This window comes from Anguilla rostrata, chromosome 8 (genome assembly GCF_018555375.3).
Source record: "Anguilla rostrata isolate EN2019 chromosome 8, ASM1855537v3, whole genome shotgun sequence".
NCBI classification, from domain to species: Eukaryota; Metazoa; Chordata; class Actinopteri; order Anguilliformes; family Anguillidae; genus Anguilla; species Anguilla rostrata.
In genome coordinates, this window is record NC_057940.1 from 19,506,006 (window position 1) to 19,624,316 (window position 118,311).

Consider the following 118,311-nt stretch of genomic DNA (forward strand, 5'->3'; position numbering starts at 1 on the left):
GAAACAACGACTGTGTCGACGCGTATCTAAATACAGTTATCTTGCATGACGGGGAGCGTCGCGTTGGCGGCAAACACGGTTGCGGCCACTTGGCCCGTCGTAGCTCCTCGGATAAGGGGTCACCTTCACGACCAGACCCAGCGTCTCTGACCCGGCGGAGCTAGCGCTCGGAGCTAGCGCTCGCGAGACCTCCAGCGAGCCCAAACCGCGCTTCCTTGGGCAGGCACCTAGCTAGCGTGCTACCCCAGGCGCCCTCCAGGGGGCGCGCTGCGGAATCGTCCCCTCTGTGCTGCCTGCACTCTACTGGAGACCCAGCAAAACGTTAATGAGACGGACAGAAAACCTGCAAGTGTCTCAAAATGGCTTCTGAAAGAGATCATTTATCCTCCTGAGGGGAAATGAGCTTCATTTTTTGAGCGGCCTCCCAGTACCAACTGTTTTCACCTACACAGAGGGCTGGAGAAGTGACCTGCTTTCCCCAGAATGCTGCAGGAGTGCAGGTGACGTGGTGCAGTGTGTGTGTGTGTGTGTGTGTGTGTGTGTGTGTGTGTGTGGTTTCTGAGCCTGCTCTTAGTTTGATTTGAGCATTCTCTCCTCTCTCTCTTCTCTGGTTCTGGGAGCCCTGAACAGCAGGAATCACAGTTGAGAGTGAGCCAGCAGCCTGCTCTCCTGGAACACACTGTACTGCTCACCAGCCACACTGGCACCCTCCTGAAAGAGGCCCCACTTGTGTGCTGCTGGCATCTAGAGGCTGTGTGTGGTACTGCAAAAATGGGTACGCGCTGTTTGTCCTTGAGAAGCACAGCAATTTGGGTTTGCCCTGCACAGCATATGCAAAATGGCTGCATAAACTTTGTTGTTGCTGTTGCTAATAATACTAATAAAGTTACTAAGTAATAATAAAGTTACTAAGCATTATTATTATTGGTATTATTGTTATTATTATTATTATTATCATTATTGTTATTATTATTATTATTATTATTATGAATAATCATCATCATTATTATTTTATCAATTATAATTCTAAATGTTTGAACATTTTATGTTTGTACATATGAGTTGCACCAAAATACTTACCCAACACGGGGCAGTGGTCTCGATAAAAGGAGCCGCCCTTGGCATCTTGGACACATTTCAGGTCAGACTGCGGATAGAAATGGCGAAATGAAGACCAAGCAGACTGCTGCATCACCCCAGCGCTTCAGTCCCGGGATCAGTGCCCCCCCCCCGCCTGCACAAACCATTATGAAACAGACTGAACACGCTGATCTGAGATCAGTGACTGAGGGCAGCGTTACAGACGCACATGTACACACGCTCTGTAAGGCTTTACAGTGAGACTGTATAAAGCCTGTCTGTCACCAGGAGACTGCGCTGCAGCGGGGGGCATGGATCAGACGGTCCTACAGCCTGACCAGCTAAAGGAGCTCCATAACGAGGCGCTCGCTTGCATCAGGCGCTTCACTGCGAGGGTCTGAAGGGCGCCCGGCGGTGGCTGCTGAGCGGGGGGGCTGGCTGGGCGCGGGCGGGCCGCGGGACGGCGGCGCTCCAGCGCTCAGCGCTCCCCTCCCCGCTCACGCCCCGCTGGTTTAGCGGAGGTGAGCCAGGTCTGCGGCTAAACGGCCGGGGGTTTCCCGCCCGCCCGCCCGCCCGGGGCGCACACCTCTGCAGGCAAAGGCCCGGGACGGCTGCCATCCTTTATTAGCATCGAGGGCTAGCGCTTTTTAATGCAGCGGCCTGGCTCCCCCACCCCGCCCCCCGCGGTTCAGCTAGCGCAGCTGGCAGCGCTGAGACTGCCCCCCCCCCTTCTCCACCGCGGCACGGCGGCATGTGAGAATTCCTCCTGTTTTCTTACAAAACCTGGAAAACAGCACCAGGTCGTCACCCACTGCTGGGATAAAATGGTTTCCTTGGTACTGTGTGTGTGTGTGTGTGTGTGTGTGTGTGTGTGTGTGTGCGTGACTGTGTCTGTTGGGGCTCAATGACTGATTCGGTTAATCTGGAGTCAGGTTCTCATTGTCCGCCTCCCCAAACTCTATTCACTGAGTAAAAAAGACACAGGACCAATCTGTTCCTCCAAAAACGTGCCAATTGGCTCAATTTAAAAAGAAGCCGGATGCCTCTCAACCAATGGGAGCGCTGTGTCTCAGTCACAGCTTGCGCGGACGCCCTCCCCCAAACCACCCCCCCCCGCCCACTCGCTGACCTGCACTTTCACTCTCCCTTTCTCTGAGGAGAGGGGCACAGATTCCCTTTATCATGCATATGGCCTCAGCCTCCCCTCCAGCTGCTCACACAATGAGGCCGCGCATGCTGCCGGCGTGGCCTCACACAAAGGGCCCGTCCCGCGGAGAAAGGCCCGCTTTCACGGCCGCGCACAAAGGCCGCCGCCGCCGAGCCCCTCCCCCTCCCCCTCCCCGCTCAGACCCGCGCCCCCCCCCCTCCTCACCATTCCCTCGAAGCCCACTCTGTACAGGTTTTTGGCTCCATTGTCCCACAGGACGTAGGCCGCGCTGTGCGGGCTGGCCGCGCTCCAGTCCTGGATCTCGGTCACCTGCAGGGGAAGAGAGGAGGGAGGGAGGGAGGGAGAGGGAGGGAGAGGGAGGGGGTGGTGGGGGGGACAGGGGAAATTAGAGGCTGCGACATTTCGGTGCGACGTCCCGGCGTTCCGGAGCAGTGCAGAGGAGCCCCTGGCCACACGTGTTTCTCATTTAACACCACAGAGATCTCCATTACTGGAGAGATCTCCCTCTGAACATCCTTCCAGGAAAGGGGAAGCTATTCATTTAAAGGCAAAAATCAAGAAGAAATAAGATCCTTTAGAAAGGCCAGAGAAGTGTTTAGTCTGCTCCAGTACACTATTTTATGACCAGTATCTTGGCACCGTTTGAACTGAACACTGATAAAGCCTGTTTTGCTCTCAATGTTGTGAAGCACACTAAATTTAGCTTCAACTTTATGTATCCAAAAAATAAATTGGAGGTAGGACTGCACACTTTTTGTTTGCCGCGAGAATTACAATACTGTGTATCATGAGATGGAACGCAATGATGCAATTAGAACTCCTAAAGCACCACTCAGAATGCAAATGGAGAGTTTAAAGCTCGGCGCTACAATTCTCTGGCAGCATCCTCTCAAAAACATTTTTACCAATGCACAGAGCACCTCTCCCCCAAGGCCCCCGCGCTTCCAGCACAGAGAGCTGAGCGAGGTCAATGCGAGCAGCAATGCCCCACGATAACCGGCGAACTGGCTCCTTTACCGCGAAGAGCGGGAGACCGCGGTCCCGCGCTCGGCGCTAACGTTGGGAGGCGAGACGGCCAGAAAGATTAGCGCCCGTTGCGTGCGACTCGTGCACGGGCCGACCTTTGCGTGTTCCAACGCGGCGGTCTGGATGCCCGCTTCGACGCAGGCACCGGGGACTGCTCTCTGAACGACGGCCAGCACATTATATTCCTGCAATAATCGCATAACTGCACATAATCCTGTCGGGGCCTGTTATTAATTTGACGTTCTCCGGAAAAGAACAACCATTCCAAAATGACAGCCAGGTTAAGCGCTCCCCTGAACTCGTCACATAAGCTCCCGGTGAACGGCCCTACAGAGTGAAATGTTCCGAAAGGACGTCCCCCTCGGTTTTCCCCCGTTGAGTGATCCTGGTTTTGCTTTAATCCCACAAAATCCCTAAATGGGATGGGAGGGGTTGTTGCAGGGAGAATCGTGAGTCTGAGGCAACGGCAGATGGCTTCCAGGGACAAGGAGGGGATAAAGACGTCTGCAGTTACAGTAAATTAGCACTGGTGTGCTTGCCTGCTCTTGTCCATAGAGGTGGGGGGGGGGGGGTGCAGGGACCCAAGTAGCAAATCAGACAACATTCAGTAGGTTTTCACCAACAGTGGAGATGACCTTTCAACATTCGGCCATGTAATTGTTGAACAGAGATGTGCTAAAAACTGGGAGGGAGGTTCAGGTCTGAGAACAGTACCTTTCCGAGCAGTGGTGTCAACAAATTGTACTGGACACGCACAGTCATGCCTCCAGGCTGAGAGATGCCTTTAGTGCAGCAGAGCCCCATAAAGTTCATACGTAACCAACAGAGACAGAGTTAGACTAAAGGTCTCTGGTAGACAATGTTTCTTTTTGCTTTTTTTTTTTTTACACTGCTGAAAAAGTCAGTCTTGCACTCCTCCCAGCTATAACCTTTCCATTTCATCACCCTCTGGTGGGGGTTAAGCACTTTATTTCACCCACAGCACAGAACTTTATAGTCACCACTCAGCAGAGCAAGCGGCCTGTAATTCCCAAAAGCAGACGTTTGCACAACTGTACATTTGTGGAATGGTCGTTACCTTGCCCCTCCTTGCATTGCCCCCGTCCTGGTCCTCCCACTGCCAGTCCACGCCCCGCACGACGCGCCCCCCGGTGAATATTCCCCGGGCCGTGATCTTCTTAGACTTCCGGCGGGATTCCAGCAGGACTCTGTGGCAAACGTAAAGGAATACAAAATGAAGGACCGTTTCAGTTACACCAACAGCACTTCATGACATTTATTCATTTAATAATCTGAGAGCCGGGAGGGTGAAGTCAAAACATATTTTTAATGGGCATAAACAGTTTAGTATCAGTACACTCTCAAACGCAACACAATTTCTACAAGCCAGGGAAGGAATTCAGGTTCAAAATTGGCTTCACACACCCTCAGCATAATCCCATCAGTCCGCCATGGGGTGTAACCTCACACACACACACCCCACACAGCTTATTGCATTTGGTCATAAAAAAAAATATTAAGCAGGTAGGCTGAATTTAATATGTGCACATAAGTTGTTGAATACCACTTCTCTGGACCTGAATGTTACAATATGCATTTTAAAAATGTCATCTGAACACATAAGTACATTTACTAAACTATTTCACCCATTAAATCAAAGAAAAATCGTATCTCTGAGGTTGTAATGTATTTTGGAAAATGTCTGACTTAATTCATATGCTGTGTGTGAATACAGTATAAAAAACCCTATTTCGATAGATGGGGAGTATGGAGTTATGATTAATCAGAGCCAAATCCTTGTTGCATAGCGCTGTTCACACACAAAGCTCAGCACCCATCAGCGCGCGCCATCTGGAATGAGCCGGTGCACCACCGCAGAGAACGGGGTCGCTTGCCAGATGGCCGCGTGCAATCCTCAGGTTTCTATAAACACCCTCGCTCAGAAACACCTCTCCTGTTCCTTCTGAGCTCCGTGCGCTGAAGAGGCCCTTCGGAGGCCTATGTAGGGCAGCCCGCCGCTCAGCCCGCCGCTCAGCCCGAGAGCGCTGGGGAAAGTCGGTCAAGCTGCGTTAAGCTGGCCCGTCCCTGCCGTGGACATTCCAGAGCGGGTCCCGTATTACGCACTGCAGGGAGGCATCATTCCATCGGTGTCCTGCAGCACTGCGTTTCCAAATGACACCCCCCCCCCACCAACCCCCGGGGTCCCTGCAGAAACACCCTGTGGGTGCTAGTCCCCTAAGCCTAAGGACAGTCCTTAACCAGTCCAGCTGGGGGTAACCTCGCTGCAAACCCGCCTGCATTTTCTAAACGTTTTGCCGGGGGGGGGGGGGGGGGTTTCTGGACATTCCTGCAGATGGGAAGGGGGGAGGGGGAGGGGGCAAAGAGATTGCCATTCAGTTAAACTCTTAACAGGTTTCTAACTTACTGGCACAGATTAAGGGGCGAACGGGTGAATGGCTAAGTGGCACCATGGGAACCGATGGGCAATTAACAACCGATATCTATGAAGGCGGGCAAGATAAACAGCCAATTCCGGACTGCTTTTATTTGCGTAATAAACGACTGATGTAGACCTTGAGGGTGTTTATGACATAAACAATTAACGAGCACTAATGATAATTATGCAAGCAGTAAAAGGAGATGCGAGAGGGATTAAGAGACTTAAGGGAGGGCATTAAAAGATAGATTACAGCTGCCAGTTGCTCTCTGGTGTTGAGGAAAGGGGTTTATGATCCGTTTCCTTTGTAAATGTTACTTTTAATTCTGCATTCAGTAATCAAATACTGAATTAAGAGTTGTTTTGGAAGTTTGGTGCATGCTAAATGGTACTGTAACTGTAAGAAGGGCTAGAACTTTTACAAAGGATATAACCATTAGAAGGCAACGGATTGCCATTAATGAACTCTTTCTGCTAACCAGTTTAGCTCCATTCAAAACTCAATCTACATAGAAAGTAAATCAACCTGCCAAAAACTAAAGGCCTCACTCCCCATAAAATGATGCGCAAAGCGAGAGACATCTCACAAAGGACTGTAGATGGAAGCACTAACAAGATGAGAACCCATTAAACAAAACTAGTGCCCTGAAAAACTAGTGTTTAGTGGGTCCAAGAGAAACTTTAATTTTACTGTAACACAGATGAAGCAGGACTGGAACTCTAATATGCTGCAGTGACGAAGCTTGCCTGTAATTAAGATTCAGAATTTGGAAATTAAGGAAACCCAGTGTGATCCAATATGGGGAAATTTGAGTTGTGGGACATAAAGTTTTAATAAAGGTTGTTAGTGCATTCAGTGGAACCAAACAGGTGCTAAAAGCAAATGAACAGAAACGGCTTTAGCTCTGAACCCAAAGCCGTTTCTAGTAAAACATGCAATGGCTCAACCTCTCCTGCACTGGGAGTGTCACTTCCATCTCTGCCGCAGTCACTGCAGTCACCCTGAGTAAGGGTTTGTGCCGGGAGATTGCTATCATCATCATGGCAGCCTTCACCATGTTGACGCCCTGTCCTGAACAGGGTGTGTTATGCTGAACAGGGAGTGTTTTCTGCTGTAACCCAAACAGGAACCCTCGCCAATTTTGAAAAAAAAAAAAAATCAGTCCTCCATGAGGAACGTCCTACACACAGACACACACACAATTTTTTGGCACAATCACTGCTGGCAAGCTTAACAGATATTTGATAGTTAACTTCACAGCCCTAACACACATATGCACACGCACACACACAGCAGAGGCATGTGCACACGTGCACACACTCACACACACCCAGGCACAGACACACACACAGGCGCACACACACACAGGCAGACACACACAGGCAGGCACACACACACACACACACACACAGGCTGCATGGGAGAGGAACATGGGGCGGCAGGCGGCTTTTGTTTGCCGCAGTAACAAAAAAAAGCCCTGTGAAGTAGCGTTCGCACCAGGGTGGCAGGGGACCAGCTGTTGGGCCAGCCCTTTGTCCTCATAAGTGTGGGAAGGGTCCGGGCACGGGGCGGGGGGCGGGGGGCGGGGGTGGGGCTACTGTAGCACAGGGTTACGGGACAATGGCACATTCTCGTATCCTTGGGGTTAAGCGCACAGTGCGAAGGGGTCCCTGACGCCACACTAATCTCAATATCATCACTTAACGGGGAGCCGGGAAGATGGAGCGAGGTGCGTTTCCATGCGCAACCGACCACGACTGAACAAACGAGCACGGAAATTGATTTTTCCTTTCAATTCGGCTCAGAGGAACAATGCAGTGAACAAACGCCTCCGGTTTTACAAACCAGACATTTTTCTGTTCTGCCTCACCTGCGCAAGTGTGTTTATTCTCCGCCACCGAGCCCAAGGGCCTCTGATGGATCACCGTTATGGCCACACGATACAGCCAATACGGACAAGGCCAATATCAGGCGCACCGCGCATCACGGTGCTCTGTTCATCTCGAAGGATCATCACCGAAACATTTCATTTACTGCTCTAGCCACATGGCATGATCTACAATGTATCCCCAAATTCTGATACAAACAAACCGCATGACGGACTGTGTGTCTGAGGGGATGCGGCTCGCTCGCAGTGAATTCTCTGCAGCGCGAGAAACGCTCCTTTACCAGCATTCCCTTCTGCTCAGATTCAACCTTCAAAACTTTAGATTGTTCGTCGGATTGGTTGCGTCCGACCTTTTCTTTGTGGTGTGATCAAATCACGAGCAGACTCAAGCAAATGAAACCAGAGCAGACGCTGCATCGAAAGACTGAGTCGCAGAGCCTGATGAAAAGCAGAGAGGCAAAGCAAATCTCTGAACATCGATGGGATGCAGACACTCTACCATAACCAATACTGTTCTTGCCTGCAGTTTACATCCAGCCTACCACTGCAGCATGGCGCTGCATCATGTGCAATCAGCACCCATAAACCAAAACACACAAAGACTAAATCTACAGGCAGGCCAGGCCTTCCTTGCATTCTCCTCCAGCTAACTTCACTCCAGAGGCCTGTATTCACAAACCTTCAATGACTGATATATATATGTGTGTGTGTGTGTGTGTGTGTGTGTGTGTGGTAAGTTTTTATTGACGGGAATACCAGTGGTGACTCATTTCTTTGCTGCAGGCTGTCATTATACTCCTGTGCAAGAGAAGAAGAATGCTGGCACTCCGCATTTGAGGGCAGTGGGCTAATTATACGCCGAAGCAAGAGGGCAGGAAGCGGCTCCTCTTTTGAGGAATCGGACGAGCCGCCGGGGGTGGCGGGGCAAGGTGGCTGACGGTGACGAGGCCCATCGCGTGTCCTGGGCAGCTGGGGGGGGTGGGGAGTGGGGGGGGGGTTGGCATTGGCGACTGTCACTACGGCCAACGAGGAGGTACGAGGGCCTGATGAGTGGTTGCCTGGCAACAATGAGGCGCAAGCTGCCTCCAGTGACGTCCACGTGGGCCCGGCGGACAGCCTATGTCACAGCACATCTCCAGGCCCGGCCGAGCCTCGCCCGCTAACAAACCAAGAGCCCAGAGACTGCCGCCGCCGCTGGGGCTGCAGCTCTGCGCGAGCAGCCAAGTCCCTGCAGTCCAATGCGCGATCACGCCAGCCGCACTGCAACGAGGCCGGATAATAACCAGTATAGCAGCGCGCCATTGGCTGCAAGCGATTCCCCTCCAGCAAACAAAGGCCAGACTGGACAACCGAAGCCCGGAATCGCAGGAGACGAGCGGCGCTACCGTGGCGGTGACACCCGGCGCAAAGCGAGCGGTTCCGCGGGCTCACCTCTCGCTCCCCGGGGTGGTGATCCGGTAGAAGCGGTGGCGCAGGTGGTGCTTGTCTCCGTGGTAACAGGTGGTGCAGAGGTCGTAGTTGGTGCACTCGGCGCACTTCCAGCGGATGCCGATGATGGGCTGCTGGCGGCAGGTGTCGCACATGGTCCCGTCATGCTTGATACCTGAGCGGGAGAGCAACGGCGGCAGAGGTTAACCAAAGGGCTGCAGACCACCGCGGGAGCCGCCTGAATGCTTCCAGGCAGTTCAGCTAATACACTTTCAGAGGAAATCACACGGAGGGGGGAAAAAATCCTACTGCACACAGTGCTTCGAGGAAACAGCCTAAAGGAACTGAAAGCTTTACACAGAACACACAAGCGCACATTAATATACGGAGTGTTTCGCCAGAAACAAAGAGTGCCGTTTTCTTAATAAGCCACTCTCTGTAATTATTTATAATGAAGTCCTAGGCTTTACAGACTACAGCAACTCTACTTTCTGGTATGCTCATTTCAGTATATGCATGCGTGTGCGTGCGTTTGTGTTTTTGTGTGTATTAGTCATTTTTATTGATTGCCTTCAACGGAAGCTTTTTCTTAGCAACTCTTATAAGCAATTGTGGTCTCTGAGCAATTGTGTTAGTTTAAGAGAAGCAAATTTTCCCATTTATTGAGCATACAGTATAGCTCACTATCAGTGTTGTTCGCTTTATAGTGTTTTTGCTTACGTTTATTGAGGGTGTGAATCATTTTGGAGGGCACTTTAAAATCAAAACAGCCTACCACCAAGGCCATAACTTACACAGCATTGACTTGGCTAATTTTAATCACCTGTACTCAGCTGACTGCTTGGACAAGCATGACTGAAAATTAATAAAGGATGCAAGCACTTCCTGTTTAATCGTTTCCTCACTGACTGACAGCTGCTTCCTGTGCCCGCCTCTCCAGCCTCTTACGTCACCGAGTCATGTGAGCGGTGATCGCTGATCCTGCGTGTCCGCACACACGTGCGCATGTCCTGCTCTCCACCCTGACACTCCCACACCTTCCCACACACTTCTCTGCACCCGTGCGCCTCATCCTCTGACTCAACATCAATATACACATGCCTGGATCGCAGTGCTACTTGAAATACAGGATTCACCTATGATGATAGGTGCAGAGGTTTTTCTAGGAAATACAACCATCTTGCCAAAGTTATGTTCCAGGAGGGTGAGGGTCGGAAGACTGCATGGGAAATAAAAAAAATAAAATAAATAAAAATACTATTACATCCTTTGCTGCCTGTGTCAAATTGGGCTTTCTCCAAATGCAGCCGTCAACAAGCAGTCCTTCTCCAGGCTTCAGCAGAAAGAAAGGACTTCCATCTTGCAGACATTCCATTATACGCGTGGGGCCAAAGGAAAAGCTACCTCAGCGCTTTTCCCACTCCTCGCCTTTAATGGCAGCCAATGAGAGCGCGGTTTGGCCCGGGGCAGTTTATTAATGCGCTTCGTTTCACACGGATGACTCTGCTCCGCGACTCGTTCGGCAAACGCCAGCTCTCCCTCCCGATTTCTGGAGCCGCATCCAAAGCCCCGATGCTGAAGAGCAGGTTTTCCTGTTCCCCCTTCACTTGCAGGTGTGACACCTGCGGCCCGTATACAAGATGCAAGGGAGGAGGGCATCGAATATGACTGCGGCAGCTGGGTGTCGCGAGCAAGGGACCGATTCAAATTCTGACTCCATTTTATTCGCCGTGTGCAGGCATTAAAACACAATCACAGGTTATAGGCTAGTCTTGTGAGTTTGTCCACAAACTCACAAGACTATAATCAAAAGCATACAGGCCTAGGCCTAGATGGAATGAATGAGAAAAAGTAATATGGGGCAGGGTTTTTCCTGGCTCTAAAACAGGCAAAGGTTGTATCTCAACCAGAACTGAGCAGGGGTTAAGCCCCAATCACAACTCCTAGGGCAAATGCCCTGTCTGAAACTCAGCAGGTTCATATTCAGAGGAACCCATAAAGTCCCGCACTTCCATGTAGAAAACGCTATGAATCGAGCAGCTCAGGTCTTGATGGTGTAGTGATAGGCTGCACAGTGGTTGTGCTATTGAAGAAATCAAACGATTAAAGATGCACACACTTGGCACTGAAGTACAATTGTATTTGGGTAACTATCATTAAGGTTTAATTACAAAACAGATGGCTAGTTCAAAGCAATTATTCAGGGTGGCACAAGTGGGTATAATAATGATAATGGAACAACACTTGCTTGAATGCAGATATTGTTTAGAACTTTCTGAATCTCTTCTGACAATAATTAATCTCAAGTTGAAGCAGTTTCTTGTTTTTGGTAGTTTTGGTCTGTACACTCCCTCCCATTCATACTTGTTCCAGTCAAAGTATTCTTATGTCATGATGTTATGTATTATAAACGAGACATAATACAATTTAACTGGCAAACTAACTAGCTGCTAGTTATGTTATCAGCATCTACCATCTATCAATTTATTGTTTCATGCCACTCACTGTTCAGTTAAGCCATCTTATTCATCCTTGTGTCCACTAGCCAACTTGCAGCTACCTACCTTACCTATTTTGTCACATTGAGAGCTCCAGTCCAATCACTAAAAAGAAACAAAAGGCCTGGCTACATGGTGGCTAGTAAGTTACCTGACAATTAAATATGTGTAGGCTATAAATTGTGCAAAGGATATTTGACTACAGCTTTAAAACTAGCCTCTATTCAAACTTTCTAAATATCAAAATAGACCGGTGTAGGCTAGTTCATGTGCATCAATTTCCGTGCCACTATCACTCAGCTTGGTAAAATAGACCGCCTGCCTTTTACCGCTGTCACTCCAAATCGGCCACTCAAAAGGGGTACTTCTGCTCTAGAGGGGCATATGGGCAGGTGCTCCACCACCATAAGGACCACGTGTGCATGTGCCCGGCGTTGAGGAACAAAGGACTGGACCCTAAACACAGTGCTCGTCTCCCTCTCCCATCGCAGCATGCAGTGCACCCCAGCAACACAACTGCGGTATGAAGGCAACTAAAAGGTTGCACAAATTGTTGCAGAAATCACAGAAAGACATGAATTGCACTCGGTGCCCTGTAAGTCACCTTCGGTGCTTGGCTCCCAACATCGCTGCTGCTAACTTCAGTACATTTTTTTATTTTTAGTAGCCTAGCTTGATAGACCTTTGATATGGCTACTGATGACGCCAAACCAGAAACCACTTATCTACGCGGAAGTGCTGCCACGGCCATTGTTTATAAACACTGTAATTTGTACTATAAAATGTACTTAATTTAGCTACTGTATATTTGTTCAAAGTACCTCTTAACAATTTACACTTCCCGTTTTATTCTACTGTAGCTCCTTGACACATTTAATTATCCAGTTGTATAACAATAGTATCTTCAGTACATTAAAATTTAATAAGTAATGCTCATTAACCACACCAGATAAGGGCTTCTCCTAATGATAGAAAAAATTCACCAAAATTAGAAATTGCTGTTGCACACAGGCTAGGCAATTTAGGAAAACATACAATAGTCAAATTGAAATGTAACTTAAAACCAAATAATATAATTCCATACTCAAAGATTTTTATCAATCTCTGAATACCAAAACCAGACAGACAGAAATGAGTGGAGACAAATGCTTCTCCATCACGCCACAGTACACAATGTACCAAGCCTTCAGCTTATCATCACATCAAAATGTTTGTGAGAATTATTTTTAGAAATGGAAAAAAAGTCTTGAATTGAGGGGGGGGCGGGGTGAGGAGAGATTGCACTTGTTTGCTGGTGCTCATGGGCCAGGCTAGGCGAGGCAGAGGGAGGAAAAAGCCTTTTTGTCTGAGTTAGGGATTCACTGGATTTCCCAAGCAGTCCCCAGAGAACTCATTCAACGCCCGAGATGGGGGACGCCTTTTTTTCCGCAACATTCATCTCTTGGCCTCGAGTCTGCAGACAGGCGGACGCTCGCGGTTCTGACGTCCCTCCCGCGAGAAATGACCTTTGACCTCTGTGAGCGCATTGCGTCTCTCTCCTTTGCCTCCATAGCAGCCTGTGTTCGGGAAACAAAGGGAGGAAACTGCCTCTAAACCAGTCACCAGCTGTTGAGGACCCACGACACCAGAATGATTTTTTATTTGCATGTGAAGTAGCGCGTTTCAGTTTTGAGACACCAGCTGACTACGCTCGATCTGTGCGTGTCTGCTCCTAGGCTAGACCGATAGGCCTCTGATGACAAGTCAATATGATTGTCAGTATTGAGGTAACAGGATCTGTAGTTCTTGCTTAGGTACAAAAATTTGTGTATGCAGACTGTTCAACTGGAATGGAATTTAGTTTTGCTACAAGAATGGGGGGGGCAGGTATGTTAAACATGCACCTCTCACCTAGAGGTCGTATGTCATCCCCACCTTACACCTGTAAAAACATGACTTCTAACAGCACTATGGCTTTCAAACACAGTATCTGACAAAAAACACTTTAAAAAGGGGGGGGGGGGGGGCTGTCAGTGTTGCGAGCCACTTGTCTTTCCTGTTCTGCAGTTAAACCCTTTTTTAAGCACCATGTGCAAGATACGGGTTATTCACAAGAGACATATTCAACCCTAGCTGAAGGTGTAACAAAAGGCGATGCCTCACAGGACTGTTTGAGCTTTGAGAAAAGATAAAGCTCAATTCCAAGTGTAAGCAAGTTATCACATTCCTTGAAGGAGTAAAGGCTGAGCTACTGGGCTTTGCAAACACCAACAAAGGGCTGGGTCTTTATAAACGCATGGCTGGATGAAGGCATCGCTGGTTTTTTGTGTGTGGGCAAACCCCGGCATTTTTTATATTTTGTTATCGCGACTGATTTGTGCCACACTTTCTGTGAAGTCATTGCATTAGTATTCACATTCTTTTTGTTTATCTCGAGGATCACAGACACTTTCTTGTTCTTTCAGCTTCTTCATGCCACGGGCCAGACAAAACATCAGGGTAGCTGTGCTATGCTGTCAATCTCACTTCTTTAGGATGGTACGGTGGAATTCCCACCTATAAAGGTACATTAAGATGTTAAAAAGAGCAGCAGGGAGTGTCTGCCAGGTGGTAAAATGGCAGACAGCAGGGATTGAAAGGGGTGAGATTTCCACGATAATGTCTGAAAAAAGAGCACAAGGCTTTTCAAAATAATATTTATTTACTTTTAAAGCACCCCATGCCTTACGCGTGTAAAGTCTCCCAAATTTGTGATAAATGGAATTACTCACTATGTACAGAACACTAAATTAAAGAATATAATTTGGTTCCCATTTCAAACATTGCTTATGCCATTTTGTTTTTTAACTTGAGTTTTAAAAATGTAAACAAACCCTGAGGCCTACAACATGGGGAAATTCACTATTGGGGTTGGTGGCTCTCATGGTCACAAATGGTCCCAAGTCCCCCTTTTTTGGAGGTGCTTACTGTTCTCTGGAGTCAGGGGTGTGGTTTTAAGTTGTTTATGTATTCATGTAGCCTATTCACATTCAACTGAAGTTAGGAACATCTGCAACAGCGACATGACATACCCCTCGTTTAATATAAAGGCAATATCCAGGAAATGCTCACATAGAATGTCACTGCAACTGGCTTGGACTGCACCACATAATACAGTTAGCTACTTAAAATTATCTAACATTGCATAAAAAATACGGCAGGTTAGATTTTTCTTTTGCCATTGGCTGAGCAGTTACCCAGTTGAAAAACAGTTACAGCCAAGGAATAGTTGTGACATCTTTATTTGAAGCCATTCAGATCGAAATCTCATTCCCTGACAAAAAAAAGAAAGACGTTATACCCTGCTCACCTGTTGAAATTTGCCAAGGGGATTGAGAGGCCCAAAGCCATTTCACAGACTAACAGTCACCTGAACTACGCACCTGCGCCACAGTCGCTGTGGCTTGGTGCACGGGGGAAGTTCCAGGCGGCTGGTGACAAGAATCACTGTAGGGAACAGGCACACGCCTTCCCTCAGGTGCCTGCGGTGGCATCAGGGAACGCAGCTAATCTATTTAACGACCTCGATCGCTGTATGACTCCAGTAAATAATAAAGCAAATGGGTATGGCTTTCAGCTCATTCACACGCAGGCTTAGCATTTAATTAGCACCAAGCTCCAGCTGGATTTAACCTACGCAGTGTTAAAAGACCTGGACTGGCAAGTGCATTTTTATTCTGCATTCCACTTCCAGGCCAGCCCAGCCCAGGACACCACTCAGCCACCAGACCCAGGCTGAGTTCTGCAGGCTCTAAATAGCTGCAGGGGTTTCTGGAAAGGGTGGGGGGGGGGGGGGCTTTTATGAACAAAATCATAAAAACGCACACTAAAAGAAATGCAGTGTTGAATTTCCAGTCTTTGGCTGGTTCAAATGAAATCACATTTTTATGGGTTCCTTGTTTTTTCTTATGTGGAAATAGAATGAAAAGTGAACCACATTCTAATTTTCAGGAAAAATGAAGTCAACAATTTACCTCTCAAAGTAGTAGGCCTAAATTGTGCAGTTTTGCAAACTTTTTCATTGTTGTCAAATTCAGTTGTCTTGACACACCCTAGAAACTCAAAGGAAGGTTTTCAGAAGCTGAAATTCTACCCTCAGCTGTTTTCTGAGGTAATGCAAAAACCGGAGGAACAGCTCAAATTTGACGTTTCATTCGGCAAGAGACACACTGTAGCACACTCGCACAAATTGTTCGGCATTTCACCCGGGACACAAAAAATAACCGCAAAAATAAAACGGGCTCTTCTCCAAAATATCTTAACTCTACTCACGCTGTACGTTTTTCCAACCACCTTTCACATCCCAGCAACCTATACAGCTGGTTCTTGTCATTCTGCCAGCTTGGGTGTGCTTTGATTTGACTCACATGATTCTTAGTGAGGAGGCTGTCATTCAGACTTTGCCACGTGCCAAAACATAGCTCAGTTCATACCTGCAATTCTCACTCCAAAAATATACATGGCAACATTTATAAAATTGCTTACCACAATCCTACTATGACAGTTTCTTGTTTTAACATTACCTTACAATTACCATAAGTGTCTAGCAGATACCATTATTATGGCACCTTATAGCTCCAATTAAGTTCATTTGCTTGGTGTGATCAACTGGGATAAATATTAGCTAAATGTATAACTAAATATATTATCCTTTTGCGTAGCTAGACGCTGAAGGGACAAAGCCAGTATCAAATTTTCAAGATTTTAACTCATCCAAAGGGCTGGATGTTTCCTACACTGCATCCAATGAAAAAAACGTTTTGATATATTCTGTTAAAATTTAAAAGAGATCAGATTTAATAGCCATTTTCAAAGTGAAAGCACACTAGCATCAAAATTTACTAGTCCTGGACTACATTTAATTCTGAATGAAGATTCTCAATAAACAATTCAATTTACTCCATGACTAAGCTTAATCTGTGTCTATGAAACCAACATTAAAGGTTCAAAACAGAACCTTTAGAGTTCCTCGGGATGAAACTGTGGAGGAATCCTAAAAAGTTTATTAACATTACATTACATTTATTTGGCAGACGCTTTTATCCAAAGTGGCGTACAAAAAGTGCATTTCATCGTCATGGACAACTACAAAACACAGGTTCAATAAGATACAATACTTATTTTGTACAGCTATTTATAGCCAAGAACACAGTTTATGTCACACAGTGAACACTATTCCGACCTAACGTCTGCAAAGCCAACTAGGCAGAAGAACAAGCTACAGTATTAGGACAAATACAAATTACAATTTCTAGCCAAGAACACAGATTAGTTCACACAGTGAACACTATTCTGACCTAACCTCTGCAAAGCCAACTAGGCAGAAGAACAAGCTACAGCATTAGGACAAATACAAATTACAATTACAAATTAAGGAACCATTGAACTGCAGGAGAACAAAACATTATTTTGGTTGTTTGTTGTTCTCCCGCAACTAAGTGGTTTTGTGAGTAACCTATTAGGATTCCAGCAAATTTTCAACTTGAACTACGCACCTCTCATTTTTATAGCATAAGCTATATAACATAATGTAAGAATAAAATAACTAGTCTATATTTTTGAAAAACATTTTGAGCCCGGAGAGTAACAACGACTTTGCATGGGAGCATTGCGTATTTGTGCCAATGGCCTGAATTTAAAGGAAATGTTAATTTCTCTCAAAGCTATAGTGTTTTGATTACCAGCGGCCCTTTGTTGTAGAGGTGCTAGAAACACCTGCATAATTTAAGCGTAAGTGTAATATAATAAACAAAGATCTCCACCTAATAAAATATATTAAGCAACTGCTTGCAAACCTCAGCAAGTTATAAAAACTTGAAACCGACTGTTTGAAACTGCAAGCTTCCGCTTACTCCCTTCCCACAGCGTGCACCTTTGATCATGTGTTCGGTGATGGCAATAGTTACAGTGTTAGTCATAGTAGTGGTACTGATGTTGGGAAGCATTTGTCATATTGGCAATTTCTGAGATAACTGTAGGCCTATATAATATGGAAATAGAATTTTAATACAAAATGCGTAATAATAATGTAAGTGGATCTTGTGGAACAAACGTGATCCAAGTCAAATGGAGTCAAGTCAAGAATGTAAACTAATAAAATAAAAATAAGAGTTAGGGTCACTGTTGGTTGCTGTGACTGGTTTGTTAGTTGACAGTTTAATCAACAAATGTAACATTAAAATAACATCAACTTATTTAGCTAGCTACATTATACATTCCGATGCAATGATACAAGATTTGCAGCCTTTAAGACCACTATAGTGTATCATGTTCTCAAACGCCAAACAATTCACAAGACAGCAATTCTGTCCAGGCTTATGTTCGCAACTCCGCAGTTATCCTACCTGTAGGCGCACTGTCGAATATCCGTACGTCGTAAGCCCCGGAGCAGCGGTAGTTGGCCGCAGTCCCGTTGTCCCAGACCACCACCACTTCCTCTGGACTTTCAAAACTCCGCACTGTCCCGACGTGGCCCTCTCCGCCGTCCTGTTTCCCCCACTTCCAGTCCGGTCCTCGGATCACTCTAGCACCAACGCCTTCCATCATGACACGGTTATTCCTGCCGGTGGTCATTTACGAGCAGATACCTCAAGAGAGATTATTGCCAGTTTTTACTTAGGTGTGTAGGACTGGATGTTTTCTAACGCTGCGCATTTAGTTTCCTGGCTAGCTAACACGCGCCTGGCCGCTGCAAATGAGTGTCTGGTTGCGTTAAATTGAACAAAATCCAGATACCTGGCGTTAAGTGCTAACTTGACAACGTTCGCTGAACTCGCCACGTTAGCTTAACGTTACCCACACCTGACTGCTTTTTCCGTATTCAGAGGTCTTCCACGACTGGAAATTCAACAATTTCACAGCATCTTGCTAGCCAACGTTACCAGCGAAAAGAAACGCAATGCATCCGAAATGTCAGACTCGTTTGCTAAACAGACACTTGCCAACTGTTTAGAATATGACTTAGTAATAGCACTACAGTACAAGCTAACTGTACAGGAAGCTGAACACTAAGATGACAGCATTACTAGTTATGCTAGCTAGCTAACGGCGACCTAGACAACAAATAAAGGCAACTCGCTTGACAGATAAATGTATCTTAATAGAACGTTAACGTATTTTGAAATCGAAAGAGGTTTTATCAGCAGTTAAATTAGATATCAGGGTTTGAATATCTCGCTAATGTTCACCCAGCTGGCGATAAACAAAATAACACCTCGAAGTTGCAAAACTTTACTCATTAACGCTAACGGTAAGGTAACTTACTAGACTATTGATAGCCAGCCTTCATGTGTGATCTTCGCCAGGAAGCAGAATAACTGAATGCTTAGAAAATTATACCGATACCATTAACATAACACTACGCGATTTCAAAGCACCTACAGCTATCTTGATTTCTAGTTATTCTCCTTTCCAAGAAGTAGCTAACGGTATCCCTTTAAAACGGGGGGCCTGACTCAAAATGGGGGTGCTGCTACTGACTGAAGCTTTCAAAACAAAGTATGCTTGGATGGCAAGCGTTTTATTTTCCAAACTTCTTCTCGTCACCGGTTTTTCTGTAGCAGTTCACAAAAAAACGTTCCGAACCCCCCGTTTTCGTTGTTTTACCTTCCTAGGAAAATCACTCTTTTTTCAATGCTACCTAACGTTAGCTAGCCAGCAAGCTAGTTAACCAGCACGGAATGGGAGATCTTTGTATTGCTTTCCACAAAAATTCAGCGGCAGAACTTCATTCCACCCTCTCCACGAAAACATTTACCTGTCTAGTGTCCTTTTTGCGAATGAATCTTTCTCATGTTTGCACCAGTATAATAGATTTGTGAATTTCCGTCTCTGATTAAGTATTTTAAGGTGGTTCGTTGTAGCAGAAACTCAAGACAAACGCGTCGCCATTATTGTCAATCAGAGCCCAAGTAGACGGAGGAGGAGACTGTGTGGAAAAAGCAGTTGCCGTGCGCGGCGCCTGACGTAACATTGGGATGGACCAAAGGAAAAGCGTGGCAGACGAAGACGCCAGAGTTGCTTTTCTCATCGCATTCAACGCGCACTGTCCACTGATTGAATTGTGAAGCCCATGTGAGACAATAAAGCCTATAATAGTTGAGTGCGTGTTTTGAGCGGACAAAAGCAACAACCGTAACAAAGTACGCGGTGAAAAACAATTTAAGGATACTTTTAATCTAAATAATGCCATGATGTTCTTCATGATTTCCCATTTAGTGAATGTGTATGTTTCCAAAATAAGAGCAAAGAAGTCCAGTCCCTTAGCTCCACCACTCCACAAAGTAACTGCTTTACTTTTAGCTACAAACTGTTGCTCCACATTTGTCTTCCCTGCTGATCTTTATTACAGGATCTAGCAAGAAAACAATGGCTTAATGGAAGCTTGCACAGAACGCTGCAATGGCCTGATTGACAAAAATAGAAATCAGGATATAACTAACTTTGAGTGAACAATCACAATCTTGAAAATTAGTACATAAAAAGTTTAGCAACAAACAAAATTTAATAATCATAAAATGTTACTTCTAACAGGCTCTATGATGATACGATTCATGTTGACAATCCTGTTGTTAAAGAGGGAAAATTCCATGTGCATTGGCAATCTGCTACTCTTTCAGTGATAGTGATGTTTTTGTTGTTCTTGTTGTTTATATAGTTGTTGTTGCATTGTACCACAGTTTTAAGCCGCGTTTCCACCAAAATTACCCGGAACTTTCAGTCCCAGGAACTAAGTTACCAGGAACTAAAAGGTTCCTTCAGCCAATGGTTGTCTGCGTTTCCACCGGGGTCTAAAGTACCGCGAAGATTAGGCAAATTAGCCCACTGACGTTGTCGTCGGTCCATCTGTCATATGATTTCTTCTGTAACCCCATATTACCACCGAAGTAGCCTACATTATTTTCTAATAACCGGGACAGCCCGGAGGGGTTTATTCCACTTATATACAACGGGTTACCAACAATGACTATATATGGTTACTTTTGTATTTATTGATTTTCATATATCCTCTCAAACACATTCATTAACAGCAGAAAACATGCACACGTTGTAAACAATTTGCTGTTTTATTACTTTCTCGTCGTCAATTCCATATAGGCTAATCGCAAAATGACAAGAATAGAACGAAAACTCGGACTTGCGTGAAAATGTAAATTAGTAGTGGTACAGCCACCTTTTGCTTTCCTTCGAAGTTACTGCTAGCCGAGCAGCGAAGTGTGCCCTCCAGATGCGAACCATGCACCATAAATGAGTCCATAGTCTTCCTGGTCTTTTCGTGGAATTGAAAAATGGCAGTAAAATTGAGTAAAATTACGGCAGTCTGAAAAAGCTAAAGGGAAGATTACTAGAATTAACCTGTTATTTTACCCGGATAAAAAGTGCGGATGGTGATTTCCAGTTTGCTTGTACTGTATCACCAATGTTAATTATGCAGAACTACCGCATACCTCACATAACTGTATCAAACGTTTTGAGTCAATTACAACGGGCTAACAAGAAAATCCGGAAGAAAATATTCAGCAACCGAATTAATCCGTTTGAATGTTTTGGTAGCCTACGTAATATGCTGTCCCAGCACGAATGCTTAGCATTTTATAAAACGAATACTAAAGCAAGAAAAGAACAGAAGAGCACACGTTATAATTCCAAGACGTTGACAGGCTATAACCAAAAGTAGGCTACTGCGCCGCATAACATACAAGTTTGATTTGTTCTTATGAAAATAAATTGGTTTGCCGCTGCATATTTTCAAACATGGCGGGTAATGGCGGAAAATAAATACAACACAAATGCTACGAGTACTCGACCAATCAGAAATGTTCAGCGCTGCAAGCTCCACCCAAAAGGTTCCTGTACTTTCGGAAAGTACTACCCCCCGAGCAGGAACGTTTTGGGGGGTAAAACAAAGCCCCCAGAACTAAATTTAGACCCTAGTTCCTGCGGTGGAAACGCACTGAGTTCCTCAAAAGGTTCCTAGTTCCGGGGTATAGTTCCTGCGGTGGAAACGCGGCTTTAGTCTATTGATGATGTGATAATGATTAATCTGTTATCAAATGCACAGGGTTTATGTCCAATATTGCTTTTCCTTCCATGTCATCATTACCTTAATAATACAAATACAAAGCGCATTAACAACAAAGAAGGAACTTTTCTTTATAAGAATTAGGATATTGTTGATACCCGAAACACCAGAAATACAAACATGCCTATAATGCAGTAAGGCTTATGATAGTATATATTTGGACTTCCAAAGATAAGTACCACAAGAGAAAACGTATTCAGTGGGAATTATGTGAGTCATTTCAGAGTTTTGAACTGGCTTCAGGGAAGAACATAAACAGAAAGAGTAGTGTTTGGAGTGGAATCTGAGCATGCTACTGTGGGCCCATGCATGGAGTTTCACAATGATTGCTGTTGGGATTTCTGCTTTTCTTTATGCAGATTATCTTGATTGCACCTTATCAAAATGTGCAGATAGTATAAAACCAGTGGTTTATCTTACAGTTTAACACTTACCTTTTTTTGGTGGGGGGGGGGGGGGGGGGGCAGGAGGCATTCAACAGAATCCAAAAGTGGTTGGAAACCTGGCAAATGAAATACAGTATAACTTAATTCTACAACTATAATGTGTTCACAGGCAACTGGATGCTGGGATAGATCATAACAAGAGTGTAAATCAAAGGAAGTTTTATCGATGTTATACAATGTTAAACCCCACTTAGACAATTGTGTGCAGTTCAGAGCCGTTCAGGATATGTGGAAATTGGCAAAATATGAGTTCTGTATGAATATCAGGAAGTATTGTTTTTACAACTTGCCATTGTGTAGAATTGCCTGCCATGCCATGTAATAGATGCAGTGCTAGTCACTCTCCAGTTTGTAGGCAAATGGCAAGCACTAGATATTCTCTAATTTGTTGGTAAATAATGAGCATAGATGAACTGAATGGCCTGTTCTCACCATTATATGTTCTCATGTTCTTGTCACAAAATACCTACAGTCATTTAAGACAATGAAAGGAAAAATTACGCTATGAACGAGATTTTTTCAACCTCTTCTGTCCCTTCAACATATTCCACCTTTCCCACATCTTCTGGTAAAAACAGCAACATCTAATTTCATTGGATGAAATATGAAAATTCTCAGAGAAGTGATTTCCAGAATGTAAATCAAGTTTATAAAATACAAAAAGACATTCATAGCCATGCTCGGTTTTGTGGAAATCTTCATATTGAACACAAAACCCAAACCAAATAGACTAGCATTTAATGATACAGGGATGCTATTTTTAGTTAATGCTCGCCAAGTTTTAGAATATACAGCTTGTGTATTTATTGTCTGAGGGAGCTGTTGTGATGAACAGCTGCATGGAACTTCTGTTGCATCAGCAGATCTGTTATTTGTTGTAATATAAACACTGAGCCTGCAATTAAACCAGATGTGTTTGGATGTGGTCTACTTCACCCTTCTCTGTCTTTCAACTACTTTCCCATTTTGTAGAGAAAGAATTTTTGTTTCTTTATGTTTGTTACATTTAAAAATACAATATTGCACACAAGTAGACAATGAAAGGATATGATAGAAGAAATAGGTATAGATTTTGCAATTAGTATATTCTAATAGATAACATGATGTACTATATAGTTCTTGTTTTTCTTTTCATTAATATTATTGTTGGTGTTGTTGATAATCACAATGTATATTTATAGCATAAATATACACTGTGATTATCAATAACAATAATAATAATAATAATAATAATAATGTTAACTATCATTTTAAGCATAGTATATTAACAAGTTCTGGTTAATATTACATAAATGATTAATTTGATTAAGTACAGTAAGTATTATTTTTAAATGATTTAGTAAGGAAAATATTTCTGTAAAAATATTCTGGCTCATTGTTAAACCAGTAATGAAACACATTTCCTAAGTAGACTGAATGATTGATAAATAAATAAATAAATAAATAAATAAATAAAATCAGTCAGCTAACAGCATACATTATATACACGTCAACTACTTGAATCATTTCTATTATTTGTGAAGCAGTCTCTCTGAGTTCCACACAGTTCTGTTATTGTATTCAAATGCAGAGCTTTTTATAAGCTGTTCACAGTTTATGATAAAGTAAGAGGTATAGTAGCTCTTCCTAAATGGTACATAATTCTAAATTATAGCACATTACATAAATTACATTGACATTCGGAAAATCACTTTCTTCTGTATATAAATGTAATTTATGACTACTACCGTAGGATGGCAGCAAAGTCAAAACAAAGTCATTGCAATTTCATTCAGTGGCTTTTCCTATGCAGAGCATCTTTTTCCGATTGGCGAAGACCCAGAATAAAGAAAATATGGGCAAACTTGAATGCGTATAAGCAATAGCTTTTAATAGGGGGAAAAAAAAAACTTTAAAAAAATTATCTTCTTATTTAACAGGATGCACCATTTATAAAACGTCTTGGACTGAGATAGTTATGGCTACCTGCTGTGCATAAACTATGACAAAGCAGTCTGAAATTAAATATCATATTTTGGAACATTACATGACTTCCAGAATGGTCTTGGTTAATTTCGATCAGTAGCCTATGATGTGCAATATTCTATGTCTGCAAATAGCCTACAATACTAACAATTTTTGTTAAGCTTTAAAACACGTGATTTTCTGCTGGTGTTCTCCATTTAATTCCACCGGTTCGCTTATTTTTAAATCTGACAAATAAAGGTTATCGACGAATTAATTCAATATTAGCCTAGTCAACGTCATTATTTTAACAACGTGGTGTGCTCGCTAATTCAGCATGCATGTTTTTTGAAGACAAAATGATTTGTGTTTTCCCTCTGAAAACGCAAACCAGCGTATTTCGCGCAGCCTACGGCCTACTTCGTGCTCCATCTGTTATATTCACCGGTCCTCAGTGACCGATGTGTCCTCCACCATCCTCCCGAATGTGAGATACAGTGGTGACGGCCCACTTCTGCTCAGGCGCAGGCGTGGGTAAAATGCTGAAAGCCGTCTGCGCAGGTTCAGTCGGCATCGGTCTGTACCATGGAATATCCTTACTGCAGGTGGTGCTCAGTTCATTCTGAGCGTGTGACGCTACTCTCGCAGCCTCTTGCAGGTTGATAAAGGAGCACCATCCCCTGCCTCTCTATTTTCTGTCGTCTTTCACTGACGCTCTCATCCTGTTCTCACACCGCCGAACGCCCTTAACTGCCCTCCAACGCGTGGTAACCGGGACTTGGCAATGATCGCACTGGCGTTCAATTTCAACGTTTTGACAAGGGACCTGTCATTATATCTGGAAAATCAAGTCAAAGTCGGGCTTTTCGGGTCTGGAGTGGGACTGTCCTTAGTACTCGGCTTCAGCGCCGCGTACGCTTGTTACTACTTGATCTCGGTAGCTAAGGTAGGGTCGCAGGATGTCGAATCGCTGTAGCCTATAGCTTGCTATGTTAAGTGATAAACGGGAAACCGAAGACTAAAATAACCTTTGATGTATGCTGTTGGTCATATAGCCTACCCTTAATGTGACTGTATAGGCTACTGAATATCAACGTTCTTTTTGCAGAGATTACATGTACATATTTCACTGTATTTATATTTTGGCAAATAATAATAATGATGATGATAATTTATTTTATTGGTGCTTTCGACGCAAAAATAAATGCATTGTGCAACACCGCAGCTGTAGCTTTCGTGTTTTCCGGTGTTTTATCTGGTTGCTTTATTACTCAATAGAAGCTTACTGTACCTGTGAATCCTTTGCCATTTTAATTTTCATTAAAGTAATACTTTTTATTCGATATGTTTCTGTGCTTATCTACAAAACAGGCACTTAATGCATGTGGGCTTCTCAAGCCATTTCACGTTGAATGGACACATAATGGGTAGTATAATTAATTAAAATTACTGGGTGAGCACATGTAATCAACTGCTGTTATGTTTGGAGGCATGGGGATTTTCTGATATGGAAACAATGTAAATTGTAAAATACAGTAAGGTTAATATTTTGTATTTGTCTCGTAAGTGTTTGTGTCACAGACTATGTGAGTTTCTTCATAGTTTATATACTGTAAGTACAAAGGTTGCAGAACGCTCATTATAGACTTAGAGCTACTGGTTATTGCGCCATGACCCTAGGCAACTAATCATATGCGAAATATGGCATGTTCTGAATAGCCTTTAAATTCAATCTAAGCATAGAATTGTTTTATCAGAGTTTTCTACAAGAGTCTCATGATGTTATGCAAGAGATGTACAGAATTAATGGCTATTCAAGTATATGGAAGGGTGACAATAGCTTATGCTGAAATAGCCTGGGCTGACATTGTCGTATTGATCAGTGGTTGGGAGCTAGGCTTTGATTGTTTGTTTCAGCTGACACATGCTCTGATGTTCTTTAAAAACTGCTTTAGCAGAAGGATCACACAAAATGACTTCCACCTATCAAAGTAGGCGTTCAGTGCTGAATATGATTTGACTTCCTCCCAGAACTCAGGGCACTCCTTGCTATGTTCCATACTTTTCATAATTACCATATCAACTTAATAAACATAGAATTATGGAAGATGAATACGTGCACATGTACAATATTAGTATTGTTTTTGTATTCATGTAATATACGACATTTTTAGAGCAATTGCATGTTAAAATGATTCTGTGCCAACATTTGGAAGGAAACAAATCCAGCAACACTTAGAGGATTCCATGTGACAGCACTGCTGTTTAAAATGAGGCCGGGTTGGTCTGTTGACATTTTGGTGCCATTTTCCACAGGAAAGTGAGTTCTTATACATCCTGCCTTGTTTTTCAGAAACCACAACTTATTGCCGGAGGGAAGAAATTCTACCAATTTCTGAAGGAGCAATGCCCCGTAGTGTCAGAGACATACTATCCCACCTTCTGGTGCTGGGAGAGTCGGGTTCAAACGCTGCTCAGACCCTTTGTCACAGCAAAGCCAGTGGTCTGCTACAGAAAGTAAGACTTGATTTACGGTATTGATAATAATAATAATAATAATAATAATCATTATTATTATTATTATTGTTGTTATTATTATTATTATTATTATTATTATTACAGTACCTTATTTTTTAATTCAATTTTTGAGCAACTTTGTCTTGAAGAATGGGACAGAGTCCAAAGTTGTTCTTGTTAATCACTATTTTATTTGTAGTCAGATGAAGTATATGCAGTATTCTCAGAATTACGACCATGTTGGAATGTGTCCACCATCTGGGATTTCACACCACATCTCAGGTGCAGGTTATCCAACAGATAGTTTGGCACCGTGGACTTCAATACCCTCTGATGTCATAGGAGTCAGAAGAAGTGTATAAGTGCAGAACCCAAGCCAGGTTTTTTTCACTGCGCTCTGGGATTATCAAGATTATAAATGGTTGGCATGATTACCTAATGGGCTGCTGTTGCGTGAGGTTTGATTCTTTTTCATCCACTTTTCAGCATGCAGGATAAATCTCCTGTTCTCCTGTTTGGCTGAGTTTCCACACGACATTGAAAGGAATCTTTTGTGCTTGTGCCGGCTCAGCCTTCCCTCTATAGCTCTCTGACTTTTTCTCCAAGATTGCAGCTTGGTCCTTCACGTTGCATGCTAATTTATTAAGGGTATTTTAAAGTCCGCTGGCTAATAGTTAGCGGGAACAAAAGAATAGAGGAGAAAATCGGAATTTGGTCTCTTTTGATCAAGCTGCAAACCCATTGGGGTCCCTGCTGCCCCGAACAGTCAACAAACACCAGACTCAGGGAAAGCAGAACACAAACCCAGTCTCAGTAGGGTTTCATCAGCTCTGTTCAAATAAATATGTCTTGCACTCAGGTGAAAAATGGAATGTATCCCATCTCAGAATTCTGTTAAGATTAATGTGTTTTAAGGCATTGATTTTCATTTTGATGACTGCGTATAAATGCAGCTGCTAAAAGCAACCTGGGCTCATTACACTGCCCCCATGCTAATGGACTGTAGAATGCAAAATGTGGTTTGGCATCAAAGTTCCCCAACAAATTTAATTTTTCATTATAAAAGGTGGTTGATGCAATAAAGATTTGTATGACCAGGACCCATTTCATAACAACCATAATGGTGGTAACAGTAAGTAGTATTTTAGTGCAATGGCTGGATTTTGGCCGTTTGGAATAGGGACTCCGTGCTTCTATGCCAGAATCTACAAGGCAAGGCCACTATCAGCCTGACATGACTTCAGCATATGACACTCACCGAGTGAATACTGTAAAAATTACTCTTCAGTAATTTTGTTGTTAGCATTGAAAATACACCACATACACATATAAACACTCACACACACACAAAGGACAGGTGACAGTGTAAAAATCATTGCGAGCAGGACAGCCTCTTCTCAAAAAAGACGTCTGGCAAGCCACACGTTCCAGTTGCTGCTTTACAGCACCTGTAAATGAATGGACTTTGAACTGTGGTCTGATGAGGTGAAGAGCAGCACATGGTGGCACAGGCACTTCCCTACACTTTGCGTGGGACTCCGACCCTTTGGACCACTATCTAATCAAGAAGCACGTTTAACGAATGTATCACTGGTCCTTTGAATTTATTATACCGTTCCTTCAGTTGTTTTTGATCTAGGGCCAACCACCTTTCACGCAGCAACCACAGCTTCCCCATGCCTTGTCACATGATGTCAGAACCCCAGTGGAGCGCTTGTAGATAATGGTAGATAATTCTCAAATCAGTGACGGGCAGTCAGGGTCATCACTGTAGGCACTGTCTGCCTTGTGAAAATCCAGAATAATACCACTGAATTGTGCATGATTTTCCATTAACCTTTATCGACATAATTTTCTGCAATAGTGTACAGCATTCTTGGTCATATAAATACCACTAATGTGTGGTGAGCTTTGTGGTTTGAAAGGTACTGTAGGACATGCCTCTGAAGGCAGAAGTTTATGTGTCTTTCCATCAGCTTTCTTCACAGGCTTTTTTTATTTTACTTTGCGCAGTGAGAGCAGGTGATTCAGTGATGGCAATAACACCTAGCGCCTACCTAAGAGACCCTACATCCCTGTCTCAAATTCAGCATGACAGAAATTCAATGTTGCTTACAGGCCTTGCCAGCTGACTGATAATTCCAAAATTTGGCAGTGCCAGGCGAAAAATGGACTCCTGTCTCTCAACGGAACGATGCATTAATTTGTCTATAAGCTCCCCCCCTCCCCCAGCTTTTTAAGGAGGTTGGTCCGGTAGCTGCAGCCAGTTCACGGACTGGCCTTTAGCAGTTGTATTGCAGTTCCGTGCCAGCGGCCTCTTTCAGTGCTTCCTGTTGGTCTGTTTGACTGATTGCGCGGGGTACCATCTGACCGCGGTCGCCCAGCCCGAATATTGATTCTCCATTAAAACCCAAGGCCTCTGTAATAGTCCCCAGTGACCACGCCTCCCTGTGGCATTCCCTTCCCACTATCTGCATAGTCAAATCACAGAAGAAGTATTGTGTAAATAAAGCAGGTGTCAGCAAGCTGGGCTGATGGGAGTACGCCATTGCGTCTGTTCAGTCCCCTTGACAAAAGTAGCAATTCATCTGCGGAACGACTGGTAGGCAATGAGAGTGCATCAAAGGCGCTTTGGAGCCAGCTCTTACAGTGAGTGCGCTGACCTGCTAACTTAGCACAAATAAATGGCCCTCTGTTGTTGTCCAAGTCATAATGCTTTTACTCGGCATTACGTGACTGGTGTTAAATCCTGAAGCGTAAGGAACGTATGGTGGAAAGGCGCCAGTTTCGCAGCTTTCACTCTTTTGTTTTGGAAATATGCGATAATGCGCTGGCATTAGAATGATGCTGCCATTTGTTTCGGCATCATTCCACTGATGCCAATTTATGTTCATATATGAAATCAGAAATGCAAGGGAGGGATTTATCAATATTATATATTTAAATATTTGAATGTATTTACAGTAAAGGCAGATGCACTGTAAAATTTGCACGCAACAAAACTATGTTGTAATGCATGTAGAGATATATGGCATGTGAAAATCTGAAAATATTGAGCTGATGTTTTGATACACTTTTGATATTCTCTCAAAACTTAACCCTTCCTAAACAGGCATTGTTGCTGCCTTGTAGATTAGGCGTCTTAACCAATGTCTTGGTAGGAGAATTTGTCTCTGGGAATGTCATAGATTTAAGGGATTCAGGGAAGAATTTTACAGTTTTTCGTACGTGAGCATAAAACGTTTTTTTTTTTAACTCTCTCTGGAAAATTGAAGAAGCACTGATTGTAACTGGCCTATACAAAATAAATATTTATCAATTCACAAAAGATTTATCAAAAAATAATGTAGCCAGACATGTATTGCGGTAATATATTGTGGCACCCAATCAGGGTGTGCTTTACTACATGTTGTGTCTGCTTTGTCTCTGTGTATACAGTGAGCTCATTAAAGCAGCAGATGGTGGCCAGATTTCTTTGGATTGGTTCGATAACGATGACAGCACCACCCACCCGGACCCAGCCATCCGGCCCACCATCCTGCTGCTGCCTGGGCTCACCGGAACCAGTCGGGAATCCTACATCCTGCACATGGTCCAACAGAGCCGAGAGCTGGGCTACAGGTGGGTAGCAGCCTGCGCTGGTGAAGACCTTGTGCAATGCTCATCCAGTCAATAAAAATTAATTAAGGCTTCGTTTAATTTCAGAAAAGTCTCAGTGAGTTCAATTAAAGCAGCATTGGACCTGCTGGCTAATTGGCTAAGAATGGACATTAATATGAAGCAGCTCCATTAACTGTGACTCCTGTGTCTAGCAAATTAGGATTACAGAGGATCTGTTTAAGAAGACCAGCCAGTTATACTTGCTGAAGCATAACAGAAAAATAAAAGCACAGAAATCACAAAGATTTAAGTTTGAAAAATTGATAAACACCGAAACAGCCACAGACAGCACTTGGCTTGAAAAAAGACTACGGTCCTTCTCAGTACATTTTTTAAAAATGTGCGGTATCACCTTGATAACTCAGGAAGAGGTGGGGAAGTGGGGGGTGGGAGGATCCTTGGGGGTGTTGTGCTCCAGCCATGGGTCTGTTAACCTGGTTGTTAGATGTCAGTTATCAGTTCATTTGCTTTGAACTCGCTCACCTCTGTGTGAGGATGGACAGACTGTCAATCACAGCACAGTAGCAATTAAACTCAACTGATTCAATTACTGAGCATTTTAAAGCAATCCAGAGGGATCCCAAATGATATACTCAGCTTGGTTTTGTACTTAATGCAGTGCTGACTGTATCAGAGCCAGTTGTGGGCAGGAGTCCTTCATGGTGATACGTAGTTGGCCATAGTGTCCGCTGTTCCACAATAGTCCATTAGCTACCGCAGTTACAACTTGTCTGCTCCAGTTGTACAGTCCTTCAGTACAGTGACTAACTCAGCTCACCTGGTGGACTGCAGTTTCAGTGCTAGTGAACAGTTAAAAAGGGATGGGCCTACAGTTACATTACAGTTACATTGAAAGAGTTCAAAAATAGTAGTAAAATAATAGTAGAAAAGGATAACAAAGTAAATACAAGTAAATTCAGCTTAGCCTCAAACTAGCCTCCTTGAAAAGGCAATCCACCTTCACATGAACTTCCTAACAGTACACAGCTTTGTGACCACCTTGGAAGATCTCTTTGGAAGGAGTCCATTTTAGTACATACTTCATCCTTGTTTGAAATTTGTTAGAGGTAGTCTCAACCAGAGTGGTTCAAGCAGGGATGACAGGTAATGTCAGAAGGACACTGCAGGTGTTGCCCGTGTGCAGTTTATGCCGGCAGTGAGGCCAGGTGTGTGCTGTGTAAATCTGGGCTGCTTACGGAGCTTCTCTTGCGCAAGAGATGCAGAGCATTGCAGTTTGGGCCCACCCATTCACCCAACCTGTCCTCATTCTTTCAGATGGAGCAGGGAGGCCAGCTCAGCATCTTCCCAACTCTGTGCCTCCCGTCTTTATAGCTTAATGAATTACAGCTTACATCAAGCAGCTTTGCAGCTTAGCCAGCCATGCTTTCCCTTGCGCAGCAAGGCTCTCACAGAGACACACACACACATACACCCCAGAGACACACACACACACACACACACACACACACACACACACAGACACACACACACACACACAACACACACACACGCACACGCACACACACACACACCCCAGAGACACACACATGCATGCACGCACACACAGACACACAGACACACACACACACACACACACGCACACACACACACACGCACACACCACACACACACGCACACATACACACACACCAGACACACAACATGCACCACACACGCACCAGCACGAACACCCAGAGACACACACATGCATGCACGCACACACAGACACACACACACACACACACACGCACACACACACAAATTCACTCCTACCCCCACCGAACTGCTGATTTTCAAAAGTAAACCAGGATAGGTTATGCTGATAAAGTTTCCATTCTGAGGACATGAACTTCTCTAGAGGGTGGACCATTGGGGGGGGGGGGCTTGCTTTGTCTCTAGTGGGGTGAGAATCCTGTTATCATCACTCATATCATAAGTACTGAGGTACTGCATTTTCCCCATTCCCCTGCCCCCAGCATCAGTGAGTTTAAACGAAACGCCCACGCTCAGTAGGTGACGTGAAGGGAGGGTGACCTTGCTGCAAGCCTCGGTTTTCAGAAGACTGAGGAACATTGTGTGTGTTTAAGGTCAGTTGGCATTAGGTTTGGAAGGCCCCTCTCAGAAAGCCCTTTGAAGGATAAAAACATGGGCCTTCAGGCCAGAAATGTGGATTTGCATCAAGCATGCTGAAGCTAAGAGCAGAAAGGTCCATTGGCATTTGGAGGTATGTTGCCCTTAACAACAGGTTTAAAGGAGCAGGCTTTGAAAAGAATATGTTCTCTAAATATGAAAGACTGCAGAAGAACTGTGTAATTGCAACTTAGTTGGCAAAATACATACAGTATACACACAGTATACAGTATGTTATATTAAGTGCAATTATATGCCACATATAAATTAGTACATGCCTTTTGTTTCAGATGTGTGGTGTTCAACAACAGAGGGGTGTCTGGTGAAAGACTCTTGGTAAGGAAGCAATATGTAAACATTTACACACACACACATGCACACAAACACACACACACATGCTGTATCTATAATCTGTAACACATTTCTGCAGCCGACTGCAGGTGCTAAGTACTTCAAGTCAAATGTAATTACATTTCACTCGCCTACATGGTGCCTTTTGTATAAAAAAAGTAGTTGCAATCGATAGGTGAAATCATAAGTATAATTGTTTATCTAATTCATTTTTTAAATGTATATTTTGGAAGATATAATCATGTTCATTGAAAAGCTTTTTGTATGCATGGTGTTAGCTGTTGAAAAGAGCTCAAGGGCATGTCAGGACACATCTACTGTTATAATAAGTTTACTCCGTTATTCTGGAGAGACGGATGCTGTATTCCACTGTACATACTGCAGTCTGATTACAGCGTGTAAATTGCATGGTTTCATGAGCTGCAAATGACTAACTGTCAATGTGAAATGCTTGATGTGCACATTAATTCCTAAAATGTGAGGTGAATCAGCCAAAAATTCAATTGGTGAAACAGACAAATTTGTCAAAGATATCTCCTGTTTCCCCTTGGTAATTCATCGACATTATACAGTTATACTTGAATACGTTCTGTTTTTATCTCAGCCTAGTGGAAGTGCACAAAACACAGGTGATAGGTAGTTATACCAACAGCACGCAGTAATGGTCAGGGAGCCAAAATGGTGGGTCAGATACCACTTCTCTTGCAGTTAATCTGAACCTCTCCACTTAATCAAGCAATTTAAATGAGAATAATGTTTGTATTAGTTTTATAGATGTTCATGCATATTCATTACCTGCACTCTACAGATTTGGACATTATTTTCTAAGCACTCACCAGCTCTCAGGTTTTTCCGCTTAGCTGTTCAGGGGCCTGTGCCAAATTCAGTAGTGCTGAGGAGTGCTGAAATCCTCTGGGGGAAAGTATTCGGCTATGAAAGTGCCGGCCTGCCGCTGGTGGGGAAAACGCACCAGGAAACCACGCTGCTGGGAATTGCGCCGTAGCAACGCAAATCTGCAGCCTCGCGAGGACTGATTTAGGATTATTTATTTCTTTTTATTTTGGTCATTTGGTGCTAAAACACTGATCCCAGGTCAGTATTATCCATCTGTTCTGGGATTAATGACACCTGCAGTCTCAGCCTCCTATGAACGACCTTGGCATATGTGTGCGCAGAGGCCATTTTGAGCAGCTGTGCATTAAAGCAAGGGTATATCTTTTGGATTTACGATGCTGACACCATGCTATCATTGTATAGCAATATCATGCTCCTCTGTCTTACTTTGCTGATGCCTTAATGCAGGGTTTATTGCTGCGTTTCATTTTTACATGCTATGCAACCTGTTCATTAAGATGGATGCTATTGGAGCAGGTGAAGCAAATGAGTGCAACAGCAGAGAATTTGGGCCTGTGACTTTGTTTCAGTGTGCATAGCTCTAACAACCTCGTCATGCAATGTCTGCCGCGATTACTACATCACTACATCCATCCAACACTAGTAGGTCATTCAGAAAAATATCAGCATTGTTTTCATCCAAATATCAATATGCAAGCCATCTGATCTGTGGGATGGGTACAATGATTCCAATGTCCTATTTGATCTGCCATGAAAGCAGGTCTAAATAAATAGCTGTGTTGTCCGTTTTCTGGCTGCTCAGTACAGCCAATATTTGATTTAAGAGGGTCTCTCGTGGCAGTTTCTGGAAAGTGAAACATTGATGGCCTTGCGTATTCCTTGGAACATGTCCCACTTGTCAAGGAATTTTTGCAAGCTACCTACATAACTAGCTGGCTTTTTAATGGCCATATTTTTTAAATGACCCTTTTAATACAAATTAGAGAGGCCAAATGTTGTCATTGCAATCAGTTGTGAATGTTTAGTTCTTTGATGAGCTGCTGTGTTTATTGCTTTGCTGTGTGGACAGTGAGGACAGCAGTTCGCAGTTCCCAGTTCAGACTTCTATTGCCTTTCCTTTGCTTCCATCCGTAAATAAAAGTCTACATGCTATCTAATTATGTAACAGAGTTGCACATATTATGTAATCATAAGCAGCTATCACCATATTTGCCATTATGTGGTTCTCTCCCAAATTGTGATGAAAAGCCTGCATGTATACAGTAAATGTATAACATGTTTCTGATTTTAAAAATGTTAAAAACTTTCTTTAAAAAACTGATGAATCACGCATTGATTGGTAGCAAAGATAGTAGCAGATTTCTGAATTTCTCTGAGAATTTAGAGAATCTAGAGGCTTTGTGCTTGCTAACTGCTGTAGGAATGCAGACTGAGCATCTCGCTGTTGTATTTAAATTGAGATGTGTCTGTATGGAGCCCCTTATAATGTGGTTCCGGTGTCCTTTTCTGCTTCCAATCAATTGCTTTCGAGCATCATGTCCGTTGGCTTCCTGGCTAAAGTCCTGACAGGACCATGCCATATACAGATTAATTAGGCTTTTGCTTCAGCTGAAACACAAGACTACGTTTCTGATAGTGACCTGTCTGAATCTTCCAGCATGACTCTCATAAAGAGGAGAACTGGGGCTGCTGAGTGGCTTTTCTTGGTAAGACACTGTTCTAGTGTGTGGATAGGCCCCACAGTTTGGTATCAAGTCCAGACAGGTGGAAAACCCAGGTACCAGTCCTCTCCAGTATTTTGTTCCAATCACCTAGTTATGCTAATAAACACAATTCTTCAGCCAGGAGGTAGAACTATTATCAGCTGGCCTAGTTGGCGGGTGAAAGAAACACATGGCAGGACCATTTCTTTCTGACCCCTGGACTTTCATCCTCTGAGTCCAGGCAGTGCCCGTGCCGACTGCAGCCAGCAGCCCCACAGGGCGGGACATCATTTTAATCACGCCATCATCCAGGGAGGAGTGGCTGATCAGGTCCTCACAGTGTGCCTGCACCAGCTGCACATGAAACATCCCAATGCAATGTCTGTGCAAGCTAAAATGTCTGGTATCGGTCGATAATTAGGTTATTGCTATGTTACCTTCCACCTAGTCAATGAATATCTAATCAGTACTCTGCCATAAGGGATTACATTGCAATCTTTGAACTATGAGTCATGTCAAGTGAACAATGTAACTGTTATACATTATGCACAGCTCACCTCCAATATATATTTATGCAAATGCGGGTGTGCCTGTGTGCTTGTGCACATGCGTGAATTTCTGTATGTGTTTTTAGTGAATGGTTGCTCTCATTCTCCAGTCTGTTAAAATCTGATGATTTTGGGTTCTCTGTTCCAGACCCCGCGGACGTACTGTGCGGCCAACACGGAGGACCTGGAGGCTGTCATCGCGCACGTCCAGGGCACCCACGTGGCCGCGCCGCTGATGGCCGCCGGCGTCTCCATGGGAGGGTACGCGTCACCTCCGCCCTCCCCCCCGAGCCCCGTCCGCTTGAATAACCTCCATTCTCCCTGACCCCATTCATGCATCGCGCAGCAGTTAAAGCCGCGGTATCGATTGCCTGTTGCTTAGATTCGCGATGCGCGCAGAACAGGATCTCAAACACTTGAGCCACTGAAAAATTTATGCGGAGATGCTGTCGAGGTGACACAGGCTTATCCATTGTCTCATCAGCTGAAACCCAGCCCTGGCGCAGACCAGAAGGAAGCGTAACTCTCCTCTTCCCTGAACCGAAGAAAAAAATAGAGCAGCCTCTTTCGCTGGCGAATTAATGCAGGCAGTTAATGCACAGCGTCAGGAGAAACGATAATGCAGCAGTCTAGTCTAGTTTCTGTCACGTGACCCACCCACTTCCCCTTTCCAGTTCTGCCAGGAGGAATATTCATTGTTACTCTTTCTTTTAACTGTATTGAATGTGTTCTGCACAATTAATAAGAGTTTGTAATAATTCATGTGCCTGTGCTCTGCTAAGAATCCTAATATTGTGGAACTGGAGTTGGATGAATAGTTTGGAAAAAAGCCCCTTGCATGTTAAAACTAATTTGACCAGCTGTTGCAAGAACAACACCTTACTGTACCTCTAAAAATGATGATTGACAGACTGTATATGAGCTCAATTGTTTTGCTCATTTTGTTTCTGATGTAGTCCCTACAGTATGAAAAAACAACATTTCCCAGATTCCTTTACTTCAACCTCCCCAACAGGATGATGCTGGCCAACTACCTGGGCCAGAAGGGGCAGGACACGTGCTTGCGTGGGGTGGTGGTGTTCTCAGCCGGCTGGGACGTGTTTGAGTGCACCGCCTCATTGGAGAAGCCCTTGGACCGATTTCTCTTCAACTCCTACCTCACAAGCTGCCTGCAGGCCTCTGTTGATAGGTCAGTGTGGGTATAAGGTGTGGCCTCCAAAGTGGAAGCACAGACCTGCAGGTGTGGCGATGAGCCCAGCCTGACACTGCTCTCTGCCTGTGCCAGCAGATTTCTGGCGCAGCTGCATTGGCAAAGTTTTCAATGACGAAACATATCTGACCCAGTAGTCATGTCGAGCAGCTGTTACAGTCACTGAACGTGGACAGCCTGTAACTGACTTGCATTGCTGCAGGGAATTTGGCTGTCTACAGTTGCATTGTGTAGAAAGCAGGGAAGGTTCTAGAAACAGCTCCCTGTGATTTTTAGTCGACTTTGCAAAACACGTCAATCTCGCTCATGTATATTTACCTCGTGACCCTCCCGTTGCATTAAATCATTCATTGTGATGACGAGTGAGTATTATGCAAGCACAGGGCAAAGAAAGCATCACATAGAGGGGCCACAGATGATTCTGCCACAGCGCCGGCGCAGTGCACGCTCATGGCTGGTAACTCGAGCGCTGGTCGCCGCGTTTCTGCGTCATGTGACCACAGCCCTCCGTGCCTGGCACAGCCGGGCAGCGGGTTGAGTTCCCTCACTGACGTCACGCGCCAGGACCGGACAGATACATGCTGGTTCTGCCTCCCCAACCAGCTGACAACCGCTACAGGCTCCAAATACGCTCACTGCCTGTCTGCTTTGAGAATAAACCTGCTTTAGTGTGTTTGGTTCTGCTGGTGGAAAACAATGGAGCAATATGAGGCAGATATAGAAGTTACATGGTAGAAACACTACACACGGTTTTAAAAGCTAATTAAAAAATACCCACAAAGAAAATTGAGTTGGAATCACTGTTGGGACTGGTCATAGCAAGCTCTGTGGTTTGATATCTTTCACACCTGAATGACAAAACAGTCCATTTTCCTTACAGAAATAGAATATACTGTATATATTTTAAATATGTAGCTGTTTTTAATGTAAAATGATAATTCACAGTAATGCATTTTTAATCATAGGGCTATGCATTCCAATACCTGAAAAGGCAATGATTTGTATATCTGGTCATATATAGCAAAGTGTAATAGTGATCATGTATTATATTTAAATGTATATTCAGTATTTCCCATTTCTGTAAGGGTCGGCCTACCCATTAATCACAATCCAGGGATGATAAGGTGTTCCTCTGTTCTGGTGGAGATGAGCATAGGACCAGCAAAAGCTTAAGGGCTGGGACCAGGTTGCAGGATTACAGGAAATTTAGTTCTTCCTCCAGTCTGGTCTTTCTCATGCAAGTGTTGATGGCGAGTAAAAAATCTTTGTGGCGTGCTGCAGATATTTGATATGTCACCCACCCCTGTGGACAGACCTAAAGCATGACATATGACGTAAGCATGAAGTACAGTTTTGTTTGAAACAGCGCTAGCACTGATTGCCTAAGTGTGAATGAAACATACGTTTACTCTTTACAGACACCGGCCTGTGCTTGAGAAAATATTTGACATTGACCACATAATGAAGGTAGGACATTGTTGACTTGGCCCTTAAAAACAGATCTTTAAAAACAAGGTTAAATTTAGCAAACAAAATGAATCTGTGCTTTTCATGTTCTTTTGACCTTTAACTATTTGCCATTTTGAATGGCTTCACACAGACATCACTATCAGAACTATCTGTTAGGAATCCAAGTGAGTCATAGGAATCCTCAGACCTGAGTCTAAAGATGGCTGTAACTGAAGGTTTTTTATTTCTAACATGGCATCAGTGTGACCAGTCTTCAGTTTTTTCAATTATCTCAATCAAAACAGAAAGGCTTATAGTGACTGAAAATGGCTCAGAAAGACATCCGAATCTGTCCTTCCACATGAATGTGTCTGCATGTAAAATCTTAATATCAAAACCAAATGGCATTCAGAAACTCAAACAAACCCATATTTCAGTCTGGTTGCATTTCCTTTCTGTTAGGCTTTGATGTCTAAGCAATAGCACTGGCTTATAGTATATCCACTCGGCACCACATCACCAAATGTCTCAAACCTTCTGCAGGCGAAGACTGTGAGGCAGTTTGACGAGCGGTTCACCTCCATCATGTTTGGCTACCGGTCCAATGAGGATTATTATAGGGATGCCAGTCCCATCCACAAACTAAATTCTGTGCAGGTGCCCATGCTGTGTCTTAATGCCGCAGATGATGTCTTCTCCCCCAACCACGGTAAGAGTTTTATATAGAAAGCAGACTTTAATCCAAGCGCATCATTGCTGCTGTAAAGTACATTTTTACAGCTGTTAATACAGCAGGGTTCACTACATACTGGCATGGATACTATGTAAGATCCAATTGTTTAAGATAGTGTCCATTTATAAAGCTGTATATATACTGTCGCAATTCAGGTTAAGCACATTGCTGGGTATAACCCAACCTGTAACCTTTAGGTCCTGGCAAATCCGCATAAAACAATCCTATCCAATAAGACATTCCAAATTGGGCATACACACAGGGATTTGCTGTCTGACATAGAGCCATGGTAGTTTGTACATTAAATTAAATGATTCCCTTGAGTATTTTGGACAGGATGTTTAATTGGTTCTTTTTACTGTTTCTCTAAAAGATTTTTTGATTATTGGGATTCAACTGGTGGAGCCATTGTTGGAATTCTGTTTCTATATAGAATCATGTGCATCCTTAGGGACTGTGTTGCCACAGCAGCAGGAAATTAAGGGGAGCACTGACCAGTGCGTCCGTGGCATGCTCAGACCAATGAAGCGTCATGCTTCATTGTACCAGAAGAATCCCATACTTGAAAATGTTCGGACATGCCCAACACAAAACAGTTTGTTCACAGAAACCAGCAGCACATTCAAGTGCTGGATGAATGAGGTGGTCTTAGCATTCAGTGAAAACAAAGCTCACAGGCAATGCATGGTCATAAATTTTCTTCAAAAGGCAGGGCAGTTACTCACTGAATTGTTCCCACAACTGACTGCAGCAACCGTTCGGTGTAGTCGCGGTCATCAATCTTGTATCAAATTTTAACCCTCCCCCCCTCACGGGGATTGTAAATGACAGCTGTGGGACTGAAATTGCCAGAAACACCATTTGTCTTGTCTATTTTAAAATGGTACAAAAGGTGCATTATAAACCAAGATATGGATTTTTATTGAGTGGATACCTCTGGCTTCTTCACAAAGGTATGCTAGGAGCCCGTACAGTAATTGCGACTGGCCTCTGGTACATTAGAAGGATATGGGCTTAACCTGAGAAGGGATTTCTAAAACATGTGATCCGTTTCTATATGGCCTGCTTCTCAGAAATAATCCTTAAACTGCGGCCTTATGTGGAAGTAAAAGAGGAGTGTGTTTCTTTCGGCCTTGCAGCGTTCCCCGTGGAGGTGGTGAAGCAGAACCCTCACGTGGCGCTGCTCATTACCGACCACGGCGGACACATCGGCTTCCTGGAGGGCATCTGGCCCTGGCGAAGCACCTACATGGACCGCGTCTTCAGGCAGTTCACCCAGGCCATCTTCGAGCACGAGAGCCAGCTGCGGGAGCTTTAACCCCCCCGTCCCAGGCCAGCACCGTCCACCCCCCTCTCCAGTCTACCATGTGCAAAAAATACACGGCAGCGTACATTTCCAAAACCAGAAACGCACAATCGAGGTTCATTCGGTGTTAATGGCAAGGTGCAGAGTTCATGTTCAACAGCATAAACTCACATGCCCAACATTTTAACCTGTCTTTAGTCCTGCTGTGATTCCTAGGAGAATCCTGCAGATTATTCAGTTTTTACAGAACTACTGTAACGACTCATGTCACTTTTATGTTACAACATTTTATAAAAGGTGAACTCCACAAAAAGTCTTCATTTCATAAGTTGTCCCTAATGTTTAAAGCAGTTGATGCTTGCTGAATAATGTCTTGAATGTCTTGGTAACCTGATAATCTGGAAAGAAAGCACTGAGAGTCATGTGACCAGTAGCTAAAATCTGCATAGCACCAGTGCAGATCCACTGATCCTTATGTTATCTGAATAGGTAATCCAACAATCATTAATTTGTCATTTTGTCTTCAACTAATTTTTTTATAGTTCATTTTATTTTTTGAGGGAGGGGGGGATATTATTCTTAGCTTTTGGTTTTAGTCAGTCCTCAGGGCTTTTATTTTCAGTGCCGTGAAAACGTATTTGCCCCCTTCCTGAATTATTTTATTACTGCATATTTGTCACATTTAATGGTTTCAGATTGTTATACAAAATGTAATATTAGACAAAGGGAAACTGAGTTAAAAAATAAAACACATTTTAAAAATTATTATTTAATTTATTAAATAAGTTATTAAACACTCTCATCACCCATGTGAAAAAGTAATTGCCCCTTTAGGTACTCAGTCAACCAGTTAATCAAATCTCATTTATATGATCTGAAACCATTCGATGTGACAAATATACAATAATATAGGAAATCAGGAAGGGCCAAATACTTTCTCACGGCACTGTACTTGCATTAGCACCCATTTTGGCTTTTGTTTGTTTTGGCATTTTTAGTTCTCCTTAGGCAGGGTACCCCTCACCAGATCACCATCAGTATTCTGTGTTCTCTTGAAATGTGATACACACCATGCAGTGGACTAACTTTTACCCAGCTTCTTGCAGGTTGCACACAAAACCATCTTAACATGTACGTACACCCATAGTCCACCATTTGTCACCGATGAGGAGAGTGAAATTGTGATTTGCAGTTCCACAACCGTCAACTCCCATTAAAAATTAGTATACGTTGACATTTCATTTGATCTCATACTTTGGCTACTTTACCAATACAGTTGTTTATGGCTGCTGTGAGTCGTAATGAATTAACATATAAATACCGCACGGGTAACACTTGAACCGCTCATATATGTTGAGACACTGATGTCTTGAGGAAGCCTTAATCCTTACCTTGGTAATATCTGACCCTTGTTTTTTGGGTAACCACTGCGGCTGGGGCTTAAATCAGATGATGTCTCTGCTCTACCCTTGAAAAGGTGCTTTTACCGTCATTTTGTTGCTCGTAAAGGTATAATCATGTCAAACACATTTGTTTTCAACGACGTTTTGTGCTGCGCGTAGCAGTGTGTAAGAGATAGGAATCGTAACAGCAGTTGCCCTGGATACGGACATCTGTTTTGCAAATACAAACGTATGACCGAGGCAGTGCATGATGTATCACTTTGTTCTGGCGGTATTTCTACGTTACTTCATTACGAAACTCTGGCTGGCGTGTTCTGGCTTCCTGTTGCATGAGCTGTCCATCTTTCAATATGCTGTCTTGAACCTTAGAACTAACAGACATCATACCAGTAGCACAAAGGACATCATTTATTGCAACTTAATCCTGTCACATTCATGCCTATATAAGGATATTCTATTTAACACATTCATGCAGCAATACGATTTTAATATAAAATGCAAAATATCAATGTACAAATTTATGTACACCTGTATGGATTGTAAGTGCATAAGCTGTATTTAATAAATTATTAAATCCAATGCCATTTTGTTGTCTTTTTCCTAAAAAGGTTTTTTAACCACTTCTGTAGCACCCCCTTTTTTGAACACAAACCTGAAAATGACATACCCCAAATATGCTGAAAAAAGACAAAATTCTGGACAAATCCTGGTATAAATTTGGTGAAAATACCACTACAAATGAGCATTCTGTGTTGTTTTTTCAAAGCTATGCATTTTCAAAAAGTCAATTTGGAGACTCCAAAAGGACACTTGGTAATCCAAATATAGTATGGGTTTTTAGAGGTATACAATACCCCCCATCTACATGTCCTTGCTCTCTCTGCAACCTCTGGTAGCAGCAGGTCTGGAAGACTGTAGAAAATAACTACATTAACTATCTAGTTCACTAATCCATTGATTGAGGTCCATATAAAATAGGATATAAAAAGTCATTCAATGAATATTGAGTCTTTTTTAGGAATAGTCTCAATAACTTTTTTTGCCGGTGTGCAACATTCTTGGCGTGCATCCGAAAAAAGCTATGGTTTGTTTATGCAGGAGAAACAATGGCAACGTCCGAAATCGTATACTATGGACTACATGCTATATTATGTATGCTGTAATTAATCTTCCTTAGTATGTGAGTAAAAAGTATGATGGCTTTTCAGACAAGAGTCTCAAAAGCCATATTACATCATCATAGTAACGCGCCACTTCCTTTCTGAACTTTGCACGTTAATGATGCTGTGTACCAAAGATGTTGACGGCATGCAAGCAACCTGTCGGCATCTTGCCCTGTCTTGAAATTACCACTCGTCTTAAAAATGGTGCACGTTTAAGTACATTATATAACACTAATTCTGCAGTGTAGCCTGCATTACAATAAAAACTAGCTAGGCGACTTTGTGTAGGGAAAACAGAAAAAAGTTTCAAAATGTAAATATAATCACTGGTTTTAACTGCTTTCTGCTAAGCATAGTGTAAGACAATTTATAGAACTCTGCTCCTTATTAGACCTCCAAAAGGAGAACAGGCTGTTTACTGTGCTGACAGGGAGTCAGCAAGTGTGATTAAGAGGCAGTGCTCAGTTGCAAAACATCCGATTGGATTAGCATTATGTAAACCTTAGATTCTCCATAATACAGTGTAATCATGTTTTGTATTGTTGGAAAGCTGATGTCACGGGGAAAGAGTTGGTGTCTCAGCTACAAAGGTTAACCTAGTGTAATATACTTACAGAGATTGTGCAGGCAGGATTCATTGTACCGTTTTGTCATGATTGTGTCTTTATTCGATGACTTGAGGTTTTTACTTGTATATTAGGAGACAAGTGCAATCAAATGCGTATAGCCATTACACCAATTGCATTTTGCACCATTGTAAATTGTCATTACTGCTGAACACACTGAACAATAAACTGCATTTCTTTTAACCTTTTCTTCATTGACTCTTATCACTGCACACCTGCCAGTTTAATGTCCTAATACACACATAGAACTTAGGATATCTGCACCCTGTAGTTACTCACCTATACACTAGTGTCATAGCAGGATACACAATTGTATTTATTTAGGCTACACGGGCCAGAAAAACGTCCGCATCTACCAAGCTAGATAGCAATCCGTATAGAGACACACGACTGGCAGACAGCAGTCTCCTCTGTCTATGCATAACTGTTAGCACAGAGGAAAGGTTAAAACACAATTTTGGAGTCAGATAATCCAGATAACATTAAATGAATCTTGTTCCTGTAGCACTGGGTGAGACTACACATGTTTGGTATGAGGAGAGGTTAAGTTCTGGTTTCTTTCTGTTGGTGACTTTGACGCACCATTTGGTATTTCCGGAGGGGTTTCTTACAATAGTGAAAGGTAATACTAACATTTGAATTCTTCAACTCTTTCACCTTCTTGGGTTGAATGGCCCTCCGCCATTATTAGCTGATGCCTGGTTGCTTTGGTCGTGAAGTATTGTAATGTAGCATGACGTCTAAGTCTTTTTTGCATACTGTTTAATGCATACTACATTTTCAGACATTCGATCACATTCTCTCTCTCCTTCTCTCTCTCTCTCTTGCTTATTTCTCCCCCCTCTTCCCTTACCATAAAAACCTAACATGTATTTCAACACAGTGACTCAGGTCTTACTTGGCAGCTTGGTGATCTAGGACAAAGAGAACCGAAATGTTGTCTGCCTGGCTTTTTCAGCATTCTTTGTTTCAGTTCAGAGGGTAATAAACTGCCTGATCCTATTTTTTCAGGATCCAGTCAGCAGGGCCCTGGACAGATGGCCTCTGTTCTTAGGCACTTGTCATTTAAGGTCAGCTGATGGCATGATGGTGAACGTTTTCAATGACGAGAAGCCAGGCCTTTATTCCCAGGAACCTGGTGGCCTTCCTCCATTAAACTGCTTATGGCCATATGTTCTGCAGTCCAGTATGAGAGCAAGCTTGGGTGCCGTAGCCAAACAGGAAAGGAGAGTGTGATTCCGACTTGTTAGCTGTTAACTTGTTATGCCGCATTTTGATGATGTAGCATTCTGTCAGGCAACCAGTATATATCATTTATAGTACCACTGAATCAGGGTATCTTGACATGCTGAGTTTTTTTTTTTGAAGACTTCACTGTATCAGACATATTTATCCATTCACCCAGTGATATCATTAAAGGGCACCTGGGGATTTTGTATGAGAGATTCATTTGCCATTTAATATTTATCTTTATTAGAGCATGAAATCAATTTGAAGCTTCTTTAAAAGCTCTGCATTTGAAAATGAACCCTAGGGAAAACATTTTATAGGGTTTGTCAAGTGCACACACCAGACCTGTGGCCCTTTCATGGTTGGTTTGCAAATGTATTGTTTGTTGTAGACAAAAATGTCCAATCTCGGGATCCCCAGTGGATCCTCAGGATCCAGATAGGCCTGTTGTGAGCAAAGTCTGTTCCCTTCATTGGACTTTCTGGTTGGGTGAGCTTATTGGCCAGGATTTCTTGGTTTACACCTGAATTACTTACTCCCAGCCAGACGCCCACAGGCAATCAGTTGTTGTCACTGAACGATTCTACCCTTGCTTGGGTTCAATTTTTTTTTTTAAATAACTCATGTAAAGCTTGAACTGGACTCGTCAGAGGACAATGACATCACCTTGCAGTGCCTGATTGGTGTATTCTGAGGAAAAACTAAAAACATTTCATTTCTGTTTCCCATGGGATCCAATCACACCCCTCGTAGAAGCTAGCACAGTCCAAGCAGTGTTCATTTGGGAAGCGCAGGGTCGTAAAATGAAAGGAGAGGGAATGAAGCAGAGATTATAACTCCCCCCCCCCCCCCCCCCCTCAGTTTCTGCACTTTATCGGCTTCAACATTACATTACATTACAGGCATTTGGGTCAGTGTTTCCCAACCTTTTTCTTTCATGGCACACTTTCACAAATTTTCAGAATATCATGGCACGCCACTCTCAAAATTACTAGCACCAGTGCAGTACTGACGTTGATGTCACGTGTCAAGAGTGAGCCTAAATGTTCTTTTGGGGGTTTATTTTTGTGAAGTATTTATTTTGCCTTTTGTGAATGGGATTTGTTCATTTGAACTTTTACATTGTTTAAATGATTTTTCACACAGCACTTCGGTTGGGAAATTCTGATTTAGATGACTCTCTTATCTAGAGCGACTGACACAGCTTTTACAGTTTTTACATAGTATTAAAATATATTTACAGCTGGATATATGCTAAAGCAATCCAGGTTAAGTACCTTGCTCAAGGGTACGACAGCAGTGTCCTAACTGGTAATCAAACCTGGCTGCAGCCTTTAGGTTACAGGCCCATTTCTTTATTCAGCTTACTGCATTGCTGTCCCAACGTGACAACTATTCGCCTGCTCAGTGCCAGCCTTCCCTGGGAGTTGGGTTGCCAAAAATATCTTTGCGCTGTTCCACAGCAGTCTCGAGTTTTGAGGAAAAAGCGCTGTCCTTAAACGACCAAATTAGAAATAGCACTGTTAGGCGGTGGGTGAAAGATTTGGATGTTGAACACATGGCTCTCTCACGACCTCTCACTGACCTTCACTGTCTGATTAGACACCATTTTCTTCAGCTGTATTCCATGCTAGTTACAAACTGTTCAGGAAGGTTGGCCTGTATGAGCAATTCATTTTGAGTGATGCAGCATATTATCTGCCCAGTTGCCATCTGCACTTATGGCAATTCTCTTCTAAAATTCACAGAAAGTATATAACCTCACCCTTACTGATTATGGTCAATGCATTTGTTTTCACGGGCTTACAGCTGATTTTATCCTGTTTCATTCCTATCTCTCTCTCTTTCTCTATTATGATTTATTAGACTAATTGCTAGAATGATTGGAAGTATGATGTCAGCATTAATGCAGGACTCTCAGTGGAAGAATCAGGGAGTGAATTACAGTGGGGCTTGGGGGGTCTGACCCATCTAATTGAGACTTGATCTGCCACTCATGACACTAAGAGAGAACATACTGCAGGATTTGAATTACAGGGGAGACAGGGGGAGCTCAGCTCCCCTGAGAGAGTACTGAGCCCCCCAGTGTGCTATACCCCCCCCCCATTCATGATCTCACAGACCCAAGCCCCCCCCCCCCCCCTTTTTTTTTAAAACAAGCCAAAGTGCAATTCAATCTCTGAGAGGAATTATGGTTTGATGACCTGGAAGCCTGGAGAGGGTGGGGTTTTTTTTTTTTTTGCTTTCTTGCTCATAGCTGTATTGCACCTGAATTCATATTCTGAGAAGGCCTTCGTCCACCTGCTTCTTCCTGTCAGCCGCAGGTTTGTTTGAGCACATGCAGTCGATTTGTTCATAAAAATTTACACCTGTCCCTCAGGAGGAAAAAAGGAGAGAAGCAGAATTGTTTTCCCAACGAAACTGTAATTTTAAAGAAATTTTCTTCTTGTCCTTTACGCCTTCTGAACACCTCGGTGGAAGCAAAGAAGGGGGATGGGGGAGGGGTGGACCTATGCTCATGATGTACAGTTTTTCTCAAAAACAGGCTGTGTCATGGTCTGGATATAGTCTATTTTTGTGAAATTTGTGATATAGAGAATCAAAATATAGTGATGGGTTCGGAGTGTTTCTCCTCTGGAATTTGTGACGCCATATTGTATCAGGCAACACTAAGGGCATAGGTTGTTTAGAGAACAGAGAGATAGGCCCTCGCAGATAGGATGGACATGTATACCCAGTCAAGGCCCCAGAGGGTATTTAAACCAGGCTAGAAGACCAGTGGGGTGTGGGTCGCTGTGCCGTGTGTTGTGTTTCAGTGACCTTCCCGTTGCCCAGTGTGATTACAATAAACTTTTACTTTCTTCAGTAAAGTGTTTGTTGTCTTGGTGAGTTCCTCCATCGTCCTGACTTTGACTCCATGGGAAGAAGCTGGGTCCTAACAATTGAAATCTGTTCTAGATGAACAAGATAATACCAGTGGTCTCGGAGTACCCAGAGCTCTGCAATTGTGCAATTAAAGGGGAACTGAACATTATTTTGAGAGGAAAGTAGATTTTAAAAAAAGCTCTCCAAGTTGCAAAAACATATAGATAAATAAAGCATTTGTCTAAAAAAGCTGTTTAAAAACATGCTGCAGTCAATAAAAACATATGCAAGCCACACATACTATCATTCCGTAAGGCCGTTTACAGAAATGGGCCCAAAGGAAAACAAACTCTTTACTGTGCCAGGTTTGTCAGGTAAAGGTAACCAACACAACATTCATAAAACATCTAATTTGGACATATTAATTTGGACATATTATTGCAAGTACCATTTTGGGGAATAGCTATTCATGGATAAGCTGTGGGTGGTTTGTTTAATTTTACCGCAACAGCGCCCACTAGCGAACATGACCATACTCTTCTGTTCAGGAAAAATTTGGCACAAAATTTGTTCACGGTTTACTCTTTGGTGGGAAGCCAAGCTGGATTGTTTGTTTCCTCTACTCCCTTAGCTCGTAAGAGGTGCTGTAACCAGAAAATGTTTACACACGTTTTTTCTCTATATATAAAAAAAAAAAAAACATTGGAACAGGGCACTGCCAGGCCTTGTGTCCCCTTGACACAGTGGGAGTTCATGGCTCACAGCTCCACAAAGAGATATCACCTGTGTGAAGACCGCACATCTTTTAGGATGACTCATCTGCCGTTTTCATTTATTTATTTTTTGGAAAATGTATTACAGCAGGTGGACTTCGGTAATGCTGACTTGCAGCTACCAGGGGTATCACTTTATATTTTCGTTCCAGGCACTTTTGTTCAGAACAACTTTCATCTTCACTTTGCACACTGTGACCCACTTTAGCAGCTGGCTATGCCGTTAGGGTGAGGCACAGTGCTCAAGGGCAGTGTATCCAGCTGGGATTGAAACAAATGACCAGCTGGGCCAGAGGCTGATACTCTAACCCCTATGGGACATACCACTGTTGTACAAGGTTGCCACAAGCATTTTGTTCTACGGAGGTGCACTATCACACGCCAAGCGAGACACCCCGGGGAGGGAGATGCGGCAGTGCCGGGGAACATCGTTGTCTGTCGCATGGAGAGAGAGAGGGCACCCACACAAACATGAAATCAAATAAACGACCCTCTTCACCCTTCCCCCTCACGGGTTCCAGGCAAAAACAGTAAACTAAAACAACAAGCTAAAATAATAAAGACAAAAGTAAAACGGCGCGACCACTTTCCCATGCGTCGCCCGTAGCTGACCCGCCTTCCCAGCCAGGTCCAGCTCCTCCAGCATCCCAACTGAGGATTGCTTTTTTTTTTTCTTTTTTCTTCTTTCTCTTTCTTTCGTGCTCAAAATAAAACAAACCAAAACTCATGACTACACCCTTGGTGTGAGCTCCCAGTCCCAGCCCCAAACTGTGGAGAGCAGCACACCTTTAAGCACCTGGGCTGATTAGCTAATGCAGCCCAAGTGCGTGTGCTCTCCACCAGCCGGCGCAGCCGAGACCAATCCGAGACTGCTACATGCACATTTCCCTGGATTCTGTTCACATTCTTTGTGAGAGTCAGTGTTGTATAGTGGTTATGCACTTCGGCTTGGTAGCAGAATTGATTGGTTGATTGATTGAAAGTGTATCTGAAGGAATATTCCCTGAGCCTTGGAATGCCTTGAATCTGTTTAACCCAACTATCATTAACAATGCTGGTATGCTGATTATGCTGGGAAACTGAAAAACAATGTCTGCGGAAGAATAGTACTGTTCGAGTTTGCCTCCAATTCACTTACAGGTCCTCCAAGGTCAAGCAAGTGTTCCTTGGAAAACTTCCTGCAATTTAACAGCATGATTTATCGAGGCATTCCACAGAAAAGTCTTGTGTTCATGTGACAAATCGTGACTGTTCTTTCCTTGAGAGATGAAAGCAAATAAGAACATTTTAGCCAAAAATCATTATCAACCTAATTGTTATTGTAATTCATGTTTCAAAGTTAAGAATACTGAAAATACAAAAAGGCACACCGTGCATATTTTTTAAAATGTTTTTTCCCCCTGCAAGTCACAAATCTCAAAGTGCATTGAGATCTCATTTAATATTAGCAACTATGCTTGCATTATTCTCCCCAACTGAACCAAATGTAGTTTTCACTCCTGAAAATGCTTCCAATTTAATGTTTCTAAAAAGAACTACAACCAAAAGCCCTGATTTGATGTTTTTTCTTTTTTGTGCATGCAAAATTGAGCATTCACTACTATAAGCCTGAAACCAAACCCATGTTGTCTGATCCATAACAGTGTGATGACCCCCTACTCTGCTCCCAGTGCTGCTCATTGTGGTATTGTTCACAGGTGCCTGAAGTGCAGAGCAGAGGGTCTTTGGTGCAATTGGGAGCACCTGTGTCCAGGGCTCTCTGAGAGATTAACCCTCCTGTTATGTTGCGGGTCAAATTGACCCTTTTTAAAGTTTGAAAATCTAGGAAAAATACTTAAAATTATTTTTTCAGTATGAAACTTCTTCTACTGGCCTTAATTAGTGTAATCAACATTCTAAATTAAAATGGTTCATTTCATGTATTTGCAAACCCCCCCTGTATGTTTATATCACCCGGGAACATTTTGCTGTACCTAAAAAATGAACAGAACAGGAGGGTTAAGATGCCTGTCTCCAGTTTGATTGAGAGCTCTCTGCCCACTGTTTGGTTTCTGTTTTGGTGTTGGCTGTGTTTTTGGTTTTACACCATACAACATTGCTTCAGCATACCTTTCATACATCCACTCACCTACACTACTGATAATGCTGACTTTCACACCCCATGTTTGTCTTGTTTTTGGTATAATTAGGTTATTTTAAACATATTTTAAATGTGAATTTGCTTTTTAAATGCATCAGTGTGTGTCTCCCTTTTTGTCATGCCCTTGAGCCAGGTCGTGACAATAGGGAATAGTCTTGCTACAAGCCAAAACTTTTCATTCAAGTGAGCAGACATATATAAACCCACTTAAAGACTGAAACTGAATCATCCTGGAATTTTCATCTGTGTATATCCTAGCGTTGTTTATGCACAGTCCGGATGCCGTTCAAAACGCAAGTGAATAGAAAGGCAAAGACAAGATTTTAGCCCATCGTCCTCCATAAAAACTATTCATTTAGGCGGCCACTTTAGCCATCTGCAATCGTGCAAATGTGATGCAATTTCACCCAATGAAATGTGAATATAAAGTGACTATTTCAAAAGTCCTAAATGTAATTCATTCTGAAAGCTGGAGGCTTTCAATGATTTCTGATGGAAGAGAAAATTCTGTCAAAGAAACTCGGCAGTAACTACAGACAAAACCTCCTTCTGAATAAAGCATGTGACATGGGATACAATCTGTTAAGTACCTGACAAAAAGAACTTATTTTAATACCATTTTATTACATTCATTTAATCCAACCAAAAAAAAAAAAAACATCACAATTCTAAGTCGTGTGTTCACAGAATCAACGAAACAGTAAACATGAGGTAGATCACTCAGGCGACAAGGACGCCGTTGGTATAAAAAGGAAACAAATACAATATTTATTTAAAACCAACAGCAATTACATACGACATTTTGAAAAGCAAATTGTGTAACATGCCATCTTCTTGTTAAAGTTGAGTTTTAACGGTCAGATTGTTTCTTTAGATGGGCACTGCTATAATTTTTTTTTGTTGCACTAATAACGGATTTGAATGTATTGCACATTCACTTATGAATGAATTTTTGGCAGCGTACGTGCACAGTGGCTGGGTGATTCTAGTCTAATTTACTGTTCATAAATCTTCCATTCACTGAAACATCCTGATCAGTCCAAAGCAGTCAACAGGGCCATACTGACAATGCCTAATCGGGACACAAATAAGATACACAGCCAGCAAACTACCACATACCCCGCAATGTACCAGCATGAAAATAATACCCAAACAGTGCTGAGCAAAGCTACTGCTGCAGGTTTCAACCAAGCTTAAAAGGACTACAGAATGTAGCTTGGGCACACACACTGTATGGCTACCTCCATAAGAAAAAGCTTGATTATCAGTTCAAGATAGCTTGTGCAGTAATAATGAATCCATTAAAAAACATGACTGAATCTCATTTAAATAAAATATTTCTAATAACAGAAATGCAAGAGTTACCCATAAATGACACAACAATGAATCTCATCCTGGATCCTTTGTGCCTTAGCCATCACAAAACAGTAATATTTTCATTATCAATATTTGCCGGAAAAAAGTGACCATGGACTACAAAATCACAAAACCCTTAACATTTCTAGGTTTGGTTTAGTGTACTAGTTTTCTTATAATGTAAACAAAGCTTATCACATTTTATGATAGTATCAATTTCTGTAAAACGTGCCAGGTGACCCCATCAAGACACAGGATATACCGTTATTTCCCACACACTTAGTTTTATGTTGTGGTTTCAGATTATTTGAAGTGGAATGACATGACATCACACTATGTGAAAGTCAAGGTAGGCATCTCAAAACAGCTTACGTGTGGATGCCCTGAGCACAATGGGCTAGACTGAATCATTTCCCTTTTTACAAACTGACATGGTGTAACACTTGATATGGTGCCCTTTGATTTTTTTTGTATGAAAGGTGGACCGAATGAATTTGCCCACATGAGTTTAAAACTCCCCATCAGAGTAACCCACTCACTGACAAAGGCAGTACACTGAAAGATCGGAATCTTTTAGCTTCATTTCAAGAAATTCAGTGAGGGGGTCTCTGTCATAAATTAGTTTCAGATTTTTATTGACCTAGTTCCACTGTTTTTACCATTTAAACTTACAGCATGATCCCATTTTTACTGAAAATTACAGAAAAGTGGTTAAAGCATGACACAACAGGAGAACATGACATGTGACCAGAGAGTGTTTCAGGTTGAATACCCCTGATTAAAGTACTGAACCTGAACAGCGTCTGTAAATACTGATATGTATACATATCTTTCAAAAAGTAAGGACTTGCAATCAGAGCTCTATTAAATCTAGGCAGGAAAATGACAGAAGGCATATTGTACGGAATACCCTGTGCACTTACATACAGAAATATTCCTACCCCCGTTGGTGGGTATTTATAAATCTGCATGTTGATTTGACCTAGTGATGACTGCAGTAAACAGCTTTTTCTCCCTCAGTCTCAGGTTTCTGTGAGAAAAACCTGTGTTTGCAATAAAAATCGGTTTCAGGTAGATGAGGTATAGCTGAAGCCATCAATACTTTCAGGCACGTAACACTATGCAAGAGCTGGTCTACAGGCACGTAATGTGTAAACAGAACAGTTTGGGCAAAGCACACGGCAAAAGCTTGCTGTTAGTCACAAAGGTAGTGATAGCTGTACTCAAGGGGGGGGGGGGTGGATTTTGTCTTTTGCCAGTGTTATGACACTCCCTTAAGGCAGTGCATGAACCGTGTCTGAAATACTTTTCAGACACGGGTCTGAATGACACAAGCCAAACGGCAGCAAAGAGTCTAGCACATGAAATCCAGTCTTCCCACTAGCCAGAGCCATTAGTCATTTGTTAGCAACTGTGCTTAAAATAATAAATGTAAAACTACAAGAGGCTGGGTCTGTGTGGTGAGGGTTGCCAGGTTGTAAGATTGAAGGCACAATAGAAAGAGCAGTAAAATGCGTTCATACTGCATCGTTTGGCATCCCAAAGAGGTTTTGACTTTGCTCAAGGCTAGTCTTTGGTCACGGTTTGATTCATGACATACTCCTGTGGCAGTGTTGTTTGATGGATGCTTGCTGGCCTCCGCATGTGTGGAGGAGGGGGGGAAAGAAGAATACTACAGAGTCAGAGATGGTGCCTTATCTCTGAAGTCCAGATGTTGCGAAACCTTGCTCAACACAATGCGAAAACAGTGACATTCAAAGCGTCCATTACTTTGCCTTAAAAAGTAACACCTAACTTAAGCCACATTTACACCCTGAGAGAGAGTGTCCGTTGAGTACAGGATATACAACAGCTGGGGCGGGGCTTCCCTGTTTGCAACACATAAGAGTCCTTCCCATAAATAAAACACACAAAAATAACATTCAAGTCAGCTCCTGGGAAAACCGTGCAAAAAAAATAAAATAAAAAACTAAACAAAAAAAAGAAAAGAAAAAGACCCTCCCTCGGCCTTGCTTCGGCCCATGATTTTGCATTGCTGAGGGTCGTACTCTGAATTGCAGTCGGGACAGGCGGAGGACGCCCGAGGGGGTCCTCACGAGTCTGGGTCCGCGTAGGTCCCCGTTATAGTGCAGCATGGAGTGTGCAGAGCGTGCACGTCTGCGCTGGCTGGAGATGGGCGGCCGCTGGGCCAGGCCGCTCTTCCGCTCCGGCCACGGGAAATGATTGTTGGTCCGGCGCCCGGCCGGACACGTTCTCCGCAAGTGATTATCGTCTTGCGGGGAGGAAGGAGGGCGGGGTTAGGCGGGTGGAGGGCGGGGTCGGGGTGCGGGGGTTCAGAGAGGCGGGGTCAGATGTGCCGGCCCGTCAGGAAGTAGAGGGGCTGATCCTCGCTACAGTTGGCCGTCTGGAACTCGTCCCGGAGACGGAACTGCCACTCGTCCTCCAGTTCCAGCCTGACGATGGTCTGCCGCAGGGAGCTGCGGTCCTGTGAGATCACACACAGCGTGGCACCTGCGGCGGAGAGAGAGAGAGAGAGAGAGAGAGAGAGAGAGAGAGAGAGAGAGCTGGATAAGCTGTAGGATAGCTGAGAATGGCATTGGCTCACTACCTATCCATCTGTGTTGTAGGGGTAGACTTTCTTAGCCCACATTGCTTATTAACATTTCATGTTTTTAACGAGATTTATTATTTTGGTCTCTCGATGTTTATCTGTTGTCATGGGTATATCTATTACTATATGGTTGTCACCATATGCTGCAGTACAAAATGGCAAATAGACATAATAAAGATTAACTGACTGACTGAGTAACTGACTAAATAACTAAACAAACAAAACAAAACAAATAAAATACAATCAGCTTTGCCACCGTGCACACGAGGAGTGCTCAATACTATGCGCCACACGTGCACTGAGACGCAGGTGCAGTTAAACGCTCACCTTTGAGGAACCGGAACTTGCTGAGAAGGCTCGGGACCACGAATGAGTCGGCCAGGTACAGAAGCAGCCCACTGAACACCACGCCCCGGTGATCCACGCAGGCCGGCTGCGGCCGCGAACTCACGTAACACACCAACACCTGCGGAACCGCACACACACGCGCACACACCACGGTCATTTCTCAGTCCTCGTCAAAGAACCACTCCTTTCTTTTTCCAAGCTATGGTGTCTGAGTTCAGCGTAAAAGTTACAGTACTCGACACCATGTTCATACAATAGTATCTAGAGGCACAGTACCTGCAGAACATTCAATATTAACCAAAACTAATGGCAGCTCTTTTTCATTTAAAAGTTTGATCAACACAAAAGCACTACTGAACATTATGTGCAAGAAAAAAAACTGGTATTGTGACAGTTTCAACCATACAAACGCGTTCTTAGAATCAGGTCTACACTACGCACTAAAGCGATTGGTCGGATTCTATAGTAATATAATCCAGCCATTCTGACATTTTTGGAAGGGCTGGCTAGGATCCAGATCACATTGGGAGGGTGCAGAAGATGCCCAAAGCTCTGCGGTGCACTGAAGACCGTGGCCTGACACGGTCAGTCCCTCACCTCAGGACCGAGGTTGAGGTAGCTGTCGATGGACAGCAGCGGGTGGCTGTGGTTGCGCACTGCCTTGGGGAAGAGCCTGTGGCCGCTGTGCTGCAGGAACTTCTCCAGCAGGAAGTGGGGCGGGGCCGCGAGCAGCATGTGCTCGCTGTCCGGGGCGCAAACGTACTGGGAAGGGCTGATGGGGGCCGGGTTCTCTGACACCTGTAGAGAGCAACACACCAGGCTAATTACGAGCTGCACCAACATGCACACAAAAGCACACGCAGGTGTACTCACAGATGTGAGTGTATGTGTACAAGATAGTAAGTGTAGCTAAAACAGGGGCTAGGTAGTTAAGCAGCTATATTACCAGATTGTAAAACAGCATGTCCATGATGATGAGTAGGACTACATTAGCCAACAGCTGACATATAGCTAGCTTGGATACACTAGTAGCCAGTTAGCACATTTGTAAGCTGTGTAGTTGTCCTAGTACACAGTTGGTGTGACTACACTAGCATATAGCCAATTAGCATGGCTACATTAGCAGTCTGTTAGCAATGAAACAACCCTGTCAGCTGTGCGACACAGGCTAAAGGACAGCATGCTGATTGGTTACCAGGATCTTGGGCGTGACGCTGAAGTCCCTGTGTCCCCCTGAAGGGATGCGCTTCTTCATCAGGCTGAAGCTGTTAAAGCGGCAGAGGAGCAGGCCGCTGCTGTGGGCCTGCAGGTTAAAGTCCACCTCCTCACAACTGTACCTGCACTCACATACACACAGGGAGAGAGACCGATCAGAACCAGACACACACACACACACACACACACACACACGGAGAGAGACCGATCAGAACCACACACACACACATACACACACACACACACAACACACACACAGGAGAGAGACCAATCAGAACCACACACACACACACACACACACACACACACACACACACACACACACGGAGAGAGACCGATCAGAACAGACACACACACACACACACACACACACACACACACACACAGGGAGAGAGACCGATCAGAACCACACACACACACACACACACACACACAGGGAGAGAGACCGATCAGAACCAGACACACACACACACACATACACACAGGGAGAGACCAATCAGAACCAGACATGTACAGGCACACACGTATGCACAGACCAGACACACGCAGGCACACACACAGGGAGAGAGACAGATGAGAACCAGACACATGCACGCACACACGCACACATGTACACACACGGAGAGAGACCGATCAGAACCACACACACACACACACACACACACAGGGAGAGACGATCAGAACCACACACACACACACACACACAGTGAGAGAGACCAATCAGAAACACACACACACACACACACACACACACGGAGAGAGACCGATCAGAACCAGACACACACACATACACACACACACACACACACACGGAGAGAGACCGATCAGAACCACACACACACACATACACACACACACACACACACACACACACAGGGAGAGAGACCGATCAGAACCACACACACACACACACACACACACAGAGAGAGACCGATCAGAACCACACACACACACACACACACACAGGGAGAGAGACCAATCAGAACCACACACACACACACACACACACACACACACACGGAGAGAGACCGATCAGAACCAGACACACACACATACACACACACACACACACACACACACACGGAGAGAGACCGATCAGAACCACACACACACACATACACACACACACACACACACACACAGGGAGAGAGACCAATCAGAACCACACACACACACACACACACACACAGGGAGGGAGACAGACCGATCAGAACCACACACACACACACACACACACACACATACACAGGGAGAGAGACCGATCAGAACCAGACACACACACACACACACATACACACAGGGAGAGACCAATCAGAACCAGACATGTACAGGCACACACGTATGCACAGACCAGACACACGCAGGCACACACACAGGGAGAGAGACAGATGAGAACCAGACACATGCACGCACACACGCACACATGTACACACAGGCTGTTTATAACCCATAGATTAAATGTGGTTTGGATCTGCCCATTTCTAAATCTGTCTTTGGCAAAAATCATTTTCCAATGCTATGTTTCTCTTCACAACATCAACGAGTTTAGCTGTTAGACACTTTTACCAGGAGCAACGGAACCAGGAGCAGAGTCTGTCACGCTAGCATGGCAGCAGCGGCTGCAGCGGTAATAGCAGCGGTAGCCCAGCCCTCTCACCGGTTCAGGTCATACTGGACGTTCTGCGTCAGGTCCACGTTGATCATCACAAAGTGATGCAGGTGGCACCGGGAGAAGGGGGCGGTCCCGCGCCGGGCGGCCAGCTGGCTGCTCCACTTGCGCACCCCGCAGAGGGCGTACAGCGTGATCTTGGGCGTGGCCTCCATGTGCTGCAGCACGGCCTTCAGTGAGACGTTGGTGTAGCCGTGCGACCCCTCCACCGCGTCACTGTCAGAGGGACAAGCCAACAGTTAGCGCATCAGATTTCACATACAGGGCACTATTTCAGCACACAGTCAATACTGTAATATACTGAATACTGTGAATACTGAATCCCATCCAATTAATAAAATGAGTTAACTGTCATTTGACTCTTGCAAGAACCCAAAACAGCCTTGACAAGATGAATGTTTACAAAAGACCCCAAGAGAAAACAGAAATACATTCCACAGCAAAACGACTTTCATTTTAACAAAATGCTGCCAAGCTTAACACGGCCTGCATACATAGTTTATTTTTGTTTTGCAGAGTGTACATTATTTTCAGCCTGAATATATCAAAACACCAAACATGAAATGACAGAAATGAAATTGCATTGTACATTGTGTTGGGGAGTTTTGAAAAGAATGGTCATCAAAAAATGATTATTCAAAAGAATAACTGAATAAAAATCTAGAACAGTACTAGTATTCCCTTAAAACAATGTCAACTACTAACATTAAAATTTGTAATAATACTAAGCCAGTCAACAGAAAAACTTGTCCCATTGTTACAGGAAGCATAAAAATAGATAAAAATTATTGCAGTGGTGTTCATCTATAAATATGGTTCTGCAGTGTCACTGCATGTTGCATGTGCATGCAGATGCCTGCTCAGGCTCAGCGCGCGAGCTTGCGCGGGTTAGCACGCTTAGTACCTGCTCTGTTCCTGGGGCTGATGGGTGTTCCACAGCACGCACGAGTCATCCATCATGACCACGAAGGGCCACACGTCCTTCCTCCTCCTCCCCTGCGCCTCCTGGCGGCTCCTCTCCCGCTCCAGGTTCTGGTGGGACAGCTCCTTAATGAGGAACCGGGCAGCTCCTGAGAGGAAGAGAGCAAACCGTCCTACTCCATTCCACAGGGAAAAGCGGCATTCGCGACTCCATGTCCAGGACTGGATGCATGGCCTGGGATGGGCAGCTTTATGCATGAGCTAAAAGTTTTGTTCAAAAATATAATAACTCCAAACATAAATCACTTTTATTGCATACTGTATGTTAAGTCTACCATACTTGTGATTATTGTGGAGAGGGGAGATGCTCAGAAATATAAAAATGGTATGCAAAAATGATACATTTGCAAAACAGTAAGCACTTTCTAAGTTAACTTACACTGGCTTAGTTAGAAAAGCTAACTGTTTCATAGTTGTTACATGTCAATCATAAAGCCAGGCAGCTAGCATGGTAAAAGTCTAACAAATGGGGTGAAAGAAGCAGTAGACTTCTCTGTGCATTGGCCTGTAGAATGCTTTTACATTCTATCCGGTTTATTCATAAAAGCAGCAGCTGGTAACAGCTTTGCATCATGCAGAATACGTGCAGTGCTCGATTTGATAAATTCATAAAGGTTGCTTCTGAATAATTATTCAAACAGCATTAGTGTATCTTTACTTTGATCTTCATAGCACAATAAATTGAAACAGCTACATTAATCTACCTGTAAACATCTATATGAAACATCTGCATTACTGAAATGTACATTGAAAGATTATGTCATTTTTAAGTTTTGCATTAAAACTGCACTGGGGCGATAATCATGCATTTAGGGAACTGCCATTGAGGATGGTACTGACCCACTCCGGAACTGTTGAATGAGGCGGGGAGCACCAGAAGGATGTGGTTAGGCCAGTACTTCCTGTAGAGGGGCATCTCGTACTCCTTCACCACCAGGATGTGCAGATGGGCAGCACCCTCCATAGCATGGAAAATGTTGAGCAGACCATGCTCCTGGCGCCCCCTGGTGGGGGTGAAGATTGGGCTCTTCAGCAGGTCAGGGCCCTGTGACAAACCAAAAGAGTCAGGCTCCCTGTAATCCTGTGCTATTGGTGAGTCACAATGATCAGCGCTTTGAAAGGTTTTAATCATTAGTGACAAATTTTGAGGCAAACTGGTTGACCCGCATATGTTTTAGCTAGCCCATTCCTGTCTCGTATTTATTATTGTGATTTACTTGTATTTTGTTGTATGTTGTATGTCTGAAGCTGTGTATTGACTTATGCTGCTGTCTATCTTGATCAGGTCACGCTTGCAGAAGATAATTTTAATCTGAATGAGCCTTCCTGGTTAAATAAAGGTGAGTAACCACGGTGCTGTTGCCCGGGGTGACAGCAGGCCCGCTCACCTTGTCGGAGACCAGGGGAAGGCGCACGCTCTCCAGCTGACGGCCCTGCTGGCTGAAGATGAAGTGGTGCTCCTTGGACTTGGGAATGAGAAAGTGCAGTTGGAGCTCCTCCCCTAGGCGGGCGGAGCTGATGGTGTATGAGTGGAAGGTGTAGTCCGACACCTGCAAGTACGCGCACACACAAAATAAACAAACATACAAAAAGGGGAGACAGAGCTACGATTAATACTGGACAAGGAGAACAAATACAGGGGAACACAACTCTTGTGACAGTGAGGCAGTGGTGAGGCGTGTCTTATTCCTAAATCATTCTGTGATATAAATACATTTTCTGTACATGTCAATACAGTAATCTGACTGAAATATATTGAATATTGGTATATTTGAATCAAATCCTTGAGGCAGAATAAGTAACATCTGGAAGAATTACAAAAAATGCTCTGCCTCATCACATAAATCAGTTTGAGTTGGGTTTGCCAGCTACCTCAAATATTAACAAGCTAGTTCACAAACTGTCATTATAGTACCAGCCCCCCTAGCTAGTCCGACAGTACTGTTATTCACATACAAAATGGGCAAACTTCTCTCAAATTTGTTATCATAAAATTTACAAAAGCTAACCTCCTCCATACCCCCAGACTGTGTCCAAGCCAAGCCCCTTTATAATCAGCCATTTACACAATTTCTGCTGCACAATTTAACCTCAGATGTGGGATAGATATATAAATATAGATATATAAATTCTGACCTGAGTCACAAGGCTTGCCTCTCTGTAGTGATGGCACTGTTCGCAGTGGTGAAATGCATTGTGGGCAGCAAACTTTGTCAACATCACTGACATTGTGCCATGCTTAGCAGGCCCCTCTTGCTTGGTTTCAGAGCTCTGGCCTGTACACACAAAAGATATGAATACAGAAACGTGAGTGGCCACATATTCTGAAATCAGTTACAAAACGTAAGGATACGCATTTTATGAATTTTCTGCCTGGTGGACTGACCTTGTGCGGACTTCGGCATGCATTCACTATAAATGGGGCTGGCCCGTCTGAACTTGGGATCTCGAGGGAAAAGGTCAAAGGCCATTTTCTGGATCTCTTCAACGTCTGGCCACTTCATGCTGGTGGGTAGCGTGGTCTGTGAGCTCTCGACTTGGTCTGGAGAGAGGTGAAAAAGAGTTTGCACATTAGGATGGTCACGTGCCCATAGGTGTGTCCCGGACAGAAAAAGAAGGCCTTCCTCACCAGCTCCGAGCTCGTCCTCGTCATAAACCTCCACTTCCTGCAGGCGGATCAGCATGCGGAACAGGACGCGCAGGAAGTGCAGGTAGGCCCCAGTCTTTCCCACCTAGAAAAGCACCAACATCACATAAGCCACTGGCCGAGACTGGGCGCTCAGTCGCTATAACACTATCAGAGATACAGAGCCTGTTGTAAGCTCTAACTAAGTCTGTGTGTTCACATAGGTGTATGTGTCTCCACGCACAGTTCTCAAAGGGCCCACACAACCTCTGATGCCCTGCCATTGTGTTTATATCCAACAACCACTGGCAAGAGATATTCAGATTCAACTGATTGGATGGAACTGAGGAGCGGGAGGTGAAAGAGGCGGAGCCTTGCCTGCGGTGGTCCACTGAGCATGAGGCGGCGGGGGTGGGGCGGGACCGGGCCGGCGTGGCCCGCCTGGTTGCTGTGGTCGGCGTGGTGCTGCCGGGCGCTGGTCCACTTGCGGTAATAGAGGGACTGCTCGGGCCCCGGGACGTCCTGGCGCAGGGGGGGCCGCAGGGGGCTGCTCCAGGCCACGTCGGCGTGGGGGAGGAGGGAGGAGGAGCGCAGCTGGCCCCCGCGCTCGCCCGCCAGCAGGCTGTAGGCGGCCCGCGACAGGATGACGGTGCGGGGCGTGGCGGCGAGGGGGCTGCCGCAGCGGGGGGGCTGGCTGGACTGGCTGGGCCGCTGGGCCGAGGACGAGGGCGAGGAGGGGGAGGAGGAGGAGGAGCAGGAGGGAGAGGAGTACGTGGACTGGGGGGCCGAGGAGTTGGGGCTGGACAGCTGGCTGCCCTGGGAGTCGCACTCCTGTTTAACCCCCCCGTGGGGGACGCCCCCTTCCTCTGCCTCCGCACCACCAGGCCCAGAGGCGCAGCTGGAGGTGGAGGGCTTCTGGGTGGAGGAGCTCACGCCATTCTCTGTGACGGAGCCTAGAATGGGGGGATGGAGGGAGGGAGAGGGGAGAAGTGGTGAAATAAACCAAAGGAATGCACTCTCCTCCAAGAGAAGTTCATTTTTTCATACCTTTACTCATCTAAAAAAAGGCAGAATTTTTGACACCACAAATATCAAGAGCCAACAAATATTAATCTTGGAACAGAAACAGTTGTGTTTTATTGGGTTTTCACAGGGCCACATCAAACACAACCTTGCTCGGACCAAAGTGCTCGGAGCAGATAAACATACCTAATGTCAACTGTGCTTAACTTGCAATGTGTCAATAAAACTCAAATATGTCAGGATAGACAGTGTGCAGGGGCCCTCTTTTAAATAAAGAAAAGCATTTGTTTCTTTTTAGCAAGCAAATAGTCCCGTGAGGACCAGGCTATGTCCAGGATGAGCGTACAGCGGTGGCGGAGGGATATCAGACGCTCACCTGAGGTTCCCGTGACGGCGCTGCCGTTGCTCTGCGGCCTCTCCAGATCCATGGCGAGGTCGTCGGGGTCGCTGGGGCCGGGTGTGGCGCTGCAGCCCCCGTCCTCCGCCTCCGCGGGCCCCCAGGGCTCCTGCTTGGCCCTCCCGGACACGTGCGTGCAGGCCAGGCCCACCTCCTGCTCCAGCGCGGTGCGCGTCAGGTAGCTGGAGTCGATCAGGCGCAGGTCGCAGTACTTCAGAGACCTGAGAAGCGCACGAACCGCTCATCAGCCCGCGCACGCGTGGGAGCCCTTCCCCGAGCACTGATCACAGATCAGTCTTACTGAGGCGTCGGAAGGAGGTGTTTGTGATGTCATCACTTACCCGACTCCCCTGTTACTAGACCAGAAGGCACTTAAATAAAGGCTGTCGTAATATGCAGGTCAAACACACAGAACCCATAGTTCATGAGGTGGATGATTTTGATGATTTTGCACAGCTCATCAAAAATATTCTTACAGTACTTGAACGTAAATTGGTGGACTGGGGCTCCACACAGGGTGGATGTTTCTAATCAGGTATCAGGTAATCCATATAATATGCAAAATTACTGAACGTGTGGAATCATTGTATAGGGATGATTTTGTCATTCACATTGATAAGACTGTACCCAAGAAATTGGTTAGCCTGTAATAAGGCTGGTCTCTAGGTGTCACTCTCTCTTTGGGATTGAATTACATGGGAACAGACAAGTAAATACGCTCATTGTCATACCATACAGCTCTACATTTTTTTCCAGGGCTCTATATAATTAACATACAATGCCCAAGCATACCCCTAAATCAGGGGTGTCCAGTCTTACCCGAAAAGGGCCGGTGCCTGATTCAACTAATTAACTAATCATGGTCTGCAATCGAGTCGAATCAGGTATCTTAGAGCAGGGCTTAAACAGCAACATGCACCCAGACTGGCCCTTTTCAGATAAGATGGGACACCCCTACCATACATATTTACAGTGCTGTGAAAAAGTATTTGCCCCCTTCCTGATTTCCTCTATTATTGCATATGTGTCACACTGAATGGTTTCAGATCTTCAGACAAAATGTAATATAAGTCACAAGGGACCTGAGTAAACGCAAAAACACATTTAAAAAAATGTTTTATTTATTTAATGAATTAAGTTATCAAACATTGATTGCCCCTTTGAACAGCAATAATAGAGGACATCAGGAAGGGGGAAAGTACTTGTTCACGGCACTGTGCTGTATGTCGCCAATGCCTAATATGAACTTGGGCATAAATCTTAAAATATGAAATATGCAGAATGGGTCTTTGTATGTGGGGGGCATGGAGTAAGCATGGGTACGCAGCTCCCTGCAGAGAGAGGGCGTGGCACCTTGGGAAGGTCTCTCCCAGGGGGTCCTTCCCAGTCAGGATGACGATGCAGGGCAGCCCCTCCAGGTCCTCATAGGTGTGCGGCACCCAGTCCTCACTGTCACAGCCCCGCCAAGCCTGAGAGACAGAGCACAGCCGCGCAGACACACACACACGCGCGCACGCACGCACATACACACACACCCACACACAGACACACAAAGACAAAGGCACAGATTTATCACAATAATATTTAAACTCGCTAGAGTGTAATTGGCTCTCGTCTGTGAAAACCATTAGGTGAAGGTCCTTTTCTCCTGCTAATGGTTCTTTTCTATTTTCTCCTTGCATATTAAGGGTCATTAGAAAATCGGTTGACGGGAAGATATAATGATGGGGTGAAATTATCTGTTTTACTGAACTAAAAGCCACACAGTATACTACGATTCTGGACCCGCAGTTACTCAGACTAGGGGGAAGTGGGTCTGTCTGGGTGCACTTTTTTCTACTCATGGTCAGGAGGTCACATTTTAGTTGCTGCTCAGAACAAATCATGGCCTATGTTGCCCAATTAGAAGTTAAAACACAAAAATCTTCAAAATAGAAACAGAAAATATAGTACAGAAAATATATATAGATATAAGTTGCGATTTAACATTTGAAAATGATTCCATTGCTCACCTTTAGACGGGCGATGAAATGGGGCGGGAGACTGAGCTCGGAGGCGGGGCTTCCCAGCAGCACGGCGAATCGGAATTGGAGCCCCAGCCTGTCGCGCACCTCCTCCAGCCGCTCGCGCGCCAGCATGGCCAGCTGCAGGGAGGGGACCCGCAGCAGGAGCATGTGGCCCCGCCCGCCCTGGCCCCGCCCCGGGGACCCGATCAGGTCCTCCACGATGGCCCGCGTCTCGGGGGTGGTGTGGTCCCACAGCGCCGGGGCGGCCATCAGCGCCATCAGGGCCTCGGTGTACTGCTGGATCAGCAGGTAGCTGCGCACCACCATGCTGTGCAGGTGGAGGTGCCTGAGGCAGCCAGACGCGACCAGTTAGACCAGGCCCGGGTAATTCTGCTCCTGATGGGTCTGTGTGTACGCAGGTTTTCTTTCCACCAATTACCCTAGCTAAATGAGCTAACTGGCTGTATACGCCAACACTGGTTCACTAGTATATTAGATCACAGTAACACGTTTTATGCCTGAAAATGCATTGGTTTTATTGTCTTTCGATGAGGGGGATACATATGGCACTGTGGGATGTGGGATGCTCATGCTGAAGCACTGAGACAATTTTGAGCGCTGGTGTTTCCGGCCCACCTGTTGAAGACTGACCTGTCCAGCAGGGCGTTGACCATCTTCTCGAAGGCGTCGTCGCAACGCAGGATGGGGCTGGCCACGCCCCATTGCAGTGAGCGGCTGTAGTCGCTCAGGCCAAAGTACACCTGCTCCTCGGGCGAGGTCTCCCCCTGGTGGACAGACACAGGACAGCCATCAGCACATCACTTCTCAGCTTGCCATCGACAAGATTGGATGAAAAGGCTCAGTCAAGAGCCACAATGGACAATTCACAAAGGGAAACAGCGCTTTCTGTGTTCAGTTTCCAGGAGGGGCACTGCCACTGTACCCTTGAGAACGGCTCAGTTCCTCCCAAATCACACAACAAATGGCTGATGGAAATGGTGCAAAGGGGCCAATGACAACTGTAGCTTATCTTTTGTTAAAAAAAGTAGAGCAGACAGTTAAAGGACAGAGCAGACAGTATTAGGCAGAGGGGTACGGGGAGTCTCGTATATAGCTTGTGAGCCGCCAGCCCAACGGAGTGCAACACACCTCACCAAAAATTAAAAACCTTAATCATAATGAGTAACACTGATCACAGACGAAAAGTCCAGGGGTCAGAAAGTCCTGCCATGTGTTTCTTCCACCCATGAGTTCAGCCAGCTGATTTCGCTAATTAATTCTACCTCCTGGTGGAAAAATTGTGCTAATTCGCAAATCCAGGTGATTGGAACAAAACACTGGGGTGTACTTTAATATCTGGACATGGATTTTGCACCGCTGCCTTTGGCTCAACAGTGCTACCATTTTAGGAGCATTTGCCCCTGAGAATTCATGTGTGCTAACTGAAAAAATCATTTTGGAGCTCATCGCCTAAGTGGGATACATTAGTGTGCTAATAATGTTAGCATAGGGCCTGGCATGGTCACTGTGCGGTACGGGCCACTCACCGGGCTGTCGTGCTGGGGCCAGTGCATCTCGTTGTGGATGCTGATGCGGGTCTGCTGGGTCTGCAGGGTGAAGGGGAAGGAGCTGACCTGGAGCACCAGCAGGTTGGTGGCCTCCAGGACCTCCTGGCAGTTCACCACGCGGTCGGCCAGGCCCTGCGGCTCGCCGTGGCAGGCCGAGCCCAGGAGCGCGCTGCGGGGGAGAGGTACGCCCGGGGAGCGGGGGTCAGAGGCAGCACACACCCCCGCCCTTCAGCCGAGCGCTCGTGTATCCCTTTCACTAAAACCCATCACAATCTTTTCTTGGAATTCATCTTTTGAGCCCTTACGTTAGCGTTCTGCTAGCCGTTCTAGAATGAGGAGCACGGCCTGTAAGCATGTGCCCATTTTACACACTGACGGCCAGACAAAACTATACAAGAGCTTATTATTCTTTGATTGACAAAAACACTTTAATTCCTGGAATACCCAGCTTGATGAATGGACAATGACAAATGTACCATTGTTGTTCTTTGTACAAATAGCTGATGGAAATCGCACAAAGGGGCTGATGACCTTCGCAATAAAAAGCTTTTCTTTTGTTAAAAAAGTAGAGCAGACAGTTAAAGGACAGGTAGTAGGCAGAGGGGTACGAGGGAGTCACAGCCCAACAGACTGCAACACACCTCACCAACAATTAAAAACCTTCATCATAATGAGTATGATTGCATGGTCTCACAGCCTACACAGCCCATACAATTCGCGGCACCTTATTATGACATCACGAGATGGTGTGGCCGAAGTCATGGAGCCTTACCTAGTCAGGTCTACATGAGAGTTGTCATGGATGAGGATGTGGAGGGTGCAGGGATTCTGCCTGACCCTCCGCAGAAAGGCCTCGATTTTGGGGTGGACTTCGCTATCCAGACGAACAACATATTTGTCTGACTTCTGATGGGCAGAGACGGCGTCCTCGACACCAAGATCTGTCAGAATTCCTGGAACAGCCAGAGGTGACAGGAGGAAGAGGACAAAGCAGGTAAATAAATAAAATTGTTTGGGACAGATGCTATTTTTACATGACGACTGCACTGCATTACAAAAAAGCCACCATTGACTTATTGGCCAAGATACGGTTGTCTAGTCTTAGCCCCACCTACCCGATTGTCTGATTCGCTGTGCTGTCTGGTGCATCAGCACCTGGGAGGGCGGGACCAGTACGAGGAAATCCACTTTGCAGAAGCGGCTCAGGTCCAGGCTCTGATTGGCTGATTCAGAGATGGAGCAGACCTGGGAGAGGAGGCAGTGTGCCACGCCCACTTGCGGAGGGTAGATCTGAAATGCCTCAGTGATTGGATCTGCAAGCGGGTTTGGGGGATTTGTTCATTTCATCTTGTCATCTACTTATAGTTTAGTACCACAAGATCTCTTGCCATGTAAATGAATAAGTTTTACAGAGACAGAATGAGAGAGAGAGAGAGAGAGAGAGCTCACCCAGGTCTGCAGTGGGCACCATAGCTGCAGCCTCCTGTGTGTGGATGCAGTCGCTGATGTCTGCATGGAAGGGTGGGGTCACCAGCTCACCCCTCCTCTGCTGGAATCTGGCCAGCTGCCTGTCCAGGCTGTCCCCTGTGAAACAGCATCGCACCACCGTTACTCCCCCCACGCTGACCCCACTGTGGCCTTAGTCAAAGGGAGGAGCCTCTGAAGCACATGGCTGATGATTGGACAGGCTGGTATGGAAGGTAGCGCTGTGTAAGACTTCTCTCTTCAAATCTGACATGCTCTCAGGGTTCCATTCAACTGCTGAGCCTCAGGAAATGGAAATGTGGATATCCAGTTTTCCAATATGAATTATGATTATTATTTTTAACAAGGCATGTGGGTAAATGGATGGTAAATGAACTGCATTTATATAGCGCTTTTATCCAAAGCGCTTTACAATTGATGCCTCTCATTCACCAGAGCAGTTAGGGGTTAGGTGTATTGCTCAGGGACACTTCGACACGCCCAGGGCGGGGATCGAACCGGCGGGGATTGAACCGGCAACCCTCCGACTGCCAGACAACTGCTCTTACCTCCTGAGCTATGTCACCCCCACAGCCCACATGGCACAACTCCAGCCCATTATCTGGCGGCCAACCTTTTGAAAATTCTTTCCAACTCATACTGTACGATCTGTAATACCAGTTCTACTGGTACATTTTTACATATCTTCTGGGATTGTGGGATTGTTGTTCTGGATATTTTGGGTTAGATCATGTGACTGGTTCTTAAGTTGCTGCTACAAACATCTATATTGTGTTTTTTGTAGTTTTTTGTTATCTTGATACAAGGACTGACTGGATGACAATTAGATTTTTCCAGTGAGACATGATTTCTTACAAATAAATGGCTGAAAGCATTGCTTAAAATAGTAATAATTGTTCATAAAACTATTATTTATTGACTAAATAATAGTTTCATTAACAAACATTGCTATTTTAATCATGTGAACGGAAATGGACATGTGGCAGATAGAGGAGGCGAAGACCGAGGAGACTGACCTAGGGAGGTGGTTCTAAAGTGGGAGGCCAGGTCGCTGACTTTGCCCGTGATGAGCTCATAGCTGATCTCCTTCAGGAGCTCATTGGTGGTGAGCATGCTCTCTGCCAGGGCTCTGGACTGGTACTTTCCTGGAGAGAGAAAAATATAATTTCATACATCTGATACACAGAAACATATATACACACATTCACATGCACAAATGCACTAAAAAAAACATGCACACAAACATGTGAAAACACACACACACACACACACATACAAATTCTAAAAATACATACATAACACATAAATATATAACTACATTGTACAATATAATCTGAAATCATGTTTTGAGCAGTCTGAATGTAAATGTTCATACAGTATATGAATGCAGCAGTAACTGTAAATCCTGAATGTGGACTGTTTCGGGGGCCCATAGAGGACGGCGCACTCACCCAGCACCAGCACGCAGAACTCTGTCCCGCGCTCCGGGGAGGCGCAGATGACCGCCACGTAGTCGGGGCGACGGGGCCGGCGCGGGGCCTCGCCCAGCGAGCGCAGCGCCTCGGAGATGCCCTCCCCGAGCGAGCTGTGGGCCAGCAGGACCTGCACCGAGTCGCCCGAAACGCTGGCCGCCAGACGCGCCAGCCAGCCCAGCTGGGCCGGGGGCACGGACGCCCCGGCCTGGCCCTGCCGCATCACCCGCAGGGCGATCTGCTCAAACTCCTCCCGCAGCGGGATGTGGTCCGGGCCTGCGGGACGGGGGAAGGGGCGGGACGAGGGAGAACATGGAGCGTGTGGGGTAAGGGGTGGAGGAAGGACCGCAGCGCACTGTTCGCTTCGCTGGACCCTCACCCGCGAGGCCTCAGTGTATCGTTCCCAAGCATTACGGGTAAACTAATCACTGAAGGTAAACGAAAAAAGGTTCATTTGATTTTTATTTAGGATAGAATATCAGCTGGAATCCTACAAAGTGACCGGTCAGCTGATCAGGTATGAAACTGGATGGGCCATATGCAGTTATGTCTCCTCATTACCAGCACCACTGATGCAAACAGGCTTCAAACCAGACCTGAGTCAAATAATCATTTAAAATATGTTATGCCCATTCAAATTTGGCCATGGTCTTCTTCAAACTGAAACAATTCACCCGTCCCACTTAAAAAACTGGAAAATACTATCAAAATTAGACAAAAGGGAATACCTTGTCACTGTTGCTAAAGAACGCAATGTGGAAAAATCAACAGTGTTTGATATAAAGAAAATTCAGGACAAAACAAAAAAGATAGGAAGGGATGCCAAAGTGGAACCATTCTGAAAGCTGATGTAGAAAAACAAATGAATGTCCCAACGAGATCTAAATTACTGCTGCTTTGATTTTTGGTTATTACCTTAAACTAAGGTTTAAGTCAGAGATCTTACCTAGCCGCACCAGGTACTGCAGTGTGAGCAGGACCATGACCTCTGTGTTGGGAAGCTGGCCGCTCGGCACACCAAGTTCCTCCAGGCTCTCCCCGCTCAGTTGTCCGCACTTGTAGCAGCTCACCAGTAGGGGGCTCACCACGATGTCCCCCACATTGCCAAAGAAGTATGGTAAAGTACCACAACCTGGAGTCAAACGGAGAGTGAGGCAAGAGTAAATATTGATCCAACTCACAGAAGCGTGAACACGCTCTCATACACATGGGCACCAGCTGCCTTTCAGTTTTATTAGGTCACAAAGTATTCTCTGACAAACTTCACTGGAAAACCAACATGATACACCTGAAGCGCTTTCTAGGAATAATAAGAATGTATTTTTGAACTGAATCTATGATAATGATAACCGCTTAAGGGAATTACGGGGAAGGTAACAATATTTAGACATTTAGATAAACTTTAACTAAAATCAGATAAACTCCCATTGGGGTGTCCTGATGTGAACTGTATGTTAAAAAGCACTGTTATGCAGGATACAATCAGAAAAGAGTAAATCAACAAGATGTAAGCAAAGAAACATATAAAAAATAAAACTACAATAAGATCTGAACTTTGATAACATAGTCAGATTTTGTTTGCTTGATTAGGTCAAACTGGCACAGGAATACAGCAGTCTAGCTCAACTTATCATGCCTGAATTGTGAAAAAAACATGTTCAATTAAAAAAATAACACAGACACACGCACGCACACACATACACAACACAAATATTCATAAAAGATGCTAGAAGGTAAAAGGAATTCTCAGCTGTAGGCCTCAGAAAAGCTAACTTTTTTGTCTTAGTGTGAGAAGCAACTACTGGCTGTGATAGGTGCAGGTTTTTGTCACATGACAATATGCACCTATGAGGATGACGGGCCGGACGCCAGAGATGCTGAGGAGGTTGTCAGGGACTATGACAGTCTCTCCGGCCGGGAGGGGCTGGGGCTGTAGGACTCCTGATGGCGGTGACCGAGGGGTAGGGACTGGGTAGGATTCTGAGGACAAATAATGTGACACGGACATTCAGAAACTGCACAGGTACAAAAGCAAACAGACATTCTCAGAAACACGCACAGTTGACAAGTACTACCATTTGAAGGTCAGTATATACTTGTATAATCAATGAAAGGCAGAGACACTGTTAACACATGTATGAAAGCAAGCCTGGATCAGATCAGCTGAAAAATATGCGCACAAGACCTGCCATCTCATTACTTTCCCCCGCTTTCTGATTGGAGGAGCAAGCACATAAAAGGTCCCTAAAGACACTACACCCCCCCCCCCACCAGTCCAGTGGAGACCTCCTTGAGCCATCCAATTTCACATTTCTTCTGCACTGACCTCTGACCCCGTTCCCATGGAAATACAGGATCAATGGTTTCTTGACCAAAGAAAATGCCATAGCCCTTTTCCCATGTCAGGGTGGCTGCCTGGGACAGCTACTTGAAATGAAATCAATAGATAATACAAGAGACATCTATATCCCCTGCCCACACAAGGACACACATTTAGTAGGCCAAGGCTGCGTTAAGTCACTGTAGGGAACAATTTAAGGCCCTGTATCACACCAATACACTTTATTATGGAGGAGCATTGACTACACCGGTACAGTCTCATAACAACTTAGTATCCATTACTGACAAAGGACCCCTATGATACTCCCACATCGAGTATTGAATAATAAAGTACGGTATGAATTTGGAAATTATTATGAGAGCCAATTATGAAGCAGTATAGTCCAATCAATATATTTCCTCCTTAATATGGATTAGTTTTGCCTTGTTACACAGGCCTTGATCATTGTAAACCATTGACTGTTTTTCTGTAATTTTGGATAATAGTGCTGCTGAAAATGCTTCTCTTTTTTATGACATGTACACTAGAAAGAATTACACTTGTTACCCTTAGAACCCATATTAGTTCTCTAGGTTGACACTTGTTTTATGTTTTAACTTAAATTCTGATGGTCAGTACCTACATTAGGTAATGCATAACATGTTCACAATGTAAGTACAGCACCTCAGGCTCAACCTCACTATGAGAGCACTGTATGTTCATTTGGGACTAGGCTCCAGGAGTCCTGTTGGGTGAGTGTTGGATAATGAGGGTTGCAATCGTGGGTACTGGTCGACAGGGTGGTTTGGACCCGACTGGCTCTTACCCGACAAACGGGCCATGGGCCTGACGGCTGGTGCTGGAGCAGCGGGGACGGGCACAGGAGACCCCGGGTGCCAGCTACGATGGCGCTTCTTAGGGGGGCCCGAGTTCATGGCGGATGAAGCTGGTGGGGAAACAAAAAATGGGCAAAGGATTCAACCGTGGACTGGATGAGCAGGGTATGAGCCAAACCACAACACCTCTTCCCAAAGCACAGCCCCATCACTGTTCTGGGACATTGGGTTTACTCCAATTTGGCCAGTCTCTAGCCAGTCAACCAAAGCCAGTTCCTGTAACCGGCTTCTCAAACCTCAAACCCCCATAAAAGTAATAATATTTTAGCGCTGATGTAAGATGAGTAATCAGCTCAACAGGCAAATATCCTGAAACTTTATTTACTTGTTGAAGACAATGTCATCTCTGCATTACTCCCTGTAGGGGTGAGACCCACCTGAGTTGTGCTGGGCTGGTTCAGGCATTCGGTATCCAGTGCTCTGGCTGATGGCCTGGGTCCCTGTGGGTGGGGCTATGGAGGGGCTTAGCATGCCCACTCTTCCTCCATTGGTCAAGCTGCTGGTCAGGCCATTAACCCGCAGAGCAGTGGGAACTGCAGTTCAACCAAAACATAAATTCACAAAATCAGCTGCCCATTTTTCACTTAATCTTTTTTCAGTAAAAAAATCCTTTTTCATCTATTATTCTATTGCTGTGTCCCTTTAATGGTCAATTTGTAAAACTGGATTCCACATGAATGAACCACAGCTAGAAGAGATATTAGCTAAGGTCTCTGACCCTAAAAAAGCCCAGAACCTTTTTAAACACACACGCAATAATAATAAGAATATGCAGCATGTCATCGAATGTATTATTTTTGTTCATAAAACAAGTACACACACATATATATATATATATATATATATATATATATATATCATTTCAATATATTTAATTTATGCCTGCATAATGCTGGCATAATTATGACAACATCTGTTTATTACCAGAATTGAAAGCTCATGACAAGCATTATACATCTCTGTCATAACGCATGCTGCATATTTTATGAAGAACATTTCAAATTAACTGTCACAAAGTGTCTTTTTTATTGTCAGTGTAGTAACATCTGTATTAAACTAATACAGTCATGACCAACCAACAACCAACTGTCACTGTTGTTATGTCTCACTTTTTTTAATGTAACTACAAATAAGAACTTATCTCTATATACCTTACATTCATGTATTTATTATAATAAATATATTTTAACAGCTAAACAGGCAGTGTGGCAATGTACAAGGTCTGAAATGATCTGCTGACATAATTAGAATGCACGGCTCCCTAATAACCATCCATAACAAAAACTTGTCATTCAGAAAGCGTACATGAAGCCATGCCGATATTGGCACCGAGCTTCAGCTGCATTAATACAGAGTTTTGCAAACTGTTTAAGAGGAAATGAGAGTCGATGAGGACCGGTGAATTATTGATTTACTTTCTGCGGAGGGTTATCGATAATTCATTGGTGCGGCGTGTCACACGTCAAGCGTTCACAGGGCCCCAGCGACACGACTGTAACGATCTGTTTACATGGCAGTGGCCGTCGGCCTCGTTATCTTGGAAATGGTCTAACGGCCTCAACAGCAGTAATGCACTGAAAACTAATTATAGGGTGTTTCCTTGGTGTCGATGTCGTCGTATCCAGGCAGTAGAGGCAGCTAATCCTAACGACCTCCACCAAAGCTCCCATAACCCCTTGCATCTGTCCAAATAAACATGCCTCCCACACGGTACTGTTATTGCATGTCGTTTTAAGCACATTTTTAATTTTAAATATATTTACATAGATATGACAGGGAACGAATGCGTGATCATGTCCTTTTTCACTTTTATTTCCATTCAATATTTTTTAAGGGGTGGTTAAACTGTATTTTGGACAGTACAACTCTGGCCTCTCAGTCTTTATTAATTCTTTCTAGCCATTACTTTTGATGTGACAAAGGTCAAAACATATAGGATTATTTTACCTTTGACATGAAATACAGGATTTCAGACAAAAAAAAACAATTGTGATAATTTCAATAATTTCAGAAATTCATCATAAAATGAGCAACAAAAACTGCAGTGAGAACAAAAATGAATCGTTTGGAACAATTCAGCATATTTCAAATTGCCTGTAGGAATGTATCTTTGATTGAGCATGGAATAAACTCACTGGTTGTAATTTAGGTGAGAGTGCTGAGTGACAGGAAATCCCTGAGGCAAGTCAGCCATTTTGAATACAGAGTACATAAACGGAATGAGAATGCGTAAGAACATTAAGATGCCCCTTCATCCCATTCACAGCACGCCTGTCATTTTAACAACTGCCAAAAAAGTATAAAACATACAACATAGCCTGGTTTTGAACAACCCAGAGGTCTCAAGTTGTATCATGAATCCTGGTATGTAATCCCATGAAATAACAACATTCTATCTGTGTGAAATAAAATAGGAGAGGATTACTCCACATAAAGAAAAAGCCCTGTACCTATAGGCAAAGTCTTGGTCCCTTGGGGTGGGGTCGAGTCCCTTGGCTTGGGGAATAGGCACTCCCTCGCCAGGTCCTGGCCCACACGTGGTCCGGTGGTAGTTGTGGATTGGCTCCCAGTCAGAAGGGAATCTGTGGGGACACAGGTTGGGGGGGTTGGGTCATTGTGCTTTAACAACTATCCTATAGGACCACAGAAAAACCTGGTTCAATTGGACTAATCCTCCAGTAAACAGACCTGTGGTCATTAGCACCAGCTGTGAGTACGTTTATTCTTAGCGTAATTACTGCATAAGACATTACTGTGCTAAATGACATATTACTAAATTTAGTAATGCACTCTGGTTGGAACAAAGGGCAGTTAAGCTTCAACAACACCCCTTAACATGCCTTTAGTTAAATTATGACCCAAAATGTTTTTTTTACAACAATGAACAGCATTCATATATTTTTCAAATAACACCTTGATATCACAATTTTATGTGAGTAATGAACAAAATAACACATTCTGGCTTGGTCTTAAAATTGCCAGAACCTTGATCAAGAAAATAATTCATGATGAATTCTGCAAAGTAACTACAACAAGGTTGCCATAGCTAATTTAGCTACCTATAATACAGTCCCATCACCATTAATAAACATTTCATTTAACCTGAATGAACATTTATCATAAAGCTATTTAAGACAGTGCTAGAAACTAATAAATAACAACACATAAAGATTTAACAGAATCGAAATGCAACAAGCTAAATGTAGTTACAAAATTTTGTCATCAATTTTTTAAAAAGGCATAGTACAGATGGCCCATGGTATCATTTAAAACAGTGTGTGACACAATTCATCACTATCAATAGCTGCACTATTGCTTGCGTCTTCTCTCAGACATGCTGTTTTCCATCCGAGCACAGATGTGACTCATCTCTGCTTTATGCACTCTTTTTCTCCCACTGCTGTTTGCTAAACACTCGGAGCTTCCTGCCAGATGTCGTTTGAGACAGCACGGGTCTCTTATCCACGTTTTTGTGCTCCATCGCAGTCCTTCCTGATGGAGCGTGACCACCCGAGCTGGTAGCAGGATGTTTGGCCAGGCGTTTGATAGCGGGCTGGGCCCTACCGCCAGAGCGTTTCAGCACTCCTGACTCAAACCGCTAACTCTACGCTGTCTGTAGCTAAGGGCGTCTGTCTAATGAGTAAATTAATAAATGTTCGCTCAGCAAACTTTGAGATGCTTCTAACTGTCTGGCAAATTCACCGCAAAATGGCTCCAAAAAGGCTCAAAAACATCTCCTATGAAATGATGAAGAATTACAAAGCTGGCCCCTGTGGCGGAACGTCACCCCTCACTGTTTAGGGTTGTAAGGCTTCTTTATTACATGCATGCATGCATGGAGAGATCTCTACACGCAGGACAGCAAAACATCCCTGGGGGAAAGGGCAATGCTTATTGGTAAAAACACAATATATACACAAACCTCTAGTCATGTACGCCATAGTTCATCTAAAGCTCATCTAAAATTCAGTGTTTTCTCTCTTCTTATTTCTCTTTTCACTAAGTAATACAATCAGCAAAAGCACATATACACTTACACTATACACTTGTATTGAACTTCCACACCCCCCATATCACCCATATCTTCCTCAAATTTGGTATGATCAGTCCCAGCTGTGGGCTTCACCTATTGCTGGAAGAAAATTGTTCTAAAGCATGCTTGCTGGCCCCACCTGCACCAGAAGCAATGCTAATAACCTGAAGCGACAGTGTCATCGCTCTCAGCCACATGTCTGTGTGAGGCCCACCTGAGGGAGAGAAGGGGGAGGAGTCACGGCCGCTCGTCACCCCTTTATCCTGGTTTTTTGGTGAGGATGAGGAGCTGGGCTTTGACGGGGAAACAGTACTGCCGGACTGCTTTGTTTTACAGTCTGAAGTAGAGAGAAAAAAAAGTACTGCATCAATTATGTCTTCTCTGCCATTGCTCATACAATACTTACTGGTTTTTCTGAACTACCACAAAAATGTGTAAATTGTGACAAAATGTAATACTGTATTAAATGTAGAATTAAGGTTCAAGTTAACACTGCTCAACTGGGTAAAAGAAGAAGAACTCAGTTTTGTGTTTTAAAGGCAGGTAAGAACAGCCCCTGTGTCACCTTTCCAGCAGATGAGTGGTCCTTTACACAGAGCACCCTGAGAGTTCTGCACAAGGTAGTACTTTAAGTGCTTCTGTTTCTTAGGTTGTGTGGCCAGCTTCAGGTTGATGTGGTTTGAAAATTCCGTGAAGTAGCGGAACCCCTTCTCCCCACAACCCACGCAATTCCCTGAAAATCCTGATAGGACACACAGAGAAATGCACCTTTGTTTTTACAATCCATTCTGAAGAAGGAAAACAAGGGATTTTGCACAGGAGCAATTCTTTCTCATTTTGTTCCAGTTAATTCAATATGAATCTCTAAATGCTATGAAAACAATAACAGGCTCAACACACAAATTATTTAATAACATGAATTTTACATTTTAAAAAAAGGCTTCTGTTTACTTCCAAAATGTAGAAAGCTTAATGAGATAGCAACATTTTCAACCAATCCCACTGGACATAATCAACAGTGAAGAAATAAATGATTCAGTAAATCTAAAGTAAACTTGCAATGTGAACATTTTCTGAAATGAAAAACAAGCAGGACTAAATGTTCCTGTTCCCAGAATAGTCCAAGCTGCTAATGAACAAGAAGTCCCTATGAGGAGACACACCGCTATTAAAACTAGCCGATGCCTTTAATGTGATTTCAATATTGGTTTTAATGAGGACAGTTTATCTCCGTAAAAGCCCAAATCCCCAGACAGCCATTAAAGGAGCCCTTTGTCTTCTGGTACTGACCTAAAAGTGCATTTTTCCCGTTGTCGTCCGGCAGAAAGCGCCTGTCCACTAAGCAGACCAGTATGTGTCCGGGGATGTTGGGTGACTTAGCCCCAACTAGTTCAAACCCGGCAGGAACCTCGATATGTTCCGTCCCCATGGAGACCAGACGCAGGTCTTTCCCGGCCTGGCAGAACCCTAAGGACACAGAGCAGACTCTTCATTTTACCATGCCAAGTCTGGAATAGTGTAGCAATATTCATTTATGCTAGCGCATGTTACTAGTAGCAGTTCTTATAAACCAATACATGTTACAGTAGCAGTACATTTTTAGTTTCATTTTTATCACAAGCATTCATTACATATCAGCACAGGCCATTTTCCAAGCTAATAACAACAACAACAACAACAACAACAACAATTTTGGTACAAATGCAGGTAAATACATATCAGTAATAGTTCATTATTTGTCAGATGTACAATACATTATGCAAATATAATGAAAAACTATCATGTAAGTGTGACGCTCCTGCTGTGGTAGGATATTAGAGGCCCAGTAGGTCTCTGTGTCTTGGAGTTTCTCTCTGAATATGCAGGTCAATACACTTGTTCTATAACAAAGGCCTGTTTAAAGTTCATTACTGCCAGTGTGCACTTGACCACTCCAGCACATATAAATCGTGGAAGTACAACAGTAGGCAAACAGGTGACATGATGGGGAAACGAGATGCAGTGCATTGTGGGATTGCAGGTGTACCGTCCAGGGTGCAGGAGCCATCAGGGGGAGGGCCCTGTAGGTAAGGGATGGGGGTGGCGCTGGGGTCGGAGGCTTCCTCGTCCTCGTCCTCCTCCTCATCCTCCATGTCCTCCTCCTTGGTGCTGTTGGAGGCTTGGCTGGGGCGGAGCTCCTGGCCAGTCCGCTCCGAGTACTGCAGGGAGATCTCCATCCTGGGCTTCATGTCTGTGAGGAATGCAGCCAAGCAAATTACAAATGAGCACCAGTATCACCATGCTAAAGAAACACAGGGGACTCTGGGTAGAAGATCAGAATAATTGTGGCTAATTTTTATTACACTTTTGTATTTGAAGTCAGATCTGTTGTACGTCTCTTTCAGAGCAATTCCAGAGCAATAAAATTGGGGGTTACCTTTCGGCCATTGTGTTTTTATTGTGATCAATGGGCGGTTTTAAAGGCCATAGTTAAGCCCCCCATGCAAAGAACAGGGGTGCGTTCAAAAGGTCATGCATTAGGCTGTCGGGTAGCATGGCCGGCTAAAGCGCTCAGCGATTTTCCCCACGGTCTAAGTGGCAATCCACGACATCGCTGGTGCAGAATGTGGCCAGCAGCCCCGATTCTACAGCTCGAAACCGCGAAGCGCATTCGACAAGCTCTGGACTCCACTTCCCATCAGGCCCTTTGGAAAAGCCGGCTGCGCCTACCTTCGGGGTTGCCGCGGTAATGCTCTGGCTCCAGGTAGAGCTGGGTGAAGAAGGGGCGCGGAGCTGCGCTGCTAGAGCGCAGGGAGGCCTCAATGGAGCTGTGGAGCGCCTCCTCAAAGCGGGCTGACTTCAGCTGGCCAGCATACGAGTTCCCCATTCTCTGCAGGGGCAAACGAGACATCCAAACAAGGCATCAGCTGCAGAGAGCACGTAGCACGTAAGCACAATCCACCTCCCCCCGCGTCACATCAATGACAAGTATATGAAAAGTGTCTGAAGATCTGCTTCAAGGTCATAGTATCCTGCTGAAATGAGAGGAATGCAGAGAGACAGAAGGCTGACCAGGGGCACACCAATTTAAACGAAGCCACTCCTACTTGGGGCAATAGAACACACCCCCTAACAACCAACTGGCAAACGTTAGTGAGGACAAAGGTTAAAGGGAAAATGAAATAAATCTCAGACTTTTCAAACTGGGAGATTGTCACACTACATCTGTTGCTTTTGCAGAGAATTGCATGGCATAGAGATACGTATGGATGGTTATGGATAGATTATGTTTGTTAAATTTAGTTAAAATGCACACTACTCTTAATATACTCCCCAAAACAAGGATTTATTATGTGCTAATGTTTCAGTCCAAATGGTTTACTGAAAAAGGTACGAATAACAAACGTCAGACATAATTATTTTGGGAGAGTACGAATGCACGTTTACTTTTTTAATGATCTATTTTGTCTCTGCTTAGAACCCAGATGCATGTTTTGCAAAGCTCAGCACAATTAACACATTTGAGAATGGTTACGTGAGTCAGTAATTTTAGGTTTACATTGAGAGAGGAAAAAGTTACATCCAAGTGAATGAGAAGGAACCAAAAGCACTTCATGAGGTTTCAGGTTTCATGGCCCCATACGGTCTACCATTGAAACAGCTGTCCTTGAACTGAATTTGGCAAGGGGCCGGACTCCCAGCAAGAGAAGGCAGATTGTGCTGCATCTTTGCTTTAGAGAGGATTGGTGCCAAGCTCTCTTTGGCCCAATTCAAATTCACAATATTGCCACGTACTCTTCCAGCATACATTATTCTTAAACTAATAAGCTCATGAGTACCAGGGAGCACAGTTTAAACCCACAGTCTGGTGGTTACATGTGTAGGATTTAGTAAAAGGTTACCATTTTGTTTTTTCCCCAACCATTAGCTTTTTTACTCACAAACTGAAATGTAAGCAGCCTGACAATCCTGAGTAGTTTGAAATTTTAATAAAAACCCACTGAATTTTCAGACATGAGACAAATATCCACGCCGTTTATTTTTGGTTACCATTTAAGATTCTAAGATTCTAACTTTCAAGAACCTTGTGTGCTTCTTTCTTCATTTATGAATCCTTGTATTTACAACTTTGAAACTACTATAAACCAACAAGGGCATATTTCACAAGCCCTGAATGGACCTGAGCAGTGATGAAATTATACAGAAGTCATCGGCTGAATGGGACATTAGGGCTAATCAACAAACACAACACCCCATCTCAAATATCAAAAACACAGCGCTTCAAGAATAAAGTCCTTCGTCAATTGAAATAGCGGGTTTAGACAATGTTTAACAGCGCTTTATCAGTTCTTTTGGTGATGGGCTGAAAAAAATAAATCGTGGCAGTTTCAAGGGCTTGTGTAAAAAACATTTTTTGGCAGCACATTGCAGTCACAGCACTTTGGAAAGAGGATACCAGAGTTGGGGTCAATTCCATTTAAATTCAGTAAAATCCTCGCAGAGCATGATAAACTGAATTTCTATTCGTTTCCTTAATTTATTGACTTCAAATGGATTTGACCCAAACCTTGAAGGATACCGTCACTTCAAAGTGTACAGTGAGATGTTTTTTATCAATGCCTATCACTCTGCATGATATGTTATCATAACTAACACGAGACTAGATGGATTTACCATGAGGTAAGTATTCTGGGAATTTGGTAAGATGTTTTTCCCCAAATCTAGCTGGCCCAGACTATTGAGGAAAACACAGACATGCGCTGGGGTTGGAGGCAGACCTTCACCAATCTGAAAAAGTCCGGAAGGACCGGTCACTATGCAGGACCGGAGCACAGATAGTCAGCCAGAATGAGCCGAGACCCAAGGCTCGTCATTGGCTGGATCCCCGCAGGAGCCCAGAATAACAGTTTCCAGCCCTGCTTTGACAGCGATAAGCTGCTTAACCCAATGGAATCATGGTTCTTTGGTGCTCACAACCAGCCATACAGAAGCAGAAAGAGGGAGAGACGGAGAGGAGGAGCACCACCTAAGAAGTTTAGATGACCTCCTGTCTGTTGCAAAGGCCTTAGACATTAAAGGACCACACCCAGGGCCCCACATGCCCAAGAATACATCACTCCGGTCCTTGTGTGAAGATAAGAGAAAAGACCAAAAGGAGATGGCAGTACCTGCACTCAAATGCCAGAAATAGGTCTGTCATCAATGAGATCTCCGTTTACCTCTCCCATGCCATTCCTGAGCTCCCAGAAACAAAAGCATCACCGATAAGCTAACCCTGGGTGGCAGAGCTAGACCACTGTACACTGACCCAGGGGCATTGGTGAGAAACACAAAGCACGCATCAGCAAAGCTTTGATTAAAGGCTGTGGGAGACCACGTTTCAGGGCTTTGTACAAGAGGTTTCCGGTAAAACTGATCCTCTTAATTTGGTTACAATTTCATGGTGCAAAAATGACATTGTTTTGCAAAAAATTCTCTTTTAAAGGCATTTTAAAAAAAATAGCCTTTGGGATCTTCAGAGCAAAGAATCTCCAATACAGTTCATACTGTTTGTACAGGGCAAATTCTCACACTGCGTATTCAATATCTGAAAGCTCAGGGAAAACAATAACACACGTGATCCGGCCGACCAATGGTGACTTCATAACTCGGCCGACCAATGGTGTAACTTCATCACTCACTCAGTCAGTCACAGACATTCGCGTTTGTAGGGCTGGCCCCGCTGTTGCGTTCCAGCCAAAAAAGTGGCAATGACCCCAAATGTATCAAAGCATATTCCTGAAACCCCACGCTGTACAGCACCTCTCCACCACTGGCATTCCAGCGACCACTTTTCTTCACCGTATTCCACAGACACGAGGACAGCAGACCTCATACAGAGCTTCTTACAGAGCACGAGAGACGCTGGGCGTTGGGGTCCAGTTACCTTGCGATGTGGCTCTCAGATGCAATGGGACATGTTCATCGCTGCCCCCTGTAGGTCAGGTCAGTGCTCAACTGTGCCACTCTACCATCTGGGGAGAAAAAAAATAAAAATGAGGTGCTGCCATATGAAATGCCAGGAATTCCCACAACATAAAGCCCTTTCAGTGGGAAAGAATAAGCATTTTCTGCAAAAGGAATAATAATTAAATGAAATGGTGATTATTAAAAATATAACTACTCAAAAAAACTACTGAATGTGACCACTATGCAACATGCAAGCCTGAAAGCTACAACCAAGTACATTACGGAAAAGGGCTACTGAAACACTTCACTTAAATAAACTGTTAAAAGATATCTGCAGGGAAACTGCTGCTTGGCTCTTTCTGTTAAGGCACTGTTCCATTAGATCGAGTGTCAGCATACTGTCCTGTTCAGCTGCACATGACGCTTCTTCCTCCAATCCATGTGTGTACGAACTCAGGTTGCGAGCACAGACTAACATCACATGCTTCAGGAGAGCACACGTTTGTTTGTATTTAACTACGCATTTTTACTGAACCAAATCGGCAATAGATGAAATTGCACACTTCCTTGACAATTATTCTGTTTTTAACATTCTTAGCTAACGCTATAACTTGAAATACTTATGACCTCAGTGCTTCAGGTGGTTAGATGAATGAACTCAATATGCATAAAAGATCAAAGGTCATGGAAAGGTGAAAACACAAAAGGGCGCTCTTATTTACCCAATTCTGTTTGCACTGCACACTAGTAGACTTGATGGTACATACTCACCAGTGTGCTTACAGTACATAAAATACTTGCAAGCACACAATATTCTTGCACATAGTATGCAGCCAAGAACATATATAAATATAATAGGTACTGACAACAGTGATACAGAACACACAGCAATGTTTACCCAAGATGAAACCAGCAAAGCCTTGCAAAGCGCATTATAGCCACCGACTGTCAGAGGGTTTGAACTTCATCCTGCCAAACGTGGGTTAATCTGACTGAGAACGGCATCTGCTCTGACAATGAGTGCAAACTAGGGATTTGAAAACCCTGCTTTGCCTTGACCGTATACAGTACCAGATTACCCTTGGTGAATGATTACCCAAAGCTGACTGAGCTAATCAAATAGCTACAAGCTGAATACAGGGGGTGAGAGAAAGGACAGAAAGCAGGGTAGTTTCAGAAGCAGAGCCTGACTATCAGAGAGCTACTTCAGTGGAAAACACTCAGACAACGGTCCGGATAAGGCCGGAAATAATAAGGCCGAAAAACATCTTCCAGCCTGCATTACGGAGAGCTTCAGATTGTTTTTGCCTCTGATTTGAAGAACTAGGCTGACAGAGCAGCTGAGCTGTGTGAGATAACCAAGGGAAAGACTTGTAATCTTGCTGGTCCTTCAGGCGTGGTCGGCAGGGGCTGCTGATCCCTCGCCACCTGAACACTGATTGGTGCCAATGACATTCAAGTGGCTCTCGACCAACTGCTGAACTGGCAGGAGACTTTGTCTGTCAGCAAACAGAACTATGGGTAATGTCACACAGAGATGCATTTTCTCCTCTTTCAAAAAAGGATTCAGAAATGGATTTCAAAAAAAGATCATTTGTTAGCATTTTTGCTGCTGATGAATTAATTTTCCTTTTGGCCACAATTTTTTTTCACCAATCAACTGAATTTTCTTCAGTTCTAACACTGTGCGATACTGCTATGGTGGCGTACACACAGTGAATGTGAGTACGTAAGATCTCGGAGGCCACATCTGTTTTCCCTGTTCGAGACTATTTAAGTGTCTCAATTTTGTAACTTAGCAACACGGCCTATTTTTTTGCCAGTTCTGCGTGGCCGAATGCGGCACATCTCCTCATGCAGTTTGAACAGTTTGTTCAACATTTATTTGTTTAACAGGTAATTTCAATGAATTACATGTGTTTTAGTCCGACCTCAGCCCCAAATTACAATCGCCACGGTTGTTTTTCCACCTCAACACTTAACCTCAACATAAAGCCAGTTCTAGTATTGAATAGTAAAACAGCCAAATTCAACTACCCCAAATCCCTCCCTTCCCTCTCCATGCCCCCCCCAACCACAATTTCTTTCCACTTCATTTGCATAATGACAATACATACAAACGCTTTAGCCACCTTACACCACTGCTACATTACTGATAAATACAAAGGGCACTACTTATTGACTGCGCTCTGCATTTAAATAATTGGGAAAACGTACTGTACATGGAAGCAAGAGGAGGCTTGCCGTCTGACCCTCGAGTTAGAGCATTACAGGCCAACGCTCATCGTACCTCACCAAAAACATCCGCAAACACAAAATTGACCCACGCGGGCCCAATTCTGGCACCCTGTCCCCCGCGCCGGACCACTCCGGCGGAGGGCCCTGCAGACGCCGCAGTCCACCGCCAGCAGCCGCCGCACCGCAGCGCAGGGAAACGCAACGGCCGGTCGTTTCAAAGCCTCCGTGGGGTAAAAGCAAGGCAGCAATGAACCTCGGCTAGTTGTGCGCGAGAGGGAGCAGACAGTGGGAACTGGATTACCGGGGGAGGGGAAGAGAAGGCCAAAGCGGTGGCTCTCCTGCGAAAGAGGCGTTAAAAGCCCAGCTCATTAACACCACCAAGGACGTTTATAAGACTAACAATACGGTCTTATAAACCTTGACACCAGAGAAGAAACAGAACCCAGGAGACTGATTCCCCAAGCCCTTACCTGCCATCTGATCCACTGAGGTTCCTGAGGTTCCTCCTAAGTATTCTCAGAAGACAACCTTGTACTCCACACCCAGCAGAGAGAGAAAATTACACTCAAGCCCTGTGTTTCATTGTAGTCATTAGGTCCACCTAAGATGAGGCCGGGGGGAAAATATCCAAGCAGAAACAGGCTTTGGTTTAACGCAAGATGCCTCACATGGCCTTTGGTGAATCGGCCACCGGTTCCTGTGTGATACTCCTCAGTTCTGACATCAAGCTCTTGTCCCCTGCTCAAAAGCTTAAAAATCTGCAATCTCTCTCTTTCTCTCTCTCTCTCTCTCAAACACACACACACAAACACACAAACACACCCTTCCCCCAGTCCCACCCCTCCTGATTCTGCCATTTGCTCTGAAGGGGGTGGGGGTGGAAGAGGGGGTAGGGGTGGGAGCACACATGGGCTCATCCATCGTGGCCCCGCTGACCCCCCGTGGTGGCAGATGCGCTTATAGGGCCGCCCTGCTGCAGAGGCTTCAATGTGGCCGCATACGAACCGGGAACCGTGGACTATGACCGCGTCAGTGACACCAAACAGGGTCCATAAACCAAAATACAATAAAAAATCTCCCACCCCATCTCTGTCTCTCTGTCCCTCTCTCTCTCTGTCTCTCTCTCTCTCTCTCTCTCTTTTATTGGGGCCAGTTTAAAGGACAGGCAGCCTTTGAGTATGCAGGGTCAAAGCTTATACCTCATGTCCCAGTGCAGGTCCAAGATTGGGCTGCTCCACAGGGTGTGCATTACAGACACTACTCACGCTGCTGGAATACTTGTCCAGTGGTGGGAATGCTGGCTTAATAAAGGACTCGGATGAAAAAAAAAAATTCCCTGTTCATTTTTTTAAAACTCTGGATACACAGGCCAACGTACCTTTTGTGTAAATTATGTGATTTCCCTATCCTTTTACACCGACGACTAACGCGGTGACCAATCTATGACCTCTCACTCACTTAGGAACCATTTATTGGGGGTGGGAGGGGGCTTCCCATTCAAACAGCAAATATCATTCTCAATCTGGTTGCTTAAACAGCTTGAGAACAATGTTCTGCAAATGCTATCACAGGGTCTTCAGAACACTAAAGGAACACGAAGCACTAGAGATGAGATGCAAACAGCCTCCCTCCAAAATGACAATAAATAAGGGCTTGGGCACAACTTTCAGCAGGAAAGGGGGGCCATTTTGCTCGGCAGACTGGTTACTGAAGCAACCTAGATGCTGTTTTGACTAGGTGAACGCCAGCCTTTGTTCATTATATAAGGCGACCTTGGGGAGGGAGGAATGATTTTACACAGGAAGTGAATGAATGAACAAATGAACGAATGAATAAATGAATGCAGAAGGCACAGTCTTGGATTTCAAGCTCCTGAAGAAGCTGTCTTGATTTCATCAACTGGCAGAATGATTGCACATTCACATGCTAACACAAAAATATACGCTACACTTAGAAAACAACAGAGCATCACAAAACCAAAGAAAAAAGCAAATGAAAATAAAAAAATGATAAAGAAACCAGAGAAAAATACAAAAGTTCTTAAAAACAACAGTGTTGGTGTTTTTGTGGATTATTATAATTTTTTTAACTAAAAGGGCTTCAATTTACCAGTACCCAGAGTAACACCCAAAGCCAAAGTCTCTCCCTGTATGTTGAAAGATCACATGACGGGAAAGGCCCTCAAAAACAGAAGTGGAGTAAACCAAGGGCTTGTTGAGTAAACAGCAGAAGGTTAGAATCAACCTTAAGGAACACCAGCATGGCTGCAAGCTTCTTCTAATTACTGCTACAGCTCTACAGAAACACACTGCTTCAGCAACCGGGATTTTCCTTCTCATTAGTGGGATCAAATGAGGGCTAATCCCGCCCGGGCGGCTCTAAACCTATGCCCCAGATAGCATGGATAGCTGATCGTAGGGAAAAGGGCTACCTGAGTGTAGTATAACAAACGTGCGGTTTCAAAGCATGAGACGTGACCTTGCATGAAAGGACAACAGTAAGCTTATTGAGCCGTTTTACAAAATAAGATGGAAACATTAAAACAGATGGGTGCTCCATCAATTATGAAAATGAAACTGACATTAAAATCTCAAATAGGTAAAAGGCTCTACTGCAGCCCAAGAGTAAGCACAGCACAAGGGAAAGTAATGCTGTGTGGATGCCTACTATTCAAGCATTTGCTAAACAAAAGTCCTTACAGTACATAGAGAACATCTTATGTAGTCCAGTCTATAACATATTACCTAGTTCTCGGGATTCAAACATGGAAGCCCACTAGTTTTCATTCCAGTTCCCTGACTCAGAGCATAAGACCAAAGGAAACAGAAGCTTTGGCCTGATGATGAACAGAAGAGTTTGTCTAAACATTACTCATGAGTCCCATCCCTCTTTTTCCCCTTCTTTAACTGCATGGAGAATGTTTCCCTGGAGAAAGCCTTTCCATTTACTGCTAGAGAATGTCACGACATAACCCGACTCCTCGTTCTGTCCAACTCCGCCCTGGCTTTCAATACCAAGGACACAAATGTGACCAAATTTAACAAATGAAATCAATAGTTTAATTGACAAAAACACATGAACAGATAGCCTTGATGGAAAAAGAAAATAAATTGCATCTTTGGTTCTTCTCAGGCCACATGCAGTAAATTATTTATTTATTTTTTTAAATTTCTAACAGATGCAGGTGGACATTTGGGGCTAAACCTTTATCGCACTTTATCGCACTGATGAAGGCTTGGCTGACTGCAATAAAAATAAACTGCTGAAACTAGAACAAAATAGAAAGGTTAGCACTGACTGCTTTGTTCTATATTAACAATACAATTCAGAGTTCAGGCTTCTCTTTCTTTCGTCATTGACAAATACAGAAATGAACACAAATGCACCATGTACCGAGCTAGCAGTGTTTTCTGACAAAATCTGGTTCAGAATATATGACTATATTGGCAGAGAGAACAAAGCACAGGCATCTTGTGACCTAGCGCAACCCTGTAGTCATTTTTGGGAACCCGCGGTCTCCAGAGACACTGGAATGCAGGTTTGATTTCTGAGCCCTCCTCCTTTTTGGAGATTGTTTCCTTGAATGGCGCTCCAGCGCTTTGCATCAGTGAGTAGAAGCCTGTTTATCTCACAGGACACAATAAACACACGGGGTCAGGGCTGTAAAGCTGCGCTCTTGTTTTTACAGCACGCCCACCTACCCCACTTCTTAGCGTATCTGCTAAAGCTCACATCGATTCAGCCCACGGCCACAATTTATCAAAACTTCAAACTGTAGCAGTAGTGTTTGAGTAATGCTAACGTACTCTGAAAATAGCATAGAGCATTTGTGATCAGCAGGCATGGTGGGTGCTTTAGACTAGTACAATTGTATTGTTCAAGATGTAAATATGAATAGGACTTAGTGGGAGATGTGGAATTTTCCAGAACTTTCCAGAGAGAACTGAGCACTCCTGGATTTGGAGCTACAACAGAGGTTTTCCAATTATTCAGAATTAACCACTGCAATAATTCTGCAGAGGCATAATGTTCATACAAAATGCTTAATGTGGAAAAAGAAAGCCTAAAAGCAAAGCTGGCCATAAATGTGTCCCACATGACACCTTTTAATCTCATTCTGAAGATCTGCTTTTGACAAATGAGCATCAGGTGAATGAGGGGAGTATACGAGGAGCGGGGGAGGGAGGGGGTGCTAAAACACACGCCGAGGCACCTCCCTCGCTCGGCCAAGTTGCTGCTCCTGCGTGTTGACTCTGACCTCCCTGCGAGAGGCTCCCGCAGGAAGCGCGCTCGGCGAGGCCCCGCTCAGACCGCCCGCCGGGCCCCCGAAGTGCGAAAAGGCAGCGGCGCGGCTCGCTCAGGCGTCACGCACCCGGCCACGCAAACAAAAGGCCGCATTCCCCCTGAATGCCATCACTGACATCGGCAGCAGAGCAGAGACACAGCCGGGGGGGTGGGGGGGATCCCGGCCTGGGGGCAGATTAGTCCCAGGACTATTGGGGGAGGTGGAGGAGGCAGGGGGTGGGGCTTACGCAGAGACAAAAGGAGCATTTGGGCAGATGAAGAAGTCATCATCATTAAGCCACTGGGGGGTTTACTGTCCAGTTATAAAAAACTCTTTTTAAAACCAAGGAGAGAGGATTTCAAAGGGGGTCGGGGCTCCAAGGCAGGCGCTGGGGCTGCCTGGGGATTGCGGGGCCAATCCATTAGGGGCCAGTCGGCCTTTGTGTGCAAACAGGGCTGAGGGGAGCACTGACCTTGCCACATACGCCACCGATGGGGATGGGTTTAAGGGCAAGGTATTTAACCTTAAACCAAATCCTGTCCTTAGACAAAGGTCAGGATAATCTATTAACAACGGCCCCTGGACAGCCCCTCATTAGAAACTTCCCAAACTCAATAAAGAGGAATGAAAATGTTAACCCTTAGAAAGCGTCTGATAAACTCACTAAACAGGAAAACTTTTAGGCTCTTTAATCACGTCCAGAGGGAATGGAATGGATATAGTTAGTATAAAGTTTATCATGATCAAAACACCATAAACACCAAACTGTTAAACTGTCAAATTTGGACATTAACTATTGAGACAGTGGCTTGAACTTGAATGAAGGGCAGTGACAACTTTCTTTCTATTGACTGCGGATAAGAAAGCAAGATGATTTACAGGTTTTCTTATAGAAAGAGAACAGGACAGACCATTTAAATGCCCATCACAAATAATGAACATTTTCTGAGGTAAAAATCAAAATCAAAAGTATTGTCACTGGAATTAAACTTATGAATATAAACAAGAGCTCACTCATTTTCAGAGTCTGCACTGTGGAGTTTCATGCAAATGTATTTCCAGAATTTAAAAAAACATTCTAATTCAATGAAAAGCAATTACAGTTAAAGAATTGGATGGGTTATTGCACCACAGAACGTTCTTCAGTGAACTGTCATCAGCGAAGAAAATATGGCCTGTTGAAACAAGGGGCTCATTATTCCTGCTTAGTGCATTAAGAACAGTTAAGAGTGGTCAGCAGTCTGGACTGCTGTCTACCACTGCTGATTCAGCAAGATGAGCCACTGAATTTGAAAACAGATGGTAACCAATCCACCCCCACACCCAGTACTCACACACAGTAGTGCCACACACACGCACACACACACATGCAAACACACGCACACAAACACACGTGTGCGCACACACACACAAGCACACTCACACATACACAACATTACACACAGTACCCACAAAAAAAGACACATGCACTTACATAAACACACACACATTTGCATACATTATTACACACACACACACACACACACACACACACACAATACTGTACAGACTGTACCCCAAAACACAGGTGTCATAAGGTGCCCCTTCCACCAGCTGGCCTCTGAGTCAGTATGTGATTACAGTCATTGTACAGTCGTTTCTGCCCACTCCTCCCTGGGATGGACTAACCCGTGGCCATCTGGGCTACGGCGGGCCAGTGAGGTCATTGTGACCTTGCTAACTCCTCCGGTCGGTGTAATATTACCGAGCTAGGGGACACACAGAGGAGCCGCTGAATCTTTACCTAGCGCCAGCCGTGAGGTAGCTAATGCAGCAACACTCAAGGTAAGAGCTCTTGAATAGCAAGCATCCATGGACATCCACGAACACCAAATGCTAAAGCACATCCATTTCATTCTCTGGCTGCTTCAGGCAATAATTATATGTCACATATCACGATATTTTACAACCACTGCCCCTCATTTAAAATTAAAATTTATATAGTAGTTCATAATTTCCTTTTTTAACCCAAATTTATTTCAGATGCATTTTTCCTGTACTGACAGCAACGCCTTTGACTACTCAACAGAGAGAAGAAATTAAATTCAGCATGAGGACCTTTCAAAATCTTGCGTTTCTATGACAACACCCTTTGACAACATTCAGGCAGATCTCATTAATTCTTTTAAGCAAGCACAAATCATTTTCACTTCTAACAGTCCTCAAGATCACCAAATCACAGTGGGATTTCAGACTATATGACACAAGATGTAATTTGTGAATTCTGGATAGACATTTGTCTTTGTGGAGATAGAAGACCTCCTAATCTTGGGGCAGCTTATGACCCAACGAATCTTGTACCGTGGATGCATCTGGGTTTTTCCGTTTTCTGGAAACTTAGGTACAGCAGGGTACCCCTCTTATGTTGTAGTGAGAATCACTATTAAAGTGTAGTGAGTTACTACTAAGGTGTAGTGAGAGTTACTACTAAGGTGTAGTAAAGGGAAGTAGAGCAGTATCCAGCTGCTCATTGCTTCAGTCTCTGCTCTGACCCCCCCCCCCCCCTCCCCCCCCCATTTATTGGTCTGTTCCACCCTCTATCTGAGAGTGGACTTGGCCGAGGCAGGGGGGTGGATGGTCTTCTTTAAATGGCCCTTTAGACAGGCATATTTGTTACAGGGTGTAAAAGGGCAGTTTTAAAGCCGTGTTTAATGTTGGTCCTGTATTATCAGGACACTGCGTCTTATCAGGCGATGGGGGAAGGGGGTCAGCCAGGGGTCAATACCAGAATTGGGAATTTGAATTTGTGCGATTTTGGAGTGGGTGTGTGAGCTGGTCTGCAGGGCTACTGATGGATTAAAAAAGCAATTCCTTTGGAAATGCACCCAGTAGTTACACAGGTACACTATCATCCTGAGCTTTCTCCAGAGGATGTTTTCCTGACTTTCATCAATCGCCCTTCCTTGCTCAGAGCAGTGGGTAGTTCTTACGATGATCCTACAGTGTTACAGTACAGCCACCCACCTCTACCCCCTTCCCCCAATGGCTCCTGATTTCCTTAAAAGGACCCTTCAATAGAACTGGCGCGTCAACAATGAGGGTCCCTTGAGCCTCAAGCCAGGGATCTCCTTTCCCAACCCCCGCTTCCTGTGAGGGTGAGCCTACACATCCATCATCCCCCTCTTCCTGACTACGAATGCTGTGGTCACACACTGCCAATGGACGAGGGGGGGGGAAGTGTTCATTCTGATTGATAAGGGCCCGTCGCCCCGGGTTACAAAGCCAGTACCTTTTAATCCCATTCCGTCTCACCACAGCAGTGGCCATCCTGGCCTTGCAGACACACTGCCATTGTCTTTATGGGAACAACAGATCTGCACTGCTTTTGTTAAGTGCTAAGCAATTTACGCCAACAGGGATTCTGCTATCACATTTAGTGTACTGCACAATAATATCATAAATAATACAGCATAAAATATCACAGTGAGCTCATTCAGGGAAGCCACATAGACAATATATCATCCTAAGTCTCATCCATGAGTTTATGAGTCTCTGTTCTTAATCTTAAGAACCATATATTCTACTATGCTGAAACCTACACAACAAGGGTCATGCAATAAAAATAAAATAAATATTTTTGAAAATATTTTGATTACAACATGTTGTATTACTTCAAAAATTAAAATACTTCAGTTTCTTTTTCTGCTGGGTCTCAGGAATATATGACATATAGCCTACTTATAGTAACTGGAGAGTTTTTACTGGGTTTTAAAGGGATAGTTCATCCGTACTTTTTTCTGTTTAGTATACTTTTTGAATTGGGCCAGACAGTTTTTTATGTGAAAGTTATTTCACAAAAGTTTATTCGAAAGTCAACGTGCCTTCCACATGACTTGAATATTGGCAGTGACACAGAAATGCTGTGTGTTAGGGCTAACCTATAAACAAAACACAAAAGGATGTCACGCCTTTGGAAGGTGTCGACAACCAACCAAATCCAGAACAGGGATTTGGCTCTCTCCCTTACAAAAGTGGGTAATCGCTGTGAAAAAAATCATAATTTGAAAGTGGGGTTTAAATAATATTGACCTACTCATTGAAAAACTATTTTAAATATATGCTTATATTTATCTTCCTGGGAAGTTAACACAGACGTTTCTGACTGCACCAGGTATTTGTGTTAAAATAGAAGTTGAAGACAAAAAAGAAAAGATAGCTGAATGGATCTTTACCTTCTAAAGCAGCGACACCCATCGAGATGCCTTTCTGCACATTCATGCAGTCTTTCCACCGCAAAACCAAGAGCCTGACCCTCACTGAGATCTGCCCTAAAACCCTGCCCTTCCCAGGTAAATATCTGGCGTGGTATTATTATCAAAGCTGCATGCTGGGAGAATTGTTGTTCCCTGTGACCAGGAGACTAAACAGGAAGCTGGAATATCTGGTTCTCAACTTTGTTGGAATCCTAGGATGGAGCGGAAACAGACACAAGTTCCAAACCTGTAGAAACCTTTGATCTGCGTGTTTAACACCAGCTCCAGATGGGGAAATCTGTTTCAAAATTTCCTTTTCACATTTCACTTACAAAGGAATTTTACATCACAAAAAGAAGAAAGTGAGAGACATTTCCAGAGAAGGAGAGCTACGCACTCTACTTTAGTTTAAGTCACAGGCTCTGGATAAGTGAGAAATCCAGTAGACTAAAGAGAACTACACAGGCTTACTCCCCAAATTAGTTATTCATTACTGTGGCAATCAAAGGCACTGGGGTAAGTGACTGAACATTTCACTCGAGACATTTTTTAAAGTTGATTTTGTCAACTTGGTCGTCCAGGCTGGAGAAGTCGATGTGCTTGTAAGCCACCAGTTATTTAATTAATGATTAACAACCAGTCTATGGCCAAAGAGATTGACAACATCAATTGAAAGTCTAAAAGACTTGAATTAGTTACAGGGTTATAAAACTAGTATCGTTTACACTTTTTTCAAACAGATCTCTACATTTTGCATATCATTAGTGTCACACAAAAAGCTTCCATCTCAAAAAATGGAACAGGAACAACAACAAAAAAATCTTATTTTAAAAACTTACTGGATGAACTCTCATACTGTCCATGCTGCTTGTACAATGTCAACAATATGCAATACTATGCAGGCCCATCAAACATTAAAAATTTTTTTTTTTTTTTTACACAGAGTAAACAAATGTTACAGCACAACCAGGTGATAAGCTATTCTCAATAAATACACATAATCACAGGGCTGACGTACTGGAAAAACCCATTCCAGTAGGTCAACAGCTATTGAATTTAAGCATGTTGAATTTTTATTATCTTTTATCCACGGGCAGTGCACTGTTGATACAGGGCCACAGAACACGTAAATCCATTTAACATCTATAGAATTCCTGACAAGAAGCAAATGTGTTTTGCTTTTTTAATGAACTGGAAAGCAACCTTGAAGCATCATCTCACACACAAGTTGAATAATCTAATGTGGAAGTTTTCACATACAGCACAAAGGAAGTAGTTTACAGATGTGAGCTAGGGAGTGTCTACCAGAATAACATTTTATAGCCCCAGTAAAACAAACCACAGGCATGAAGCGAGCGTCCTGAACTTTTGCGCTATTGGACTTGAACGAGCGTGCCTCCCAGTGAATGTACTGAAGCTTCTGTACACGTTCTTTCTGCAGCTGACATCTTGTTGAAATCTCCCACCAACTGATACCAACAATTAACACAATAAAATAACGTCCATCTCTGTTATACTCATCCGCAAGCTGCTCATGGCAGGCATGATTTTTAAGGTATGACTGTGCTTTCATTACATGCGCTCTATTAGCACCACCACCCACTGTTTAGGAGACCCTGTATGGTTTGCTTTGAGATTTGTTTCCAACTAAATTCTGCACTGATTATAGTTATGCTACTAGCCAACTGCTGTTTATAAATTATGAGGCCTTGGAAGTCTGGCGCTACACTAACCTTGATCTACTGGATACAGAGTCCACAAGATGCTTTAGTGTGCAATAAGAGTAGGAACAGACCATGATAACACTTCAATAACATTTTAGAAATGTTGTCACAACGTTATCAGCTTGTGGCTAGGTGTACAGCAGCAAAATGATCCAACCAGAGGAGACAATGATAAAGATACACTGTTCAGCAACAGAACGAAGTTTTATTTCTGAATATTAGACTTGAGTATAACTATAAGGCTAGTTTATCATTGCTCACAAATATCAAGTACTGTTTTGAATGTCAAACTGTTCCCACGAGAAACCAGAAACACAAATTTTAAGAAAATGAAGATCTCCCCTGCCTCATACTGCTCGGCTTATGTTGATTCACAGGCAGGTGGAGACAATCAAGCAATTAGGCAATCAGGCAACTACCTCCACCTACACTACCCAGACCAGCAGAGGCAGGGGACGTAACAGTATAAACTAGGATCTTGTCACGCACATTCAAAAACCATTATTGAGCAACAAGGATAAAGTCAGAATTATGAAAATCAAACATTACAAGAATTAAAAAATGTTCACTCTCATACAGAACTATTTTTTCTAAATTATCATATTAATCAGTGTGTTGATTAAAATACACATTTTAAATTTGAGCATTTTCGCAGAAATTTGCTTGAACAGATTGCAGAGTTTGTAGTTAACACCACTGTCCCTGCTGTCGACTACATAGAATTTACTCAGAATGAATGACGTTCTCACCAAGTAAATGTGTCCGTGTAGCCTTGCAACACAGACCCAAGTCCTCTGCCTCAGAATTGGAAGGATGCTGAGCGGTTGGAAATGCGCAAAAACTAAACCACAGATCACATAGTACTATGTTCTAAGTTCTTCAGAGGATCAGGCCTGATCTGTAAGGCTTGTTCTGTACTGAATGAGTCCTGGTTCAATCAGCTGTGTGAGTGGCTGAATATCCCCCAGGCAGTGGAGTACTGAACAAAACTACCACAAAGCACAGGCTGTGCTGTGTCATGTCAGTGCCGTGATTTTTGGCTGCATGTCATGTTCCTCCTGTGTGTGTGTGTGTGTGTGTGTGTGTGTGTGTGCAAGCGTGAATGATAAACAGAAAAAGAAAATGTGTGTATGTGTGCGTGTGTGTCCGTGTGTGTGTGTGTGCGCAAGAAAAAAATAGACACACCGAGAGTGGGACAGAGACGGACTGTATATGTATGTGTGTAAGAGTGTTTCAAGAGAGATAGTGTATATGTGTGCATGTGTGATAAATAGGTAAAGAAAATGTTAGCGCGTAAGAGAGTAGAAACAGAGAGACTGGGTTTTTCTGTGCATACATGTGTGTGTGTAAATGAGACAAAGAGAGTGTGTATGTGTGTGCGTGAGGGGGAGAGAGAGAGAGAGAGAGAGAACAGGAATGTGTCTCAGGGAGAATGAGCGGACAGCCCTGGGCGTGACCTCTCTTGGCGGGAGTGAGCAATGTTGGCGGCGCGGAGGGTCTGGTCACAGTGACCTTGCACAGGCCGTTACAGCCCGGGGCAGCCCACATCCAGAGCAGCCCTCCAGCCCTGGTCCTGGCAGAGCAGCGCAACACTGACCTTGGTCTGCAGCGCGGACTGAGCCAGCGCAGCCCCACGCCGGCCGCGCTAACTCCGCCGCCACGTTGGGAGAGCGTTCCAATGCCGGCTGGGACGACACTAGGGCCGGGTTTACAGCACGTCAGATGACGTAATAACTGGCGAATGACGACAAGTACATCCCAAAATAAAGTCTACGCAAAACCATGTTCAATACCATATAACAGAAGTCAAACGAGCACTCTCAGTCTCAAGTCCACTGGAAGTGTAAGCACTGCATACTGTACATGATTCATAAAACAGCTTAGGAGGCCACAGGCATCCAACACTGTTTGCTATTACCTTATAGTACATGTTACAAAGTCTGAATGTCAGCCCAGGCTAATGATTTCCAGGATATTTAAGAAGAAAAACAACAACAAAAAAACTGAACAAGGGAAACAGCATAATCGCATCACGTACCCAAAATAAATAATCACTGGAAGGCCACGTCACCCAGGAGTCTTCATAAATTGATTTGTTGCCATAAGTAGTAGGAGAAATCAACCATTACATGGCAGAGAACACAGATAGCTTTGTACTGAAGCCTGCTCTTAGCCTCAAGCGAGCTGATTAAAATACAAAATGTTTTCTGAACACTGTACTTTTCATTTAAATGACTCCTGTTGCCTTGGTTGAGTAGGCAGGTGACTGGTGTCATTACACAGATCTGAGACTGTTCTCACAACGGTCGCTGCTGCTTTTCGATAGGCTCCTGGGTCCTCCGCCTCAGAATTGAATGAACCACAGACTGACTGCAAATGCACAAAAACTACAAGTTAAGCACACAGTGATGTGTATCCCACGCATGAGTACACGCACGCTAGTCTACGCGGGTCGTTCTGTCCGACGTAGTGGCTCGTTAAAAACACGGCGCGTGAGTGCTTGCACCTTCCTCTGTCCGTGGAGTACACTGTGAAACTGCTACAAAGCAGTGGCTGTGCCCCGTCAAGACCGATCCGTCATTTTTGGCTGTATGTCATGTTCTTCCAGCATGTATTTGCATCTCGGTGCAGAACAATCTGAGCTGATGGGCAGAACAGTGTGTACCGGACCACTTGACAAGGGAAAGAAAATCACAGCTGGAGCTTTGATCATTTCATAACTGCCTGAATTTCAACAGGGAATAATGAGCAGCAAAGTAGTCATTACAACTACTGGCTTATGAACTTGCTGGCTTAGGAAGACACTTTCATCCCAGATACACACTGTGAACGCCTAACAGAAAACATCAATGGTTTACATGAATTTATGTTGTTTGAAGCCTGTGAATTAGTAGAGGATGAAGTCTCAAACAGGGGTTGATATAAAGATGTTACAGCACAGCAGGTACTGTGACTGTGTAAAAATGGTGCTAGCTCAGGAAAAGGTGCTTTTCCAGCATATTGTTGTATTGTACTGAGATGGCTCAACAATAAAGCTAGTGCTAGCTTGCCTGCTAATGGAGGGAAGGACATAGTCCAATGCAAAAAATGACAAAAAGGAAACTCATACTCACATATGCCTAGAGTGTTGTTACAAACTAGCCAGCTAATGTTAATATCTTTATCCATTCAGTAAGAAATGCAGTATTAGTGCTAGGAACAATTATGTTCCAGGTTTGACCAGCTAATGTTAACATTTAGCTGATGTAGTAAAATTCATTACATTGTAGCTGATCTAACCCTCAGAACATTGAAAGTTGAGGATAATTTTGATGGACAAAATTGACCATAGTCCCTTATATGCATGTGTTGTTACTTAAATATCATGATTGTAATATCAACAAATATACCTTCACTCATTTCCAAAAGATTTAAAATAAACATTTTAGCAATTTTGTCATGTTCAGAAAAGTCTTTCTTTTAGTTTGGCATTGTAATGCGCTACACTCCCAAAAAGAGTTGAATAAAGATTTTTTAATGAACTCTGGAAGCTTGAAGCAAGGTAAAGTCTGAAATGGCTGTGTACACTGTCTTTCAAGATAGGAACCCTTTTACATCATGTGATCTGGGTGGGGGTATTATTTTCTACAGATTGTAAAAATACAAGACCATTATTTTTGGATTAATGTTTCCTTTTGAGTAAGTGGAACAAATCCAAAACATTCTCTGAAATTTGTTTTACAAAGATTTACGAACACTCAACTGCTGAAGACATTAGCTAATAATAACACAGTTGCTTACTCCATTGACCTTTCCCCCCTGCTGGTTACTGTAGCTGACAAACAGTAGCTAGCTAGCCATGCTATGCTCATGCTGTGGAATGGACACTACATGACTTTGTAGTCATCAAATAAATGGCAATGGGATCAAAGAGTAATCATATGTAAAAATCTGCGCCCGCAAATTAAAGTTCAGCTCAGGTTGTAACTTGTAAACAGGTGTCAAAGGGTACATTTTCAGGTGAGTTGTTAAAACACACAGCTAGTCAACTACAGGACTCCAATAGCTAACTGAAAAGGGCCTGACCGAGCCACTCACAACCCCAGCCTCAGCTCCAGTTGGGCTAGATGATTTAAGATAAGACCAAATAAGACCAGTTTGCCTACTTAGGAACAAGATGTCTGCCTTGATCTTAGATCTCCCCCCACCTTCTCCCTGGAAGAGAGCAGATTCCTGCGTCGGCCTACAGCGTCCTAAGCCACGCGTCGACGCGGGAGATAACCTGCGGCAGGGCAGGATAAGCATCCGTCACCGCCACGCTCTGGACCCACTGTGACCTGCCAGGAAGACGGTAGCCTGGGGTTTGGAATGAAACTTGCAGGCTTCTTGGATGAGTGTAGGCCACAGGCTCCCCCCACATCAGCCCTGGACTTTCAGGTTTGGCTTGGGTGAGCGCCACACACCCGTGAGTCGCATGCATCACAAAGGCGCTGTCAATTTCACAGTCACAGCACACAGCAAGGGGCATTCACCTTGTGGGCATCCTGTAATCACTCAGCTTTGTACAAGCCCACCCCATCCTGTCACAGAATCAGCCAATAAGCTAATGGCTGGCTGTTCCCAAAGCAATGAACCATTTGCCACTGGTGAAAGAAGGATCCGCCCCCACAAAGAAAAGTATGAATGCCTCTATCCTAAAGATTTAACCAACCTGTTTTTCAGGATAAAACAGGTTACATTTTGTTTGCTGAATGTGGTGTGCTCTCATAACTTAGCACAGATCACCATTTGTCCAGAAATGACTAAATTGCCAAACATGATGCTTGCCCGGCATAAGGGACTTCAATGTCCACTGAAATGGGTCTGTTGCCGCTTTCATACAAAAAACACAGAACACTGCCATTACAACTGAACTGGCAATCCAGTGGCTTCTAGCTACGAAGTATGGCAACGGTGATACTGTGCGCTGCATAGGCTATCATTTATTTGGTGTCCTTGCTCCCTTCAGTTTTTTTATTTTAGAACTAACACAGCCTATTGATGGATATCTTACTGAAACAAGTCAAATTCTGCATGTTCAATCCAGCAATGTTACAGCTTTGCTCATACTGTTGAAATGGAACATTTACTAGGTCTTGAGCTGAACCAATCGCCGGAGCAACTGTTCCAGAATGCCGACTCCGGCTACCATTCACACATGACCCCTAAGCAGTAAAGTTCTGGAACACTGCTGCTTAAGGCCGTATGTGTGAAAAGGGCTTTTATGAGAGAGAGAGAGAGTGAGAGAGAGCGAGAGAGAGAGAGACAGAGAGAGAGGGAGAGAGAGTGAGAGAGACAGAGAGAGCGAGAGCGAGAGAGACAATTCTCCTTTAAAATTCATGTCTGAAAAAAAAAATCATAATTTAAAATAAATGCAAACATTAAAATTTCATTTAATTAATTAGCAGTTTATTATTGCATTATTTAAAATATATGAATCAATGTAGCCTATATTTTAGGTATGTTTACCTTACAAACGGCATGCAATTGCATTAAACAATGAAGAAATATAGTACACTTGAGTTTGAGTTTGATAATGAATTTGAATTTGAGAGATAGAGGCTGAGAGGGTCAGTAATCAAAGAGTCAAGTTCACGGCCCGTGTCACCGGTGACTCTCACAAGAATTTATCCTCACGCGAGCCCGCCCCAGCCAAGCCGCTACCCCACAGCACACACCCACTAAAGCTAAGCTTTTCCAAAAATGCTGCTACATCCTGTCCCGGTCAAAGGTCAGGGGTCAATGAGCTCAAGTCAATGTCAGTTGCACACATCTTAATATCATTTGAGTCCACAGGATGAAGCCATTATTTCTCATGTCACACTCTGACTGAAAGAAATTCACCAAATGCTAAATCAATTATTCCTGTCACCGTAGCAGTCTTGCGTTTAGTAGCCTATAACTTCTAAGACTGAATTATATCTTAGCACCCGGACGGAGAAGTGAAACCTGGACTGAAAATATCAACCTGGATTTCAATGCACTTTGTAACAAACGCTGTTCCCCTCTGTGTTCAGACTCAGCAGATTTCAATCCCTTACTTTGGCATTTCCCACTAAAAACTGCCTATATGCAGTAAAGTATTGGTCCATTCATTTCAGTTGTAACAAAGACACAACTGCTGATCTTTAAGAGCTTTGGAAAGGAGGTCTCCCCTCTTGCTAAAGGATCAATGCACACAAAAGGAGAGGGGTCGCTGACCTCTGACATCTCCGTTTAGGAGCGGGCAGGGCTGGGGCAGCCCCCTGTGAAATTAGCTTTAGGGATCTCACTGTGCAGCCGTCATTAAATTTGGCCCCTGCAAACCCCCCCACCCCCACCCACGCATACTGACCCATGCAGGACATGGGTGCCTTTTTAAAAAAAACTTTCGCTTGCTCACCCTCCCCTTTTTTAAAAGCCCTTTGCTTTTCCCAGCCCCTTTCTTCTTTGCTCCCTCTAATCTTCTTTCCCTTCTCTTCCCTTCTACTCTTCCCCTCTCAGACGCATGCATGTGTAACATCACTGGTCTGAGAGCAGTTTTCTCTGCATCTAAACCCAATTCCCCAAGGCACGCAAGTGACACGGACAGGCCTGGGATAAGCTGAGACTGCCCATCAAGAGCAGGAAGAGTAACCACGGATCACAGTTTAAAATGATTCAGTCTAAATTAACCACCCCACCTGCTCACCTTCCCACCTTTCTCTTTCAAAGGAATGATTTTGTGTATGCATTACTCAAGAAGACACACTTAGTGATCTGATCCAGCTGGAATTGGTACAACACCTTTTATAACTGACTAATCCCCTTTCAAACTGATGATGACAGTGACAGAGGCAAAAGACTAGGCTTCCTTTATCCTTTTACACTACATGGAAAATAAAAGCAATTACACACTTGTCCCAAAGGAACTCAAAATTGTGCCAGAATAATAAATATGAAAAGATTATAAAAGAGCTTAATGTGTCCACACAGCTTGTGTGAATTTTCACCATGATTCTGGCTGGGTACAAGATGTACTCCTTCAAATAAGCCCAAACAAATCCCCATAGAAAAGGAAAGAGGAACTTCTTGCTATAAATAGCGGTCTGGAATGAATGTTTCGTTTCAGGCTGGATTAATCTTCACATTGAGAGAACAGCAGTTTCAAACCGTTCAGGTTTTTGGTCAAAGACACAAAATGGCTTAAGGAGGAATGAGAATGAATTTTTTGACTGGGTTGGACAAGAGGTTGGGTCGGACAAGAGAACTTAAATCATAAAAAGGCGAATCCCGAGAGTTGGGTTGTGTTGGGGGGGTGGGGGTTTAAAATCGTGTGTTTCTTCTCTGCCGCCTGTTCACTCCTGTTCCTCCTGTGACCTCAGAGTTCAGGTCAGATCAGGGGTGCATGCGTGCGCGAGCATGTTCAGGCGTGTGCGTGCGGAGGAAGGGCCAACATCCGAATGACGTCCGGAATCTTCCGGCGGGCCGGGTCGCGGCACACGCGTGAACGTGACCTTCGCACCCCGACGCCGAAAGGCCGCCCCCCTCTTCGGGGGGCGCTGACCCGACGGTAATGAGTCGCGGGGGCACAAAGGCCCTCAGGAAGCGTGGGGCACCGGGACTGGGCCCAGGACTCACGCGGGTCAGCGCGCCACCTCATCAAAGCCTCCACGCACCGCGGCCCATGCATTTATAGGCTGATTTGTGACTAAGCACGAAGAGGCGAGATCACTAGAGCTCAACACGGCAAGTCTGACAATAGAGCCTAAAAACTAGAAGTCATACTGCAGGTACTCATCCCTATCAATGTACCTTTAACACTTTGCCTGGCTTTGATCAGAAATGTCATATAGCCACAATCAATAAAAAATGTGAATATATGCTCCAACAATGCTTTTTTTGTTGTAGACCATGGCTTCTTTGAACAAGTACAATACATACACATATCAGTCACTGCCTTGCAAAAATGATTTAAGTACGATGCAATTTAGTTGTGCAACACATGCTGCATTTTACACTAACAGTGTGACAGATCTTCTGACAGTGAAAAACATACCCTTTTTTTGAAACACACATTCTTGAATCTATGAGCCCATCTACATTTTTTGGAATAAAAATGAATGAGCCACTTATACAAATGGCAGGTGGTATCTGCATCAGTGGATAAAATATAAGACGCAAGAGACAAGTGAGACAATGCAGTACAAAGAAAGCTAAAATATAAGCTAAAGAGAGAGAACCTTCCCTTGACTCATCCTGCATGTCAAACGTCAGTCAAATGATTTCAAAATCACTAGCCACAAAGATTTCTTCAGCTCTTCTTATGCTTTTGTTTCCACCGCCATCTGCACACTCCTGACATGGCCCACTTGAGCCTTCTGACCTCACAATCTCTATTGGCGGCTCAGGACAGAGGGCAGAGTGAGATTGAATTGGACCTAATCACTCATCCCAGCTGTCATCAAAGGAGCCATTCAAATGGAAGCCTATTGATCACCTCCATTTGTGATGTTTCAGTGTTTGTTGCTGCTTAGACAATCGGCTAATTGGGTTGCTGCAACAATCACCTTCAAAAGGAGGTTTTTGGTGACTCATGTGACAGCTGGCCCCATGGGTTCTTTTTTTTTTTTTTTTTATAAACAGACTTTGTTTAAAAGTGGACCCCAGGTGCTTATTTGACCAAATAATACCCAGTGAAATGATTGGTTGGCCATACCAGTCATTTTTATATGGCGGCCTTGACCACGACATTGACTTGATGTGCGCTTGGTACGTTCAACTGAAATGTATTTCAGGGAGTTCATTTCATTCATTGAAATGCTTGACATCCATCCACAACCAAGAATAAATACATACATAAATAATACATGTTCACTGAACATCAGGAACTGCTTTCAAGATCTAAGTGGATGTACACTGGTATATGGTTAAAAAACAACTAGTTTGTTGATAGCAGAATTATGCTCCCTTTAGACATACCGTGTGTATGTATTACTGTACATGAAAGTCAGAGGTTTTCATACCATTGAAAACAAGATTAGTTACTTATCTTGATACTAGACTTTCACCACTAAATTCAGAAAGGCCATAATATAAGCGTATTTGTTATCTGGTCTAATAAGTTAAATTTAGCATCCGATTTGTTTTCATAAAACAAATTGATAAGTGTCCTGATACAGACAAACGCAGCGTTGTTTCTTGAAATGAGATAATCCATAGCATTCGTTATTTATTCACAGACTTTCTCCATATTCAAAGTCAAAATATGAAGCAAGTCGGTTAATGGGAAGCACTGACTTACAGGCAAAAAGGCTTTGGCAGCGATATTATTGTTCTTGGCAAGTAAGTACTTTCCACAAGTTCCGGTGCACATGAAATGAAGGAAAGCTATTGCAGAACAGCAAATCCGACCGGCAACCTGAGAGTAACAAACCTTGTCTCCATCAATTATTGGACACATTCACATCCTCTTTCTGGATCACCTTATCCTGGCTCAATGAACAGTGGGAGACAAGGCTAAAGCTCTGAGCCATTGTCTGGTCACAGTAAACGAGAGAGGAAAAAACCAGGAAGGGAAACTTTCTGACATTTGGGTGGGGTGGCGAAAGAGGTGGCAGTCACTCAAACATTAGTTTGAATATAAAGATGTTTCAAAGCAGCAGTGAACAGAAGAAGCGGTCAAGGGACAATTGAATTAAGAGGTGGCGGCTTAGCACTCAATGGCTGATGTCACAATGGTCAATGGGGCGTCTTAACCTACAGAGACTTACAAGACAAAGTTGATCAGGGAAGAGGCAAAAAGAAGAGAAGAAGTGTCTCTTTTTTAGGCAATGGTAAGGAACCTGTCTTCTGGCATCTCTCCCGGATTAACTCCAAATTTTTCCTTGCAGGGGACAAAGGCCACCTCTCATGAGGCCCAATGCCTCCCTTACTCTCCCACCCCCCACGGGGACAGATGGCCCCAGCACTGCACCCCCATCCCCTCCCACCATGAGAGACATTTCTGCACATGCTCAGAGGGGGTTTGCCCATGTGGCAGGGCCTGTTACACAAGCCAATTATATTAGGCACAATCAACACTTTCAGGGATCATCTAATAACAGACTAGAGAACTACCGGTTATGCTTAGCAAATCATCTGAACTGTAAAACATAACATTAATCTAATAATAGTACCAAGTTTCTAGTCAGCCAATAGTGGGTGGGAAACGATTAGGTTCCCTTTCAGACAGAGAAAAAAATAGCTAATTTATACTACCAACATAAAATAAATATATATGCAACATTCAGTAATGTGTGTCCACCGTAGGGAATACAACCATAACCTTTTAGAGCAAGAGCATTTACTTTCAACAGCAAGATACATCCAGATGTTATTTTGCTAAATAAAGTTTTCAAGTGTATGCAACTGCTAGGCCTATATAACATCATAAGTAAGGATTCACAATTGGCTCATGTTTATCAGATCGGGGCCATTTCTTATTGGTTAACTTATACAATTATGCTTGATCATGAGGGCTGCATTTTGAATTAGATAAAAGTACATCATAATGGACATATTCAGCTAAATGTGCCGTTAGCTTTGCTATATCCAATGAAACATCAACATGCATAATGTTCAAACACCATTTTTAAGGTTTCTTAAAACCAGAAAATTGAGGTACATTTTTACAGCAATACATATTTCGGGAAAACAATTAAATTAGCTTTGCACTAGTTAGTTAGCTGTTTTTTCATTTGAATTTGGCAGCATGAGGAATCTCTCAAGGCAGTGTTAATTTTGAGCCCAGCTCCAGTCCTGCCATGTGAAAGTGCTATCTTTATAATGTGGAGATAGCATTCACATATGGTGGCATCAGAACTGTCCTCAATCACACTAAAAATCACCTCATAAAATGTCCACATGTGACTTCCCTTCTTTTTCTCAGGGAGAGACATTTTGCAAAGGCATTCAGTCCCATCTTGAGTAATCAGCATGTTGCTTCACCACATGTTTTGTCACACCCGTGTTCATCCTTATCTTTTGGTTAACCTTTTTTTTTTTTTTTTTTTTTTAAATCACATCCTAAATGAGGTTGCTGTATGTTTTTCAATGGTTTGGTTTGTTTGTGGACTCCGTAATGAGCATGTATTAGTACATTTAACTGTTTTTGCAATATAGTATAGTCTTTTTTGCAACATTCTGAATTCCAGAAGGGTTTCTTTCTTTAACCCTAGCCCATCCTGAAACACATTCTCCAATTGGAATGCAAGTTGGGGTGGGGGGGGGGGTCAGCAACTCACTATGAGGTCCACATCTGATCAGAGTTATGACTCCCTGTTCCCACCACCCCACCCCCAAGGGGAAAACCAGTCTCCTAACTTGTCCTGCATGGCTGCCATTTATTACTTTATTATGAGAATACAAAAACCACATTTAAATTACCCACGTTCGAGCAGCTGAAGGTTAAGGCTTGATGGTCTCAACACTGCACTTTGTTAATCAGAATTCCTCAGATACAGTCAGTATACCAAACATAAATACATGTCTCACAAATCCAAGAAACAATAATGATAGTCTCGAGCTTACGGAGTACAGATTTATCTACCCCTGTAAACCCTAATCTAAAAGAGTGCTAACTAAATACATGTATTTTGTTGGTCCACAGCTGTTTGGTGTTTACTGAAGTAACATATGAATGAAATAAAAGAGGATGCGTCTTTACACCCCGTGCCATTTGATGTATTCTAATGGCAAATAAATTCACAATTAGGTGCTGGAGATACTAACTAAAAAAAATAACAAAGTAAACTGTTGCAAGTGAGAGTGTGTACCATTCCAAAAACAAACCAAAAGAGCATTCATGGTCTTGATTTTTCATAGGGGGCGAGGTGAGAGCAAGGATTTGGCAGTGGCTTTGTATGCTCATGAAGGCCACCCGAGTGTCTTCTGAGGTGGCTCTTCATTCTTGGCAATGAGAGCATTTTGGCTCCGTCACGTCTGTGTCACGTCGAGATCCCAAATAGAGATGGAGGAGTAAGCAGATTTAAGGATAGGCAGAGGAATGCTACCAAAAACAGTCCGGCCCCCCTCGGGGAAACGGGGACATTGGAAGACACAGTTGAATGTCCAGTCGGGAGCTTGCCTGGATAGACTGGTTTGGGAGCTAACTCGCGTATTTACTTATTTCTCCTGTCTGTGGTGCCCATGGGCATGAGATACCAGAAGATTTCCAGTGCTGACAGTCCTGCACTGCCAGAGGAACAGTAGCCCTGAAGAGTTTGCTCCTCCCATATTCCCATCTGAACTGCTGTAAGCGTGAGTTATTTGGTCATGAATTATACCGCAATATCTCTAGACCATTTTGGTGAGAGAAATATGTCCTACATCATCGTTTTCAGTTTTTAAAAAAATCATGCTTCTGTGCCCTCAAAGAAATTTTGGTGATCTAACATTTTAAACCATATGTGTGGTTTAAAATGTTGGTTTGGAATGAATTAAAATGAGTCGCACATTAAAGTGTTAATATTACATGCAGCAAAGATGCCTGACTTGAGCATATCACAATATTCATAATATCCTTCAAACCATATAAGTATTTATGGTAATATATTCTAGTGTGAGTGATATAGGCCTAGCGGCCAGCCACTCCACCAGCCACTCTCTTCCTGCCAAGTGTCCATTTTAGAGAAGCGTTTGCTCTGGCACCACTCTCCACTGCGGCAACATGCCTCAACCAGTCCCACCCACATTTTTTGATAGGCTTCTTTTGTCAGAAGTTTTCTTTCTTTTTTTACCTGAAATGATTTTGTATTTGTGGTGATCCTGGGCCAGAATATTCAACAAATTCACCAGGCACCAGGATGTTTCTGAAGGTTGATCATTCCTGTTTGATAACAGCCATCTTCCAGCTCTCAAATCCAATAGGCTGAAAGCTTGTTGTGTCTGTCCCGCTAAATTTAATCTTTATTTATGCCTTAAATGTTTCTGACCTCCATCTTCCTCAGCATTCCAAAGGCTCGCCTGGCTGTGTTCACACACATAACGAAAAGACATAGGCTATAAAAGCCCTTACAACAAGGGTATAACTCCAAGCAATTTCAAAGTTAAAAAAACATTTTATGAAAGTCATTTTTATTTTTTCCCATTTTGAATGTTTGCATTAGGCTACATTTTGTAGACCGTAGCTCAAACCATGTCATATGTATCATGTATTCAAGAGTTTTCAATCATGTATAACGAGTATTCATTAGTATTTTATTGTTGAGGATGGATATCTTTTTTATTTCCCATTGTTAACAATTTCCTGGACTGTAAATTTAAATAAATACATTTCTACACTTCACAGGTATTTTTACCCAAATATCCAGTCTGTCTTCATTTTAAAAGATGACTCTTATAATACACCTTGCCGTACTTCAGTTCCAACCTATTTCTGTAAAATAATACATTGTTTTTTTCGTTCCATGATACCACAATGAACAGTCTCCAACCAAGTAACCATCTTTGGACGGTGTAAACAACTGACAAAAAGACAATTGAGGATTATGCTAATATTTCACGAAACTAGGCCTGTCTTCCTTTCAAGACAAATAAAAAATACAAAAGTTTAACCACAGGTAGCACAAATATAAGTTCAGACTTGTTTGCAAGGGATGTTACTCTGCGTTGAATAGCTTTGAACGGTGTGAAAATTACAACTCAAACTGAAATTCACTGACTGACATATGTCAGCCAAACCAAGCGCACAAAACCCTGGTCGCCGTGACACGTCCTTTTAAAAAACAACCGCCAGGAATAGGAAATAAGCAGGCTGTCAGTTAATAAATAGGTTTCTAAAAGGGAAACAAAAGCATCACGACAAGGTCTGACCGATAGTCATTCCCAGTGACTCGAGAAGACATTTGGGCATATCCCTCGACAAAATATCGATCGGTCCGTCTCACATGCCCACCGCAGAGACCAAGAGAAAAGGATCAGATAAGTTACTGAGACTGTCCATCTGCCCCTGCTCAAGATCCCTCAACCGAGTCCCTTAAGAGGAACTTCAGCTTTGGGTCTCCTGTCTGCGCAGAGGGGGTACACTCCAGCGGCCACAGCACAAGACGCCTGCTGGTGTCTGAACCCCCACCGTGCCGCCAGATGTCCAATACTCTCGGTCCTATATTCTCTCACATTACCAGGCACTTGCTAGACTACACTCCGGTATTATGATCCTTCACCACGCACATATGAAAAGTATGCATGCATGCGCTGCAAAATACAGTGTTCTGCAAAAGTATTCAGGCCCTTACACAATTTTCCTGAAATCATGAAACTTTCAATAGACTCTGAAACTCCAAATTGTCCAAGTAAAATATCTGTATGTAGCCAACAAATAATTAAAAATTAAAAACAGAGATGTCTTAAACATGCAAGTATTTAGATGTTTTTGCGATAGAGAACATAAACCCGTTCAGGTGAAAACACTTAATGGATGTACTTAGTTGAATCACCTCTGTTTGTGTGCAAATATAGTGGTTCACATGATATCATAAAAATAATTAAAGACATCAGTCTTTGCAAGGGTCCTTAGCCAAACAGTGAATTATAAGAGAAGAGTCAATACTCAGTCAGTTAATATCCCAGTTTGAGCAGGGTCAAGTCAATCATTAGGAAGTTGATAAGTGTATTGTGCCACCTGGAAGCTAGCTAGGCCTAGATCACGTGCTCCCACAAAACTAATCAGCAGGCCAGGGACAAAACTAAATAAAGAAACCACACTGAGGCCAACAGGGACCTTGAAGACTGGCTACATCTAGCCAGCTAGCTGACCAGGTTATAAAGCTGGCTTGCTAGCCAGTTAGATGTCCACACCATCTAGCCAGCTAGCTGTAGCCACCTAGCTAGATAGCTAGCTGGCTATTCATTTAGTTTGGAAGACAAGTTTATATGAAAGGCTAATCTCAAACTGAGACACTGGCGGGTGGTCTCTGTTTAGAGCAACAACAGTTTTATTTTCCAATTTGAAACAATACTTATAATTGTGTAATTCATTAATTCAGCGGTCAGTTATTCCATGGATTAGTGTAATTTCTGTCCTGGAATATGGGCAATAGGTAGTATTTATCTAGTACAGGGGTTCTCAAACTAAACCTGTGTATGCTTGGTCTCCACAAAGCCACAATGGCAAAGCTGTACAGAAACTAGCAGTTAATATTCTTAATTTGCACTTTAAATGTTAAGTGAGGGATGATTTGTCCTCTTAAAGACACACCATGACAAATGCCATCAATAAATATTCACATCACAGGATAGTCAGATCAACAAATGCTTTCCTTTAGCGTCATATAGCCTACAGAAAATGACTCCCGGAGAAAGAGGATACATTTTCAACTGAATACATTGGCAGGAAAATCAGTGTGATCGTAATTACTGAAAATACGACCACTGAATGTATGGCAACCGAAACTAAACAATTTGTATAAATTAAACAAAAATCAAAATGGAAGCAAATAGTAACAAGCAAAACCTGCCCTGTGTTAATAGATTTAAGGGGAAAATTGTGGAATAAATTATTTTATTTTCACCAGAGCCAGAGGTCTGCAAAGGGAAGCTACAGTCAGACAAGCCAGTTTTGTGCAATTACTGAACAGAGAGGCTATTCACCCAATTACGTGAAATTAATACTTTTATCCAACTAATTTAGGTATGAAATAGCAAACGGTCTGAATACTTTTCACAATGTACGTCATACAACAGAAGTGATATCTTGATGCAAAGACCTAGTGCTTGTGTCCAGCAAACACAAGCGCGCGCCACACCACCACTGAACTCTATGCACGCCAAACACAGCAGCGATACTCTCAATTTAGCACAATCGGGTCTTCTTGATGGAACATGCGTAAAATTAGCACTCTCAATAATCCAAGGGTAAACGGCCTTGAGCAATTTTTTAAAAATTACAGAGAATATAATTACGTGTATTCAAATCATAACTAAACGATGACTTTGTTCAGCATTTTTCCAAATCACTGGCTTCAAACCACAGCTAACAGTCCAGATGCATTCACCGAAGTAGACTAAATTAGCCATATCAGAACAAGGAGACCGCTATATGCAACATTATCAACGCATATAAACAAATGTAATTAGTATAAAAAGATAACAATATCCAACTAGCTAAATAAAAAATACATGAAATCAGCCTTATTATTTCAAGCTTAGCTGCAAGGTTTTCAATGGACTCAAACAGCATACAGTTGTTGTTTTAGCCTACAGGGCAGATGTTCATTTTATTTTATTTTTTTGCTGTGCTTTCACTTTGACTTGTTTACTTAAAATTCGCATTGAAACAAGGCAAGGCAAACAACAAAACAAAGTTTCATACAACAGATATCACACTTAAAAGAAAATTAAGACAGTGTAAATAGGCTACCTACCATTACCTTTGATCTGAAACCCCGTAGCCCACAAAGCCTAGACAATAGCAACAGTGGACAATTGCATCCTTTAGGTAACAGACCAGACTGAAAATCATTTACATTCTTATTGTCAATATTCCATTTAGCATGTTTGGCCAAAAGCACATGTATAAAACTAAGAGAGAAAATGTACCAACGTGCATACCCCAGTCTGCTTGGAAAAACAGCAACACTGGGTCGATAGGATTTGCAATGAGCGTCAACGTGTTTTTATCGATATATACTTCACTTGGAACGATACACTGGGGCGACGCCAATATTAAATTTTTCTTTAACGCAAACGCGTGTTTAAGTGTCCGTTATATTCAATTGCATGTACGCTACATAGAACCAGCCTATATATAAAGTGGGCTACTCAAATTCTGACTATGACCCGTGTGATTATCAGTGCATTCTCGACAACGAGCTATGGAGTTAATTCTACACCAGACATAACAAGATAAACGACTCCGATGTTTTCGACGCGTAGTATACGGTGTAGAAGGAAAGAGAACTCACGTTTTTTCTTGCAGAAAAATCTTGGAGTTCTCGTCCATTCAAAAAAAGACAGCAAAAACTGAGTCGCCGACTGTCTTCTAGCAGCGTGACGCTAGCTCTACGGATGTCAGTATGGGCGATCGGGAGTTTCAGCATTACGTCACGTCACTTAACCTCACTGTACAAGCTGGTTGGGTAGACTGCAAGGCAGTAAATCGGAAAAGGAAAAGCAGTTTTGTACATTGAATAATAATAAAAATGTCTTGCCGAATTTGGCAGCTGCATTATAAGTACAATTACATTTAAAACATGTTGTTTAAACCCCAACCTAGAATTATATTTTGACTTCAACTAGTAAGATCACAGAATGTTAGAATCTTAACTGAACATTCTAACACTGATGTAACAATCACCACTGGTAATAAAAAACAAGAATTTTGAATTTTAAAAAATCGCAAAAAATCTTTCAAAGGGCTAATAGGTCACCCACATTCTTAGATAACGAAACGGTTTAAGCGGTTTTCGTGCTACGGTAGCATACAACTTTCTATTTCATTATTAGTAATAGCCTACCTGCAAAATACAACATCGCCTTGTGGCTTTTAACCTGAGCTAATGTGTCGTATCAGCGGAGATCAAGACATGTCAAAAAAAAAAAAAAACACCACAAATGAAATAAATAGCAGAAATGAGAACGTATTTTGAAACAAATACTTTATTTTATTGCGATGCGGGTAAGGGGAAGGCTTTAGTGCGTAGCTCAATTGCTCAACAATGTCAGCTTCCGAAACACAGGAAAATGGAATCATCTGGCAAGTGTTTTATATATAAAATTGAAAATATTTTTTTTATAGTCGTTAACCGGATATTATATCGGCTTACTGCCTGCAATGGCTATATTGGCCAAATCTGGACAGATAATTCTTGAACTAGGCCCAAAGTTCCACGCCATTCTGAGGTTATCCTGGATCAGAGAAAACATAGAAGGATCTTCATTGCACGCGATTGTAAATACAATAAGATCAAATGACACCGCAGTATTGATTGTTGCTGTACAGCTGTCTTCCAAGAGAGCGGTGAGATGAACCCAATGATAAATGGCTGTCATTGTTGTGAAGAGAAGCCACCCTTTTAAATTTATTGCACATTTCATAGGAGAATTGTTCAAATAGTCTACAATTTTTGAGGATATTTTTTTTAAATAAAAACGTGTATTAGCATACGCATGTTCCAACTGTTTTATTTATGGCACCATTAAAAGTGCATTTGTTCACTTTACAGGTAAAAAATACTTTCACACATGAGTGATAATAAGGTTCACCAATAACAGTAAAGCTATATTGTAAAATTGAGATATTACCTTTGGTCATTACAACCCAGTATCCTGGCCGTTTGGCATTAGGGGAAAATAATTAGTAAATAAATATATCCTTAAAGAACTGAATTAATTAATTAATTAAAATAACATCTCGGTAAATAAAGCAGAAATTAGTATTATTTTGTTTGATGTGAGACGTTTATTTTTATGTATTTTTACCCTGTCATGGCCAGCAGAATTTCAGACACAAAGGTGCAGGAAGGTTGCTGTTCCCATGGTTACATCAGACCATAAGTTCCAAGAGAACTCTCGTGGACAAGGGTCTTCAGTTCTCTCTTTGCTGGGGCCTCAGGTGCAATTACAATTAAAGTGCTCACTATTTCAAAATAATACAATTGTTCAGAGTATTGACAGACTGGTACAGAAAGCATTAATATCGCAGTGAAAAGAATCAATGTGATCAGAAGTATTGCTACGACAGTATGGTGTCATGCTCCTCAATATATAGACTGGCACAGTATATTAATTGGATACACTGACTGAACTAAAACAATGTTACGTTATCTCTAATATATAGGCTAAATATAGGGTCAAAAACTATGACGCATACAACCACTCAATCTACCTTAATTCATTGGGAAGGTAGGCTAAAGGGCAAGACATCTCCCCAACATTCTATATGCATGAGCAATATATTTTTAAAATCAAAGTTTAGAAACATAAAAACGGTATTTGAAGGGAAATAAATTACTGCATATGTGCGAAGAAAAGTTATTGAGCTGCGCCCTCTATTGGAGTAAAAAATGTATAGTGTAGCAGCAAGATCACCTTTCCTTCTCCCGGCATTTTCATTAGGGCGCGTCTTTGCACTGTACCTTAAATGCGTTTTTAGATAGATCTCTTGCCAAATCATATTCCAGAGCTATATTTCTCTTTATATTTATACTGTCACCAAGTGTAGCTTTCCTTAGCGGAGAAGTATTACAATGTTTTTTACTACATCTTATCAAAGGACAATTATTTCCGTTTGTCCTCTGATATAAATCCCTTTACTATTTACCATCCCATTATGAGCGGTCCTCGTTATGATTTCAGAAAACGTCAGTAACGAGTATCATTCGTTTGGGCGACTATAGATTCACTATTCACAATTAACATGAGCAAACTTAAGCAAACATACATTCCCCACACATCTGTTAGACAGCCAATTCGTCCAGTGGTCTGATGTTGTTGGCTATCTATCTTAAAGCAAAATGAAGAAGCCAACTACATGGGAACAAACAGACAGAAAAGCAAAATAAATAAATAAAGCAACAGTCAAGAAAATTGCTTACAGAAAACCAGCGTGATAATAATTGTGAAATGAATGTTTTGCATTTTAACTACAGAATAAATTGGATGTGTTTTAAGAGCTCCTCAAAGAGCAGGCTAGTGTCATGTTGAGGTAAATGCCATAAAGAAACAGAAATTTAATTTGAATTGAATAACAAAGTGATGTAATATAAAAATATACATATACAGTATTTTTGAGTCTGTGCAAAAGAAATACTCAGCCCATTCAATTGCTGCTACTTGAACCAATTACAAATACAAAAACAGTGAAAGATGAATTGAATTAAAAATGTGCTCTGTAATTAAATATGGAACAAATGTAATGAAAAAAGACTGGGTCATCATGTGACCTGTTTTAAGCACCTTGCAGACTGGATTTCCATCCAAGGCCAGAGTATAACTTTCAAACCACAAGCTAAAGTCTTGTTGCAGAAGCAGATTTGTCTTAAAATAGTAATAAAAAGTAGTAAGATGCTGACCTCAAGCACTTGTCGCTCAGAACTCATTACTACAGTTCAAATGCAAATCAGTCACTTGCTGTTTTTGCATTAAAGAGATGGTTCAGCACTGATACTACTTCACTTTGAGAGGGCAGAAGAACCTGGGGAAGATAAGAGGAATATGAATGGTAATCAAATGAAGGAACATACCTGGTAGAGGGACAGGGGGAGAGCAGGAAAGGTTTTAAACTCCAGTTGCATATAGGTTTGATAGTCCTACAAAAAACTTATTCACTATGCTTCACTGGAGTGGAATACAGTGTGTTCCTGTGATACCATAGTTTACAAGTCAGGCTTGCACAGTACATTATTTTACAACAATGTAAGTTTACATAGTTTCAAATGCCTCCATGGAGGCAATTTTTGAGAATGTATGTGAAATATGCTTTAAATTATAGTACCACTATAACCACATTTACTTTAAAATTTGCATAGACATAATTTGTATTACAGAAATTGAAGGTTGTATTTCAAAAATGCACTTGATCATGGAACTAAAGTCAATTACATACTACCACTACTACTACTACTACTAATAATAATAATAATAATAATAATAATAATAATTGTTATTATTATTATTATTATATAGGTCTATAGTGTTCTCATTTAAAATTAGCATCTGTAATTTTAATGTATTTGATCCCTGTCCTTCAATATTTCATTATTAAAAATTATAATAGCACTAGAACCAAATTCATTTTTAAAAATTTCGTAGACACCTAATAATTGAAGGTTGCCTAAATTAGTTCACACATTATGTTTTTCAAAAATGTGCTTGATCACAGAAGTCTATTACAATTATAATTAGTATTAGTATATACAGATGGGTGACAAATTAAAGGAAAAACCAACATGAAGTGTCTTAGTAAGGTGTTGGGCCACCACGAGCCACCAGAACAGCTTCAATGCTCCTTGGCATAGATTCTACAAGTCTCTGGAACTCTGGAGGAATGGAACACCATTTTTCCAAAAGATATTCCCTCATTTGGTGTTTTAATGATGGTGGTAGAGAGCGCTGTCTAACACGATCAGTCTAAAATCTCCCATGGGCGTGCAATTGGGTTTAGACATGGTGACTGCGAACGCCATAGCATATGATTCACATCATTTTCATACTCAAACCATTCAGTGACCCATTGTGCCCTGTGGATGGGCAAGTGGACCCAAACCATGCCAGGAAAATGCCCCTCACAGAATAACAGAGCCACTCTCACTGTAAGAGTCAAACATTCAGGTCTGTACCATTCTCTTAATGTACGCCATACATGCACTTGCCCACTTGTTGAGAATATGGTGAAGGATGACTCATCTAACCAGAGCCTATGGCTTTTGCACCACTGAACCCTCAAATGTGCATTCATCTTTGTCATGAGGGGTTTATGTACTGCAACCCTACTAAAATATCCCTCTCTATGTAGTTGTCGAAGGACTGTTCCTGTTGATAGTCCAACATTGACATTCTCAGTCACATGGAGGATAAGTTCCGGAGGAAGAGTGGCTCTTCTACTTTTCCTTACATATCGCAATAATGCACGGTCATTGAATGTGCGATTTCAAACATAATTTTCCACCCTATTTACTGATGTCTATTCCATAGATCTAAATGCAGATGTCACTTTTCCTATTGAAACACGAGCCAGTTGAGCAGTCATTGTGTCTGAAGCTCCTGCCATTCCTGCCACAATAATGATCCCTCTTACAAAGTAAATCTTTTCCTTTTGCCATCTTCATCCAAAGCAAGGTCAAAACTGGGCCTGCTCAGCATTTTTATACATGCCACAGAGCACGATAGGATGTTAATTGTTTAATTGTATCTTGCAGTACATCTGTATGGAAGCATCTGCATTTGTTATGTTTCTCCACTCATTTATTCAGGTTTTTCCTTTAATGTGTCACACGTCCGTAGGTCTACGTTGTTGCCATTTAAAATTTTCAATTTAGTATCTGTAATTTTAATGTATTTGGTCCCTATCCTAGACTTTTCAAGAATATCTAATATTTGGGATAGACAAATTATGAAATTTCATCTGTTTTCATAAAGTGGGTAACAATCATTAACTTGCTGGCAGATATATTGCTTCTTTGTAGGCCACCCGAGGGCTTGGGGTAAGAGAACAGAGCAAAAACCAAAGATCACCACTGACTATGAAAACCTTGATATACCTTTATTTTTCTTTAAGCCTCCAGTAAATGTAGATGTAGATGTACTCCAGTAAAAAAAATTGGGATGGCAGGTATGCCATCCTGCCAAGTTACGCCTTGGCGGGGGCATGCCCCATACCAATACAGCACCGCACTGAGAGTTTGGCACTTTTCAGGGTTCCCCACAGAAATAACCACAACAGCCACAGACACTCAGCCCTTAAAAACATTAAATTCTGTACATTCTGACCCCATTTCAACAGATAGATTTCATAAACAACTTCACATGTCCACACAATAAAGCCCCAAACTAAAGGGATTTTGCGTTTTCTCCTTCTTCTTCTTCTCTTTCTTCTTCTTCTTCTTATTTTTCCTGCCGCCTATTCCACAAACAAAATGTTTCCCCATTGGACATTTTACCGACACCAGCCAAATCTTCACCTACATGACCCAATCAAAACCTCGCATACACACGCTAAATATCCATACCTTTTTACTCTGAAACATTTCCAGTTTGAACAGCTAGTCTGCCTGTGGCCTAGTGGGCAAGGTTACAGTCTTGGCAACATGGGGTCCTAGATTCAAGCCCAGCTAGGAACACGTTCCTTTAACCTGCTTTTACCCTTACTAATAATTGTCTACTACTTCTCAATTATTGCTTTTTCACCGAAAGTGTACACTGCATTATGACGTACCGTCTGCACGTTCACTTATTAACCAGCTACAATATTGCAAAGCCATATGGATTCAACAGGAGCTCTTCTGTGCTTACTGGCCTGTGTTCTTCTTTAAAACCACGGCCAGGTTTGCTAATGATATTGCACACATTGCATAGCTATGTCATGGTGCTGCACTAACAAAGTCACAGACTGGTAAACTTACGGTTGAAGGATTGAATCCCGCCTCGCCCTCAGGCAGATAATTTCCTCTTTCACACTAACGTTTTCTTACGCTTATACTTGCTTTACCAAAACTCACTCAAGGCCACCCATATGCATTTCATGACGGCAAATGTATTCCTTTTATTA

The 118,311-nt window shown here is 43.4% G+C and overlaps 3 protein-coding genes across 6 annotated transcripts in view; 1 reads left to right on the forward strand and 2 right to left on the reverse strand.

Moving 5' to 3' along the window:
* Window positions 1-19,484, reverse strand: part of mib1 (MIB E3 ubiquitin protein ligase 1) — a 98,652-nt gene extending 79,168 nt beyond the window's left edge. Inside the window, exons 1-5 of the mRNA XM_064346912.1 lie at window positions 17,889-19,484; window positions 9,032-9,203; window positions 4,353-4,482; window positions 2,453-2,557; window positions 1,081-1,147 (exon numbers count right to left, since the gene is read on the reverse strand). Of these exons, the coding sequence (XP_064202982.1) occupies window positions 1,081-1,147; window positions 2,453-2,557; window positions 4,353-4,482; window positions 9,032-9,203; window positions 17,889-18,117 (703 nt within the window). The 5' untranslated portion in view covers window positions 18,118-19,484. The remainder of the gene's footprint in view (window positions 1-1,080; window positions 1,148-2,452; window positions 2,558-4,352; window positions 4,483-9,031; window positions 9,204-17,888) is intronic.
* A 5,091-nt stretch (window positions 19,485-24,575) lies between these two features.
* abhd3 (abhydrolase domain containing 3, phospholipase) lies at window positions 24,576-42,459 on the forward strand. The gene is made up of 9 exons (XM_064346913.1): window positions 24,576-24,961; window positions 26,369-26,532; window positions 29,971-30,153; window positions 32,613-32,658; window positions 35,928-36,040; window positions 36,795-36,968; window positions 38,408-38,456; window positions 38,982-39,147; window positions 40,311-42,459. Exons 1-9 carry the CDS (start codon window positions 24,800-24,802, stop codon window positions 40,487-40,489), a joined length of 1,236 nt encoding a protein of 411 aa, XP_064202983.1. The 5' UTR covers window positions 24,576-24,799; the 3' UTR covers window positions 40,490-42,459.
* An 8,822-nt stretch (window positions 42,460-51,281) lies between these two features.
* greb1l (GREB1 like retinoic acid receptor coactivator) lies at window positions 51,282-112,136 on the reverse strand. Of its 4 annotated transcripts, none has more exons than XM_064346919.1 (34): window positions 112,010-112,136; window positions 82,589-82,676; window positions 79,393-79,552; window positions 78,710-78,913; window positions 77,974-78,150; window positions 77,249-77,425; window positions 76,898-77,020; window positions 75,101-75,232; window positions 73,028-73,183; window positions 72,581-72,700; window positions 71,280-71,414; window positions 70,381-70,566; window positions 69,414-69,710; window positions 68,979-69,107; window positions 67,927-68,061; window positions 67,593-67,790; window positions 67,250-67,430; window positions 66,457-66,646; window positions 65,561-65,694; window positions 64,916-65,255; window positions 64,257-64,372; window positions 62,883-63,124; window positions 61,862-62,436; window positions 61,487-61,589; window positions 61,244-61,399; window positions 60,994-61,133; window positions 60,246-60,407; window positions 59,698-59,902; window positions 58,781-58,946; window positions 57,865-58,092; window positions 56,188-56,329; window positions 55,590-55,790; window positions 54,972-55,110; window positions 51,282-54,544 (listed from the first exon to the last, which is right to left on the reverse strand). In XM_064346919.1, the coding sequence occupies exons 3-34, from the start codon at window positions 79,547-79,549 to the stop codon at window positions 54,381-54,383; spliced, it is 5,910 nt and encodes a 1,969-aa protein (XP_064202989.1). In that variant the 5' UTR covers window positions 79,550-79,552; window positions 82,589-82,676; window positions 112,010-112,136; the 3' UTR covers window positions 51,282-54,380. The 4 variants fall into 4 exon arrangements, with proteins under 4 accessions (XP_064202989.1, XP_064202984.1, XP_064202988.1 ...); XM_064346914.1 differs by having other exon boundaries at window positions 65,546-65,694; XM_064346918.1 differs by lacking the exon at window positions 112,010-112,136 and adding an exon at window positions 95,840-96,656 and having other exon boundaries at window positions 65,546-65,694.
* Between the last annotated feature and the right edge of the window lie 6,175 nt (window positions 112,137-118,311).

What these genes read in the sequence shown, in the direction of transcription:
- abhd3 (XM_064346913.1), top strand. Translation starts at nt 24,800, where the DNA reads ATGATCGCACTGGCGTTCAATTTCAACGTTTTGACAAGGGACCTGTCA. An exon ending in CCAGTGGTCTGCTACAGAAA is followed by an intron (nt 26,533 to 29,970) that starts GTAAGACTTGAT and finishes CTGTGTATACAG; the next exon opens with TGAGCTCATTAAAGCAGCAG. An exon ending in GCCGGCGTCTCCATGGGAGG is followed by an intron (nt 36,041 to 36,794) that starts GTACGCGTCACC and finishes CCTCCCCAACAG; the next exon opens with GATGATGCTGGCCAACTACC.
- greb1l (XM_064346914.1), bottom strand. Translation starts at nt 79,549, where the DNA reads ATGGGGAACTCGTATGCTGGCCAGCTGAAGTCAGCCCGCTTTGAGGAG. An exon ending in CGGGAAAAATGCACTTTTAG is followed by an intron (nt 77,426 to 77,973) that starts GTCAGTACCAGA and finishes GTGTCCTATCAG; the next exon opens with GATTTTCAGGGAATTGCGTG. An exon ending in GGTGCCCACTGCAGACCTGG is followed by an intron (nt 67,791 to 67,926) that starts GTGAGCTCTCTC and finishes ACCCGCTTGCAG; the next exon opens with ATCCAATCACTGAGGCATTT.